This window comes from Ochlerotatus camptorhynchus, unplaced genomic scaffold (assembly GCF_037179485.1).
Source record: "Ochlerotatus camptorhynchus isolate MF236.1 unplaced genomic scaffold, CSIRO-AGI_Acam_v1.1 ptg000037l, whole genome shotgun sequence".
NCBI lineage: Eukaryota > Metazoa > Arthropoda > Insecta > Diptera > Culicidae > Ochlerotatus > Ochlerotatus camptorhynchus.
Window position 1 is genome coordinate 2,033,695 of NW_027040528.1, and position 136,460 is coordinate 2,170,154.

At 40.3% G+C, this 136,460-nt stretch overlaps 2 protein-coding genes across 7 annotated transcripts; both read left to right on the forward strand.

Moving 5' to 3' along the window:
- The first annotated feature begins 2,072 nt into the window (after window positions 1-2,072).
- On the forward strand, window positions 2,073-119,930 carry Cnot4 (CCR4-NOT transcription complex subunit 4). Of its 6 annotated transcripts, none has more exons than XM_065233925.1 (15): window positions 2,073-2,163; window positions 57,902-58,813; window positions 75,452-75,715; window positions 75,976-76,056; window positions 76,193-76,411; window positions 76,471-76,924; window positions 94,150-95,286; window positions 95,359-95,766; window positions 95,841-96,167; window positions 108,593-108,832; window positions 109,048-109,278; window positions 109,348-109,554; window positions 109,611-109,787; window positions 109,855-109,961; window positions 119,724-119,930. In XM_065233925.1, the coding sequence occupies exons 2-15, from the start codon at window positions 58,700-58,702 to the stop codon at window positions 119,913-119,915; spliced, it is 4,158 nt and encodes a 1,385-aa protein (XP_065089997.1). In that variant the 5' UTR covers window positions 2,073-2,163; window positions 57,902-58,699; the 3' UTR covers window positions 119,916-119,930. The 6 variants fall into 6 exon arrangements, with proteins under 6 accessions (XP_065089997.1, XP_065090015.1, XP_065090024.1 ...); XM_065233943.1 differs by having other exon boundaries at window positions 76,471-76,915; XM_065233952.1 differs by having other exon boundaries at window positions 2,074-2,163; window positions 109,060-109,278.
- A 13,909-nt stretch (window positions 119,931-133,839) lies between these two features.
- LOC135710778 (uncharacterized) lies at window positions 133,840-134,505 on the forward strand. Its single transcript, XM_065233442.1, has 2 exons — window positions 133,840-134,297; window positions 134,358-134,505. Exons 1-2 carry the CDS (start codon window positions 133,840-133,842, stop codon window positions 134,503-134,505), a joined length of 606 nt encoding a protein of 201 aa, XP_065089514.1.
- The last annotated feature ends 1,955 nt before the right edge of the window (window positions 134,506-136,460 follow it).

Here is a 136,460-nt window from a genome sequence, read left to right on the forward strand (position 1 = left end):
TTGATTCTAACATCAGGAAACATCTACATTAGAAAACATCAGAATACATGTACATATAAAAACATCCGAACAACGTTTAGTATTTTAGTATTAGCACATAGTATTTTTCCAAAAACAAAAACAATGATTTTTACCTGAATATCAAATTCTATGTGAGAAATCATATAGATTTCATTGGACACATAACGTTCATATGATTTAGTGGTGCAATTTCCAATTATGGGATCACATGAAAGTTATGTGAAATTCACATGGATATTTTCCACTGGTTATGTGATTTATTTTATGAGTGTAATGCATCATTTAAATGAAAAGAGTGCGAGCAAGAGGGAAACAGATTAGTGGGAAAACAAATCATTCATTCATCCCTGTGTACTAGATAGAGAAAGACTATTAAACATCAAAAAGGTCTATAGTAGAGTCGGTGTATAATGAGTCACGCCAAGAGAAAAACAGTTGAACTCGCATCACGGTTTTCGAAAGATTCCCATTCTTTTCACTTGGCAACAGAGGACTTCTACAACAACTTCAAATGACTTCTAGCGAGAGAAAAAATACTGCGGCTGTAGTAAATCATTATATCAGTGATTTTGTCAAATTATCTTAACAAAAAATAGTAGAAATTCTCATTGCTAATCATTACCGAGCGTATCCCATGACAATTTAACGCTCACTGCGTGTTTATGCTCATTTCTTCGATTATATTTTATATTTTATTGCAATACCTTTCGTGAACCTTTCATAGCATCGTAATGTTTATTTACTTTGCACGATAGGTAGCCGTTTTGACAGTTCAATAGGTAGACTTGGCTTCACTCTTGGCGTGACTCATTATAAACCGACTCTAGTCTATAGTAGCGGTACGTTAGAAGCGTTAGGTTCCTATAGTTGTGCATCGAGACTCAATATACAACTATGAACCTAACGCTTCTAACGTACCGCAACTACACAGAAAAAAAAGTTGTTGAATATTATTACATCCAAACTGCTGCAACCAGGTCAATCCATCGGTTGTGTAATATAACGTTGTACGATGTACATCGATTTTGCGAACAAAATGACATCCATTGATGTAATATTGTATGTCCTTTTTGCTATTATATCATTATTTCATACATCAGCTTGAATTACATTGATCGATATTACATTTTTTTTTGCTGTGTATAGGAGCGTTTACCCTATAAATTTTGAAAAACCATAAAATGCATAAAATTTAATCTACACAGAGTTGGTTGGAAATGCTAACATGAAGCTTTTAGTGTGATGATTTATTAGCTAGAGAATGATCTTTAGAAGAGGGTAGGTGGATAGTTCCGTTAGAGTACGGCAGTATGAAAATTGAATAGAAGTTGAAAATGAGCGAAGGGCCATTAAAGCGACAGTTTACAAGATAGACGCACATTTTTGCCTAGCCCGTACGATGTACGCGGGGACTTGAAGTATGTCTCCAAGTCCACAGGCAAAAATGTGCGTCCCTCTTGTTGCTCATAAACTGACTGCGGCTGTGGAATAGTTCTAGCGACGTTTTCATCACTACCTAAAGCCCCACGCAACACAATAGTTGGGTAAAGAAGAACTGCATTATAACACACCATCGACTGGAAATGCTCTCGCAAACGCAAACACTTTGAATGTTAATCTACACACCCAATTTAAGTTTTCATTATCAGTCAAACGATTATGACCAGCAATCCAATGCTTTACTAAAAAACCTCGAAATCCGCAATATATTCATATATATTTATTTATATATTTCTCTCACGCCTACAGCCAGTTGTCTCCGTTGTCTCCTTTTACTCTTAGGTCTATACCACCTTCTCCAAAGTATCATTGTAACTGATGCAGTTAAATCTAACGCTACTGTCAAATTGTATAACGCTACCCAACAGCTGACATTCGCGATAGTGGCCCACTTTTGACAGCTGTCAACGGAGAAACCATTCGCTCCCGAGCCGCCATTTTGTGGTTTTGGGTGTTGAATTTGCTTCCGCTACGTAGACCCAAAATCTCAATGCATCTCGCTTGCACCAGTGCCCGTGCCCTATGGTGCCGTCTCGCTTCCCCGTCGATCGTCACTGTATTTTTTCCTAGCGATTCGATTCGAAGTTGGTTCGATTTTCCTGGCTGGAAATCTTTGATTTCGCTTGCTAATTTGCGTATCAGGTAACTAAAATAGTGTTCAAAGTGTACATCAGCGTGTCGTGCATTGAGGAAAAGTGGAATTGATGCCGAAAGTGGTTGGAAAAGTGTGTAATTCTTCCGAAAATTGTTGGTGACCCTTTCGCGAAAAAGGGGGAGATTTCTTTTTTTCTCGCTGCTTCCCTTCACTCACTTTACTTACGGTGGAGTAGGTTCGGAGCTGCGGCGGTGGAGGTGGGAGAGTTTTCATCCATAGATGCAGCAGTAGCCCAGCTATGTAGTCAGTCAGTCAGTCAACCAGCCAGTCAGCAGTGTTAGCAGGAATTTCATACCGTGGATGAAACGGACACAACGACCAGGAGCGGATAATAATGGGAAGAGAAAAAAAAACGGAGAGGGTTTTGGGTGATGGATTGTTTATGACGATCTGGAGACTTTCAGTTCGGTTCCTTATTGCTCCCCCGTATGGGAAATTGAATTACCGATGCCCTTTCCCGATTACCAACAGGATACGTAAGTAAACACAGTTTTGATTTTATTTATCAGTTTGGGAATGACGATCGATCTGATTGGATCAAGGTAAATGTTCCATAGGTTCGTAGAAAAACGATACAAGCTCAGTTGAGTTGTTATCATGAAATCAAAACAAAATTGATTTTTCTCCGCAATGGTTCTGTCACCCACTTTTCCGATTATTTTCCATTATTCGAAAAGTTTCGATTTTGTTCCGTACTGGAGGGTCGTAGTAGTGGTGAAATCTTATTCCACTACTAAGTGGGAACCTGCAATGCAAGGGACTTATTGCACAACCACAAGCAACCCATCGATGTAATCAAAACTCTTTCGGTGGGTCGGTGTTGCCATCTGACTTCGATTACCACTTATCGCAAGGTTGATGTTTATTTTGAAGCAAATTGGGTTGTTTAATTTCGGAAAACCTATCGTTTTTTGATCATCATCTGAGAGAACTTCGTTTTTTGAGTACATCGATATTTTTTTATATCGATCCTATAGCCATTCTTCCCGGTTTTTGAATCAAGATTTAAATTTTTAATTTTTACTCTAAATCGTATTAGTTGACTGCTCGCTCCGATACAAAGTCTCATCGAGAGCCGCAAAGATGGGATTTTTGCTAATGTAATCGCACTTATTTAAAATTGTTCCAGTGCACCAAAACTGATGAAATTTTGGATTCTCGTTCCATTTTGAATGCATATTACGAATGTGTATTTTCCTCAATACGCCTAAACAACTCAATTGCCACCATTGGTACACTATTGATATGCACTGAAAATCATTGCTTTGAAGAGGATTTCTTGTGAAGATGTCTTGATGTCTTCAAAGTGATATTAGTGATCGTTTAATTATGTATATGTTTAAAATTCCAATACATTGTGGACCAATATCAGGGAATAAGAGAAAAGTGTATTATTTATGGTAAATGCTGCTTTCTTAATTGTTGCCTTGTTCAAAGTTGTACTTAGTTCGTAAGTGATTTTTTTTTTCGTTTTAAGATCAGTTTGACGTTTGAAGCTATTTTTGTTTTCATTTTTAATACCGTGAGGCATTGTTAACTTTTGCCGCAGAGACGAACTAGCCAATGGCTGAAAGTCTCTATAATAAAGAAATCAAACCAAATCAATCAACTTTTGCCATAAGTTCAGATTTTCTCAATGTCTACAATGAGCAGTTTGGGGTAGTTTTTGCATTTTACGGCCATGTCGACGGTCATTATGGTGTTTTCGGCTTTTTAACTCTTCTAATGGTTGTCTGGCTTTTCAAGACCGTTTTGGCGTTTTGAGGCGATTCTAGCTACATATTTGAAATCCATGTTGGCGTTTTTATATACAGTTGACAAAACATAGTTCTGTTTGAAGCAGTAGGTAGAATAAAGTTTAAGCTTGCTATAGGTACGTAAGAAAAAGTAGATTTTAATTCTAGTAATAAACTTTATTTGTTTTTGCGTTGTAAAAATCAAGTGAGAAATGCTCGCTGCACATTTCGGACTTTAAGTCTAAAAATTCATTGGTGTTGGTTCAAATGTTAAGATTTACCTACTCTTTGCATATTTATAGTAAGCTATGATCCTAATCTATCTATTACTTTAAAGAAAAACAAATTTCAACAACTGAGTGAAAAGTTATTAACAAATGAGCAGTTGGTGTGTACAACTGTGCATGCCAAGCATGATTTTGGCGATGTAAGAATTTCTGTGTATCGCTAAGGATAATTTCAAGGGAGGAAAATTTCAACTGAAATCTGACGATTGCTTCAATGTGGTTCAAAGGAAATTTTAATAATAATTCATACGAAATTCTGAGAGTAATATCATGACAATTCTGAAAAGAATCCCATGGAAATTCAAAGGAGTATTCCAATGCTATTTTTAGGAGAGCTTCAATAAATTTTTGGAAGCATAGGTAAAAACCGAAGCATTAGTTTGAATTAACCGACGTATTGTACTGCCTATAATCGCATAGCAGTCCCATATGGATTTTCGGCAATTTTAAGATGACAACGTTATCCACTATCAACTTACCTTACCAATCAGACTAAGGCCTTGTTGTCTTCTGCTGTCCGAAGAAGTCGTCTCCACTCTACTCGATCCATGGCCACACTTCGCCAGCCTCGTAGTCTGCGAAGGGTCCGCAAGTCGCCTCGTACTTGGTCGATCCACCTTGCCCGCTGCGCGCCTCTTCTTCTTGTTCCTGTTGGGTCGCTTTCTAGAACCATTTTCACTGGGTCGTCGTGCGGCATTCTTACGACGTGCCCAGCCCACCGTAGTCGCCCAATTTTTGCAATGTGGACGATGGATGGTTCTCCCAGCAGCTGGTGCAATTCGTGGTTCATTCGCCTCCTCCACGTTCCGTCATCCATCTGCACTCCACCGTAGATGGTACGCAACACCTTCCGTTCGAAAACACCAAGGGTGCGTTGGTCCTCCACGAGCATAGTCCAGGTCTCATGGTCGTAGAGCACCACCGGTCTAATCAGCGTCTTGTAGACAGTCAACTTCGTGCGGCGTCCTCCGAAGTCCAAAGTAGGCTCGATTCCCTGCCATAATGCGTCTTTGAATTTCCCTGCTGGTATCATTTTCGGCGGTCACCAGTGAGCTCAAATACACGAACTCCTCGACCACCTCGATTTCGTCACCGTCAATCTGAACTCGGGGTGGGAGGCTAACATTGTCTTCCCTAGAACCTCTTTCTTTCAGGTATTTTGTCTTTCATGCCTTGATGGCAAGTCCAATCCGCCTAGCTTCAGCCTTCAGTCTGATGTACGTTTCCGCCATCGTCTCAAAGTTCCGTGCCATGATGTCAATGTCATCGGCGAAGCCAAGAAGCTGGATGGACTTCCTGAACTTCTAACGCGATGTTGAATAGCAGACACGAAAGTCCATCACCTTGCCGTAGCCCCCTTCGAGTTTCAAAGGGACTCGAGAGTGTCCCCGATACTCGAACAACGCACATCACTCGATCCATTGTCGCCTTGACCAATCGCGTCAGTTTATCCGGAAATCCGTACTCGTGCATAATCTGCCATAGCTGATCTCGATCGATTGTGTCGTATGCGGATTTGAAATCGATGAACAAATGATGTGTGGGCACGTCGTATTCGCGGCATTTCTGCAGAACCTGCCGAATCGCGAAAATTTGGTCCGTTGTAGCGCGGGCACCCATGAATCCCGCCTGGTATTGCCCACGAATTGAATAGTGCAGTGCTTTCATACTCAGCCTAAGCAGTCAATGATTTTACGGTCTGATCGCATATCAATCCTATCCTTGAAATTAGATCGTCCAGAGGTCAAGTTATAGATCTGCTATTTGGATCGCCATATTTTTCGCTGATATAACAAAACATGCAAGCTTCATTGAATCTGATTTCAACTTGAAAAACATTATCAATTAATTTACTATGATTTTTAAAATATTCACATGGGAATTGCACTTCATAAATTCAACTGCCATTTTCTCAATGCCTGCTTTTCCCATATGGGACTAATATGGGATGATAGGCAGAGTAGGACGGATCTCTCTTTCTTATGTGGTAGCCGTTATATGTGAAATAAATACTTAACTCCTTCCGATGCTTACCGACGATAAAAATACTAGTTAACGGAATCATGATCAGGGTAGAGTAAGATCATGGATTATCATTTGTGTTACACATCATGATCAGCAACAAAAACGATAATCTACTGATATGATAACAATCACTTTGTAATGTATATCAAAATCTAGGAACTTGCTGTCTTCGGAAAAGTTGTTCTAGAGGTCAAATACCCTAAAATACGGATATTTTTGGAATCGGGATGACACATATATTTTGAAAATCAATGTAGGTCGCCATTTTGAAATCCGTCATCTCGGCCGTTGGTTTCGGAAAAAAAACTGTCAAATACCCTGTAATATGGGTATTTCTGGAACTGGAATAATGTATAGATGTCGAAAATCGATGTCAACCGCCATTTTGGAATCCAATTTGGCGGCCTTTGGATTTAGATAGAACTGACAAATAAACTATTCAACATGGCGGCCGACATCAATTTTTGACATCTACACGTCATCCCGTTTTCTAAAATGCCCACATTGTAGGGAAAAGTTGTTTCTAAAATCAATAGCTGCCATCTTGGATTCCCAAATAGCAGCAGATATTAATTTTCTACATCTGCATGCTATCCCTGTTTCGAAAATACCCACATTGCAGGGTAATCTTGGATTTCCAATTGGTGGCGGACATCAATTTTCGACAGTTTTTCTTAAATCGATGGCCACCATCTTGGATTTCATAATGGCGGCAAACATCGATTTTCGATCTCTATGCGTCATCCTCATTCCGAAAATTCACATATTATTAGGGTATTTGATTAGCCTTGTCTTAAATGGGGAATTTTCAGTGACGACAGCTCCGACATGTTCGTTTTTTATGAATGGGGCGGGGCATAAAGTATCTTTTGCGCAGAATATGTAAAAAAGGAGGGACTTCAAATGTTGAACTAAATGCATATATGGTTTGTAGTGACAGGTACTTTATTTTGTAATCTGTGAAAGGGAAATCACAAATCGAGTGTCTTCAAAATGCATGGCATGTTAAGCTCAGCTATGTCAAGATTGAGCGCGTGAGAGAGAATTTTCTCTCTCAATTTTGAATTTTTAGATTTTTTATCTCATAAAATCCCGTGTCAGATTTTTTGTCTCATAAAATCCCGACGGTTCCGTCTAGGGTTGAACCCAGGCCCTTTGGTGCGATATCGAGCAAAGTCGGATATCAAAATAATTTCAAAATGATATCAAATTATGTTTTTGAAATCTAGTTTTTAACATATTTTGATATACTATTTTTTTAATTTCAGTTGAATTCATATTTTGATATTTCTAAACAATATAATTAAAAACAAAATTTGATATTTTTTGAAAAGAGCATCCACATTTATCACTGAAATCTATATACTTTTTATTTTTTTTCTTACGAGTCAATCAGCATGCTTGCTTATTAAAGAAGCTACTCAAACAACACCTTTGCGAGCAACCAGAATCAGCGATTCTTGGAAAAAATCAGAGAGTATACTCCTTCAAATAATTGTTTTAAGTGTAACTTTTTTCATAGATTTTCAATATATTTAACATATTCTACTGTTTACCTACTGTTTACCGTTTACCGTACAAAAATACATATTTTTACTGAACATTATAACATGCTATCTCTTAAAATTTAAATATGTATTCAAAAATTAGACATTTGCAGGAGTTTTTTAGTTATTAAAACCACCTAAAAGATCGCGTGCTGCCACATGTTTTTATAACAATAAGTATAGATTCAGAATCCTTCCTATAATTTTGCGCCAATTTGCGCCGGAAATAGTTATTTGAGAAGCAAATACCCCTAAAAATATCGATTATTTAAGAATAACTTTTGACGTAGGACTACGTCTTTGATTTCTATATGGGGGTACACTTTGTGAAAACCGAAAATGGAACATGTAACAAATTAAGAAAGATTTTGAACGTTAATAACTCAGCTGCCCCTGGTACAATTTTAATAATGTTATCACCAATCGATCAGAAATATGGCTACGCATCGATAAAAATGCTTCCGAATGTTGATTTTTAACAAGAAACTATTGAAAAACTGGTAAATGTTCAGCATTGTCCAAAAGCGTCGAATTAACTAACAAATCCACCAATTACCTACATGCATATGCTGCTGCCCCAGCACAGTCGTCAGAGAATAGTAAGTAGACGAAACAAGTCGAAGAGGCATTCGCTTCCGATCCTCGGGCGCATGCGAATAGGGAGGATGGAATTGCGTAATATTTTGCACACTCATCGCCATACTCAGAACCAAACGCTCCCAACGACCACACCACTGTGTTGTGGTGTTCTGTCGTCGAAATTAGTAGCAGCAGTAGCAGTGCTTTCGGCGTGTGGCGTTGAAAACTGTTCTCCAGTAACAACGAAAGGCTGCCTGCAAGCAGCGAACTGCAGAGCCCACATAAGCAACCATCAAAGGAGGAAGAATCTGCACCGCTATGCTATGGATCGGAATCAGTAGCTCTTCGTGAGTCGCTGCGGGTCGGTCATCTATGCCATGCGTGTCACCCTCGCTCCAAACGACATACAGCTCGACAGCCTCATCCGTGTTGAACACACAGCTCAGAATTCAGAATTACTCAACCATCACTACAAAATGGTCGTTTTCAGGGTCACCAAAAATTTGTTAAAGAGAATTATTTGGACATTGGTCAAGGTCATCAGTTCCCACAAACAGCTAGCTATCAAGGCTCAACCTGTCTATAGAAGGTGTGAAATTGTAGGCCTGAATATATTGGTGCAATTAGTTTTTCCTCAGCTTTCATTCCACACGATTCGTTTCTTTCGTTTAATCAATCACCCTTGCAGTGACGTCGAAAAGATTGTTACAATCGGCGCTTACATATGAAAATTTATGTGGATTTTAAATTTTTTTTGTATGTTACCAAAATTAATGAATGGCTTGCCACTAAATGTTGAGATAATTTATTGATTATTGAATTATCACACTGTATACCACGAAAAAGCAGCCTGTTTGTGAGTTTTTGCCTGTTTTCAAGTAAGGTGTTATCATAAAAAAACAAATAGCCAGCTGGTATTTCCCGGCGACTTTACAAATAAATAAAATCAAACAAAATCATCATGCAGAACTAGCTAGGATTTGTTTTACTTCATATTTCACAATATTGCTGTCGAGTGTTAAGACATCGTCTCCCGCAAAGTTTACATTTTCCCTCTACCAACACATACATCAGGGCTAGATAGATCTCCACAGGATCTATAGAATCCACGCAATTTCAAAAAACCCAAATGCACAGCATTACGAAAAGAGGTCAGGTTTCGACCAATAGCAGATAGATTTTAATTCTAAGCAAGCCAAACGATTGGAAATTTATCTACCAATCTGCTAAAATGAACACAGGCCCGAATGTATTGGTGAAATTAATCATCGTCCGCCCATTACCAGAACACGCTGGTAGGAAGTGTTAAAAATCCATATAGAATTTGAGAGAAGTGGGAATAATTCGCAAATTTGTGGGAAAATTAGCTCTCACGAGTTCAATTTCTCAAAGTCCCTCCTTTTTTTACATATTCTGCACAAACAATACTTTCCGCCCCGCCTCATTCATATAATTCGGAAGGAAATCCTGTGAGGGGTGAATTGAATACACTTTAATACCAAAATGCACAAAAGTTAAAAATTCATAAATAACAAAAATTTAAAAATACACCTTTTAATCGGGTAGATGAATTGAAAATACTCAAGTTGACAGTCCCTTGGATTCTCTTCTTCAACTTTCTCTTTGAAATAAATACTACAAATTTGATACGCTTACAAATAAAAAACGGAAAGAGTTAAGATAATTGATGATCAATTAAAAGAACTAAATGTTCACATTCGTTCCGTCCACTAGCGGTCCTACGTCAAGCTTCCGTTCGTGTCCCTAGGCACAGACCCTTCTACTTTTTTGTTTCAAGAGATAATTAGTTACAATGTTCATCAAAAGCATGTGTTTAAACATGCAAAATATAGTTGTAGAATAAACCAAAATTGTAGGATGCCTAGAAAATCAGTTGTACTAAAAAACATGATTTAAAGGGGGCCTTTCACGAAGAATGATACATATCTCGCAATTTATAAGAGCTAGAAATTTTGGGTATTCAGCAAAGTTGCTAAAAATAACATTTGCTAAAACTTTATTCAAGACGTTATATCTCTATCAGAATCAGATAAAAAATTATTTTTTTGATCTCACTTTTAGGTAGATTAATCACCACCAAACCGTCTACATCAAAAGAAGCGGATTAACATATGCAAAAACATCTTTAAACAAACTATATCCCTAGAATCAATGTTTGAGAAGTTATTAAAAAAGCACACGAAAACGGCAAAAAGCAACACTGTGCACTGAGGCAAAAGAACGTAAGAATCCCTAAAGGAATCGGTGTGAATTTCAAAGATTTGCCTTATGAAAAATAATGTCGACAAAAAATAATAAACTGGAGCAGACTGGAACCGAACCATGGACGTTGAGATTACGGGTCCTGTTACTGGACCACTCGTCTGTCAACGCTTGGAAATGGAACTTCTGTAAAGACTCAGCTTTATAAATCTGAATTAATGAACACCTTCCTCCGCCCGCAAATTTTAATGGGCGGTGAAGAGATCTATAGGTATTTGGTCAATCCCGTTAAAAAAATCATGTGAATTGAATCCCGCGGAGAGTTGCAATGACATTTTGAGTAGAATTTCCGTAGAATACTTGGGAGAGTTTCAAGGTTATTTCAATGTTATACCGCTGATAATGTTAGTATGATTCATGGGAGGTTTCCAAGAAAATTTTGAAGAGCGTTATCATTGATTTTTTTGAGTCCACCCCAATAGAGTACCTAGTGAATGCTGATAAGAGTTCCAAGGAAATGTTCTGGATGTTTGTGCGGTGAATTTCTGGGCAGAAAAGCGATCGATAAAGAGAATTGTAGTGTTGGCAGCCAACATCGAGATCACACTGGATCCCTTGAATGTAATCTCTTAATTATGTGTGAATTCATCTCATAATTTTATTTATGCTTACTTCTAAACATATGTAAAAGTGGGGCAGTTTGGTCACCATAAGAAAATCATCACTACCAAATTCAGTGGAAAATTCGAATCCTATTCAAGTCCTATTTACATCATGAATACAAATTGAATATTAAAAGTAAACTTTTAAATAGTATGAAAGCTCCTACCCGAAAAAAATAATTATAATAAAACAACGTGTAATTTCGTATAATTTCGAGTACATTAAAATTTATTGTTGAATTGTTGTACGGGAGAAAACCTAAAATTCGTTTTTTACCGATACAATGCTCAAACAATGAAAATGAATGTGATGAGATCAAATTTGTTCTAGAAAAATCAGTTTGGGCTGTCAATCATGCTCATTTTAAAAATCCGTTGAACCTTCGCTGAGATACTACAATTTGAATTTGGGGTCAAATTGTCCCCAAGGTACAAACAACGTTAGTTTTTGTTTGGCTCAGAAGAAGATTAGCTATGATTCGCTGTGGCATTCTTATTCTCGGAACCACATCGAAACATTAAGTGCACAAATATAAGCTTCTACGACATGTGCAATATTCAAATTGTTACTCCACGTTTGCTGCACTGCAGCATACATAAAGTACCAATTTTAAATGAAATTGGGCACTGATTTCCGAGATTTGTGTAATTGAAAATTTTTTAGTGGAAGTGCCTATTTGTTGACTCTACAAAGAATCACCTAAAACTGAACGGATATTTTTGAAATGTTGACCAAAATTTGCTCATAAGTTCTAGTTTCAGCTGGCAAAGTTTGGTTGAAATGGTGCAATCGTTTATGAGAACATTGAATAAAATGAAAACATTTTTTTTACAAAAAATGTTCTAGATAGGCTAAGTTGATCTAGATAAAACAAAAATCCATATTTTTTTTCATATTGCCTTGATAAAAATTGTGCGGTAGAGGGTTAAAGTGCAATCGGTTGGCATCGCTTGCTTCGATTTTTTTTTTCACCCCTGCTACCAACTTGTGTCTTTGTTTACGTTCCCTTTCTTGCAGCAGCAGATTAAAAAATAATACTCTCAACACCCAACACAACACGGAATTCGATCGCCCGTGTACCATCTCTACTCCCGTGGGTGTATGTGTTTGTGTGCGCAATGCATACGTGCCACTTTTATGCCGTACTGTGCGCCGTTTCACTCACACATTCATAGTGCAAAACGATCAGCGAGTGTGAGAACTACTTTGCAGTGTTCGTCAGGTTGAGAGAGATGGGAAAATAGCAACACTGGCTACAACAAACTGACTGGGTGTTTGTAGTAAATATGGCGAGGGCAGTGTCGCGTGCCGTCGGTGTATTGGTGTGGCTGTTAAATCCACCGTGCGGTATTAATAGTAGTAATAAATAGCAACCAGGCAGCGTATAGTAGTTGTACCAACGGTAGCTATACGGCAGTAAAGCGATTGATTCGCGTGAAATAAAAAAAAATCAGTCATCTTCGAGCGCTTTCGAGTTGTGTATCGTTTTCGCGTTTTTCGCTATTTGACGGTGTGTTGAATCAGAAGAAAATTCCTCGGTTCAGAGTCGGTTCCCTATCAGCTTACTTACTTGCTATAATAGAGAGTGGCAGTTTTGTGTGCATTATAGGTAATAAATTTGGTTCCGTTTGAAGGAGTTTGCAACTTGGTACGTGACCTTCTTTTTCACCCTTTGCTCGCGGAGGAAGGAGTGCAGATCAATGATTTAAGAATGGCATTATTACCAATTTGAATGTTGTGTGTAAAATTGATGAGAAAAGGTGTGATTCCCAGGGAAAATTTCCACACGAATTCTATTCGAAGCTAGAGAGATGTCTGTTGAAAGCTCTAATTGGCCCCGTCGAAACGGGCAAAGGGCTAGAGAGTGGGAGAGATCCTACTCCTCCGCTGCCAATTATAGTAATCATCGCTTGAGAGCAAATCCATTGCATTTTCCCATTCAAACAAAGATACATATTGTGGAAGGTTTCGAGTTGAACGTCGTTTTTTTTTTCTTCAAACGCCAAGAGATTACGACGACACTGAAAACCACGGCAAACCAGTCCCAGAGTGTTACGACGACGACGGTGAAGAGATTTTCTATTTTCCTACCACCAATCAACAACAACTGCAACAACAAGCAGCAAAACAAGCCAAAACGGAAGAAACGAAACGAAAAAAAAGAGAAACGGCCACCACCGATCAAGAAGCAGCAGCTCAAAATTATTTCTCGTGGCCGAGCGCAGCAGCTGATGGCAATGATGGCATAACACCACCGACGACCCGTGTGTCCGTGTGCACATCGCAGTTAGATGTACATGTGGCTGTGTGTGCGGTGCGGTGGCGACTGTGGGTTCGATCCTATCTCGAGCAGAGTGCGATACTTTTTGTTCGTAAAACAAGTGGCGACGACGGCGGAGTAGAAATTCCTATGTAAATTGGATTTTGTGTTTTGTGCAATTCGGTTCGATTTGTGCTGTGCAGAAATTTGGAAATCCTAATAATATTTGGCCGTGGTTTCCCATTGCACAACTATTGCAGTGGCTCAGGAATTGGTTGGTGACAAATACGGCGCATGCATGGTGATATTGGGCTGTGAGTGATGAGTCAAGAATATAGAACCTAGTGGAGCGTGCTGTTGCTATCGTCGATAGTGGCAATGAATCACCCGGAATTGGTTTGGTAAATCAGCATAAAGTGTGTCAGTCGGTGGAGTACTTGCAAGAACAGGAAATTACATGGAAGTTATTTGAAATTAACTAATTATTGTTGTAGTGGAAAATCCTACCCTTTCAACCGTGACCATTTCCGCATTATTGTCAAATTTACTCTTGATTTGAAAACCCTAATAATCGAGTCCTTGGCAGAAGGCTTTCAATCGAATCGGAAAGTTAAGCGGAAATCTTCAATCTATATTGAAGCGTAAGGTAATCTCAAGGACCCAATGAATAGGTATTTTTCTATAGTATTATTTTGTGTTTACTATAATATTATTATGTTATTAATATATTACTATGCATATTTCCGAATTTTTATGATTAGTAATTGCTGTATTGTACAGTACAGTCATACTTCGAAATAACGTAGCTTATTTTTTGATTTCATTGCGTTATATCGAAACAATACAAACAATTTAATTAAAAACTGAAAATGTGTTCTGGGCTACCTTGGGGAGTCACGAAAAGAGCTGTCATGCGAGAATGAGAAAACAACTGCTGTCACCAGGGTTACTTCTATTCACTTCGCTATAAAAAATGTTTTTCGAAATTTTGGAATCAATAATGATATTTTGTATTTGTCAGATCAGGCATCAACATTATCCCTATCAATTATCATTTTCACACCTACAGGGTGGCAAGTGAACCAGGAAAACCGGGAAAAAGTCGGGAATTTATTTTCACCAGAAAAAACCAGGAATTTCATAAGTCCACCAGGAAAATAATCTTGTTTGTATAATTTAAATAGGTTTTAAACTTTATGTATGTCATAGTTTCTTTTTATAAACAGGTCAAAACTAACTATTTTGTTCAAGCTAAATCTTTCACATAACTAAACATTTATGAACAAAATTTACCCTGAGAATTTAGTAAATATATTTTGTATTTATTTTGAATTTAATCTTTTTCTCGAATCAATATGCAATGCAGATTTGTGCTTAATGGATAGCAGACTTAACCAGTGCCGACGCGTAGCCACTTTGAAGTACCTGTACATGTTCAATAAAAAAGTTCTGTTTCTAAAAACTTCAGATAAGGCCTTCGAACTTCATGCAAGTTCTACAAAATATTCGGGAAAGTCTTACAAGTTTCAGGAAAATCCTGTGAACTACTGTGATGACCTAAGACGGTCAGGAAATCTCTCCGAACCTTCAGAGGAGTCTTACGAACTTCAGGGAAGTCCTTTAATCTTTGGGGAATATCTACGAATTTTACAGAATTTTCTATAGATTTAATGTAACTTCTACGATATTTAGGCATTGCTTAAAGCTTAAGGATAATCCTATGACACTTACGGATTTTTTCCGAGCTTCAGAGAAGTCTTCAATACTCTTGGGAAGTCCTCTGAACTTAACATAGTTCTCCAAGCTCAAAAAAGTTCCTAGAACTTCCGAGAAGTCGATTGAACTACAGGTAGTCCTACGAAATTCATGGGAGCTCTCCAAACTTCAGGGAATTTCCAAGAAATTAAGGAAAGACCCACAAACTTTTGGAAAACCCTTCGATATTTAAAGCCTTATGAACTTCAGGGAAGCTCTTCTAAATTTAGGGTCCTCATATATTCAGTTAAGTCCTTCAAACTTCAGGGAAGTCCCCAGATCTTCGAGAAAGTTCTTCGAACTTGAAGGAAGTCTTACGAACTTCGTGGTACTTCTACGATATTTAAGAAATTCCTATGAATTTCAAAAAAACTCCGAACTTAAGGGAAGTCCTAAGATCTTAAAAAAAAAGTCCTTCGAACTTCGGGGAAGTCCCATGAAATTCAGGAAATACAAACTTCAATGAACCCTTCAGGAAAGACCTTAACGCTTGAGGGAAGTTCTACGAACTTTAAGGAGTTTCTATGAACTTCAGCCGTTAGTAATTTTAATAATAAGAGTTATTAAACCAGCGTTGCTTATAAAATTTTTAATCATATGATTTTGAAATCATGTTGTAATCAAAATTCCGGTAAATAAGATCCTTAATCGTTGACAATTTGCGGAAAATTTAAACAAACTGGAATTCCGTAAAATTGTTAGAAGCAAAGGTTTGTTTAAAGAGTCTTCATTCATATCACTCTTCGCAATTTTACCTTGAGATTAACTAGCCCGTTGGCTAAAAATCTCAATAATAAAGTAAAAAAATTGCAAATTCAAAAACAAAAATCTCAAGATTTAGGGGCTTATAGATCTCTAAATTTCAAACATCTGATAGGGCTCTGCGCTAGTCCGTCATATCTCAGCTTTTCTTCGTCATGAGCGGTTCCATATCATTAAAGCAACGAGTAATTTTCATCTTTTTTGATTTGCATGAAACCTTGCATACAAGTTTTTGGGGAAGAAAAACGCCGTTTTGCATACTTGGTTCGCCATTTTGAATCTAGCCTTACTTATGAGAAGGGCCTATGAAAAATGCACATGATATCTTCAAAAAATTGTATCTCGGAAACGGTTTGTCCGATTGGTTTGGTGTCTTGGGCGAAGTTTTAGACAATTGTTGGTGTTATATGTAAAAAAATATGCACGGTAAAAAAAAAGTTAGGTATTTGTGTTTTGAACTAAAATATAAATTTTCCCTTTAAAGTGACATGTCAATAATTTTTTTATTATCCTTATGTTATAGCTGACTAAAAATGCTATCTAGTACACAGTAGGTTGTTTTGGAGAAAAATAGGTTACGATGAAAAAAATTGTTTTTAAAAAAAATACAATTTTCAAAAAAGCTATTAAGAAAAGTCAAAAAAGTTTGTCACCCTAATTTTACGAAAGTACATCAAATTTGCAAACAAAAAGTACTTCGGTAACATTTTTCTAAGATGCACCGTTTAGAAGATATTACTGATTTAATATTGTTTTTTTTTTTGATAACTTAATAAGTTTTGGCCCTTTTCGGATGTACTCCGTGTTTTTCCAGTTTCAAAAGTATTTTTTTCGGAAAGATTGGAAAATTTTGAGTTAAAATGACACTGACAGTTTAAAGATTCGAGTGAAATTCTCTGCCTTAAAAGTATTTTGAAAAACAAGTTACAAAATCCCACTATCAGGAACAATGATTTCTTCAAGTGATTTTTGGTGCGTTGTGCTGAAAATGTGCATTCAACTCTTGCATATCGCCTAACAGTTTAATCCATTTAAACTGGATGTGTTTATACTGTGCATATTTTCTCTCTATTGCCGAACATCGCCACAGACATCAAACCGATGAGACAACTCGATTTCGAGATACACCTTTTTGAGAAATGCAAATGTAAGCTCCTCAATTAGCAAGATTCAAAAGAGCGAATTAAGCTTATTTTTCAGGGATGGTGATTGTGCGCAATAAAAAATAACATTATATGGTGGATATCATCAGTTTATTTTTATTCCTGTATTTTTATAAAATTATTGTTTACACAACTTTCTTAACAATATTGAATATTTTGGCATCATTGTCAGGAGTCCTGACTCAGGACAGTTTGAATAAAGCTTTGCCTTTATTGTATTTTCTGATAGAGGAAGAAATGAGTGGAATTTTAGAGTTCCTTGAATTGTTTTTGCATTATTATATTGATTATTTAGCTGCAAAGACATATTTTCGTATTCTTCTGTAGTAGAATAACAAAATGACAACTTTGTAAGTTCTTCTTCTTTTCGTTTGTTTGCCCAATTAAACAACTCTCTTGCAGTCTTTATCGGGTGTTCGCGTTCTTTGGCTAAACTTGCTCTGGTAGCCATGCGTTTTATCGTACCTCCAATAGCATCGCATGGACCTTTTCCGTGCGATGTTGCGAAGAAATGCCATTCAGCGTCAATACCATACTTTGACTTAAATTTACAAAGGCTAGAAAAGTTTTTTCGGTTTTTATACTGTGAAGCAGCACCATCTGACATAAAATCATTTTTTTTTATGTTTTTATTTTGATCAATTTGTAAAAAGTTTATCATTTTACCAATAAACAAATTGACAGCGATTGAATCATGTCTTAGTTCTTCAGAAATTATAATGAAGCTAAAATGTTTAATTTGCATATTTTCAGTATAATATATTACGAAAGGATGGATTGTGGCCTGTTGCACGTTCCAATGGTGTGATTGAACTTCATCCTGCAAAACGAAGCTGTAATTTTCAGAAAAGTCACAAATAGCTAAAAATTCACCATCTTGCAAGTTTTGTTGTGTAGTTTTCAAAAAATTGGATTGTTCGGTTTTTACAAAATCATGCAGAATCAAACTTTCTAATTTTGAGCTGAAAAATGAAACAAACTCATCGGTTTGCTTTACAATAGTTTCTAAATCACATCTGTCAGTGGTAACCCATTGTTCGAATGAAAGCTTTTCAACAAAGTTTTCTTCCAGTTGTTTCAATAAACTGTCTTCTAAAACTGAGGTATCTGGGCAGTTTTTACATCTTCGTAGATGGCAATGAGTTGTCTTATTTTCGCAAAGTAATCTATTCGTTAATGTTTTTAGATCATTCAAGACATTGTATTTGTTTAAGCTATGTAGAATTAAATTGACATTTTCATGCGTAGTGCAAACGCAAACATTATGTGTTCGTGTGATAGTCAATAGTTTACATTGCCTTGGCCGGAGGCTTGCAAATGATGAAAACCCTATTTTTACATTGACGTACATTTCATTAAAGCGATTAAAAGCTTCTCTCAATGTCATCATTAACAATCTTTTCTGAACAGCTAATCTCTTATTTCCTGTCTTTACGCTAACAAAATCTCTTTGGCCTGGCATTGCACGGCTTATATCATCGTCCTCAAAAAAATTCAAAACCAGTTCTTTTGTTTCATTACTCAAAGCTTTTCCAGAGCTTGAACCTTGAGATGAATCAAATACATTATCTCTTTCCTTTCTTGCATCTGATGCCATATTTCTACTGGTTTTAAATTCGTCTACAATTTTTGTACTGACCATGATTTTGGCAACAATGATAAAATTGATAGTTTTTCTTGCCTTGTGGCTGAATTTAAAAATTTAATTTTCATATTTTCTATGACTTCATCAAACTCGTTTGCTTTTTCTGTTTTAGCGTCTAATTTAAAAAGATTTCTTCGTACACCTTCGACGATTTCAGCGCACTTTTTTTCAGGATAGTGAACATTTTTAACCTTACCTAAATCTATAGGCGAAACACGAATAGCTGCTATTCCTCGGTTGAATATTTCGACGTCTACAGGCATCGTGAAGTCTTCATTTGATTTAATTGTGCTTAGCGTTGACTCTGATGGTATTGTGACCAAACTTTCATAGCTTTGCGAATCAAGTACATCAGGTATGGTCTGAACAGTTGGCATCCTTGAGCCGCCGGCTACGCTTTGTTCCTCGTTTTGGGTGAGGTGAGCTCTTGAATCAATATGTAGACGGCAAGACGAACAAACACGAAAATCCTTGGTGTTCAGTGTGGATACCTTGGAAAATCCAATTGATTTTAGTTTTTGGATGATACCATCCGTGAGATATCGCAGCTCTTTCGAACACTGAATGTCTTTGAATGGGCGAATACATCTTATTTTACTCATTTTGTAATCTGTAACAGAAAATATTTTCCAATTGTTAGTTTTGTACGAAAATATCACAAAACATATAATTAAAATGTGTATTTAAAACTTACCTTTGCACCAAAACGTGTTACACTTTCCTTTACAATTATTATGTTATCAAACAACACTGGATCTCGTTCAAAAACACAGGATTATGAGCTGAAATTACTATAATCACTATGCTACTAGCAACCTTTCTGCATTTACTGTTTGGTTTTCCCTAGTAGATACTGGATGAATTCCGAGTCAGACATTATTATACAGCTCACGGGTAGAAATCATAGAATGCTGGGTAAAGACTGTTGGAAGATAGGTAGAGTTGAACGCTCAGGTATCGTCGAACCTTCAGGTACGAGTTTGGAGAGTTGGAGCGAGGTAGATTTGCTGGCGTAGGTATATTGTTATTGAAGAAGATTGTAAATTGTATATACCTGGAATGAATAAAGAGTGCGGCGGTTGTTGATTGAGGTATCAGTCGGCATCCCTCTAGTTTGATGGAAGGTGACTACTGCGTTCTTTTTATTTATTATTAAGGAACGGTCAACGACGGAGCTAGCCTCGTTATGGCCAGCGTGGCCATGGTGGACTAGTTCCAACAAAGACCATGTTTACAATCACCAACTGTACGTAGTACAGCTAACTGGTATCTGATTACCTGTATCTAATACTTGTTAGCACGTTTTCAGCACAACGCACCAAAAATCATTTGAAGAAATCATTGTTCCTGATAGTGGGATTTTGTAACTTGTTTTTCAAAATACTATTAAGGCAGAGAATTTCACTCGAATCTTTAAGCTGTCAGTGTCATTTTAACTCAAAATTTTCCAATCTTTCCGAAAAAAATACTTTTGAAACTGGAAAAACACGTAGTACATCCGAAAAGGGCCAAAACTTATTAAGTTATAAAAAAAAACAATATTAAATCAGTAATATCTTCTAAACGGTGCATCTTAGAAAAATGTTACCGAAGTACTTTTTGTTTGCAAATTTGATGTACTTTCATAAAATTAGAGTGACAAACTTTTTTGACTTTTCTTAATAGCTTTTTTGAAAATTGTATTTTTTTTAAAAACAATTTTTTTCATTGTAACCTATTTTTCTCCAGAACAACCTACTGTGTACTAGATAGCATTTTTAGTCAGCTATAACATTAGGATAATAAAAAAATTATTGACATGTCACTTTAAAGGGAAAATTTATATTTTAGTTCAAAACACAAATACCAAACTTTTTTTTACCGTGCATATTTTCTCCATATAACACCAACAATTGTCTAAAACTTCGCCCAAGACACCAAACCAATCGGACAAACCGTTTCCGAGATACAATTTTTTGAAGATATCATGTGCATTTTTCATAGGCCCTTCTCATAAGTAAGGCTAGATTCAAAATGGCGAACCAAGTATGCAAAACGGCGTTTTTCTTCCCCAAAAACTTGTATGCAAGGTTTCATGCAAATCAAAAAATACAAAAAATAAAAATTGGAAAAATTTCCCACTTGTTCGTGGAACCGCTCTCATACACCCCTAAAATCGCTAATTTTACGGGTTATGGCAAATGTTTCAGTGTCAATCGTAATTAATCTTGTAAGCAAAGATGTTTTTGCAAAAACATGAGTGAAAACGCTTTGCTATTATAGTTTTAGCACATAGAACGGAAATATGCGCCATGATACGACGAAGTAGCGCGGCTTCCTACTAGCTTCTTTACAGCAAACAATCAGATAAAGATTTCACGGGCATTCGCAAGAACCTTAATACCTTTTTGTTTGTAAAATTCCGCATTGCGCGAAGAATGATCTCTCCAATGGTACAAGGATTCATTTTTGTTATTATACATTGTTTTTTTTTAAATACATGGTTTTTTAAACCAGGAAATTTTAAATCATTGACCAGGAAATGGAAATTCACTTGTCACCCTGCACCTATCGTTATCACCTATCTATATCCCTATCACAACTGCTTCTAGCAATGTTACTATCAGTAATAGAAAAAAATGATCGATAGATAATAGATTATCCCTATCATTGATAGGAGTGAGAGTGATATTATCAGCAGAGAAGCTATCAATGATGGAGATCCCTATCTTTTGAGAGAAAGTTCGTGAGCGACCGGGAAACGATGTCCGACGCCATTTTGAAATCCAAGATGGCAGCTTCTGGTTGTATTAAAGTCTGGAAACATTATTAAACATTTTTATAAAACAGCAAAAAAGGTTATCTTCCATTTAATTCCACTTAATTAATTTTGGTATCCATGACAGATACGTATTTCGACTACAATGTGCAGTCTTCATCAGTGCCATTCCCACTAAAGAACCTATCAAAATATAACCCCCTTCAGTTCTCATCCCAAGGTAAAAAAGTCAAGATCACAGGTATAAAAATTAAACTACAATGTGTTGAATCGGAGTTAGAGTTAGATTTTGATAAGTTCTTTAGTGGAAATGACACTGATGAATACTGCACATTGTAGTCGAAATACGTATCTGTCATGGATACCAAAATTAATTAGGTGGAATTAAATGAAAGATAACCTTTTTTGCTGTTTTATTTAAGCATTCCGCTAACAACCCAATTTCATTACTTCAAACACTTTTAGATATGGGTATGTTTGGAATCGTGGTGACCTTTAGAGACCGGAAAACGATGTCTGACGCCATTACAAAAATACCCATATTGAAAGGTAGTTTTTATTTTCCTTGGATTTGTTTTCCGTCGATCTTGTTTTCCGTGCTGAGCACCAATGCTACCGACGCCAGGAAGGCAGCTCCCAGACCTGGACCCTACCTATCGACCCATCAACTCATGAACCGGGGACCAACGGCTTTACTGCCCTTCCGAAGGAAGGCGTGATCAGAGATGTTATGCCTTAGAACATCCCGGCAGCGCCGACTGGGATTGAACCCAGGCCTGCTGGGGTGAGAGGCAATCACGCTTACCACTACACCACCGGCGCAGCTTTTGAAGGGTAGTTGACAATGTTTGTTTTAGGTTTTATACAACTGGGATGTGCCATCTTGGATTGCAAAATAACGTTGGACATCGATTTCCGGTATCTAGACATCACCATGATTCCAAAAATACCCAGATCGAAGTGTATTTGACAATGTTTCCCACATTTTTAATACCATGAAGCCGCCATCTTGGATTTAAAAATGGCGTCGGACATCAATGTCCGGTCTCTAGACGTCGCTACACTTCCAAAATACCCATATTGAAGGGCATTTGACAATGTTCTCTAGATTGTTTACCACCAGAAGCCGCCATCTTGGATTGCAAAATGATGTAGGCCATCGATTTTTGGTCTGTAGACGTCAACCCGATTCCAAAATACCTACATTTAAGGGAATTTGACAATGTTTCCCAGACTTTGATATAACCAGAAGCCGCCATCTTGGATTTCAAAATGGCGTCGGATAACAATTGCTGGTTTCCACGATTAAAAAATACCCATACTGAAGGGTATTTCATAATGTCTCCCAGATTGTTTATACCCGGAAGTCGACATCTTGGATTTCAAAATAGCATCGGACATCGATTTCCAGTCTCTAGACGTCACCTCGATTTCAAAAATACCCAGATTGAAGTGTATTTGACAATGTTTCCCAGATTGATTATACCAGAAGCCGCCAACTTGGATTTTAAAATGGCGTCGGACATCAATTTCCGGTCTCTAGACGTCGCCCCGATTCCAAAAATACCCATATTGAAGGGTTTTTCAACTGGAAGCCGCCATCTTGGATTGCAAAATAGCGTTGGACATCGATTTCCGGTGTCAAGACGTCACCATGATTCCAAAAAATACCCATATTGAAGTGTATTTGACAATGTTTCCCAAGGACAGAAATCAATTTCCGGCATCTACACTTCGTCCCCGGTCCGAAATGTAAATATTAATTCAGATTGGAATCTTTTTCATTTGGGAGGTGAATTGTCCGTTGTCCAGTATAAAATTTATAATTTCGAACTACCATCGATACAAATAGAATCCCCAACCCCATATCTATCATGTGATAGTTCAACTATCAGATGGACCATTTATCATGATAGCAATGGCATCCCATCATTGATTCTATCTATAATTGTTTCTATCATGATAGTATCAGAGATGGGATAGGGGTTCTATTATGATGGACTGAGAGAGAATCTATCAAATAGAAATCTATCACTGGCCTCTATCTGATAGATGATATTATCACCATTTATCAGATAATGTTGATGCCTGTGTCAGATACAAGGAGAGGTTGGAAAGTATGTATTTGGCACATAAAACCTGTCAATTTCGCATTCAGTGCGTCACAATCAACGAATTTATGACTCGTGAGCGTTCACTCAGACTGAGTGCTCACGTATCGTAAAATCGCTTATTGTGACGCACTGAATGCGAAATTGACAGGTTGTATGTGTCAAATACATACTTTCTAACCTCTTCATGTATTTTGTAATCTGTGAAAGGGAAATCACAAATCGAGTGTTGAGAGATTGAGGTCGTGAGAGCAAATTTTCTCTCTCAAATTTGAATCAAATCTCCAATCTAATGATTAATTAATTTCAGGAAGGTTGCGGGTTCTTAAAATATACTGATCAATTCAGGGCTGTTTAGAGAACTTTAAAGAAATTCAATAATCGTTTAGGTAGTTCTAATAACAACATGAAAGTCTAGACTATTGAAGAAGTTTTAAATTAGTGTCGATAATTTAATTGAAGTTTCGTTCTAATTCCATGAAAATTGCGGGAGCACAAAAGTTCCAGAAATTTAGAAAAACCTCGAAAACTTCACAGAAGGGCAGTGGTCTTCAGAAACATTTCGAGAACTTCATGGAAACCTATGGAGCTTAAGGGGAGATCCCCGAACTTCAGGAATTTATAGGAACATAAGCAAAATGCGGGAGCATGTGAAAGAAGTTTAGTAAGCTCCGAAAATTGGAGGGATTTCTGGGAGAAGTCAGTTTCATTATTTTCAGAAAATTAGTGGCAAATTTCAAGCAATTCCCAGATTTTCAGATAACATCAGAGACGTTAAAAATTTAATTGAGGTCTTCGTATAAGTTCAGAAGTTCACTAAAGCTTAAACATTTTAAGAACGGATCAATCAAATTCAGCGCAGTACAACAAGCTTCATGAGAACTGCAAAAACGTTACAGCAGTTTTGAGAATTTCAGAAAAGAACAGAGAACCTCAGAGCAGTTCCGCTAGCATTAGAGAAGTCACATAAAGTTTAATGAAGTTTAGTGAACTTCAGCGAATTGTTAAACTTTTAGAAGAGATTCTTCTTCTTCCTCCTCGAATTTCAAGCTTATTGCGTATGGTATATTAGCTTTTTGCGTGCTCTCAGCTTAGGGTTCTAGATGCACTTCCACAGTTATTAATTGAGAGCTTTCGATGCCTGTACCATTTTTGCATTAGTATAATTGTGTGTACAATCATACTCTATGCCCAGGGAAGTCAAGAAATTTACCAACCCAAACAATTCTTAGACAGGACCGGGAATCGAAACCAGCCACCTCCAGCATGGTCTTGCTTTGTAGCCGTGCCTTTATCGACTGAGCTAAGAGAGTATCCCAAGAAGAGATTCATGATCGTTAGAAAAATTAAGGAAACTTTAGCAAGTCCTATAAAGTTCAGGGAAGTTTAAGAATTTGATGAGTAGTATTGTGAGCATCAGGCTAGTTTCTCAAACTACAGAAGAACTTCAAGGCAGATTCATTAACTTCAGGAAAAATTTGAGAAGTTCTCAGAATAGTCCATTCCATATTCAATGGAAATTTCGATGAAGCTATCCTCCGAATTCAATTTTCTTCTAGTTTTCCTCGGAATTACATTGAAATTCTCCACAATAAGACTCCCTTTGGAAAGATTATCAGAATATTCATTGAATTAATTTCAGATTTCCTTTTGAATCTCAATCCTTCCCTTACGCACATTGAAAGTGTCCTAAGAATTCATTGGCATGTCTCCTCACAAATTCCTTTGATTTCTTGTCATAATTTGTTTGGCAAACTCTCCTGAATTGTTTTCCGAATTCCTTTGAAGATGTCCTGTCCAAGGACTTATGCTCCGAATTTGTTTCCTCCCATAAACTTTATGAAATTTAACTCAGAATGCCCTTTGAATTTTCCTTTGAAGTACACAGGAGTTGTGCTCCTAAGAAATTCCTAAGAGTTTTCAATAAAATTTGATTTTAATTCAACTCAGGGTCACTTTTTAGTCACTATTTTAACAACTGTAAGTCACTATTTAGTCACTTATTTCTTCAACATGGTCACTATTTTTGACAGCAGTGATGGCTACCAGTCCTGTAATAATGTAATATTTTGTTTCAACTCCTTGATCTAGACACTTGTAGAGTGGCCACTCAAACGGAAAAATCGGCAGAACCAGGAATGGAAGCCAACTGGAAAAAAGGGGAATTTCAAAATATGTTTGTCTTCTCTGTCGAAATCTTCTGGGAAGAAAAGGATTACAAAGTGAATCCATGCAAGTTGGTAGCTAATTCAGCGTAAACCCCACGTGTCTTTAAAAGTGATAGTGAAATTAAATCCAACGGCGGCGAAATATGACACCAACCCACCACCTGATCGGGCACAGTTTCTGCCTTCGTAGTCAGTTTTTTTTTTTTAAATTTATATGTGTGCAATGCATTGATTGGATTACCTCCGATTGAATGGATGTTTCCTAATGCTTTTGAAGCGACAACCGACTTTTTCATGGTCGGTTAACTTTCGCTTTTTTTATTTGCAGAGACCTAGCGTAGCGGGTTAGAGAGGAACCCCGTACATACTCCGGAACCTGCTGTTCGAATGCTGCTCCAAAACACTTGTTGTTCCGATAGTGAACATATATTCATTACATGGAATGTACGCACGCTGCTTACCCGGTTGAACGAGCGCCATTTGTCGTAGGTACGCGCATACAATTAGCGTGTGTTTCTAATGCGACTTGCTGAACACTGGCTACGGGGATGGTAATCTAATTGAAGTGTGTGTATGTGTGTGTGTTTATGGTGGCAGCCAGAACTAACGGTCTCCGTCCGTAAAATTGTGTCGTTAGCAGAATGTAATGTAATATATTCTGTGGGTATCTTGACGAGATTTAAGCGTCAGTTTCAATGCCAACAAAATTAGGTAGGGGGAAAGTGGGGCCATATGGAGCAAGGCGAGCATCGTCTGTAAACCACATCTTTTGAAAATTATCTAAACCACTTCTTTAGTATGTTATCATCTGGAAAATAAATACTTAGCGTTTTACATAGTGAGTAATTTATGGTAGCGTTATAATTTTTGTGGTGTTTCTAAATCAGTTTTAAGCATTGTTTACCTGCACAATAGTATAATGTTACTTTTGTTTAGTGTCGTTCTGAGGTGCCACATGCAAATATGCTTTAGAAAAAAATATATAATGTTTTGAAAATATGATCTTGAATGGGACAAGACGAGCACCATCAATTTATAAGAGTTGTAATGCGAAAACATCATTTCACACACAACAATATTACTAAATCGATCAAGTTTGTCATGATAACTTAACATAAAGTACAGTTAAGATTAGTTCATGGTACAAGTTCAAAAATAAGTGAAATCTCTTGAATATGATTTTTTGCAATGTGATCAACAAATGATATCTATGTGTGATCACACATACTATTCGTTTGACACATACATTTCATGTGTACTTCTGAGTGGATTCTGTGGAATTTCGTCAATTAAAATGTGTGGAATTTTATGTTACTCATCGATCGAGTTTCCACTTGCTGCAATAACGGCCTCCACACGCTTCCGGAATGCACGGCAGCTTCTAATAATGTAGTCTGGATCCATTTCTCTCCAGGTACGGCTCAATGTTTGTCTGCTGCTTGCTGTACTCGGGTGGCGTTTAGAACAGGCCTTGGCCTTCATGACGCGCCATATTGAGTAATCCAGCGGATTAAGATCGGGGCTGGATGGCGGTCACATATCCTTCGCCCAGAACGGAAGATGTTCCTGCAACCACTTCTGAGTGCGGTTCGAGGTGTGGCACGGAGCCCCATCTTGTTGAAATACAACATTTGGCTTCGGACCGTACTGTTCTTTGATCCACGGAAGAACATACTTAAAATCCAGATGTAGACCTCCGTGTTGACCTTGTCGCCTTCTGGAATGAACACCGGGTCCATTTTTTGCCATGGGAAGCCACACGTTCTTGTGCTCGTCGGCCACGTCTTTTACCGGAAGAGAACTAATATACCGGTCGGTTTTTTCCGTGCCCTCGACTTCGCTCGAAAGTCACTGATCCCGTGTTCCTTTGCCATTTTAATTATTGAACGCACTGGATTCACCCGAATCTTCGATTTGATAGCAGTGATAACCCTCGGAACCCGAGCTGACCTCGGACGACCTGTGGCCACCTTCGCGGATAGTTGTCCTCTCTTTTCTCGGTCTAAAACCCTTTTGACGGTCCACCGGAACACTCCCACGGCGATTGAAATGGCTTTTTGCGACATTTGCGCGTGGGACCAATCACGAATACGCTGCCACTTCGTCATGGTGCAACTGTCAAACTAAGTAAATTATTTTGTTTTATACACAGCCTACTACGGTATGAGCTATAGGTTACGTGCATGCAAAGAAAACCAAGGCATTGTATGCACAGGTGAAACGGGAACCTTATTTGTACGATGATGCAAATATTATCACGCATACGGTAGTGTCGAAGATTATTTGTGCCTACCAGTGCTGTAAATTCTCAAAATCATTTGAACATTTTTGATGAAAATGAGAAAAGTAGCTATTCGCTATCAAGGGGGACCTCCTCCGAATGGGTGATATCAGTTGCTTAGTCATTTGACGAAGGCATGGATCATTCTCATTTGAGAAACGCTATATATCATTCGATTGAGTGTAACCTACACACAAACGGAGCTCTGGTCGACATTCCGGCGAAAAAGCTAAGCCAACCCGACAGCAACCAAACTTCTATCAAAACCCAACCCGATGTTGACCCGACATTGACCCGACATAAACCCAAAATTGACCCGACATTAACACGACATTGGGTCGACATCGACCTCAAATTAGCCTTACATTGATCCGACATCGGGTCGACTTGTCTGTTCGGGATCATTTTCCTGGATTTCTTCCATACTCCACTGTCGTATATCAAATGATACTGAGTGACTCAATTGACAGTGACAGTGAGCTTCGAATGAGAAAGGGGCTCTTCAAATTATGGTCATGTGAGAATTCGTTTACATAGAATTGATTGAATGGTTGTAGTGGTTCATCTTCAATCGAATGATATGAAAATTTACAGCACTGGTGCCTACATTTGTTGTTGCCCCATAGTACTGACAGTCTTGCCCTTGGGTAGAATCAATTGCCAGCAAATTCTAAGTTTTGACCTTTTCCGAAGTTTAACAATTCGGTATATAGTTCTTCAATCATAGCCAACCGTTGAATTATTTAGTGGTCCAGATAGGAGTTTTATTCGAGTGTCCTTATGGGGGGGAGGAAATCTTGCCCCACTTTCCCCTTACTTGGACCCGCAGCAGTAGATAAGGTGAGAATGGAGAATGGCAGCTCTTCGAATGGCATTGAACGTTGGTTACAGTCTGTTACAGCTATGCAATACCACACGTCAGCAGGTTGTGCACAACTTTGTTTTCTTCTTATTCGATCAGCAAATTTGCACTATCCGCACGCTGCTGTTTGGTTATTTATTACACCTTATCAATCAGAGTTGTTCAACGCGAGAAATTATTGTGCCACCCCTTCAAGTCGTTGACTATTTGTACGTTATCAGTTGGACCTAATGGCGGCTGTGCGTTGTTACCTTGTGCATGTTCCAATCAACCAACAACGTGCCGGCCGACTTCAGGCCATTATAGATTGCATCCATTGGACGTCATTGACACCTACGCATGCATCGCATCCTCTGTGGTGTATCAATTATTGTAGTACCAAAGTAAAACTGATGAAACTCATCGATCGCCAAACAAGAAATTGTTGACAGTTGCTTTGCTAAAATACCTGTCGGCCTTCGAGTTGTTTGCACTTACTCTAGAGCCAGCAGCCGTTTGGTGTGAACACAGGTGCTGGAAAGGCAATCGTGCGCATTTTTGCGATGAAAACAAAATTTGAAATTTTACTACGCAAAAAGCAACATGTCAGTTGTTGTGTAGGTATGAATGTTTGTGTTTGCTTTTTTTTCCTGATTGGGTGGATTGTGGATGCATTATAGGGACGTTTCTTGATAGAAATCGAAATGTTAACGCCTTATCTGCGGGAAGTATTGAATGGCATGGCATTGTAGGTTGTTATTGCGGAATCAGCTGTTCAGCTCGATCTTATCCTTCTAATGGTCTAAGCTTAAAACTTCTCTTGCAAAATCGAATGACACAGACTGGGTTGCTTCCACGCACTTCACTATATTTTTTTTCGAAATTATGAAATCATTAGATGCTATGGTGATATTTTGTACTTCTAAATTACAAGAAGTGGTTTTGAAGTATGTCTTTCACACATACTTCACAACCTCTTCTTCTAGCATACAAGTACAAAATACCTATCATCATAACATCTAATGATTTCATAATCCCGAAAAATATTTTCTATAGCGAAGTGAGTGCACGGAGATTAACTCTCGTTCCAATTTGAAACGGAACCGAGATCAAACCGGCTGGAAGCCATATAGTCGTTCGTCTCTTCGTTCACACATTTGCCTAATGCTGCTGACAACAACAGCAGCAGCAGCAAGAAACAAGAAAATCGCTCTCCGTGACATCGTTCGCGTAATTTTATGCAATTATTTCGTCCGGCCCGTTGTTTTGCCCGGTACCACAAATAAACAAACGCGATGCTGATGCATTCTACGAGGCTGTCCAATAGAATGGCCAACCTTCACAGCTATATGCAGCTCTTACACCACCACCACCAACGAAATAACACAATATTTACCTTTCTCGCTCGAAGGTTTTTGGGAGTTTTTTTTCCTTCGTTTTTGTGAACCGTCCTACCAACCTGCCGTGCCTTGTTATGCCATCTGGGTTGCACCTTATTCCATGTGGAGTAGAAGAAAGAAGAATGTAGGCTTTGGCAAACAACAGGTCGTAAACTGTGCAACGACGAGAAGCAGTATGTTGAACCTATTAAGTTGAGCTGTTGACAAGGGATCCGAAAGGATTCCTGTTTTCGTTGGCTTCGTAGTGGTGGTGTAACTTGAAGGTTTATGAAAAATTAATGGACTCCAAGTATCACCCAACTTTCGACGGGGTGTTGTATGTTTCGTGGGTATCGGGTTGGTGTGGAAAAAAAAGGTAGTTCAATTAGAGCATGATTCAATTACTAGAACCATCATTTCTTATGGATGTGGGAGTTTATTATTATGATAATATATTTTTTTGTCTATGCAAAATTATTATGGAGTTTATGAAAATTTTACGTAAGAATTCGTTATGATTTTTGAGCTAAACAGATTTCACCACTTAGTTGTGTGTTATTTGTCCAATTAGTTTAATAGGGTAAATGTTGGCTTCGGCACCCATTGACTGTTTTCGGCAACCAAAATTTAAACGTTAATTTCACTATGTTTTCCCATCAACGCACTTCCCTGAATGTGTCCAAACGATTGTTTAGCCTTTCAGCTTCAATCTGATTATATTTGAACGATCGAGCAATCCAGTAATGCTACATTTTTCTTCAAATAAAGCATACGCACTACAAAATGAGGTTGATTTCGAGTTGCCGAGAACAGCTGGTTAACACGCAGTTCTAATGGGAAGGTTGCCGAAGAAAAAGAGACTGCCGACAATAGTCACACTCACCTGAGAAGTTTGGAGCGTTGTAAAAACGCTTTCAAAACGTTTTGAAAAATTCTGTCGATTGGAATGGATAGAGAAGCAAGCAGCAGATGAATGCAAACAAACAGACACATCATATATGTGCGTGACGCTGAGAAAATGCTAGTAGAAGTGCAGACGCTGCTTAGATTGACGAGAATACGTAAATTCCCCTATTTAATAATAATCAAAACTTTTCGAATTTTCGGTCACTCTAAGTTCAAACTAGGAAATAACGTATTAGGGGGAGGGGGAGTCTAAAACCTCTCAAAATCTGTCTACGTAGTTTATTAACAGCCCTTATAAGTTGCTTACAAAATAAAAGAACAATTGTCATACAACATGAAAACCTAGTCTTGTATCACGAAAACCACTTATTACACCTTTACAGCTTCTTAGACTATATGTGGCATAAATCTCGCGTCACTTTTCAAAAAGTCCTAAGTAACAAATGTAAACAAATCGAGCTAAGCGATACAAACTATTGCTCTTCTATCATTGTATGTGAAACAAAAACACCCATCCAAATTTACTTTTATTTATTTATGATAATCATAAGTCAAAATTGTCCAATGTACAGTTTGAAATGATGGGTACATGACTGTTACTTCGGTCATTCGGACTGCCTAACATGATTGGTGCTCATTTTATTAAGGCGGGGTCAATCAAAATTTAGGTACTCTACTCTGAAATCTGTGAAAGGGAATCTAGTATCATGTAGACAAAACGTCCAATGTAACACTCATTGATTATGTCATTGAGAAAAATCGTCCAATGTAACATGTCATATGTACAACTCGACTTGTCAAAACGTCCTATGTGGTTTTTTCTATGTTGTAGCATGACATTCAAAGTAAAATTGTGATTTTACCGTTTCTTCTGAATTTTCAACGCTATTATTCACTGACTACATTAAAAATAGTATTGCAAAATGTATTGTTTCTAAACAGTTTAAATAATATTCTATCGAAATTCAACTTCGACTTTCTCAAAATGGTGGATATGTTACATTGGTCTATTTGAAAAGTGACGCGAGAAATGTAAACTAATGTTTAATTTGTGATTTTGAGCTTTATGTTTATTAGTGTTATAACGTGTGCTTGATATTGTTTGCAACATTAAACACTGTGAGCACAAACAAAAAATCTGAAAATTTTCAGAGCGAAAAAATAATTTATTCAAAAGGGATATATTTGTAAGAACTTAAACCTATATAATCATCGATAGAATTTCCATTTGCCGCAATTAATCATTTTGTCAAGCTTCTGCATTCATGTTCCATCAGATGTCACTGCTGTTGTTTGCGGTGACATCTATCGAAAACTAGACACAATCTGTTTTCCTATAATTGTTCACAGAGGACACTGCAGTGCAAAACATGTCTGGTACCTCTATATATGCATTTAGATTATTATTCGAAGTCCCTCCTTTTTTACACATTCTGCACACAAAATAGCTCACCCCTCACAGAATTTCCCGCCGAATTTTATGTATGGGGCGGGGCATAAAGTATCTTTTGCGCAGAATATGTAAAAAAGGAGGGACTTAAAATGTTAAAGCAAATGCATATATAGAGGTACCAGACATGTTTTGTAGTGTCAGGTACTCTATTTTGTAATCTGTGAAAGGGAAATCACAAATCGAGTATACATGGCATGTTGAGAGATTGAGCTTGTGAGAGAGAATTTCTCTCTCAAATTTGAAATTTTTTGGCTCTCTGGGCACTGGTAGTAAAGCAGGTAAAATTGTATGGGGAAAAATCTTTTTTATTTAATTGTAGCTTGTTTAGCTTTAATTCCCGGGAAAAAACTGAACGACAAAGCCCCTGACTAATTTCTTTAGGTTGTCGTTCACTTTTTTTGACCTGAATATGCACCGAAAGCGAATTATTCCCACTTCTCTCAATTTTTAGATGGGGATTTTTATCACTTCCTACCAGCGGAACAGCGCCATCTCTGTGGAAAATGGTCGAACAAAATGATTAATTTCTGCCTCATCATGCTTCCGGAATTCTCGAGAGGTTCTGATAATATAGTCCGGATCTATATCTCTCCAAGCGCGGGTTGAAATGTTTGTCTGTGGTTTGCTATACTGGAGTGGCGTTTGGCACAGGCCTTGGCCTTCATGACGCGCCACAGTGAATAATCCAAAGGGTTAAGATCAGGGCTGGATGATGCCCACATATCTTTCGACCAGAACGAGTTGTGGCATGGTACCTCGTCTTGCTGTAAACCGCATTCGGCTTGAGTCCATATTGCTTAGTAATCCACGGAAGGACATAATATCGATATACCTCTCCGTATACACTTATAGGTGGATCGCAGTAGGCCGCGCTTGAAAGCTGACGTGTTTTTCTTTTGCTGCGTATTTTTCGTAAGCGAATTAAACACATTTTGGCATAAATTTGTTAATTTGTGTACTATAATTTAGTTGCAAGTGTTCATAAAGTTATCATTTAGTGATATATCGTGTTTTTCCTATGTTTGCCTCAAGTGGCTCGGTTGAACTTGAATCTAACCTTCAAAATATATAACGCAGATTCAGTTCCATTGTTCGGTGTCGATTTTCATTGCCTCCCGGGAGCCCGGTTCTCCGAGTACGGGTGCTACAATGACATTTATATAAGGTCCGGGCCAACAGGCAGCTTGCTAGTGTTAGAAGCAAAAATGTTGTAAACATTGCTGCACATCTGCGAACAGATAGAAATACGTCACTGCCAACATACTGAAAACAGATAGAAATACGTCACTGCCAACAGTTGTTTCGTGTAAAAAGATAATTGCACATTTCACTAACACCAATAAGCCTTTTGGCCCAGACCTTATATAAACGTCATTGCGGGTGCTACACTTTCGGCGTGTAGTTCTATTAAGAGATCGGTCCGGTTGGTGAATTAGCCCGGGAACATGTTGATAATGTGTCCGTCGCGAGTTTTGGTGGTGATTCGGTGGCCGACGTTGCCGTGAATCAGCTAGTTTTCCGCTTGCAAAAGTGCTCGGCTGCACAGCAAAAAAATAATTTTGATATCACGTCAAAGTGGATGCACTACAATCATTTCGAAAATATGGTGTAATATTACTTGCCAAAAAGGACAAAATTATCATTAATACAATGCATGAACTGACATTACGCTGCTTTTACTGCATTTGTTTATTTATGTGGTCATAAAAATTACATGAAATTTTCGACATGATTGTAGTGCATCCACTTTGATGTGAAATCAAATTTTTTTTTGCTGTGTGCTGGTCTCTCGCCGGGCTCGGAGATAGCTAGCAATATGAAAGATGCCTCGCTGGATACGCCCAAGACTGGACTGGTGGCAGTTGGTGACCGCGAACTGTTCCTGGAGAAAGCACTACACGCGAACTTCATCCCAGATGACCTTGAAAATGCAAGAAAATTTGTGTTCGTTAAAGGAAGTATTACGACAAATGTGCATCACGAAATGAGATGCAAAACTTAGAGAAAATCAAAATTACGGAGCCCATCGATTGGAGAATCAAATTAACATGGTGAGATCAGTCCAAATACATGTTACAATTAAAAAAAAAACATAAACTAAATACCTGCCAGGTTTCCAAAGAACATTTTGAAGCTGGAAGTTTGTGTGTAATACTAATATCCAATTGATACATGCAGGGCTTATTGTACACACCAAAAAATTCTGAATTTTACTGGCGAGGTAAACATCCATGCATGCAAACATTCATACATTTAAACTTCCTTTTCACGTAAACTAGCAGCTTGCAAGATATGTTGCAAACAAAAGTGGACAGTTGCATACAATATATGAAATATTGCATGACATGTCTCATAAATTTACACGATCTATAATTTAAAGTTGTATGATATATGACGCTCCATTTATGTGCATCATAGTAACGGAAATTTACACTACTTTTTTTTAGCTGTGTAGGTGAAAGTAACCTCGGAATGGACGTGACTCTCCAGACATTCTGAAATGGATTGTTGGATCTGCAATAGAGCTATCACGTACTAACTTCCGGACTAAAGCTGTCTACAATGACCAAAAATGCGACATTGTAGAGATATTTCTTCCATAATAACACTGCCGGTCAGTGGGGTTAGAGGGAATACACACACATCTCCGTATACACTTATGATGGTGCAAACTTTATAATACATACGGTATTCTTCAACAGGGCGTAGAGTAATTGTACTTTTCGCATGAATTATCAAAAGATTTCATTATTACATATTCAGAATTATCACGGAATGCTCCTTAAACTTACCAGCAAATTCCATTGAATCTCTCTTCGTAATTACCATGAAAGTGTCTTAGGAATTCCCCTGAAACTCTCCTAAGCATTTGCTTAGAAACTGTCTTAAATTTTTTTTTACAACTTTAATGAGAATTACATTTCTTTGAAATTATTCTTGACATTTTCTTTGAACTCAAAGCTCTCCGCAGTAAATCCCTAAAATTCTATTCTAATTTTTTTTTCTCTTCTCCATTTTTTAATTATCCACATAATACGATTCCTTTGATATTTTTATCTGATTTCCCCTTTCTTCTTTTCTGAATCTTCCTCAGGATTCCTGGAAATTATCCTCCGAACACTCTTTAAATTCAGCTTATAATTATTTTTGAACTCTCGCTAGATTTTTTTGAAATCCTCCTCAAAATTCATCTTCTATGCTTCTCATTTCTACAATTTCTCTTTTGAATCACCTAGGAATTCGATTCAGATCTTTCTTTCTTCTCCGCAGAAATTCCTTGGATTTCATCTCAGAATTTCTTAAGATTTCATCTCAAAATTATATTGGAATTCTGGTCATAACTCCTTAGAATTTTGCCGAGACTTAAGTAAGCATCCTTTTCACAGGGTGTCTACTACCATAAATGGGAGTTATATTAGACCAAAAAAACAAAAAAAATTCGGTCCCTAACTTACAACATTCACCTTTTAAGCAGTTCTAGATCAAATACACTGAAGCAAAACTTCACATAATCGCCATTGATGCAATCCTTTATATTTCATTGTATGTCTAATGAAGATATCGTTTTGAAAAATCCAACGAAAGTTATGCGTCAATGATTTTCATATGACCATCATTTAAGACACATATTTCGGAGAACAGTAGTCACCTGGAAAAAATATACGTTTAATGGGGTTTTCCAATAGCGTAATTTTAATTTGAAAATCAATGGTTTTTATGTATCATTTTCGTCGTGAAGGATATTTTTTTCTTTTGACTTGACCTTCTCCGATTTGCATGAAACATTGCAAAATCAAATCAATTAATTAATCATTTTGATCGACCATTTTCCACAGAAATGGCGCTGTTCCGCTGGTAGGAAGTGATAAAAATCCCCATATAGAAATTGAGAGAAGTGGGAATAATTCGCTTTCGGTGCATATTCTGGTGAAAAAAAGTGAACGACAACCTAAAGAAATTAATCAGGGACTTTGTCGTTCAGTTTTTCCCGGAAATTATTGTTAAACAAGCTACAATTAAATAAAAATGATTTTTCCCCATACAATTTTACCTGATTTACTACCAGTCCCCAGAGAGCCAAAAAATTCAAATTTGAGAGAGAAATTCTCTCTCACGAGCTCAATCTCTCAACATGCCATGTATTTTGTTGACACTCGATTTGTGATTTCCCTTTCACAGATTACAAAATAGAGTACCTGACACTACAAAACATGTCTGGTACCTCTATATATGCATTTGTTGTAACATTTGAAGTCCCTCCTTTTTACATATTCTGCGCAAAAGATACTTTATGCCCCGCCCCATACATAAAATTAAGTGAGGGGTGAGCTATTTTGTGTGCAGAATGTAAAAAATGAGGGACTTCGAATAATAATCTAAATGCATATATAGAGGTACCAGACGTGTTTTGCACTGCAGTGTCCTCTGTGAACAATTATAGGAAAACAGATTGTGTGTTGTTTCCGATAGATGTCACCGCAAATAACAGCAGTTACATCTGATGGAACATAAATGCAGAAGCTTGACAAAAATATTAATTAAATTAAAAAAAAATTCAAAAATTCCGGGAAATTACTAATCGGAATTTGCTGGTCACCATGAGTTCAAGAATAGTCAATTAACATTGTCGGGGTTCAAAGTGAGCTGGGATATACTGCCGGTAATCGCAAATCAGTCCCGTCTGCATTTTTATCAATTTTGAGTTAGCATCATTATTCAGTTTATCTTTCTATGTTTTTTTGAGATATGCTATTGAAAAAAGGTGGTTTGTTCAAGGAAAATGAAAAACAATACCAAGTCAAATTGTCCCACAGCGAAAAGTAGCCGCAAGTCAGGCCCATTAGAAAAAATATGTTAGAAATGTTAGACAACACATCGCATCATGAGATTTGTGTCAAGACAGATTTTGCCCACTATTCCTATGGTATCTGGAACATGTCCGGATGTGGCCAATATAGTTGTTACGATACTCAGTTTGACCGCCAATCGATATGGCTTTGAATTATCATGTGATTTGATGTATCGCTTGATGAAAAAAAACGGATTTACCACTTCCCGGGGATACCCGGAACATGCCCGGGTGTGGCCAACATGCTGCTGGTCACTCATCATGACTCTTATTGATCTTATTTTTGAATTCTCATGTGAATTGATTTATCGCATGGGGGGTTTGGCTCGTTTATAAAAAGCTCTGGTCTGATGAAGACCCATACTCACCGGAGTATGTTTCGGCCATTGCTTTGGAACCAGCGGAACAAATCCAGAAACATTCAATAACGTTCTATGGGACCATGGTATATTTCTACTGTTCAATACTGAGCTAAACTAATGCAGCATCGTCATGGAATTGTGACTGACTTGCGGTTATTTTTCTCATTCACGTTAAATGTAATCGCAAGTCAGTCCCACTCAGATTTTGGCCATAAAATAAAAATTTTACGATATTTTTTCAATATTTTTGGTTAAACATAGATGCATTCTATCACATTGTTCGTTTATTTTTAAATTTATCCCTGCAACATAAGTCAAATCAGAAAACTTGAAAAATCTTTGAACGCCGTTTTCTCATTTCCAGTTTTTTACAGATGGGACTGACTTGCGATTATGGGCAGTATAGATTTGTAACGGCAAATAGTCCATACAAATATCTCTCCTATCACGAGAGGGAGGAGAGTCTTCCTCATGCGTTTACCGTTTCTAAAGAACCATGCCTAGGCGTGCGCAAAAATTGATATGAATGATAATAACATCGCCCTGATCTATTTATCACTGATTCATTTACTTTTTTGGCTGCGAAAGTCTAGGTTTCTTCGTTCAACCGGTTCATCATTTTTGCACACCTATCCTTTATTATTATCGTCGTCTTTGTTCCTGATAACCCTGTTCGCACCAATTCACCATTCTACTTGCAGTGGAAACACGCTCCCAAGCTAGGTAGTGGAGATTGAGGAAACCAAAAGGAGAAGCGGAGCGCTGTGTTGAAACTGGTTCCACCAGTTGTGCACGTTCCGCATAAAACCGAGAACCAAGCTCGAAGAAGTGTATGAAGTACCTAAATTGATCCACCTATGGTGAGATCTGACGCTTCTGACGCACAATTTAATTCTGGCTAAATTTCTCAAGTCCGCAGGAGAAGAGAAGTACATAAATGTCTAAATGACATGTGGGTCTTCGTCTGGTGTGACCACTGCGACTTCGACGCTCCAAATGGCCTCAAATGATCATTATACTTGAATTTTGATGTGATTTTCTGACGTCAAATTCTGGACCCTACCCCTTTGGTATCCGGAGCATGTGTGGTCAAGGTCATACTCAATGTTCTTGCTATTTAACTTTATGATGATGATGTTCTTCAGATCATGTGTTTTGATGTGTCGCAACGCATGATGTATTTGACTTTATTCGGTTTTAGTCTCATCACCCATACTCAACGGACTATGATCCGGCGATATCTCCGGAACCAGTTGACCAATTCGTTTTATGGGATCATGGTACCTTTCATTTGGTGGTTGTTACGTCTAATTTGGTTTAGTGGTTGCTGAGAAACACGACTTACTTTATTTCGTCACGGGCGCACATACATTTTCCGATCCCGTCCAGCTATCGGTTTTCCAAGCGATATGCATACCCTTCTTTGTAAGAAAGGTAAAAACGTATATTTAGGCTGGGTGTACGTACGTACTTTGCGTACGTACTTGTGTGTGGTTTATACACAGTGGAAGAAAAATTATGCCCCACGGTGAAGTTTCTGCTGTGTGGCATTTAAACCTGTTCACTCGGGGTTGCCTTCACTCTGTTCGCCAATCATCCAGGTGATTTTTGCAACCATTTTTTTATTGAGCTGGTCCTATATGGAAAATCAGCTGGGAACGGGTCTTTTTCTGCGATTGCGATTTATATCGTCGCAAACACTTTCTATCAGCTGATCCTAGTCGACTACAAATTACAATAATCTCTGAAGTTGCATACAGGAGTAAGGTAAGCAAAGTAGACAAGCGGCCGCAGGTCAACAAACTGCCTTCTTGGTTCGTCATTATCCACTTTGGTGCGTCTCTTCCATCAACTACTGTATTGGCGTACGCCACGTCCTCCTACATGTACTATGTGCACATACAGTGTATCGCAAAATTGAGCGTACAGCTGAATGGACAATTTTGTGAAAACTTTGAATACCGTAGAATCCCGTTAGTTTGAATTGCTGAAATCGCAATTTGTTTAACTATAAAGGTATATTGCGATTTTAGATATTCAAACTAACGGGGTTCTACGGTATATAGGTTTAATAAATCTTGGCTGGTGGTTGAACAGCTATGTATTGCTCCGATATCTGATAAATGTTTGATGAGCCAGCAGTCAAATATCCAGAAATTTAATATTTCTTTTTAAATTGTGCTCGGGTAGCTGTTTTTCAAAAATAAAAATAAAACGGACAGCTGTATGCTCAATTTTGAGATACACTGTATATGGGTCTGGCTATGCGTGGCCTGTCTGTCTCGCGTAACATTGTGTATGTGTGACGGACAATCGAAACGGACCGTAAGATGACAGGAATCACTTCAGCTTTTTTTTTCTTGATCTACAACTCGAACTACCAATACCAAAGTGAGGCATAAGCATGCGGAAATTTGCAAACTCAATATGCGACTTTGAATCCACAATGATCCTTTGTGTCGGGTTGAAAGCTTAACAACACAATTTGACGCATACACCAATACCGTAACCGTAGCATGGAATGGAATGAGGGGAAGGGGGCATTCATAGAAATTTTTTTTTTCTTCACTCTTCCCCAGTTCGAGGAGAACCCCCGTTGCCATTGTTACTTTTTGCGTACACAGCTAGTTGCTCTCATATATGTGCTGCTGCTTCTGCCCCATCAGCTGGGCTACTGGACCGCACATATACCTACTGCGCTGTTTGTGAGTAGGAGCGTAAAGTGTGGGTGTTTTTTCAGAAGTGATTATTCAAAACACTACCATGAAGATGTCAATGATGGGTTCAACATTCAGTCAAGCCACGACGTCAACTGACTAGCATGAATTAAAGGTGGTGGGAGTGGAACTTCAGGTTTGTTGTAGATTGCATTCCGGAAATAGATCTCTTGGAGTTCCATTGAATATTAACCATTTTCCGAAATGATATTTGATATTCCTGATTGGAGTAGCAAAATCTTACCAATATTCCAAAAAAATATGTTCAGCATACTGTTTTGAGTTCCAAATATCCGTGTAACACATTGGCAAATGAGATGAACCAGCCCTAGGTAAGATATCCTCGGTGGTTCCAAACATAAGCGAACTGTCAAAGATGAATCCGTATGGCGTTCAATGCAATAATTCAACCACGATTAAAAATCGAAATGGAGGTGATCGATTTCATAGTGGTCCGAATAATGAGCCCTAATTAAGGACAAGGTCTAGCGAAGTTTCATCTACTCTCTCATTTCGTATTTTCAGGGACACAAATCTCATTATCAAGAAGCCGTGCAGATCTTTAAATGTAACTCAAAGCTTGCTTCTCTGCAGCAAACACTGAAAAGTATTTTCATCTAGGTACGTAGGTTATAAGTAGATTGTCCGTCGGCACAGACAGCGAGGAAAGCCTTCCGTAAATTATATCTTTAATGTAGACGAATTCGATGCTGTGGCAGATTACCTTTCAAATATGCAAAGATGACTGCAATCATAAGTCGAGTGAATTTTGACATTTCAACCTAAACAATGCAAAAAAATATGGCTTTGCATTACCTCTTTTAACTAAGCATAGCCTATTAATCAATACAACATATCTTCCCCTCCCATGGAAAACGCGTAAGAATGAACATTTATCTCAAGCAAGAGAAGAGATCGTATTATTAACTGATCATTAAGTTGGCACATGTTAAGACCACTAAGAATATTCCAAACTAATCATTTCGGTCAAACATAAACTTCTATGCAACTAAAAATGTGCTGCAAGTTGAACATAATTAACCTCAAGTAAGGGTTTAGCAAACGTATTTCCGGAGTGATTTGAGATTTTGGTGTAATTGCTTTTGTAAATACATAAATGCTCAATCTCGAAAATTAATAACACAAGCAGGTAGACGATTGATTCCTTTATCATTTGGTTTAGTTTGTTTAAGAGATAGAGCTTTTATTCACGAGAATCGGCATTTACAAAAGCAATTACGCCCAAATCTCCAATCACTCAGGATTAATCGTATTTTTCAATATTTCTTTTTTTTCGAATCAATCGTTGATCGCAGAATCGAGAGAAGACTTATCTTACCTTACCAATCAGGTTAAGGCCTTGTTGTCCTCTGCTGTCCGAAGAAGTCGTCTCCACTCTACTAGATCCATGGCCACACTTCGCCAGCCTCGTAGTCTGCGAAGGATCCGCAGGTCGCCTTCTACTTGGTAGATCCACCTTGCCCGCTACGCGCCTTTTCTTCTTGTTCCTGTTGGGTTGCTTTCTAGAACCATTTTCACTGGGTCGTCGTGCGGCATTCTTACGACGTGCCCAGCCCACCGTAGTCGCCCAATTTTTGCAAAGTGGACGATGGATGGTTCTCCCAGCAGCTGGTGCAATTTGTGGTTCATTCGCCTTCTCCATGTTCCGTCATCTCCACCGTAGATGGTACGCAACACCTTCCGTTCGAAAACACCAAGGGTGCGTTGGTCCTCCACGAGCATAGTCCAGGTCTCGTGGCCGTAAAGGACCACCGGTCTAATCAGCGTCTTGTAGACAGTCAACTTCGTGCGGCGGCGAATTTAATTCGACCGGAGCGTCCTCCGGAGTCCAAAAAGGCACGATTCGCTGCCATAATGCGTCTTCCAATTTCTCTGCTGGTATCATTTTCGGCGGTCACCAGTGAGCCCAAATATACGAACTCATCGACCACCTCGATTTCGTCACCGCCAATCTGAACTCGGGGTAGGAGGCTAACATTGTCTTCCCTAGAACCTCTTCCTTTCAGGTATTTTGTCTTTCATGCCTTGATGGCAAGTCCAATCCGCCTAGCTTCAGCCTTCAGTCTGATGTACGTTTCCGCCATCGTCTCAAAGTTCCGTGCCATGATGCCGATGTCATCGGCAAAACCAAGAAGCTGGATGGACTTCCTGAAGATCGTGGCACTCGTGTTTATCCCAGCTCTTCTGATCACACCTTCTAACGCGATGTTCAATAGCAGACACGAAAGTCCATCACCTTGTCGTAACCCTCTTCGAGATTCAAAGGGACTCGAGAGTGTCCGTGATACTCGAACAACGCGCATCACTCGATCCATCGTCGCCTTGACCAATCGCGTCAGTTTATCCGGAAATCCGTACTCGAGTGAAGAGTGACAAGTGAATATGCTGTGGCTAATTTTTGAGTCACTTTCAAGTATATGGCAGGTAGCTAGATAGACCACATCAATCCCAACTTTAAATATAATTGCAGGGCTGGTAGCGAGGCACCTTTTAGTGACTTGGTTACTTTTTTCAAGCAGTCACTAAAAAGTCTCCTTTTTTAGGGCCAAGTTACTAAAGTCACTTTTTCTTGTAATCAGGCACTATTTTAAACTTTTTTTTAGCGAGAATTTATTTCAAGATTGATAATTCTTCATGCAGTGTGTAGGATAGGCTTACATTTTGTTCTAATTTTTGAACAATTCGAAGTGACGACCTTGTATAGAGTTTTTTTTTACGTTTAATCGTCTTTATCTATCTACAGGGTGTCCACTCATTTGGCTAAATAAAGTTGTTTCCCTGAGTTTGCCAGGTTTTTCCATTGACGGATAATATCCAGGTTTATAATAAGAGAGCTATTTATGAAATGCGTTAAAATATGTTTCTTGTTGTAAAAAAAACAACAACAACAATTAACGCAAACGTTTTTAAGACATGACAATCAGTTTTAAAGAAACAGCTTTACTTCATTTTAGTAAGTCTAAGATCCCAACATTTTTAATGTCTTGAAGTTTCGTACTAGCAAAATTGTGGAAACTTTTAAGAAGTTCTATTTATCTCAGATAAACTAGATCTAGATATCTTTGGGACATTCCAGAGATCTTAAGCGGAAGTCCCTGAAATTTTAGCCCAGATTATTGGATTGGTTTAATAATCTATAAGCGTGAGTTTAGACAAATTCAGGATAATTCCATGATGTGCTGAAATAAAGTCGACCACCCTTAAGATGTTCCGAGAGATTCAGTACAGAGACCTTCAGAATATTTATGAAATCCAGAGAATTCCAGGGAAGTTTAAAGGTGTTCGCAAGAATTTCATTTATTTTAAAGCAGAACCGAGATCTTCATTAGAATTGAGAGCTTTAGGAAAGTTCCGGGAACATCAAAACAGATCATAGAATTATAGGGCAGTTAAAAAAAATCAAGCAAATTGCAGAAACCTTAAAGAAGTTTCAAGAAAATGTAAAGGAAATTCCGAAACTTCGGTTTGCTGAGAGAAAATGTCTGGAACGCAATAAAAATTATATGGAAATTTCAAGATCTAAAAAAATTAGAAAATTTAGCTAAGTTGATTGGAGAACATCAACGAAGTTCCATTAATTAAAAAAATGCTAGAACTTTGAGCAAGCACCGATATTTTCAAGAAATTCCAGAGAACTTCTAAGAAATTTAGATATTTTTAGATTGTTTCGTTATATTCAGTGAAGTTCCTAGTACTTCGAGTACGATCAGATAGCATCACAAAAATCCCATACAAGGAGTTCCTTGGAATTATGGGATATTCCGAGAATAAGAAAATTCACCGGAACAATTTATCAATATAGAGAATTTAAGGTAAGCAAGCATAGAAAACTTCAGGGCTGGACTTTCCAGGGAAAATTTGTGATTTAAAGAAAAGTTCCGTGAGTGTTTATAAACTATATAAAACTTAAGGAAAATTGTATAACTTGATGACTTAAATCGACAAATCTTGAGAACTTCAGTGGAAAGCATAGAACTATATTATTTATTTCGTTGCGGGAGCTTAAGAAAGTTCCTGAAATTTCAGAACTACTTCGAAAACTTCACTGAAGTACAGAGATCTTCAGAAACATTTCGAGAATTTCATAAAAGACTATGGAACTTAAGGGAAGATCCGAGAACTTCAGGAACTTATATGGACATTTCGGGAGCATAAGTTAAGTAAAGCTCAGAAAACAAGGGGAGCTCAGTTCCATTAGTTTCACTTAATTAGCGGAAAATTTCATGAAGTTCTAAGGTTTTCAGAGAGCTGTTGAGAAATGTTAACAAGAAATAATAATAATAAGAAACATTTATTTTGGTTTCTTCTTAGTCCAGAAGTTCACGGAAGCTTAAACATTTTTAGAACAGTTCAATTAAATTCAGGGTAGTACAATAAGCTTCATGAGAGCTGCAAACACTTTAGAGAAGTTTCGAGAACTGCAAGAAAGATATTGATCTCGCTAAAAAGCTCAACAACAAAAAAACTTCAAGAAAGAACAGATATCCTCAGAGCGGAGATATTCCAGAGCAGCGAAATTACATAAATTTAAAAAAAAGTTTCGAGAAGTTCAGTGAATTGTTAAAACTTTAGAGAAGATGCATGACCGTTAGGAAAATTGTGGAAACTTTAGGAAGTCCAAAAAAGTTTAGAGAAGTTAAAAACATTGATGAGAAGTATTGAAAGCATTAGGCTAGTTTCTCAAACGACAAAAGAACTTCAAGGCAATTTAATTAACTTCAGGAATATTTTCGGAATTTTCAAGTTGTTCTGAAGACCTCAGAATAGTTCATTACATATTCAACGGAGATTTCTCATGAAAATTCGCTTGGAGTTCTCCTCATCATTCGCTCGTGTTCTCTCGAAACTCTCATGGAATTATTTCAGAAATTCACTTGAAACGCTTCTCTGAATTGTGATGAAAATGAAAGATTCTAAGAATTTTCAATGAATTCATTTCAAATTTCTTTTTTAATATCATTCCTTCTCTTGGCTTCTGCTCACATTGAAAGTCTCCCAAGAATTCATTTTCATTTGAAATGAAAATGAAAATGAAAGATTCTAAGAATTTTCAATGAATTCATTTCTTCTTGTTCGCATTTCAAGCTTATTGCTTAGCGCACATTAGCTCATTGTGTGCTCTCAACTTAGTGTTCTAAATGCACTTCCACAGTTATTAATTGAGAGCTTTCTATGCCAATACCAATGCATGGATTTGTATATGTATTGTGTGGCAAGCACAATGATACTATATGCCCAGGGAAGTCGAGAAAATTTCCAACCCGAAAGATTCCCTCGACCGGACTGGGAATCGAACCCGCCGCCTCCGGCTTGGTAATACCGTGTCTTTACTGACTAGGCTATGGGGCCCCATTCATTTAAGATTCGTTTTAATCTAATTCCTTACCTTGGAATTCTGCTCACATTGAATGCCTCCTAAGAATTCATTTTCACAAATTTCTTAGATTTCTCCCCTTAATTTGTTTGGCAATCTCTCCTGGGATTATTTTCCGAATTTCTTTGAAAATCTCCTGGATTTCCTGTTCTCAGATTTAACAGTAATCCTCCTTTTAGTATTCCCTTCACACCCTAAGTATTCACCAAAAAATTACGAGGACTTATGCTCCGATTTCAAATGAGTGAATGAAAATAACTAGGAATATTGAATGTTTTTATTTTAAAATGCATTCTTTGGAATATCCTTAGTAAAAAAAATATATATATATTAAATTTCCTGAGTGCTGATGAGATTTCCTGAGACTTCCAGGTATTTTCAGTAGAAATAAAATTCCCTGAGAATTCCCGTTTTTTCAGGTTTTTTTCAGGTAGTAGACACTTGGAGGTTGAGTCATAAACTTTCTATTGATTCTTTCGCTCTAAAGGTTCCTATCGGACATATTTAAGTGTTTATGAGATTCTAATTGAATTGAATAAGTCTAAAACATCAAACATGTATTTGGTATGCCATCAGAATGACTAATTTTCTTGCCTTAGGTCACTTTTTAGTCCCTTTTGACTTAGGACTACGTCTGTGATTTCTATATGGGGATACACTTTGTGAAAACCAAAAATGGAACATGTAACAAAATTATGAAAGATTTTGAACGTTAATAACTACGCTGCCCCTGGATCAATTGCAATAATTTGATCACCAATCGATCAGAAATATTCTTACGCATCTGTTAAAGTTAAGACTTTATCATTTTTCAAAATGTCACTATTGAAAATTGCACAAATGTGTAACTGTTGGTATGATAATTAAAATTATCACCGATTGCCTGTGGAAAGCGATTTCCCTAACACAGATTTCAAAGTTGAATTCCATCCGGTTATTCTATCACCGCGTTATGAGCAGGCATGGAAAATCATTTGAATTCATTTTATACATTCATTTACATTCATTTGCCTCTAACTTTTTTCTTCAACAGCATTCCGCAAAATAATGTACAGAGTTTTTGTAGGTTTTGTTATTAACTACAAGTTTTGCACATAACTCAAATCTGTATCTATTATGCATCACGAACTAGAGCGGGCAGAACTTGTTACTGTTTTTCAGTTAATGTAAAATGCATTCACTGAAAAACAGTAGTGGCTTCTGTTCGCTCTGCTTCGTCATGCATAAGAGATACGGATTAGGCTTGTTAACAAAAGTTGTAGCTAATAACAAAACCTACAAATGCTCTATACATCATTTTGCAGAGTGCTGTTGAAGAAAAAAGTAAGAGGCAAATGAATGTAAGTGAATGCGCGAAATGAATACAAATGATTTTCCATGCCTGGTTATGAGTGGTGGTGTTCTCCAGTTCACAGAGAAAAGCTGCCTGCAAGCTGCGAGCTGCAGCTCACATGACCACCCATAAAAGGAGGAAGAAGCCGCACCGCTATTGAGCGGAATCAGTAGCTCTTCGTGAGTCGCTGTGGGCCATCTATGTCAAGCGCGTCATACGTAAGAGTATAAACAGAGAGAACCCCGCTCAAATTGCTATTCCACACATGCTTCTGCTGCAGTTAACAAATAAGATTTATTATATAAGACCACGTAGTCCTACGTCACCATTGCGTACAATCTCATAGGGCTGTCCTTTGCAGTTTTTGACGTAGGACTACGTCTGTGATTTCTATATTCTTAATAACTCAGCTGCCCCTGGATCAATTGCAATAATTTGATCACCAATCGATCAGAAATATTCCTACGTATCTGCTAAATTAAAGACTTTTATCATTTTTTTTTTCAAAATGAAAATAATGAAAATTGCACTAATGTGCAATTGTTGCTATGATAATTAAAATTATCACCGATTGCTTGCGAAAAGTGATTTCCCTAACACAGATTTCAAAGTTGAATTGCATCCGGTCTCACCAAACGGTGTTTATTCAATCACCGCGTGGTGAGTGGTGGTATTCTCCAGTACACAACGAAAGGTTGCATCTATGTCAAGCGCGTCATACTAAAGAGTATAAACAGAGAGAACCCTGCTCAAATTTCTATTCCTACGCAAAACACAAGCTCCTGCTGCAGTTAACAAATAAGATTTATTATATAAGACCACGTAGTCCTACGTCACCATTACGTACAACCCCATAGGGCTGTCCCTTGTAGTTTTGTCACTATTTGGTCACTTATTTCTTCAACGATGAGGCTCGGTAGCTCAGTGGTTACCGTTTCTGCTTACTGAGCAGAAGGTCGGGAGTTCAATCCCAGGCCCGTCCCCTTCTTTGCAATTTTTCACTTTGCTCTATTCTATACCCACTAGATTTTAATGAAAACAAATTCTACTTTAACACCGATCGCATCACTTACCACAGTGTGGGTCCTGATCTAAAAATAGAAATTGGATGAGTGCGCGCGCGTGTGTGTGTGTGTGTGTTTGTGTATTATAATCGCTCTACCAAAAAACGATCCCTGCGTGTGCGTGCAACCTTTCCCCACATCCAACATCCCAGTGATTTCTCGTGGAGCGCAGAGGATTTCTCGGTTTCCATCACAGCGAGTACCACGTCAACACATTCCTTCCCATTCCCTAGTTGACCTGCATTCGGACACGGCCGGCGCTGGTATTGCTAAATATTAGATCTCCAGTTCTTACACATTGAGGATGAATGTTAGTCCCAAACATCATCTGTTGGTTCTCTGTGTAATTGCAGCTGATCTGGTAATAACAGAGCAGCAACCGTGGGCGGTCAAACTGATTTTTTTTTTTTTATTTGGTCACTTATTTCTTCAACATGGTCACTAAAATCACTATTTTTGACAGCATTGATCGCTACCAGCCCTGAAATTGTGATACTGTAGTAGATAAAACCAGTCCAAATGGTTCAAATGTGAGGCAGAGACTACTCACTCACTCACTGATTTTAGATCTTATTTCAGTCGATAAGAACGTTTTTCATATTCTTCTTTCTTTTATTTAACGTCGGTTGCTGTTCCGCAACGGACACCGATTGACGGCAATCGAATGTGCAGGGAGGCAGCTCCCACACCTGCGTAGGATATCGCACCCATTCAACACACATGTGGGCCGGGACCAACGGCTTTACTTCCCTTCCGAAGGAAGACGTGACCAGAGATTTTTATGCCTCAGAAAAATCCCACCGACTTTTCATATTCTTTCAGTTTCTCCATTCGATAATAATGATGGGTGGGTGTATATGTTGCATTATTAACTGTTTAAAAATACAGGGTAGAAATGAATAAATTAATTCATTTGATTAACTTATAACTAGGGGAAATAGATGTAATGTAGGCCTGAATGCCCCTAATTTGAACCCAAACATAAATTCAGAAATCGACTAAATTTTCAATAGAGACCAAAAATATCCATTAGTACCGTCCCAATGACGCGTTCATCTAGATACAATTGATAAATAGCAGATTTTTAGCGATGGGCCCAATCTTAGATCCACAGGCCAACATTAGAGCCATTTCCCATATTTAAATAGTTTATAAAATCAAACTTTTCCGGATTAGTAACGATTGTTTGTATATTTCCTGCAAGCTTTTGTAATAAATCAACTGCAAAACAGTTGCAATGGACTTTGACTGCCGCCGGTCACTAGTGGTTTCGTGTAATTCGTTGATTTTCAACCGAGCCATACAACAAACCGACAATAATTTACGATTTCGCGAATAACAACAACACATTCAAACACCACCATCAACGCGGTTGCGTTAGATTGAGATGACTAACATTTGTGTTCGTCCGGGCAAGTAAACGCCCTTGAACTTTTTTTTTTTACCCGTCCAACCAACTCTATATGACTACAAAATTCGCGCGTTTTCGCGCATTCGGATGATGCGTTTTGTTGGTATTATTTTAGAGCCGACGGCAGCCGCGGCGGCAGTTCTTCTTAGTTCGTGTCAAATATCTCTGACTTTATTTAGACTGATGATGAAGACTGGCGAGAATTCTGCGGAATGGACATTTTTTTTTGCAAATGAAACTCATCTCGTGTACAACAAACCTGCGGACACACGGCTGTCAAAATCAGCTGTGCCTATTATTGCGCAGTTGAGTACGGCGCACTTTCCGTATTGTATGTTCTGCTTATCTCCTGGTCTGTGGCAGTGGTTGTTGTATACTTTTTCAAGCTACAAGAGCACACACCATTGCACGTTCCCCGCCAGGGAGTGTAGCAACAACGCACGTATACGGTTTTAAATAATAATGATGCACTTTTGCAGCGATCGCTTTTAATTTTTTGCAAAAGATTTTAACGTTGTTCCGTTTCCCCGCTTTGATTACGGTTATCGAATCAATTTTATTGCTGCGTGGTCTTATCGCGTCCAGGTTGATTGTGGCGCGTTCAATCACCCTGAACAGACAAACGGCCTTCGTTTTAGACGAAAACATGGTGGATGTGGCAAAATGCATGTCAATTTTCCATTTAAATGGAAACCTTGCTCCCCTATAATTGGCTGGGTCTGATGGAAAAGAGTACATCCGCCCAATGGCAAGCGCTGTCGTGTACTTATCGATTTTCTGTCCTTCCTACATTCACAGAGAGAAAGAGAGAGCAGACTCACTACGGGTGTAGTATTTAACTATTGTAGCCACGTTTTCATGGGGTGTTGACGTTCGCCGTTGTAACACAGTGCCTTTGTTCTAGTTATGCCAGTTTGGGGCGTCTTCCCTTAGATCCCATTTCGATAAGGGGGCATCGGGATATTAACAACGAGTCACAGCATTTACTTCGAAGAAACAGCTAAAACAGTGTTTTCACCTTTCAGCTGAATTAATCTAAGTGTTGCTTGATAATGATTTCGAAACAATCCGAACACGCTGGAACATTAAAGTTCGACGCATGCTTCTATTTATGACTGATAAGCGCGTCGATATCTCCGATAGGTATAACACGCAAAAACCAATTCAGGCTGCACTACCGTATAGACCCAGCCGGGACCGGTCGATTGGTCGTGTTGAACCGCCAAGGTCAACACGGCATCGTTTCCATTGAGTGTTGTTGTAGCTATATCGTTGTAGGTCGATCGATTGGTTGATGCCGAAGGATGTCGCGCTGTCAATGAAAGAAGTACTAACGGGCTGAGGGGTGAAGGGAAGCACATTATAGCTATGTATATATTGTCTTAAACTACCAACGGTAATCATTCTTTGTTTGAAACTTTTTTTGACGTTGTAGATTGGGCTGCAATGATAAACCCCTCGAAAACACGTAATTGGGTTTGTTGTTCATTCGAAGACTTATTACTGCAATGCACGAATCAATCGACGTTGTGCATTAGTTTCGTGTTTGTAATGCGGCTGGTAGACTCTTCCAAGTACCTTTCACTTTTTGCTGTACAGCATCAACGTGCAGTGTGTGTATATGTGTGTGTGTATATGTAGCATTTATAGTACACCTTTTATGTCCTCACTTAGCAGATAGATCAGGCATGCGAACTTCATAGCGGGTACCTAGCCATTACTCGAATGTAAACACAAGCGGCTATGTAACGTTAATGATTGCGCTGTGTAGATGTTCAGCTAGCTATACGCTCTACTATTAGAAGCGAAAAGATCCAGATGGTACCGATCGGTTTGATCGGCATATCTCACTGACGGTTTTGTTGGGTAGGTCGGCAGGCTGAGATTAAAATAACTACAGACATAACACCACCGCCTACGCAACAAAGCAATGTGTCTGGTACACTTTGATTTACAATGTGGTTGCTTGATGCAAGCTATTAGTTATACGGGTGGCGGCATCACGCTACTCGACAGTTGTGTGAATAATTTTAACTTAAAAGAAATCGTCATATGAATTATCAAAATATTGACGAGGTTCCCTGCACTTCTGTGAGGTTCACTGAACCTTTTGTGTTTAAAAAATGAGTTTTAGAATTAGCTGACTTTCAGTATGCATTTTAACTGTGTTAAATTAAAAATCTATAAATAATGAACGTTGTAATTCAATAAATTGAAAGCTCATCTTAGCTGTGTCATAGTAAGATATTTTTAACTTACGATACATCAGAACTAACCCCGTTTACCCAAAAAAACTTCTCTAAGGTTCTTTAGACTACATTACTTACCTTACCAATCAGGCTAAGGCCTTATTGTCCTCTGCTGTCCGAAGAAGTCGTCTCCACTCTACTAGATCCATGGCCACACTTCGCCAGCCTCGTAGTCTGCGAAGGGTTCGCAGGTCGCCTTCTACTCGGTCGATCCATTTGGTCCGCTGCGCACTTCTTTTTCTTGTTTCTGTTGGGTCGCTTTCTAGACCCATTTGCACTGGGTCGTCGTGCGGCATTCTTACAACGTGCCCAGCCCACCGTAGACGCCCATTTTTTGCAATGTGGTCGATGGATGGTACTTCCAGCAGTTGGAGCAATTCGTGGTTCATTCGCCTCGTCCACGTTTCGTCATCCATCTGCACTCCACCGTAGGTGGTACGCAACACCTTCCGTTCGAAAACACCAAGGACGCGTTGGTCCTCCACGAGTATAGTCCAGGTCTCGTGGTCGTAGAGGACCACCGGTCTAATCAGCGTTTTGTAGACAGGCAACTTCGTGTGGCAGCGAATTCTATTCGACCGGAGCGTCCTCCAGAGTCCAAAGTAGACACGATTCCCTGCCATAATGCGTCTTTGAATTTCTCTGCTGGTATCATTTTCGGCGGTCACCAGTGAGCCCAAATACAGGAACTCATCGACCACCTCGATTTCGTCACCGTAAATCTGAACTCGGGTTGGGAGGCTGACATTGTCTTCCCTAGAACCTCTTCCTTTCATGTATTTCGTCTTTCATGCGTTGATGGCAAGTCCAATCCGCCTAGCTTCAGCCTCCAGTCTGATGTACGTTTCCGCCATCGTCTCAAAGTTCCGTGCCATGATGTCGATGTCATCGGCGAAACCTAGAAGCTGGATGGACTTCCTGAAGATCGTGCCACTCGTGTCTATCCCTTAGACAACAATGGAGTTTTAATTTCGCTGAATTCGTCTGAAATCTCCTGATCATCGACGAAATTTAGGAATTCTCTTCAATTGTTTTGGCTAACGTGTCTGAAGTCTCTTTGACCTTCTCTAGAAGTATCCGTGAGCTTACAAAAAAGGAGCTATGAAACTTGAGAAACGGTGAGCTTAAAAAGAGCATTCTTATATAATCCGAGAAATTCTCTGGAAGTATGTCAACTACGTAGTCAATGATTTAAAAAATTGTACATTCTTTACCAAACCTGTAATTTTGATTGAAAAATATTATACAGAACAACTTTGTCCAAGATCGGCGATTTGACCACCGACGAACCGACATGCCACAGGAGCATTTCGTTTGTCCACAATTCGATTTGTCAAACGAGCGATTCGAACTTTAAAACGTGTGATCCGATCTGTCAAACGAGGTGAGACGCAAACCAAGGCAATATAAATTATGTGGATTCGTGTCCTTGCTCATGGTATGACGCGATCGGATGAGTAGATGTCGGTAGTGTTTAACGTATTTTAAGTATGGTGTCTTGGGCACGAATTTGAAACTAGCTTGTATGAGCTGTCACGTCGGTTCGCCGGTGATTTGACTTCTATGCAGTTTTATTTTTTTTAACTTAAGATGAAAGTGACCTAGAGAGTTAATGAAACTTTCAAAAATGGCAATATCTGAGACATTACTTCAGATTGTCGAATTGTCAGATTGTGCGAAATAATAAAAGGAAAACATCGCCGAGAGCTTTTTGCAATCTCAGAGATTACCATTTTTAAAATTTTCATTTACTCACTAGGTCACTTTGACCTTAAGTATGTAACTGCACAGAAGTCAAATCGCCGATCTTCGATAAAGTTTTTCTGTATAGTATTTTTCAATCTAAATCATAGGTTCGACAAAGAATATACAAATTTTAAATTATTTACAAGCAAATGAATATGAAAATTCTCCCGCAAATCCAGATCGTAAACAAATTCATAATAATTTGGCACAGTTGCTGACAAGGTTGCGTCTACTCACTTCCTATAAAAAAATGTTTTTCGGAATTATAAAATCATTTGCTTTTAGCGCTTACAGTACTTTTAACTTACAAAAGAGTATGTGTTTGACACATGAAACCTGTCAAAATTGCTTTCTGAGCGTCACCACCAGAGGTTTTAAGATTAGTGAGCGCTCACGCTCACGAATCATAAATCGCTGATTGTGACGCAATCTACACATACCCTTCTTGTAACTCTTAGGTACAAAATATCATTAACATCATGTAACATCTTATGATTTCATAATTCCAAATCAATTTATTTTAGTAAAAGATTGGAGCAACCTTGATTGCTGGATACCTCACTACAGATCGAAAGAGCAATGGGGGAGCAGGGGATCGTTAAGTTGCTCATATTAATAATAAAGGGACACGACAATAACAACCACGTAATGTGAAAGAGCTTGGGACTGAACCCAAGAATTCATGCTAAGTACGCAAAAACGTTTGCCATTAGTCCACCGAGCCCTTCACATTGCAACACACCATTTGTCTTCAAAGTGTTTTTATGTTACTTCATACCGCCTTTGCTCATATACACTGTCTACAGCTGTGGAATAGTTCATCACTACCTAAAGCCCCACGTTGCCGAAAGCATTTCCAGTCGATGACGTGTGCTATAATGCAATTCTTCTTTACCCAACTATTGTGTTGCTCTTTTCGTCATGACCAACTTGGTCATCTTAGAGAGAAAACTGTAGGGTGGTTGTTGCGTGCTGTACCATCATCAGCAATGTTGACGGCTACTCCCGCCTTGAGTTGTTACATACGTTTGACTTTGTACTGTCGCATTAATGGCCCTTCGCTCATTTTCAACTTCTATTCAATTTTCACACTGCCGTACTCTAACGGAACTATCTACCTACCCTCTTCTAATACAATTCTCTAGCTAATAAATTATCACACTAAAGCTTCATGTTAGATAGCATTTCCAACCAACTGTTCTAATTATAGTTATTACTATTAAAGCATTTAAGAAGGATTGGTCCATCACAATTTAAAACAAACGCGTTTCTCCAATAACTTTACGAATCTTCCAGTGATTGAAATTGATTTCAATAATCCAAGAATTTATGAAAATTGGGCGCTCTAAAATAATCTATCAATTTTGTGAACAGATTTTTCTAGTTCCATAACTATAACTACCGAATAGAGGGTAAGACCTGAGATCTTGCTTGACAAGCCAAGTATGAAGATCATGGGTTATATTTTGCAAATTGAAATGAACAATTTTGGTTTCAAGTTCAAGTCCGGTGACCCATTTTACGAATTGGTTAGTATCCCTCAACTGATTGGACCCCTAAAGTTGACCTTCATGAATTTCCTATACCCACAAAACCTTTAAACTTGACATTAAATTAGATTTCCATCCAGTCTACACCAATCTCTGAATCCAATGCACAACCAATCGTCTGTTCGCCCTTGACATTTTGACATTCACTAGGTCATTGCATTCTTTTTCGGATATCTATCAAAACCCGATTGCACCAAAATCTTGAACAAGCATGCGAGCAGCATTTCTCAGTTGCACTGCAGTGGGAACTCTCGATAAATTTGCGCAAGCCATAGATTTAAAACTCAATCCGGTCATCAGCCGGGCAGTCATTGACATTTAAATGCCTGTCTCAGACACCCTCAGCTTACCATCGCCCGCGCTGTTCTGCGACTGATTGGCTGCCGTCCACGGGTGGTGCATCCTTTTCCCCTTTCCTAATTCATTCATCTGATTTTGCTGTGATGACCATCATCAACCGACCGGCCGACCGGGACCGCATCCGTAATCTTGCATCACGCTCTCAGCATCGCCCTAGATTATGCGATACATTCGGGCATATCTGTTCTGTACCTCTATACATACCTACCTATTTGCATTGGGCCTTTCGTTCTTTTAAAATCTCTCTATCTCGGAGCTATTCGTTGATCAATGTCGTCGGTCTTTTTCGTTGGTTTCGTTGAGATCATTAGGTATTATGAAATGTGTTTTTCGAGGAAAGAAGTTCACCGTGCCAAAGCCACGTCATGATGCAACAACCGGCTCGGCTACCAGTTCGGTGCTTGATGGTGTGCCTGCCCTAATACTGCCGGTGGACGCAAAACTGTCCCATGTGACTTTTTGACAATTTTGAGGTTGTAACAGTCCGAACACGATGCCTCCGGGAAAATGAGTAACGGCAATTTTGTAATAGAGGAACATTAGAGCCATTCCCCCTATCTGAAAAATCAATGCTTAGCAATTTATCGATGGATCTAAATTTTGATGGATTAAATCTATTGATACCGAATACATCTTTAAAGTCTGTAGTTTGAAGTGGCGCCAATAGATTTGAAATTCGTCAATAAATGGCTGAGAAATGATTTTTCAAACATTGCAAGTTTGCCGTTTCACATTTAACCGGATGCATCGTGTTCGGAGTCTTAATGGTTAACACCATAATTAGATGTATAATTTTAGAATATTACATAATGTTCCATACCGTTTATTCTAGAAAAAATCGAAAAAAAAAAAAAATTCTATAATGGACGCTTATTTGTCCCACTGGAACAATTCAGAACCGAAAATAAATTTAGAAAACGAAACCAAACTTAAATTTGTATTCCATATATTGATTTTGAATAATGTCTTTGGGACAAGTATGCGTTCATTATTCATGTGGGACAAATCGACTTAACATTTTGTGTTTTTTAACATGGGACAGTTATGCATGCGTTCACCGGCAGCATAGGTATAGGTATGTTCAAAAAGTGTTGTTTTGTGAACGGACATCTCTCATATAAATTGCATTTCAATAAATGCAGGTTTGTATCGCTATCATTTCTGTCAATTCGATCATATAGCATATGGTACTAACTAGTGCAACTACTAAAGCTCACAAATACCGCTTCGTAGCTTGTTGCCAGCTGACTATCATCATCATTAGTATTGGTGCTTCTTCGTACGTGCGTCTTGTTAAGCCACTCTCACGAAGGTTCTAGACTGTAAATGAGAAAGTGCATCCGTTGACCACCACACTGCTATGCTCCGATCTGACAACAACGGCTACAGTCTTTAGTGGCAATCAGATTTGTGAATTTGTACTGTCCATCAATAGTAGCGTGTGTAGCAACTTTCTTCAACACGGTGTAACTCACGCATCACTAAGGTGGTGCGGCTGTTTTGTACATTTCCATTTGCCAGCCAGCGCAACGCAACACAACGCTTTGATTCGGTTTATCTAATCTATCGGGGCCATTCAGCAAAGAGCGGGAACGGGATAAGGTCTGTTTAGTGTCGTAAGTAAGCGTTGTTTATTTTTGGGAATTTCAGGGCCATAGACAATAGATCTCTCAGGTTTGATATTTCATTATCGCTGCGCGCTGTAATGTTTGGGAAATTACGCACTTTCTACGTAGCTCTCACTGGTGTTGCAGAACGCACGATAAGGTCGCTGCGGTGACAAGGTCCACGATAAGCGTTGTTCCTGGAATCATAAAAATATTTTCTTCTACACTAATTTTATTCCACAGGCTCAACTACATCGATATCTGCTGACTGACTGCTAATAGCTGATTACTACAGCGTCCGAATCAAACCGGACTCCACTGCGTAAACTCTCACTCACCCGATTATACCGCACCATTCTGTTTGTTATGTTTTCGGACCTAGGAATCTAAATTTAAAAACCCCTCATATACACAACTTTACGCCCTCGGATGGCGTGTGTTACTATTTTCGAGATCACACTCCACTACCTCCGCAATGCAAACCACCCATATGCTCCAATTCTAACCCACTTTTCCCTCCACTCTCTCTTTCTTTTTCAGAACGTCTGTAAGTTGAAGACACGGAAATCCATCGTTTCCACCACGACTCCGGAGCTCAGTCGGCTCTCAATCGATTCTGGAAGAACTTACCTGGCGTGAACACCAACCACAACCAAACACCAACAAACAACCCAGCTCTGCTGCGTGCGCAAATACCGAGCTGCGATCGGTTCCGGGGGTTTCGGACCAGCATCCACAAACCAAAACCAGTACAGTATTTGCAGAAAGTGATATCCATCCCTAGTACGCGTTCTTAGTTATTTTGGAAACACCAAAAGAAGAGCTGAGGCGGCACGGTGTCGTCGTGCTGAAGAAACAAACGGCGAATCCCACTGTCACAGGTGGCGATCGTGATCAGTGGTTGTTGTGCGTGTGCTTGTGTGATCAGCGAAAAGAATAAATATCAGTCGAAAAAAAAGTGAGTACCGAAAAGCACTGCTTTTCCATTGTGCAAGTACAAAGCTAATCCGAAGCCGAAGAATTCTCACCGTTCGTGGCCATTGTTGTGCTCATTCTGTTTCTGTGTGTAATTTACGTGTTTGCCGGTGCCCCAAACCTTGGTGCACTGCAATCCAACAAGAGAAGAAATTTGAGTGATCCTACTACGTGCTATCTCTGTTTCCTTCCGGAATCTCGTGTGTTTCGTAACGATTTAGGTGGCCAAGTTGATCGCTTTTCCGCGGGTGTGTCGATACACTTAGGCTAGGCAGAAGAGGAAGAGAGAGAGAGAGAGAGAGAGAGGAGTGTGGGAAAGAAGAGAGAGGTCATACAGTTTCCGGTGTATCCTCCGGCGTCATCATGAATGTGATGAACAATAGCAGCGGCGACGAGGAGCAGGTCGAGTGCCCACTGTGCATGGAACCACTAGAAGTGGATGATCTCAACTTCTATCCGTGTACATGTGGTTATCAGGTGAGTTGATAACTGCTGTTCTGTTTAACATATTTTTCCTATCTGTCCTGTTGCCCAGTGGTGCCAGAATTCTTTGGGTTCGATTCCGTAGATCATACAACCATTATTCAAATTCAAGATCTTACAAAAAAATGTAAGTCCTATGTTTTAAAACTCTTTGTGGTCTCTTATGTGAGATTTAAGTAAAAGCCTATTTCTTGGTTATGCTTCATTACACCGAATGCCGTAACTCCGAATTTCACTTTTCCGAATGTTAATATCCCCACTTCCCTGAATGAGATTTAGCCTTCTTTTGATTGTCCGTCCTTTCCACATTTCGGATAGTGCAGTCGGGTGATGACGTGCGGGATAGTGCCTTGAACAACCTGGAAATACCTGGGAAACCGGCAATCCTCAGGAAAATTATTTTTTTCTTCAAAAATCTGGAATTCTCAGAAAATTCTCTCCCCTTGGTTAGTTTTTGCACCTTGTTGCTGGTGGGCGGGCTTAATTTCATACTTTATAGTGTAGTGTTGGAGACGGTAGGTTTATGGCCGGCGTTGCTGGCTCATGCCGCGATAGAATTGGGTCCATGGGCAGGCGATGAGGATTACTAAGCTTCCCCTCTCTGATGAACCACTGCATGAGAAAACCAAAGATCTAGTCCAGTAGTAATAGTATCACACTTGTTACTCCTTTCTTTGAGAGCCGCGTCGTAGTACGCTTACGTATAGGCACTGTCGTTGGGCGCGATACTGGCGGGTTTTTTTTCCGTAAATCACTCTTATTCTATTTATTTTTACGCAGATAGATTTATTTGGGTTTGCAAGGGAATTATACTACGCGCCTCCATCTACGGAGCTTATGCAGAAGTGATTCGCGATTCGGTAGAGCTTGCCAAAGGTTTTTGAGCTTATGTAGTTTAGAATTTGTTCGGTACGGTAGTGAAATTTTGAAATGATTGATACGTGCGGTAAAATAAATAATGTGAAACAAAACTCAATAGTAAAATAAGTTGAATATCTAGGGAGGAAACCAAAATTAATCAACTTGCCAACATAGGCTATCATATTTATTTTGGTGGTACTCTTTAAAGGGAGCCTTTTTTCTCGCTTCGGTTATTTCGCACGGCGTTCGGAATTCACGCAGTTTCGTAACTTACATAATCTAGATATTTCGTTCGAATCGGATTAACTTATTCAGCCGGAATTCAACGCGTATCTACGCGCACACGTCACAGTATTTTTGCTATAACTATCTTGAAACAATACACACGGAATCCAGTGTTCAAGCTGCCAACATCGGCTAGTCCTTCTGCTGTATTGTCAAAGATAGAAGCAAAATTTATTCAAATGGGTCAAGTCTTGAAAGACAGTTTGCAGCTTCAGCTTGATACTCAATAAAACAAAATTAATAAGACTTTTTGCGAATCTTTCAATGGTTAGTCCCTTTATGCTTGTCATCAAAAATGGTAGGCTTTGCCAAGCCTTTGCATAACGTAAATTAAACGCAAAACAAATCATCGGCCCTGCCTCAACCGCAAATCAACAGTAGGTCCTAGCTTTGATTTGAAAATTTACAATCATCGGTTCTTCTATGTAGCTAGAATTATTGGGTGTCCCAGAATGTCTTGACTTTGGAACACCCCTGCTTGTTTCAGATGACGTTTAAACAGCTGATTATCACGCTGAATCGTTGTTTACATTTCGACCAACAATTTCGGGTATCGCAAGTGTCGGTTCTTTACATTTCCGTGACAATGTGAAGAGCAAACAAATCATGCACAAATGGTGTACAATCCCGAGCAAAGTCCGTTAACAAAATGAAAGCAAATCGATATTAAAGTTTGCAGTTCCTATCATAATGAAAACATTTTGATTTCAATTGTCGCTACAGAAGTCTGATTTCATATTGTGCTTTCATTAGGCAGTCAAGACATTTTAAATCAAAGCAACTTAACTTGAAGTTCTGCTGTTAATTTCTTGTTTAAAATTTGATTCAAGTTCATCTGTCGTTTATTTGTTTTGTTTAACATATTTTAGGTCATTCGTGACTAAACCTAGGTGAGATTTGAGATCAAGTCTTTCAGCGTGAAAAGCATGGATGCTAACCATTTACGCCAGGCCCGTATTCAGTTAAACATTATGAATGCAAAATCAGCTATTAAATTGAAACCATTGAAAGCAGGATTAGTTTTCCGTTTGATTCAACAGTGTAAAATGTTGCTCTCATTTTTGCTGTGTTAACCGTTAAGTCAACCAAAATGAAATCAAATAGAGTATTCAAAATAAGTTACATCATAACAGCAAATTCTGATTTCAATTTGTTCTCTAACTTTGCTCGGGATCCTCAACATTTCTCTGAGTCAATTAGCTAAATTGGAAGGTGTAAGCATCGGAGCCGTTCGAAACGTGATTCGGAAGTATGGTGATAGAGCAATTTTCCAGGACAAGCAAAAATCTGGACGTAAACCGAACCCTGTTGACCGAAATCTGGACCAGAAAATTGTTCAAGCTTTCACTCGCAAGAAAAGTGCTTCAGTTCTAGTCGTGGCTAAAAAAGTGGGATCCTCGAAGAGTAACGTCCAAGGCAAGAATGGGTCTAAATACGTATAAGAAGCAGAAGAAGCCAACGTGGAGTGAAAAACAAGCCGCATCCGTCAAACCGAGGGCTCGGAAGTTATACGACCAATTGATGTGTGGAAAATCGGTGTGCGTGATTATAGACGATAAATCATACGTTAAATTTGATTACAAAACTCTTCAGTACTACACCGTTCGTGATGGCTGACGCGGATAAGTCGATTTTCACCGAAAAATTCAAGCCATTTGTGAGTGTGGTATGCTTTCCAAACCGTTTGTGACAACGGAGACAACGACAACCGATGTTTACGTGCGTGAGTGTTTAAACAAGCGTCTGTTACCCATGATACGCAAACACGACACCTTAGTACTGTTTTGGCCGGATTTAGCGTCGGTTCATTACTCCAAGGACACGGTAGCCTGGTGTTAAGCCAACAAGGTCCAATTCGTACCCGAGGATATGAATTCGTCAAACTGTACCCAGGCCAGGCCAATCGAAACTTTTTGGGCCCTGACCAAAGCATATTTGCGGAAACATGTAAAGGAAGCGTGATTCCGTTACAAAATTTGCTAAAGACTGGCAAAAGTATCCAACATTGTTGGAAAGCCATCTGTGCTGAAGCTAATGAGTAGCCTGAGATCAAAAATTACGACTGATCGGATCTCGGATTTTCTACGTATAACTGTAAAAGAATACTATAAAGAACATGAATACGAAATAAATATCGAATTTGCTATAAACAGAGTTACGTTATCGTTTTTTTAATCGTGCTTAGACATTCTGGGACACCCTATATCAATCGAACCAAAAAAAAAAAATGTTATCCGCTTTAGCATGTGTATTAATGCTTCGAAAAGTTTCATAAAAATGTTCGACACCGGACACAATCAACTAACTAAAAAAAAAATCATGATATGATTGGTCCAGAGATAAATAAATAATTAGTTAACTTATTGATTAAGGTGCACAAGATTAATCATGACATCGTAGAAAACCTTGGTTAGTCTGTAAAACATAAATATTAGAATCCATACCTCTCACACCGAAGTCACCACCACGAATGATCCAAGAATGTTAAAGTGAATATAAAAAAATAAAGATCTGAACTCCAGGTATTTTGGAAAACCTTATAATCCAAACCAATGATATTACGGGGCTTCACAAAGGTTTACCCATTCTATCATTAAGTCGAATCATCGTATACCTTGTTGAGTTTGCAGAACTTCAAGGACAAATATCCGGGATGATTTGGATAAGCCAACAATGTTGTTTTAACACGATGATTAATATTAAATGATGTTATGAGTCGCAGTGAAGCACATAATGCTCAAAAATGATGAGTGGAAATTGAACAAGATTTCGGTCAAGCTGTAAAATATCTCCAGTACAATTTTGAGAATGTATGTGTTTCATCCTCTACCCCTCACCCAGCTGAGTGCGTTGGGCAAATAGAACTGGGAATAATTTGGTCAAATCTAATGCTCCGTAATGGTTCCCTTTATGTCGTGAAGATCAGTACTTTCAAAAGGATAATAAGGCGTCCTCAACAAGTTTTAGGAAAAGGATGTTTTAATGTTCACAACAGGTACAGGTACAGCAAAACATCACATAGACGCCCTTATTCGCACTATCTATTCTAAGAGCCACCGCAGCCAACTGAAGCTTCAAGCGGGTACCTGGGAATCCCACAATACCCGCGGCAACAGCCAGCAAACGATGCTCTGTCGTATTTAGTTTTTAATATTGTTGCATTCATACTGGAATAAGTTCAATTTTTACTAAATGGATGGAAGTCACCAAATTTCAAGCCAGATCCTGTTCTTCTCCAAAAATAATGTAATGTTATGCTGACCGCCCACTTTCACCAGTTTGATTTCTATACACTTCTTCCATTCACAATAACGCTTACATATACCAAACTTCCACTACTAATCCGCGCACATCTGCTCCCAATCCTTGTAAACTCGTTTCTCAATCTCCAGGGAGAATTGCTGCTCTCGTTTCAAGTGATCCTTCGTTAGTCAAGATCTCCAGGACAATTTGGAGAATGATCAGCATTTTAGTAACCTACAACATGTTGTTTGGCTTATAGCACTTCAAGCTCTAACCTCCAGGATGAACATTGGATTCGAATGGACACTCTGTTCTGATTAAGGGTCTATGTGCCAGGGCCTATGTTTAGCATGATTATTAATAGAGCCTAAGTCCATGATAAATTATATTTACTTGTTCTGTTCTGTGGCAAATAAACTTAGGAATTCCATAAGGTATGACTTCAATGTGTCGAAAAACCTGGAAAATCAGGAAATTTCAGGGAATTCCATTTTAGTCCTGGACAATCAGGGAATCTCAGGGAATTTCTTTAAAAATCAGGGAAATATTTCTTAATTCTCTCTGAAAAGTATTACTGATCTCGCTAGTCTCATACAATTAAATTACTTAGTGTAGTTTTTCAAAAGGTTCTTAGTAACAAATGTAAACAAATCGAGTTAAGCGATACAAACTATTGCTCTTCTATCATCATATTTTCTATGTGATACAAAAACATCCATCCAGATTTACTTTACTTTATTTAAGATAATCATAGGTCAAAAATTGTCCAATGTACAGTTTGAAATAATGGGTACATGATTGTTACTTCGGTCATTTGAACTGCCTCACATGATTGGTGCTCATTTTCTAAAGGCGGGGCCAATCTAAAGTTAGGTATTCTACTCTGAAATCTGTGAAAGGGAATCTAGTATCATGTAGACAAAACGTCACTCATTGATTATGTAATTGAGAAAAATCGTCCAATGTAACAGGTCCGATGTACAACTTGACTAGTCAAAACGTCCCATGTGTTCTGTTTCTATATTGTAGCATGAAATTCAAAGAAAAGTTGTGATTTTACCGTTTTTACTGAATTTACATCGTTATTATTCAAGAACTATGTTAAAAATAGTATTGCAAAATTTATTGTTTCTAATCTGTCGAACATCAACTTTGATTTTCTCAAAATGGTGGATATGTTACATTGGTCTATTTGAAAGTGACGCGAGAAATCAGAATTCAATAGAATTGTGACCTTGTCGGTGCTAAAATGAATTATTTTAATTGTTTAAACAAGAACATAGTCAGCTGCATATGTAGTGCATAAAAATTACAGATGCATTGCTGTAAGAGCTGTAAAAATCCTATGAATTTACACGCTAGTGCTCGTGAGATTCTGCTTGGCGAACTGAATTTTGATGATTTTGGGCCATCCCTGAGTTGGAATGGTATCCCAGAGAGATGGTAAAAATCCATTTACATCTTCGAGTAGAGCTATTCATTGTTATTTGTGTGTATTCCCTCTAACCCCCACTGGCCGGCAGTGTTATTATGGAAGAACTCTCTCTACAATGTCGCATTTATGGTCATTGTAGACAGCTTTAGTCCGGGAGTTAGAAAGTGATAGCTCTATTGCAGATCCAGCAACCCATTTCAGAATGTCTGAAGAGTCACGCCCATTCCGAAGCTACTTTCACTTACAATAAGCCCCGCATGTATGCATCACCGTTATCAAATGGATATTAATCTTACATAAAGGCTTCCAGGTTCGAATATATTCTTTTCAAACCTGGCACGTATTTAGTTTATGTTTTTTAAATTGTAAAATGTATTTGGCCTGTCTCACCATGTTAATTTGATCCTCCAATCCATGGGTTCCGTAATTTTGATTTTCTCGAAGCTTTGCATCTCATTTCGTGATGCACCTTTGCCGTAACACTTCCTTTAACGAACACAAATTTTCTTGCATTGCCATGGTCATCTGGGAGGAGGTTCGCGTGTAGTGCTTTCCCAAGAAACAGTTCGAGGCCACCAACTACCACCCGTCCAGTCTTGGGCGTATCCAGCGAGGCATCTTTCATATTGCTCGCAATCTCCGACACCGGAGAGAGACCAGTAAACCGAGCACTTATGCAAGCAAAAAAACTTGCTGATTCATGGCAACGTCGGCCACCGAATCACCACCAAAACTCGCGACGGACATATTATCAACACGTTCCCGAGCTAATTCACCAACCGGACCCATCTCTCAATAGAACTACACGCCTGTGAAAATCCGCCGATATTAGTTATGGGCAAATCACCCACGGCACAGCTAATTATTGTTCAACTTACCCATGCAGCAGCTGAATCCAAAAATGACCTTTCACCAACTGACAGGAAATGTGTAAGAAAAGTCATGACCTACCTAGTTATTATCCATCTCATATCTTCCCTCTCCTTTGGTATAAAAGTTATAAAAAGTATTTTTAAACAATAATTAATGATAATGAATTACTGAAACTTGATCCATCGCTTCCTGTTACCTCAATCCCAGGTCCCGCAGCATAGCCTTCAGCATAGCCGGTGCTTGATGATCGGTATGCCATCCGCCGAGTGCAACTCGCGTCCTGTAATGATGAACAGTTTTTTGAACTGCTGCGTCCGGTGGGTCAGCTTTCTGGCGTGCAGCGCTTCCTCCGAGTGTAGATAGTGCAAATCCAACACGTCCACATTGTTCAGCGTCAGCTTGTGCACCTCCATGATGGCATTCGAGGCCTTACTGCTGCACATATCGATTTTGGTTCGATGAAGCCCGGCAACCTGGACATAGTACTCGGCCACCACGACCATGCCCCGCTGAATGGCATTCCGTGCCTTCTCGTGGCATTCGTTTTTCAGTTCCTGGTGGTCCTGGGACATATTGCGGCATTCTTCGGCCGTTTTCAGCTGAAGATTGATGTCGTCTTCGCTGGATGACGGTACCTGCTCGACCGTTGGAGGCGGCGACGTTCAGGACGAAGGAAGTGGTTTCTGTTTTTCGGCTTCTGCTCGCTTCACAAGGGCTTCCCGTTCGCGGGCGATTTGGTTTGTCAGCTCTTCCGGAATGGAATTGTTTAGGACGGTTATAGTGTCGCTGAATTTGTGGGCTTGTAGGATTTCTGCCAGGACTTTCTCGTCAATGATAGGATACATTTCGGCTAGCTTTTGACGAGTCATATGCGAGGCCAGATCTTGCGGAGCTTGCTTAGCCCAGCCGTTGATTTCGCTTCGGTACGCCGTTAGGGCGTACTCCATTTCCATAATGTCGTTCAGGTTGGGGGAATCTTCGATGGTCTTTTTGAGCAAAACGGGATACTTTTCCTTCGCTTCCATTTGCTGTGCAATCGAGCATCTTTTTTCATAAAATCTTGTTTTCTCCCTGCAGCTGTACATGGAATTGAAGAACGACAAATACAACTGTTCTGCCATTTCGGTAGCCATGAAATCCTTTGTTAGTTCATTGGTTAGTTCGTCTAAGAAGATGGCACCCGAGCCATGCTTATCCTTGAAAGTGGCGTGTAGCTGGCTTATGAGATTAATTCCCAACGTCACTTCCAGCACTTCGGGATCGTTTTGCAAATGTTCCGCTTTGTCTTTTCTTTTCGTTGTGTTCCGGGGTGATTTCGAGCTGACCGTAGACCGATCGATTTCGTAACTGTGTCGTAAATGTGAAAATCCGCCGATATTAGTTATGGGCAAATCACCCACGGCACAGCTAATTATTATTCAACTTACCCGTGCAGCAGCTGAATCCAAAAATGACCTTTCACCAACTGACAGGAAATGTGTAAGAAAAGTCATGACCTACCTAGTTATTATCCATCTCATAACGCCGAAAGTGTAGCATCCGAACTCGGAGAACCGGGCTCCCGGGAGGCAATGGAAATCGACACCGAACAATGACACTGAATCTGCGTTGTATATTTTGGAGGTTAGATTCAAGTTCAACTGAGCCACTCACGGCAAACACAGGCAAAACACAATATCAAGAACAACTTGTGAAAAGGGCATACAAGCTTTTTTGTAAACAAACATTCTTATGCCCTTTTCTCGCCACCCATATAACACCAACGCAAACCATGAACATCGCCGAATAGGGGAAGGTTTCCCCATCCTGATGATGTTGTTAGTTTGCGTGGGCGACCGTCGATTGGCGAGAAGAGGGCCTACAAAGGTTTGTTTACAAAAAGTTTGTATGCCCTTTTCACATGTGGCTCTTGATATGTCACTAAATGATAACTTTATGAACACTTGCAATTAAATTTCAGCACACAAATTAACAAATGTGTTTAATTCGCTTACGAAAAATACGCAGCAAAAGAAAAACACGTCAGCTACTGCTATCTCTGAGTAGATCTATTCATTGTTGTTACAAAATTCATACGACAAAGCGCGTTTCTAGGTGGCGCTGTGTTTAGTTCGGTCCAACAAAAATTGATCCTCTGAAGATGGGTTGGACCGTCTTTGTGTAAATGCAAGAATGGCAAAAAGTTAAGAGCTATATTTCTGAATACTTGTAGTTCTAGTTCCTCATTGTGTGCTTAAGAGCCGGATTAATTGCAGACATTAAGCTATCCAATGAAAATTAAGAATTATGATCCTGCTTGGATGGACGAATTGTTGATTACTTGAGTAGCAGATTATTATTGAATATTGAACTCTTTGTCACATGGACCATAATTTCTAATTTTGTGAAAGCTCAACTCTGAACATCATTTCCAATTTTTAATTGAAAGAAAGTGGGGGGAAATCCCCAATAACCAATAAGCCTGCTTAATGATAATCCGACTAATAATGTGCCAAAGCACTGCATTAGTGGTATGTTAGCTTTATGTAGCAAAATCAATCCAAATAACGGGCTTATTGATTACTTCCCAAGTACCAATTTAGGTTTTATGAGGGTTCTGTGGATCATGATTTAGGCTTGTAGGGTGCTTTACAACCTCAATAAAACTTGCAATGTTACTTGGGCTGGGATGTGCAGTACGTGCTTGTGATCGATTTCCCACCGGTGGTATCCCACTGCGATCGAGCGTTTGGTTAAACGTGTTATCCATAACAAATGTTCACTGGAAGTGGGATGGGCATTGAAGTGTGCACGGGAATATATTTTATAACGGGAGATTAAAGACAAGTGTTTCTTATGCGAAAATATCCCTCACGAAAAGTCCACAAACAGTCAGAAAAATAACTAATAAGGGTAAGGTAATTTACATGTCAAGGAGAGGAAATGGAGCAAATTGAGGGGATCATGAACTCGTTGAACACTTTCTTGCGATCAAGCTAGTGATGAAAATCCATGTTGTTGGGATTAAATGATTACATGGCTCATAACATGTCTTAAATCTGTAAGTTTAGAAAAATGTGAATGATTTTCTTGTTTATTAATTTATTTGATAAGGCTCAAAAGGTACAACACAATAAACACTTTATCTCCTGCTGTCCAATAAGCCTCCTTCATCAGAATGAAATCCACTTCGAGTGGTTTCATGGTATGGCAGTATCTCCAACGAGGGGCAGAGCGCTTCAATTGACAATGCAATGGACGCAAAACGTGGTCATCACTCACACACTCATCACGAAACGGTTACTTTCCAAAGTCGACGTCGCATCGACTGAAAGAACTACTGCGCATCGACTGATCGATTCTCTTCATCGACTTTCTCTTTTGATAGTCACAGCTTTATTAAGAGATTTTGCGCTATTTCTGCCACATAGTTTGATTAAGGGGGTTCTCATCTAGCATCCAGAATGGCACACGAATCAAGGAATGTGTTTGCAGCTGAATTATTAACGAAAGAGAAATTCAATGAAGAGAATCGATCAAAGTCACTTACACCCCTTTCCTTCTAACCCCCTCAATTTAAAAATAATTCTGAAATTTCAAGAGAATTCTAAAGAGTTCGAAATAAATTCCGAGAATTCCAATGGAATCGAATTTTGAAGGTTCAATCTCCAAGAGTTCTGAGAAGAGTTTCAAAGTTATGCTGTGACGGATTTTTGTTTTGAGAATTCTGAGGAAATACTATGGGAATTCTAAGGAGAATACTAATTAAGTTTCCAATTGAATGTAGGGAAGAAGTCCAAGATTATTCTGAGCAGAAATTTATGAAACTTCTGAGGTTAATTGCATGGAAATTCTAAGGAGAATTCAAATAAATTTAAAATGGACTTATGAAAGGAGCCTTCAGCGAGTTCCTAGAAGAATCAATAAAAAATCGAAAATGATCTACTTTAACTAATCATGTGTTATTGCTTCATGCGTGAATTTAACGATTTACATAGTTGGAGATGCTTAACGTCAAATATCAGACTTAAAGTGGAGATTTTATACGATAGATGAGGAGATTAAATTATAGTGTTGATAGTTTCGTTATAGTACGGTAGTTCCGTTATAGTACGGCAGTGTGAAAATTGTATATACAAAGAAGAAAGCGAGCAAAGGACAATTTTGAGGAAGGTACGAATCGGGTAGTTGTTTACGTCAGATGGTGACTTGAGTATGAAACAATCGATATAACTGTTTCCGCACATCGGAGGAGAAGCTCTAACCGTTTCGTACCTTCCTCAAAATTGTCCTTTGTTCGCTTTCTACTTTCTATATACAAATTTCACACTGCCTACAGTACGGCGGAACTATCAACTCTTTACTTTCATCTCCTCATCTATCGTATAAAATGTCCTCTTTAATTCTGATATTTGATATTAAGCATTTCCAACTACCAAAATAGTTAAAGAGAAGGGGAATTATTTTAAAAAAGTTCTTGAGAGCATTCTGAAGAAATTATGTGATAAGTTCTTAGCGAATTATCAAAGTTATCTTCCTAGATATATCAACATTTTAAAGATTTCGAACGCAGAATCAAATACAAGATCGGTAATTACGATTTTCTAGTCATCATGTATATCGTAAGTGAATGTAAATTATTCAAATCACTTCAAATCCTCTTCACAGGATATTCCGTTGTGAGATTCGATTGAATTAGAGGAATTTATGAAATTTGATTTTAAGTTCCATGACATAAAAAGTTTATTTCAATATCAAACCGTATTTGAATTTCTAAGTAACCATATAAATCCTTACTTATTTAGTATTTATAAGTCACTGTTTGGTCACTATTTTCGTAATTTTAGTCCCTAAAGTTACTAATCGCATCAGCACTACCAGCCCTGAAATGGAGAAAACCCGAGCAAGTTTGCACGTATTAATTTACTATTTAATTGAAGGTGTAGTAATTTTTCCAATGCAATTATATTTATGGTCATAAAATTCATCCATTTTAATTTGTGTTGAGCGTTTTGTTAGTTTTCCCTTGAAAACCCTTTTTTTCCCTTTTTTATAATTTCGCCCGGAAATGCGGATGCACCTTGTTTTGATTGCCTTTTAAGTGTTGCCCTTAACTTTTCGCCGTGTTTACATTTCAGTTAAAGATGTGCCTTTTACTATTTTCACTTTTGTTGGTTAATAACATTGGTTTTGCCCGTTCATTGAAATGTTAAAAAATGAGCCCTGTACTATCGTAAACAAAGAAAAGAACTGTGCGACTTACTTTGTGAAGAGCTGGTCCGAAAGTGGGTGGAGAGTTGCCCCGTGTGTGTTTATGAAGCGTTGCCATAAGATTTTGTACCGTCGGGGTTAACCTCAATCTGATGACAGTTCAGTGGTACTGTTTACGTGGACATAGTTCCTTTTGTTCTTGTGTAGATTTTCCCGATAATTTTAAGGACTGCAGTTCGCCGCCCAGTTCCTCGACAATTTTCAAGTTAAAATTCGGGAATTTTAAAATATTTGTTTTCGAAGTGCTTGTAAACAGTACCACTGAACTGTCAAAAAGGTTCAAGTTCAACCGATTAACACTGAGTTCATTTGTCACGTCACGCTGCAAAACCTAATAGAGACCTCCGTTTACCGGCATTGAAATGTTGCGCTTACAACGGAGGGCTGCACACACGGCTTGCTGACTCGTTAAGCGTCAAGTTAAGACCTGCTTACACTAGCGCTTATATATGCCACCCATGAAGTTGAAAAGCACCCGCTTTGCACTATAGTCGCTATATTCATAGTCTGGCGGATAGAATTTCGATCTATCAAAAAGCGGAGCCAATTCAATATATTGTATATCTGTCAACTTTTATAAACAAAACATTGATTATTCTTTCCTCGCCAATCGAACGCAAATTACCGGCACCATCGGATAAGGGAAACTTTCTCCAACCCAAAGATGGTGTTAGTTTGCGTAGGCAAGCCCAGGGATGCCATTCTCCCCAGTGTAAGCAGGGTGATGAGTTGAAACGACACCTCGCACTATGACAAAAGCAAACTCACCCGAGAGATTTTTATTTTGTTTTCAGTTTCTATCGCTTCTCCCACTTCGCAAACAAATACAGTTTCTGACCTCGCACCTCCACCAGTCCAACACACCGGAGCGTATGAGTGATCACTAGGGAGCACCGTAGAGAGTTCGTTTGCTTCACCGGGGAGAATCACCCCGGTGAAGACTTTGGTTGTTAGTTTGTTGCTAAGAGGAAGAGGAGACAACTGACTTCTTTCTCTTTTATCTCTATTTCTATCTCTATCTGTATCTCTATCTCTATCTTACGCATTTCCAATCGGCCAATCGCGAGCTGGTTCGCGCTTGACAGAAAAGTGATTCGTTTTCGCCCCCCGTATTGTCTTCTCTTTCTCTTAGGTTTGTTGCATACAAAGATTTTTTAAAAGTTACTTTTTCTATTAACGTACAGTAGTCAATTATTTTAAAATTTGGTGTACACATTTGGAAATGCATCAGCGCACCATTATTGAAATTTGTTTCAGTTTAGTCGACAGACAACATGGGACAGAGATCGATTAGGATCACAGCGGGAGTTCCATAAGGCTCCATCCTTGGTCCAACCACAAACGAAGTGACAGACGGAGCGGCTCGAAAACTTTGGTGACTAACCTGCTATTGCAATTTTTCAGTGTACCACACGGCAACACCACTACTACTGGATTGTACCACATGGCAACACTACTACTGGATTGAACTAGCATTTTCACCAAATGTACTAGAATGTTTTGGTTCTATCTCTTTCACTCTACTCAAAACTGAAATGCATAAAAAAATGACAAAATGATACGCACTCTTTGCACACTGTCAAAGAATCATTGTACACAAAATCAACTTTGTGCAAAACCAAAACAAAAATACTATCCCATCTGGTGGATGATGGCAGAAGCTTCTAAGAAAATTCTATTACAGCGAACCACATTATTTAAATTGATTTCTTCGCCAGTTAGTCGTCTGCCACTTCGTTTGTGGTCCAACGCTCTGGACCGGGATGTACAACGGCGTGCTAACGCTGAAGCTGCCCAAAGGAGTTGAGATCGTTGGCTTTGCGGACGACATCGTCTTGACGGTAACAGGCGAGACGCTGGAAGAGGTGGAAGTTCTGGCGACTGAGGTGATCAACATGATTGGTAACTGGATGTAAGGAGCGAAGCTGCAGATGATCCATCATAAAACGGAAGTTCTATTGGACAGTAACTGTAAAGCAGTACAGCGGGAAGATATCACCGTCGGGGGCATGTCATAACCTCAAAGTGGAAGACAGCGAGTGCTACAGGCGGAGGGAAGCCGGAAGAGTACGGAAAGTTGTGAGAGCGGAGTAGTTGGCTAAGTAGCAACAGGAGTGGAACACGGCAGAGAACGGTAGATGGACACGAAGACTAATAAAGAGATGAAGCAGTCTCTGGCTAAAGTCTCGCTATTAAAGATAACCTAACCTAACCACGTAGATTAATACAGATTTTTTTCGACCTGTGTGAACAGAAATCACGGAGACGTCAAATTCCACCTAACGCAGTTCTTGTCTGGCCGCGGCTGCTTCAGGATGTATCTGCATCGGTTCGGACACGCAGTGTCACCCCCCTGTTAGGAGTGTGGCAACGTGGATGAAACGCCGGAGCATGTGGTCTTCGACTGTCCAAGGTTCGAGGCAGTTTTGTGAAGGGAAATGCCCGTCCTTAACGTGGAGAATGTCGTCGTTGAAATGTGTCGAGAAGAATGCACTTGGAATGCCGTCAGCAGCTGCAGTGAAAATGGAGAGAGGAGCAGCGATCTAGCCACACCGAACACCCGATGAATATAGAGATTGCTGACGTTTATCGTACGCACACTACGTCACGTATACGTATACGCAAAATACGCAACTTCATAGCGGAAAATTTTCCCGATGAAAACAAACCACTTTAAATGTTTTTTTTTTTTTCATTTGCCCTGCAAAGCACAACATTCACAACCACTTTTTCGGTACTGTCCTCAAACCGCACTAAACTCAGCAACACAAAGGCTTTCGGTGAAATTCGCCTCTCCCTAGCTCAAAACCTGGCTACGCCCTTGTCTTTGTATACGTTTTTCAGCCATTTTATTGATGTTTTCACTCACTCACGTCAAGCTCTGCCGGAATCTTTGGCGAAACAATAACGCATTTGCGCTGCTATCTTTCTCACGGAAGTGAGTGTATAAACAGACAAAAAGTGAACTGTCAACATTCTCACTCTCTCGTGCTGTGTCTAAAAATCTCTCCAGTGGTGCCAGGAGAAATCTCCGAGGAGACAAGCAGAGATTCACCCCAGAGAATGATATCTCTTGCACCCGGGTGATTCTCCCCAGATAATTTTCAACTCTGGGCAAGCCTTGAGTCACGAGAAAAGTGTTTGCGAAGTTTTGTTCGCAATAGCTGATGTGCTCTTTTCTGTTGTTGGTCGTGATTTGCTCGATTGGTTCCGCTATTTGACAGCTCAATTGGTTCCCGAGATTCTATCCGCCAGACTATGAATATAGCGACTATACTTTGCACTGCCTTCGTCCTGCTGAGGAAAGCCGAAGCTTCTAATTGTATTCTACCTGCATTGTATGAAGGGTCAAAAACGGTTTGGGTCCATGGGTCCAGACATGGCCCACGTGCATCCACGGAATAAATGAGAATCTTCTTCCAACAACAGGATGATACAACCGGTCAAAAAATAGGCCATCCAACAGGAGGATGTCCCAATGAGTGGGGAGAAGAGCCCATCCTCTTTTCACGAAATGTTAAAGACAGGGAGTTGGCATTTCCACTCTCCCCATTCATTTCGCTTCAATCGGGTGTCCTAGTGGACCGCCTGTCCATAACATTTAATGTTTCATATAATAATGGGATGAAAGTTAAGAAAAAAATAAAGGAAAGATCTCACCTGATATGTTGTAAAGAAATCCATTACATCACGTTGATCACGATGGTTTCAAATAGCTCCCATAAATATACTGCCACTACATCTTCAACCGGTGTTAAACACAGCACTCTCGCCTTTCGTTCCTCACAGCAGCGTAAATCCCCATCAACCACGAAACACACTCTAGCTGCTCCAACTAGAGGGATCTCATCAGAGAAAACGAGGCCGGTGTCCACTTTCCATCACCAATCACTCGTGACACAAAGGCTTCAGTTCGCCAGTACACAGTCTAACAACATTTTGTTATACGGCAACCATACCACATTGCGCCCCAGGAGTCCCAGGATGCAATCAGGTCAACTTTTCTCCGACTAACTAGAGGAAATGGCTCAAATGGATCTAAGATTGGGCCCATCGCTAAAAATCTGCTATTTATCAATTTTATCTAGCTGAACGCGTCATTAGGACGGTACTAATGGATATTTTTGGTCGTTATTGAAAATTTAGTCGATTGCTGAATTTATGTATGGGCCCAAATTAGGGGCATTAAGGCCGACATTACATCAAGCAAACTTCAAATTCTTTTTTTCTCGAAATAAAACAAAAATCGCTTGGTGTCCGGTCTGACCACCGACTAAATGTTGGAGGAACACTTCCATAAGTGGCTGAGATCAATCTTGATCTACACAGCAACCATCGGAGGCGGTACTAGTATCACACTAGTGTCTAAAACTTGTACCACCTATAGGGGGCGACCCCGGCGTAGTGGTTAGCATCCATACCTCTCACGCCAAAGTCACGAGTTCAAATCTCACCCCCGGACAAGTCACGAATGACCCAAGAGCGTTAAAGTGACTATAATAAAAAAAAAAAAAAAAAAAATTGTACCACCTACAAAAATAGAAAACACCTGGAGGTCCCTAAAAAAAAATGCCACTTTTTGACAAGGCCACACTTTGCAACACATTCCAAATCTTCAACGATGCCTGCTTAACGTTGAATAATCATCACTCCCACTTTCTTCTCGCCTTGTCTCTCCATTCCAGATCTGCCGGTTCTGCTGGCACAGGATCCGCACCGACGAGAACGAGCTGTGCCCCGCGTGTCGGAAGGCGTACCCGGAAAACCCGGCAGACTTCACGCCCCTGTCGCAGGAGCAGATTGCAGCATTCAAGGCGGAGAAGCGACAGCGGGACCAGCAGCGGAAGGCGAAAATCTCCGAAAACCGGAAACATTTAGCCAACGTGCGGGTGGTGCAGAAGAACCTGGTATTCGTCGTCGGACTGCCGCCGAGATTGGCAGATCCCGAAGTAAGTTGTGATTGTGCTTGTTCGTTGTCTTTGCAGGTATATTTAAGCGTCATTTGATTTCTGATCTGCCTGCGGATCAGCAGGAGTGAATGCATGAGTTTGTCATTCGAAACTAATTCATGCATTCACTTCTGCTAGTCTTCGGTGCGGAAATTCTTCTGTTGTCCTTCGGCTTTCGATATTATTCTGACATGCTATAATTTGGGCAGCTGAATTGACTGACTCCGTTTCTATTGTTTTTTTTTTATTATCGATTATAGATTCTTAAAAAGCATGAATACTTCGGCAAATACGGCAAGATTCATAAAGTTGTCATAAATCCTAGTACAACGTACGCAGGAGTCCAGGTAATATTGGTAACGGCGTAAAGGAGGTAACTGACTTTTTCCCCTTTGTTTCTCTTTCTAAACATACCGCCCAACATACCGTTTGCCGGGATCCTGACCTGTTGCGATCGTTCACTTTATGGATAAACAGGGCCCTTCGGCGTCGGCGTACGTGACGTACATTAACAACAACGACGCTCTGAAGGCAATCCAGAGCGTCAACAACATTATGCTCGATAATCGGCTAATAAAGACCAGTTTAGGCACCACCAAGTACTGTAGTCATTTTATGAAAAACCAAACGTGTCCGAAGCCGGATTGCATGTACTTGCACGAACTGGGCGACCAGGAGGCTAGCTTTACGAAGGAGGTTTGTCCGGTTGACGTTGTTGTTGCGTTTGCATTTTACGAGCATTTTCTTTTTCGTAGGAAATGCACCAAGGGAAGCATCAGGAGTACGAGAAACGGCTCCATGACACGATGATTGCTAGTGTGGGAAGCTCGGCCGGAGGAACGACGGCACCGTCGGTGAATGGTACTAACGGCGTTGGCGTGGCCGTCATCGGTAGCAGCAACAGTACCAGTGGTGGTGCCGGCAATGGCAACATTAGTAGTAGCAACGGCAGCAGCAGCGCCGGTGTCGGCATCAACGGCACCGGCGGAATCGGAACCGGAACCGGCACCACCACAAACGGTATTATTGCGAACGGTACAAGCGGCAGTGGTAAAACAGGTGATTCTAAACATATTAGCGACATAACCAATGGACCTATACAAAACAAAGAAGCGTGGCCAAGCTTATCCACTTCGCCGATCAACGGTAGCACGCATGGCAATGGAGGCGGCGGTAGCAATAAGGAGAATAAGATTAACGGTAAAACAGGTGTGTGTGCGTGTTAGGTTTTTTTTCTCCTTTCGTCCTATTCTATCAGAAGTCGCAGATAGACAGATTATCGGTGTCCTCGAGTTTCGTCCTCGATCCAAAATTCAGAAAAGGGAATCGAATCAAGTTCGGTAGATTCGCGAAATTACGGCTGAGCAGTGTTCATGAGCAATTAGTGTCCTCTGCTAACGTACCTACCATCTGTCTGTGGTCCTGCCTACCATACCCTACCTTTGTGCTACTTCGCTCATCATCTCTAAACTCACCCGAACGGGAAGCATCCGCTTGCAAAACGAATCCAACCTATGCCAATTTCCCTGCTCTGTTACTCACTTTACGTGTGCTTCTTCCATTAACAACCGTATCCGTATGACAGGTAGTCAACTGTACTAATCATTGTTTGTATGTGTTTGTGTTCGAAATGTCCGTGCATACCGTGCAAGAACCGTATACTGAGCAGTTTCATACGGATATATTAAAATAGGTACCAACAATTCCAACTACATTTTTAGCTAAATATTGTATTCTCTTAACCAGGCATGGAAAATCATTTACATTTATTTGGAGCATTCAATCACAAATCAATTTGCCTCTAACTTTTTTCATTAACGGCATTCCGTCAAATGATGGATGAAACTTTTGTAGGTCTTAATATTAGCTACAACTTTTGTAAACAATTCAAATCTGCATCTCTCATGCAAAATGAACCAGAGCGAACAGAACCCACCTTGTTTTTCAGTGAATGTAAATTATATTCCTTGAAAAACCAAAAATAAAAAAGTTCTGCTCGCTCTAGTTCGTCATGCATAAGAGACACAGATTGGAGTTATTTACAAAAGTTGTAGCTAATATGAAGACCTACGAAAGCTTTATACATCATTTGACGGAATTATGTTGTTGAAAAAAGTTAGAGGTAAATGAATGTAATTGGATGCTTAAAATAAATGTAAATGATTTGCTATGCCTGGTTAACACTCCGAATACGGTGGGTAAAAAACTTTACGCCGACTACGAAGCCTCCAAAAAACGTGTAACGGCAAGTTTGCAATGGCACAACTTAGCCATTTCTTAATGAATTTCAAAAATTGTGGTACCTTTAGAATTCCTAGGGTTTCTAGATGACTTTGATTGCAAAAAACTTGAAAATAGAGTCGTCTACTTTTATAAAAAGCGAAAAGAGTTGTTACACGTTTTTTTGAAAGGTGTGTTTGTAGGGTTTTACAAGTGGTGCAAGATCTGTAATTTAGATTAATGGGCACAAATGTTCACAATTAGCCAGAATACAGTCATGGTTCCTATATATGGATCCTGGAGACAACGGAACGGTCCTCGAAAAATCCGGAACATCCGTAAAAATGGTCAATCCATGATCCTGATCCTAGAGCTCTGCGGTTTTTTTGAAAACATTAGGAACTGTGATATAAACAAATATTTGGGGTCGTGACATAAACATGTACCTGGATGGCCATGGGACCGTCCTCCGGAAGATCCGGAACATCCGTAAAAGTGATCAACCCATGAAACTGATCCTAGAGCTACGCGTTTTTTTAAATTAGGATCTGTGATATAAGAATGAATTTGGATCATGGACCAAGATGGCCATCGGACCGCCAGTGGAAGATCCGGAACATCCGTAAAAGTATTACTATTATTATTTAGCTTTATTTAGGAGGCTTTCAGCCTTAGGCTGGTTCGCCTCCAATCCGTAAAAGTAGTAAATCCACGATCCTGATCTTAGAGCTCCGTGGTTTTCTTGAATACATTAGGAACTGTGATGATAGAAAAAATTTGGGCTTGTGACATAAACATGAATCTGGATGTCCATAGTACCATCCTCCGGAAGATCCGGAACATCCGTGAAAGTGGTCAAACAATGAAAATGATCCTAGAGCTCCGCAATTTTTGAAAAAAACACAAAGACCTGAGATGATAGAATGAGTTCTGGGTCGTGACACAAACATGGACCTTGATGGGCATGGGACCGTCCTCCAAAAGATCCGGAACACCCGTGAAAGTGGAAAATTCACGAAACTGATCCGAGAGCTCCGTGGTTTTCTTGAAAACGTTAGGAACTGCGATATTAGAATGAATTTGGGATCGTGACATAAACATGGACCCAGATGGCCATCGGACCGTCCTCCGCAAGATCCGAAAATTCCGTAAAAGTGGTCATTGTATGAAACTGACCCTAGAGCTCCAAGGTTTTTTCGAAATCACTTGGAACTTTCATATATAAATTAATTTGCGGTCATGACATAAACATGTACCTAGAAGGCCATGGGACCGTCCTCCGCAAGATCTAGAACATCTTTAAAAATGGTCAATCTTTGAAACTGATCCTAGAGTTCTACATTTTTTCGAAAGCATGTGTTATAAGAAAGAATTCGGGGTCATGACATAAACACGTACCGGAGACGAACCAGCCAAGGGCTGAAAGTCTCCTTAATAAAGATTAAAAAAACACGGACCTGGATGGCCATAGGACCGTCCTCCAGAAGATACGGAACATCCGTAAAAGTGATCCAGAGGTTTCTTATATCACAGTATTTAAAAAAGAACTGCAGAGCTCTAGGATCATTTTCTCAGTATGATAAATTTACGGATGTTCCCGATCTTTTGGAGGACAGTCTCATGGCCATCCAGATCCATGTTTATGTCACGACCCTAAATTCTATCTTAAATCGCAGTTCCAAGAGTTTTCGAAAAAAAACCACGGTTTTTTCACAGTCTTATCGATGATCCACTTTTACGGATGATCAGGATCTTCTGGAGGACGTTCCAATGGCCATCCAGGTTCATTTTTACGGATCTTCCCAAGGACTGTCCCATGGTCATTCGGTTCCATGTTTATGTTCAGACTCCAAATTCATTCTAATATCACAGTTCCACGGTTTTTCGTTCTTGGATCAATTTTATGGCTTGCAATCGAGCTAAGGCCTTGTTGTCCTCTGCTGTCCGAAGAAGTCGTTTCCACTCTACTCGATCCATGGCCAGACTTTGCCAGCCTCGTAGTCTGCGAAGGGTCCGCAGATCACCTTCTACTTGGTCGATCAACCTTGCGCGCTGCGCGCCTCTTCTTCTTGTTCCTGTTGGGGCGCTTTCGAAAACCATTTTCACTGCGTCGTCGTGCGACATTCTTACCACATGCCCAGCCTACCGTAGTCGCCCAATTTTTGCAATGTGAACGATGGATGGTTCTCCCAACAGCTGGTGCAATTCTTGGTTCATTCGCTTCCTCCACGTTCCGTCATCCAAGGGCGCGTTTGTCCTCCACGAGTATAGTCACGGTCTCGTGGCAGTAGACGGCCACCGGTCTAATCAGCGTCTTTTAGATAGTCAACTTTGTGGCGAATTTTATTCGACCGGAGCGTCCTCCGGAGTCCAAAGTAGGCACGATTCCCTGCCATAATGCGTCTTTGAAATTATCTGCTGGTATCATTTTCGACGGTCACCAGTGAGCCCAAATACACGAACTCATCGACCACCTCGATTTCGTCACCGTCAATCTGAACTCGGGGTGGGAGGCTAACATTGTCTTCCCTAGAACCTCTTCGTTTCATGTATTTTGTGTTTAACGTGTTGATGGCAAGTCCAATCCACCTAGCTTCAGCCTTCAGTCTGATGTACGTTTCCGCCTTCGTCTCAAAGTTCGGTGCCATGATGTCGATGTCATCGGTGAAGCCAAGAAGCTGTCTTGATACTCGTGTCTATCCCAACTCTTCTGATCACACCTTCTAACGCGATGTTGAATAGCAGACACGAAAATCCATCACCTTGCCGTAACCCCCTTCGAGACTCAAAGGGACTCGAGAGTGTCCCCGATACTCGAACAACGCACATCACTCGATCCATCGTTGCCTTGACCAATCGCGTCAGTTTATCTGGAAATCCGTACTCGGGCATAATCTGCCATAGCTGATCACGATCGATTGTGCCGTATGCGGATTTGAAATCGATGAACAAATGATGTGTAAGCAAGTTGTATTTGTGGCATTTCTGCAGAACCTGCCAAATCGCGAATATGAACCCATGAATTCCTGCTGGTATTGCCCAAGAAATCTCTTGCAAATGGTGACAGGCGGCGTATAATTTGGGAGAGTACCTTGTAAGCGGCGCTCAGCAGTGTGATCGCGCGGTAGTTGCAGCAATCCAACTTGTCGCTTTTTTTTGTAGATTGGGCATACAACACCTTGCTTCACTCCTCCGGTAATATCCCCTTCTCCCAAATCTTGGCAATTACCCAGTGCAGCGCTCTAGCCAGTGCTTCACCACCGTATTTTAATAGCTCACTTGGTTGTTGATCTACACCAGTTGCTTTCTTGTTCTTCAGTCGACCGATCTCCTCCTCAACTTCTTGAAGATCAGGGGCCAGTAGCCTGTCGTCTCCTGCACGTGCTCCAAGGTCTGTTGTCGTGCCACCTTCGTTTTCTGCTGCATCACCGTTGAGGTGCTCGCCATAGTAATGCTTCCACCTCTCAATTTTATGGAGTAACCATTTTACGGATGTTGTTGATCTTGCGGACGACGGTCCCATGGCTATCTGGGTACATGTTTAAGTCACGATCACAAATTCATTCTTATATCACAGTTCCTAATGTTTAGAATCAGTTTCATTGATTAACCTCTTTTACGGATGTTCTGGACTTACCACAGGATGGCCCCATGGCCATTTGGGTCCATGCTTATGTCATGACTCCAAAATATTTCTTATATCGCAGTTCCACATGCTTTCGAAAAAAACCGTAGAACTCTAGGATCAGTTTCGAGGGTTGCCCATTTTTAAAGATGTTCTAGATCTTGCGGAGGACGGTCCCATGGCCTTCTGGGTACATGTTTATGTCACGACTGCAAATTAATTTATATATGACAGTTCCAAGTGTTTTCGAAAAAAAAAACCGTGGAGCTCTAGGATCAGTTCCATACATTGACAACTTTTACGGATTTTTCGGATCTTGCGGAGGACGTTTCGATGGCCATCTGGGTCCATGTTTATGTCACGATCCCAAAATCATTCTAATATCACAGTTCCTAACGTTTTCAAGAAAACCACGGAGCTCTAAGATCAGTTTCGTTAATTTTCCACTTTCACGAATGTTCCGGATCTTTCGGAGGACGGTCCCATGGACATCCAGGTTCATGTTTATGTCACAAGCCTAAATTCTTTCTATCATCACAGTTCTTAATGTTTTCAAGAAAACCACGGAGCTCTAGGATCAGTTTCATGGGTTGATCACTTTTACGGATGTTCCGGATCTTCCGGAGGACAGTCCTATGGACATCCAGGTTCATGTTTATGTCACAAGCCCAAATTCTTTCTATCATCACAGTTCCTAATGTTTATAAAAAAACGCGGAGCTCTAGGATCAGGATCGTGGATTTACTACTTTTACGGATGTTCCGGATCTTCCGCTGGTGGTCCGATGGCCATCTTGGTCCATGACCCAAATTCATTCTTATATCACAGATCCTAATGTTAAAAAAAACGCGTAGCTCTAGGATCAGTTTCATGGGTTGATCATTTTTACGGATGTTCCGGATCTTCCGGAGGACGGTCCTATGGACATCCAGGTTCATGTTTATGTCACGACCCTAAATATTTGTTTATATCACAGTTCCTAATGTTTTCAAAAAAACCGCAGAGCTCTACGATCAGGATCATGGATTGACCATTTTTACGGATGTTCCGGATTTTTCGAGGACCGTTCCGTTGTCTCCAGGATCCATATATAGGAACCATGACTGTATTCTGGCTAATTGTGAACATTTGTGCCCATTAATCTAAATTACAGATCTTGCACCACTTGCAAAACCCTACAAACACACCTTTCAAAAAAACGTGTAACAACTCTTTTCGCTTTTTAAAAAAGTAGACGACTCTATTTTCAAGTTTTTTGCAATCAAAGTCATCTAGAAACCCTAGGAATTCTAAAGGTACCACAATTTTTGAAATTCATTAAGAAATGGCTAAGTTGTGCCATTGCAAACTTGCCGTTACACGTTTTTCGGAGGCATCGTATTCGGAGTGTTAAGAGAATGCAATATTTAGCTGAAAATGCAGTTGGAACTGTTTGTACTTTATTCACAAGCTAATATCAAGACCAACAAAAGCATCACACACCATTTCACGGAATTGAGTTGATAACAAAAGTTAAAGGCAAATGAATGTAAATGAAAACACGAAATGAATGTTAATGATTTTCCAGGACTGCCCTTAACTCTTTTAATGTTCGATATATACTTGCACGGTATGTGTATGCGTGGGTCGGTTTGGTGACGTATGCTCCATCAGTTTGGTGGTTGGTGTTGAAAATACGGCTTAAAGGTACCGTGAAGGCACCATATCCTAGATCTCCAGGACTCTTCTTTAGAAAGTAATTTTAGCTTCATCTGGACCTAGATCAAGCAGTCTCTCGAAGTGACAAGAATTTCATCAAGAATTTGCTACATGTTTCCCATGAGTTTGAGTTGAACTATTCTAGGAAGATGCTTGCACTTATTTATTAGGTTGTTCGAACTTGTTTAGGAAGATGCTCTATTTTCCCAATAAGAGCATGCCTTAGGGAAGGGGGATGTCTTACAATGCCTTAGAGGTTTTTTTTTTAAAGATGATACTCATTCTTTGACTATATGTTTAGTATTACTTCTGCGTGAAGTCAACGATTTACGTAGTTGAAGATGCTAATTTCAAATAACAGACTAAAGTGGCAATTTTTATACAATAGATGAGGAGATGAAAGTATAGAATTGATAGTTCCGTTAGAGTACGGCAGTGTGAAAATTGCATATAGAGAGTAGAAAGCGAACAAGGACAACTTTAGGAAGGTACAAATCGGTTTGATTATCTCTCTTTACCAAACTCCCCCGTTGGAGAGGGATGGTGAGGGGTATTCTCCTCCGCCACCACTGGCAAAAAGAGATGATCACCGACACGCTCAAGTACCGACGTTGTGTTTGAAACAGTTCTATCGATTTTTACCGCACTTAAGTTGTTATCTGAAGGAAGGCATCCAGTCGTTGGATTGGAAATTGCTCCTGTCATCGTCGACTTGACGATCTCGAGGGGACACGGGTAGAGTACCGATTTGTACCTTCCTAAAGTTGTCCTTGCTCGCTTTCTACTCTCTATATGCAATTTTCACACTGCCTTACCCTAACGGAACTATCAATTCTATACTTTCATCTCCTCATCTATCGTATAAGCATTACCACTTTAGTCTGTTATTTGAAATTAGCATCTTCAACTATGATACTCACATTTTCATGCGATCATGGTCACTATTTCTTAGAATACTACTCAAACTTCCTCTGGAAGTAGGTCGAATTTGTTTAGGAAGTGTCTGAAATGAAGCAGTTCAATCAATCCTAAACAAGTAGCTTAAATTAGCTTAGGAAGGTGCTAGAGCTGTCCCATGGAGGTGCCCATTGAATCACAGAAAATTGCTCGAAATTTCTCAGGAAGCTGCTCGATTATCTTCTGATGCTACTCTAACTTTTCCAGGAAGTTACTCTAAATTTTCTAAAGAAGCTTGTTAATCTCTGTAATCCTTAGAATATTGTTCCATGCAACTGAAAATAGATCAATCTTTGTTTGGTAGATACACATTTCCAAAAAGTTGTTCACACTCTCGAGGGAAGATACTCGAAACGACTTGAATTGATCTCCTTAAAAATGTTGCTCCATTTTTTTTTAAATCTTTATTATAGAGATTTGTAGCCGAGGGCTTTTTTTTTGTTGGGGGGAGTTGAACCACTGCGTCCATTATTTGAACTTTTGTGGTACCCCTGTTTACTGTTCGTATCATGCAAGCTGACCACCACCCAGACAACCAGAATGCACGTATATTCAAAGTTGTTTTCGTGATAACCAAACATATATACAAACAAACAAGTCGTATGGAATGCAAAGAAATGGCTTATACGTACAAAAGTGGAGGCCATATACGTGCATATTTTCGTTTAATTTTAATCGAGTTGATTTAACATCATATGCAATTTGATCTGTAATAACAAATCCATTTTGAAAAGTCTTACGATGTAATCCGATTAAATTTGTGATACAGTACGACGGAAAAATGAGTCATCGCATATAAGTCGGAAATTTGCATTCTATACGATTTAACTTAAACATAATGCGAGGTATGCCATTCTAATATGCGATTTTGACTTAAACTGTAGCAATTTACGATACTGTCTGTACATTGTTATACGACTTCTGGTTGTCTGGGCATTTAATGAGTGGACAGCTAATTGCCTGGACACGTCCTTTCCCAGTCAGGTATGGTATGGTTTTTGAAACCAACTACCTTTCCAGGATTAGCAGACCAAATTCCACTAGGTTGTAAGATAACAGTAGGTACAAAGAAATTTAGATCTACGCCTTTGTAATGCACCGCAACTGCAGAGCAGATGTTCCGAGGTTTCACGTTCTATGCTACAGAAACGGCAGATATCGCGTTGAACCCGACCAATGTTCTTCAAATGATATCTACTTGGACAGTGCCCAGTTACTAGGCCAGTGTATATACTTAGAGCCTGTTTATTGAGCTCCAAGAGCTTTTTGGTATTTGTTACATTTGGATTTATAAATCTTTTCGACTGGTTGCACTTCGTGACGGCCATCCAGTTGGCCATCACCCTTTGTTCTTCCCAGCGTTTGAGTTCGATTTTTACCGTACAGTTTGATATTCCACAGTATGGTGGTTCTGGGCCAATAAACGGTGAATTGGAAACTAATTTTGTGAGATCGTCTGCCCCTTCATTCCCTTCAATGCCACAGTGTCCAGGAACCCAATATAAGTTTCCTGAGTTCTGTTTGCACAGCTGTCGCAACAGACAATCTTTGGTGTATATTTGTAAGCACGAAGCGCTTTTAGTGCTGCTTGACTGTCAGAAAAATACAGATATTTGCACATCTATATTTTCTCCTTAGGCAAACACTTACACATTCAAGTATGACCACGATTTCCGCTTGAAACACTGTTGGACAATGTCCCATCGCTACTGACATATTTTTCTCAGGGCCAAAGATTCCTGCACCTGTTTGTGTTCCAATTTTTGAGCCATCTGTGAAAAATATGATTGAGCCTTGACGAACGCTAGGACCACCGACTTCCCAATCAGAACGCAACATTTCACATACGTTGAGTGTCATAATTATCCTCTGGTTTCATCCAGTCTCCATTCATACTCATCACTAGTCCTCTTTGGAAGTATTGTAAAATGCTAAGGTGATCAACCAGGTCACCAGGCATGACTTTTTAGACCTTTTGAACCTTAGAGTACTTCTTTCCGCTTCTAGGTGCACGTATTCATGCAAGGGCAGTAGATTGAGAATTGCATCTAACACTTTTGATGGGGTGCTGCGCATCGCACCCGTTATAGAAATACATGCTAGACGTTGTAGTTTTGCCAGCTTCCTCTGTGCGGTAGCCTCTTTCGTTTTTGGCCACCACACTAACGAAGCATAAGTTACTTTTGGACGGATTACTGATGTTTAATTCCACATTGTCATTGTTGGTTTCAAACCCTATTTTCTACCAACAGTTTTGAAGCATAACCACAGGGTGATCACAGAATCAATCTGAGAATTGGAATCAACTTGGCATTCAATATAACTCCTAGGTATTTGACCTGTTCACTAAGATATAAGCTTGAACTCCTTTAGGTTGAACTTCCTCTTTCTAGTAAAAGGAACGATTGCTACTTTTGACGGATTAATGTTTAGGCCCTCCTTAATACACCAAGATTGGGTAAACTTTAGAGCCTGTTGCATTCTTTCTGAAATGATAGCGTCAAACTTTCCTCTAACTACGATGACTATATCATCCGCAAAGCCCACAACTTCGAAACTTTTCGCCTCTAGGCTTCTTAGAAGATCATCTACAACTAAAGACCACATTAGTGGTGAGAGGACTCCTCCTTGAGGACAGCCTTTCGTTGCCTTTACTGTTATAGATGAGCTTTCCAGTCCAGAAGTGACTTTTCTTTTTGCAAGCATAGTATGACTCCAGTTGACGATGTGCGTGTCGAAGTTCCTTTTCTTCATGGCGTCAACCATAGAAGAATAGGATGCGTTGTCAAAAGCTCCTTCAATATCCAAGAATGAACAAAGTGCGATTTCTTTAACTGAAAGTGATTTTTCGATTTTAGTTACCAAAGTATGGAGAGCAGTAACTGTTGATTTTCCAGATTGATACGCAAACTGAAAATTAGACATTGGATGCGTTAACATGTAAGTTGAATTGATGAAGTCATTCAACACCATTTCCGTAGTCTTCAGTAAAATAGCCGAAGGCTAGTTCATCTTTTAAATGTTGTTCCATATTTCTAAGAAAATTGCTCTAATTTTCATTGGAAGCTGCTCAATCTTCCTCAAAAAGTTATTCAAACTTTCTTTGGGAAGCAACTTACTCTTCTTCAGGTTAGGCTCGAATTCCCTCAGCAAGTTGCTATATCTTCATTAGAACATCGCTCGCATAATCGTCAGAAAGTTGCTCAAACTTCCTCTGGAAGTTCTTCAAACTTCTTCTGGAAGTTGCTTTAGCTTCCGCTGGAAGTTGCTCAAATATCCGCAGGAAGTTGCTTAAACTTCGGCTGGAAGTTGCTTAAACTTCATCTGAAAGTTGCGTAAACTTCCTCTGAAAGTTGCTTAAACTTCTAATGGAAGTTGCTTTAACTTCCGCTGGAAGTTGCTTAAACTTCCGATGGAAGTTGCTCAATCTTCCGTTGGAGTTTTTTTTTAACTTCCGTTGGAAGTTGTTTAAACTTCTACTGGAAGTTGCTTGAACTTCCTCTGGAAGTTGCTTAAACTTAGTCTGGAAGTTGCTTAAACTTCCAATGGAAGTTTGCTCAAACTTCTTCTGAAAGTTGCTTTAACATCCGCTGGAAGTTGCTTAAACTTCCGCTGAAAGTTGCTAAAACTTCCGCTTTAGCTGTTGTTGTTGCACTGGATGACATTTCTCTAGCTTTCTCAGAATAATGCTTGAATATTCTTAGGAAGTGACCTCAACGACTCAAGCAACATACTCCTGTCTTGAAAAGATGCGGCAAGTTGATTGGGACCGGAATAAGTTGCATAGGAGTTGCTACAACCCTTTTGCGTTGAAAGTTGTTCATACTTCCGCTGGAAGTTGCTTAAACGTCCGCTGAAAATTGCTTAAAATACAAGCAACTCACTCTTCTTCAGGTTGTCGCTCAAATTCCCTCAGCAAGTTGCTAAATCTTCATTAGAAAATCGCTCACATAATCGTCAGAAAGTTGCTCAAACTTCCTCTGGAAGCTCCTCAAATTTCATCTGGAAGTTGCCTAAACTTCCACTGGAAGATGCCCAAATTTCCACTGGAAGTTGTCCAAACTTCCACTGGATGTTGCTTAAATTTCCACTGGAAGTTGCTTAAACTTCCTCTTGAAGTTGCTTAAACTTCCGTTGGAAGTAGCTTAAACTTCCGCTGGAAGTTGCTTAAACTTCCACTGGAAGTTGCTTAAACTTCCTCTGAAAGTTGCTTAAACTTCCTCTGGAAGTTGCTTAAACTTCCTCTGGAAGTTGCTTGAACTCCCACTGGAAGTTGCTTATACTCCCGCTTGAGCTGTTGTTGTTGCACTGGATGACATTTCTCTAGCTTTCTCAGAATAATGCTTGAATATTCTTAGGAAGTGTCTTCAACGACTCAAGCAACACACTCCTGTTTTGAAAAGATGCGACAAGTTGATTGGGACCGAAATAAGTCACATAGGAGTTGCTACAACTGTTTTTCGTTGAAAGTTGCTCAAACGTCCACTGAAAGTTACTCAAAATACCGCTGGAAGTTGCTTAAAATACCGCTGGAATTTGCTCAAACTTTCACCGACATCCCGAAATCTTTCCCAATAAGCTGTTTGAACTATCGTAGTTGTGTCCAAACTCCCCTGAAAAATGGCTCCAACTCGATCTTCTCATGATGATTTCAGGATGTTGCTCAAACTGTTTTCCAAAGAAATTGGTCAACCTGTTCCAGGAAGCCAATATTTTTCCCAAGAAGTTGCTCATCTTTCAACAGAATGTAACTCAATCTTCCGTTGAGAGTAGCTTGAACTTTTTTTTTTAGAGTGACTCGAATTTCCTCAGGAAGTGGTTAAAACTTTCTTAAGTCCTGTATCGATTTACTTCAGAAGAGTGCTCAAACTGCCCTCAAATTAATCCAGGGTTGGTTGATTGTCTTTAACGAAGCAATTTTCAGTCGTACACTGGTTCATCACACGATGGATGTAGAGTTTTTTTTTCCCAGGATGTAGCTCGATTTTCCTAAAAAAGCTGCTCATACTTTCTCTGAAAGTTGTTCGACATTTCTTAGGAAGTTGTTCGACTTATCTCATGACATTTATCTAGCTTTCTCATAATGGTGCTTGAATATTCTTAGGAAACGACCTCAACAACCCAAGCAACACAGTCCCGTCTTGAAAGTTGCGGCAACTTGATTGGGCCCGGAATTATTCGCATAGGAGTTGCTACAACCGTTTTGCGACAAGTGTGCTGCTAGGGTATCACATGAAGTAATTTGAATATTCTATCGAAGAGGCTTGTACTTTCCGAGATAAATGTTTAAATTTATACAAGAAGTTGCTCAAACTTTTTAAGCAAGTTTATCGAACATCCTCGAAAAGTGTTCGATTTACCGCAGAAAGCTGCTTCGTCTAAAAATTTCACGATTTTTTCCTGGATATTGCTCTAATTTCTTCATAAAGTTGCTCAAAATTACGCTTAACGCCATTTTGTTTTTAAAAAAATTCCCGGTTCGTTGCGATTTTTCTAAAATTATTGGAAAAATATATCAAAAATCCAAGAAAATTCATTTCTTTTTCTAACTTTCCTGAAAAAAATACATAGAGGAAATGTATTATATCGCCAAAAATCTGCTATTAAATTATCAATTTTATCTAGCGGAAGCTGCTTAGATTGCCGAGAATACGTAAATTCCCCTATATCATTTTCAATAATATTTTTAGAAAAATCAAAACGTTTTTTCCTGGGTGGTAAGCTTCCCCCTTAAGGCTTGATATTTTTAAAGAAGTTGTTCAAACTTCCATAGACGTACATTTTTTAAAAGTCGCTCAAACTTCTTTAGGAGGTTGGTCGAGCATCCCTACAAAACTACTCGGGCCGGACTCGATTATCCGGAGGCTCGATTAACCGGAGGCTCGATTATCCGGGGCTCGATTATCCGGAGAAAATGGCTCGATTATCCGGAGTCATATTTTTTTACCTATCTTGCAAATTATTTTTCATAAACCGCTTGGAAAACCGACTTTCGATCCGAGGACGAGTAACATACATCGTTCGACTAAGTCTGACAAGATCGGGAAATGACTATATTTAAGTGTTTGTGTGCCTTTGTTACAAAATCCGGCGTTAAGGGGTTTTGGATTAACTTTGACCTGAAAGGAATCAAACATATCATGTGCCACAACAACATACAAAAACTGAATCTCATGATGGTCCGTTCACTAATTACGTCACGTTTCAGGGGGGGGGGAATGGCAACCGAACAAAATTTTTGAAGATCCTCAAAAAAAATATGTACCAAAGGGCCTTTAACCCTCCGTTACTCGCGCTGTTGTACTTTGTACAACACACATGAGTTTTCCATTGCCATTTTGTTGCTGAGTTACCAATCGATCTGAAACCAGCGAGTATTCCTCAAAAAACTTGTTTTAATCTAAACAAGCTAAACTTTGATTAAACTAAAAAATGCGGATAATAGGGAAAATGTAAATGGAAATCGCGAAAACTGTGACCATACTACGTGGGATTTGACTTAATTGATTACAACATGGAATATATCAAGATTCTGGCAAGATAGAAAGTTACTGTCTCTGACAAAGTTGTTCAGGAGATCATAGCCTTGTCGCTGGTGGACAGTAGTTCAGAATTTTCTCACTACGTAGCGTTAGTGTACATGTGAAATTCTCGCATGTGATATATCTCGAGATCCTGACCAGATAAAAAGTTACTGTCTTTCACAAAGTTTTTCAGGAGGTCAAAGCCTATTGCTTGGTGCTCAATAGTTCAGAAATTGCTCACTACGCGACGCTTGTATACACGTGAAATTCTCATATAAAATATCTCAAGTTCCCAACCAGATAGAAAGGTATTGTCTTCGGCATAGTTGTTCAGGATGTCAAGGCTTTTTCACAGGTGGACAGTAGTTCAAAGTTTTCTCACTTTGCGGCGCTACTATAGATGTGAAACTCTTGCATATAAAATGTCTCTAGATCCTGACCAGATAGAAAGTAAATGTATTCGGCAAAGTTTTTCAGAAAGTCAAGATCTTTTTGTCACCCAATAGTTTAGAATTTTCTCACTATGCGGTGCTAGTATATACGTGCCTTTCTCCCATATTCAATAGCTCGAGATCTTGATCAGCTAAAAAGTTGCTGTCTTCGGCATAGTTGTTTAGGGGGTCAAGACTTTTTGGCTGGTAAACAGTAGTTAATAATTTTCTCACCACGTGGCGTTAGTATACATGTACACTTCTCGCATATGCATATCTCGAGATCCTGATCAGATAGGAAGTTGTTCAGGAGGTCAAGATCTTTTGGCTGGTGGACAGTAGTTCAGAATTTTCTCACTTCATGATGCTATTATACATGTGAAATTCTCGCATATAAAATACCTAACGTTCTTGACCAGATAGAAAGTTACTGTCTTGAACAAAGTTGTTCAGGAGTTTAAAGCCTAGAGTTTATTAGAAAATTCTAAACTATTGTTCACCAGCCAAAAGACTTTGACCTCCTGAATAACTTTGTTGCAGACAGTAACTTTCTATCTGGTCAGGATCTCGAAACAAACCACATGCGAGAATTTCACGTGTGTTCTAGCGCTACGTAGTGAGAAAATTTTGAATTACTGTCCACTAGAGAAATCTATCTGATCAAAATTTCGAGATATTTTACATGCGAGAATTTCGCGTGTATACTAGCGCCACGTAGTGTGAAAATTCTGAACTATTGTGCACCAAGCAATAGGCATTGACCTCATGAACAACTTTTTCGAAGACAGTAATTTTCTACCTGTTCAGAATCTCGAGCTTAGCATACGCGATAATTGTACACGTTTACTAGCGCCATGTGGTGCAAAATTTCTAGGCTACTGTCCACCAGCCAAAAATTTTTGACCCCCTGAAAAAGTTTGCCGAAAACAGTAACATTCTATCGGCTAAGGATTTCGAGCTATTGTATATGCGAGAATTCCATGTGTATACTAGCACCGAGTAGGGAGAAAATTCTGAACAACTGTCCACCAGCCAAAACTACTTGACACCCTGAACAAGTTTGCCGAAGACAGTAACTTCTATCTGCTCAGGATCTCGAGCTATTGTATATGCGAAAATTGCATGTATATACTAGCGCCACGTAGTGAGAATTTTCTGAACTACTCCACCAATGAAAAGATCTGGACTTCCTGAAAAACTTTGCCGAAGACAGTAACTTTTTATATGGTAAGGATATAGAAATATTTTATTTATGCGAGAATTTTACATGTATACAAGTGCCGCGAAGTGAGAAAACACTGAACTACTGTCCACCAACGAAAAGGCCTTGACCTTCTGAACAACTTTGTCGTCGACAGTAATTTTCTATCTGGTCATGATCTCGAGATATATCACATGCGATAATTTCACATGTATTCTAGCGCTACGTAGAGAGAAAATTCTGAACTTCTCTCCACCAGCGAAAAGATTATGATCTCTAGAAAAACTTTGCCGAAGACAGTAATTTTCTATCTGGTCAGGATCTCGAGATTTTAATGTGCCTCATGATAGGTTATTATCCAAGTCCGATTCTGGTCACTTTCCCGGGGCACCTGGAACTTGTCCGAAAGTGGCCAATATGGTCCAAGGTACTTAATTTTTTCCACCATTGATCTGGTTATCGAATTTTGATTTAATTTGATGTGTCGCTTAATGGGTTTTGTTCCTTTCAAGTCAAATTTAGCCTCATGGCCCATAAACGCCGAAACTTGTTCCGGCCATATCTACAAAACCAGTGGTCCGATTCCATAATCCTTCAAAAGCGTTCAATGGAGCCACTAAAACATTAAATGAGACCACATAAGACCAAAAAAAAAATATTTTTTTTTATGGCTCGATTATCCGGAGGGCTCGATTATCCGGAGTGAAATTTTTTTCAAGACTCCGGATAATCGAGTCCGCCCTGTATTTCTCAAGGAAGCCAATCGAACTTCCTCAAAAATTTGCTAGTCATTTTACGTGAAATTTCTCAAACTTTCTCACGAAGCTGCTTGAATTTTCGGAGGAAGTTGCTCAATCTTTCTCAAGGAGAAGCTTGATCTTTGTTAGAATGCTGCTCAAACTTCCATAGGAAGTAGCTGGAACCTACTCACGAAGTTGCATAAACATCCTTAGAAACTCTCTCAGGAAGTAGCTGAAACTTCCACAGGAAGATACTGAGAGCTTTCTTGGCCTGTACCATTTTTGCCAAAAATCGTAGGCCGGACAGGGAATCGAACCCAGCTGCCTCCACAGCATGGTCTTGCATTATAGCTGTGCCTTTACCGACTGCGCTAAGCGAGGTCCCAAAAAGTGAACTGGTAATTTGTGGGGCTTTCACCGTAAGCGGTAGAATGTAGTTTCGTTTCTAATGTGAGATGCATACCTAGAAAATCTGCTCAGCCAAAGAAGTTCTACGAAGTCTATACGTATAGTACAGATGTTGCTTGAGAAGGTACTTGAATTGGTAGATTGCTATGACCCTTTCATCCCTTTTTTTTGTTTAATAAGACAGGCTCTCGGTTACTGCCGCCTCCAGAATAGCCACAAAAAAATCCAGTCTTATATCTGGAACGCTGGAAACCTCGTAACTCTCTCCCCCTCCGAAATGAGTAATCTGTGTATTAAGTGTCATCCTGCTCATTTGTTTTGATAGTTATATATTTGATCATCACGGTTCGGAGTTCTTTTTCAGTGTGCGCGTGCATAGCTTGTCTGTTTCCGGTGGTGGTTTGTGTGTATGAGTACTCGAATACTAACACTCGATTTTCGTAATGAAACCGTCCGTGCGATAGGAGATTTCTGTTCCAGCAGAAAAGATTGGCCATATTGAAAAACTAATCCGACTAACACAACCCGATGCTAACACTCACTCCAAATTGGAAATATTTGCCGCTTCCAGTCGATTTCCCATCCAATAATAACACGACTGATTTCATTCGTTGTGCCGTACCATTTCAGTCGGTGGCAGCAACAAGGAGAATGCAACTCGCAGCGATCGAAAGCATGAGAAAACCCGATCGAAAGGTGGCCGGAAGCACCGGAACAGTCGGGATACGGAGCGCGACCATCACAGCAGCAAAGAGCACACCAGTAGCAAAGATAGTCACAGTAAACAGAATTCCAACCGCAGTAGCAGCAAAGATAGTACAATTCCGGTGACTAGCAGAGCCAACAGCGTTGCCAGCAGCAGAACGGTGAGCAATTCGTCTAGTACTACCAGTACCGCCAGTACAACGGTTATCGGCAGCAGCAATGGCAAGGGGTCCGCCGCTGTTGTCGTTGCCGGTCTAGCCAATGGGGAAGACCTGGGTAAGGAGGTTCAGAACAATAGCAAACATCTCAAACAGATCATCGTCAATGGGTGTGTTAGCACAAATGGTATAACCACTAACGGAGGCAAGTCTGCCAGCGTACAGCACCTGGACGATCTGGATGACGATGACGACGAGCTGGACTTTGAGGATTTGGACAATGATGCACTGTCGTCGGACAACGATGGCAAAACGGATACACCTTCGTTGAGCAGCAGCGGTTCGTCGCATGCCGGCGGCGACAGTGGTAGCACACTGAGTGAAACGCCCAGCGGTAAGAGCTCGCCTAGTGCATTCCCCGATCCACTAACTGCGGTGAACAATGTGATAACGACTGGAAGCCCTACGGCGGCCAGTACAACCAGTAACTTATCCGTAGAGGAAAGCGCCATCACGACAGCTCCCAGCAGCATCCAGGCCATCACCAATGGTATTAGTAGTAGTAGTATCAATTTTACCACCTTTTCCTCCTCTCCCCTATCGTCGTCCGGGGCCGTTTCCAGCTCTGACGACAAGAGTGGCAGCAGTACAGATCCGGTGATATCGTGTTCGTCATCGTCGTCACTGTTTGGCAGTGCGGAAGATGGAGTCAATTTGACCACCACAACCGTTACGACTTCGACGGCCAGCAAACAGCAGTCGCCGCCAAATGGTCTCAACAAGACCAACAGTCTCATTGACAACGCCACATCGCGATTCTCCAAATTGGGCATTTTCGATGACAACAGCAGTTTCTTCTCTCACAGCACGCTCGATCCGTACAGTTACAACAAACTGGATAGTGGTAAGTTGTGCAATCGTTTTAAAAGGCGTGGATCATTGAGACTAAATGCAATTCTTTCTTCTATTTCCGCAGTTGTGGGTGGTAATCTGGATAGTAACCAGCCCACTGGTCTCACATCCTCCCAGCTGCCGGATCTCCTCAGCGGTACCAACGATACCAACGAGCAGCACACAAAAGAGATCCTCAAGAATCTGGGCAACATTCAGCAACAGCAGCAGCAACAACAGCAGCATCATCTGCTGAACAATCTGCACCTGCAGCAACAGCTGAGTGGGCTCGGTCTTGGAAACGGTAGTGTCGAGAGCCTCGCAGGTCTTGGCACTGGCAATACCGATGATTGGGAGGCCGCCTTTAGCAAATATATGATGCGCAACAAACTGGACGTTGAGCATCAAGAGGAGCTCTTACGCATGCAGGAACTGCAGAAGCGTAACCTCATCAACAGTGGACTGAATGGGACGCAATTCAATGGCTTTAATGGTAAGTTTAGCGTCCTCCGTAAATCCCCCTCAGTCCTAAATGCTGATGGTATACACTTTTTCCTCTCGTTTCAGGAGATTACTCAGATTACTTTCACAACACAAACGAACTTAATAGTAGGTTACTGAGTCAGCAGCAGCAGCAACAACACCAACAGCAGACTCATCAGCGTTTACAGCAGCAACAGCAGCAACACTCCGACATCAATCACATCTACGCGGGTAACATGTCAAAGTTCTTCGACTTTCACAAGAACCAACAACAGCAGGCAGCACAACAGCAAACTCCACCCTTTTTACTCAACGGACACTCGTCGGTGCCTGCAGCGGATCCGATGAACATTGCCAACCTGCTCGAGAACAGCCGGTTAAACTCGCACTTCCTAGAACAACACTCGAATGGTAAGTTTTTCGAAATTCCTAGCAGTGGGTCGTTTGAAAATAGTACCTCATGATTTCATTTATTGCACACCGTCTTCGACTACCTCGTACAGACTGATTACTTAAAACTAAAACTTGTTTAATCTAAACCTCTTATTCTATTACAAACTCATTACAAACATCATTAAAGGAACGCAAACATGAATTAAAACAGATATTGAATCCAAAGTTAGTTCTGTGGAATGGAATTGCCAGTAATGGGGAGTTACGAAATCTACGAGGAGGAATGTTCCATGGAATCCGTTCCAGCAGTTCGGGACAGTCCACATTGCCGGTGATTAGGTCGAAGATGAAAAGTCGTTGCAATTTGATACGCCTTGCTGAGGGAGATTCCTAATCAATCAGCATGCATCGGTCTGGATAACTGGGAAGAATTACTGGATCATTCCATGGGAGCTGAGGTAAAGCAAACCGCATGAAGCTTTTTTGAATCCGTTCAATCGTAAGAATATGCGTAGTGTAAAATGGAGACCACACTGGGGAAGCATATTCTAAGATACTACGAACCAGCCAGCGAGCAGAATTGTGTCTTGAGGCAATAAACGTCGGTGAAACCAGAAGCATGACGACGAATGAAACCAAGCACAGTGTATGCTTTGGCAGTTACGATGCTTATGTGTTCGCAAAACGTTAACCTGGAATCGATCGTAAGGCCTAGATCGCAGATTGAGTTTACACGCTCTAGGGAATCCGGTCCCATGCAGTATGGATGAAGAGTAACTCTATTGCTACGGGTGAAGGATATCACTTTGCATTTTTTGGTGTGGACGCGTATGCCGTTGTCACCGCACCAGACTAGCAAACGATTTATTTTTTTTTTTTTTTTAACTCTTTATTTGTTCCACATTCAAAATAAATTACATTTCATTTTAACCTAGGTGCTCCAGTTACTGCAGTAACGTACCAGCCTTAATTGTTATGATATATATCTAAGTGTTTTTACATTGTTCATGTCTTGGCAATTTGTTATTTTAAACAGGTTTTTTAACCTGCATGTCAGTATAACAATTGATATCTTAAAACTAAAAACTAAAACTAAATCTTATCTAAGTATAAAGGGAATTAATCGTTGCAATTGAGGATTGCAACGATTTTTGCCTGAAATTATTAATTATTTTGTTGGACATTTGTGCTAAAGTCTCAACATTCGAAATTCTATGTACTTCGGTTGTACTGTACCAGGGAGGCAACTTCAAAATCATTTTCAGAATTTTGTTCTGAATCCTTTGAAGTGCTTTTTTCCTGGTAGTGCAGCAACTAGACCATATTGGTACAGCGTAAAGCATGGCCGGTCTAAAAACTTGTTTAAATATTAGAAGTTTATTCGTCAGGCAAAGTTTGGATTTCCTGTTAATAAGAGGATACAAACATTTTATATATTTGTTACATTTGGCTTGAATGCCCTCAATGTGATCTTTAAAAGTTAATTTATGGTCAAGTATTAATCCAAGATATTTCACTTGGTTTGACCAGGAAATTGGAACTCCGTTCATAGTGACTATGTGGCTACTACTAGGTTTCAAAAAGGAAGCCCTGGGCTTATGTGGAAATATTATAAGTTGAGTTTTGGAAGCGTTGGGAGAAATCTTCCATTTTTGTAAATAAGAAGAGAAAATATCTAAACTTTTCTGCAGTCTGCTGCAAATAACACGAAGACTTCTTCCTTTAGCGGAAATGCCTGTGTCATCAGCGAACAAAGATTTGTGGCAACCCTGAGGCAAATCAGGGAGGTCCGAAGTGAAAATGTTATACAATATAGGCCCAAGAATGCTACCCTGAGGAACTCCTGCCCTAACAGGTAGTCGATTAGATTTGGAATTTTGATAATTTACTTGAAGAGTTCTGTCAGTTAAATAATTTTGAACTAATTTCATAATATAAAGTGGAAAATTAAACTTTTTCAATTTAGCAATCAAACCTTCATGCCAAACACTGTCGAATGCTTTTTCTATGTCTAGAAGAGCAACTCCAGTTGAGTGGCCTTCAGATTTGTTTGAACGAATTAAATTGGTAACTCTTAAGAGTTGATGAGTAGTTGAATGCCCATGGCGAAATCCAAACTGCTCATCTGCAAAAATTGAGTTCGTATTGATGTGAAGCATCATTCTATTCAAAATTATCTTTTCAAAAAGTTTACTTATTGAAGAAAGCAAACTTATTGGACGGTAGCTAGAAGCTTCAGCTGGATTTTTATCCGGCTTCAAAATTGGAACAACTTTTGCATTTTTCCATTTATCAGGATAGTATGCCAAATGGAAACATCTGTTAAATAATTTTACCAAGAAAGACAAGGTACTCTCTGGGAGTTTTTTGATGAGGATATAGAAAATTCCATCATCACCTGGAGCTTTCATATTTTGAAATTTTTTAGTTATAGACCTTACTTCGTCCAAATCAGTCCCCCAGGAATCATCAAAAATATTTTCCCGAGAGAAAATATTCAGAAAATCCCAAGCAACCTGATTCTCAATAGGACTAGTAAGACCCAAACTGAAATTATGGGAACTCTCGAATTGCTTAGCAAGTTTCTGAGCTTTTTCCAAATTTGTGATCAAAATTTTACCACCTTCTTTAAGCGCTGGAATAGGCTTTTGAGGTTTTTTCAAAATTTTTGTGAGTTTCCAAAAGGGTTTGGAACTCGGGTCTAATTTAGAAATATTATTTTCAAAAGTTTTGTTCCTCAGGGCAGAGAATCGCTTTTTAATTTGTTTTTGCAAATCCCGCCAGATAACTTTCATGGCAGGATCGCGTGTTCTTTGATATTGTCTCCTACGGACATTTTTAAGACGGATCAAGAGCTGAAGATCATCGTCTATTATAATTGAATCGAATTTAACCTCGCATTTTGGTACTGAGGCAGCTCTTGCTTCAACTATAGAAGTAGTCAGAGATTCAAGAGCATAATTAATTTCATCTTTGGTTTGCAAAGGAATGTTTGGATCGAAGTTATATTCCATAAATGTTCGATACTGCTCCCAATCAGCTCTATGGTAATTGAAAGTAGAGCTGTTGGGATTACAAATTATTTCTTGGGATATTTCAAAAGTTACTGGAAGGTGATCAGAACCGAAGTCAGCATGGGTAACCAATTGGCTACAAAGTTGACATGAATCAGTTAAGACCAAATCAATAGTGGAGGGATTTCTTGCAGAAGAAAAGCATGTTGGGCTGTTTGGATATTGAATAGTGTAATAACCTGCAGAACAATCATCAAACAGAATATTACCATTGGAATTGCTTTGAGCATTATTCCATGAGCGGTGTTTTGCATTAAAATCACCAATAATGAAGAATTTAGACCTATGACGGGTAAGTTTCTGGAGGTCACCCTTGAGAAAATTCTTTTGCTGGCCTACGCATTGGAATGGCAAATAGGCAGCTATAAACGTAAGTTGTCCAAATTTTGTTTCAACAGAAACCCCCAAAGTTTCAAAAACTTTGGTTTCAAATGAAGAAAGAATTTTATGTTTGATTCGTCTATGAATAATGATGGCAACGCCACCACAGGGTCCATCAAGACGATCATTTCTATAAATCAAGTAATTTGCGTCCTTCTTAACCTTATGGGCAGGTTTAAGGAACGTTTCAGTTATAACGGCAATATGCACGTTATGAACTCTTAAAAAGTTAAATAGCTCGTCTTCATTATCTTTAAGAGATCGAGCATTCCAATTTACAATATTTAATGCTTTAAAATCCATTACTGAATTTTAAAGTCATGACAATATTATTTGCAAATTTTACTCCAGTTTGAATAGCATCAAACATGGAGTTAGATTTAAGCATATCAGAAATCATGTCAATTAATGATTTCTGTAAAAATTCCATTTTGGGGGCAGTAATGCTTCCTAAGTCAAAATTGTCAAAATTTCCATTAGAACGTTGGTTAGTATTTTGATTTCTACCCGCTGCAATAGCAGCATAGGTAGCTCCATTAACTCGCTGAACATTGTTAGCAGCGAGGGGAGTAGGTACAGATGAAACATTTGAAGCAGGGGAGATATTTGTACCTACGGGTAAGAATGTAGAATTTGTTCCTCGCTGACCGTTGTTAACAGCAGAGGAATTTGTACCTGGTCGGAAACGTGAAGCGTTTCCTACCTGACGGTTAGAACGAAATTGTAGGATCGCTTTGCGAGTCTTACATTCCCAAAAATTGGATTTGTGGTTTTCACCACAATTTGAACATTTAAATTTCTTAGGATCTTCCTTCACAGGACAGTCATCCTTTGCGTGAGAGGAATCACCACAATTCATGCATTTAGCTGGCATGTAGCAATTTTTAGTTCCGTGACCCCATCCCTGGCACTTACGGCACTGGGTGAGGTTTTGGAAATTTCCTCCAGTCTTCCTGAAGTGTTCCCACTTCACTCGGACATGGAGCATAAGGCTAGCTTTTTCTAAGGCCTTAAGGTTGTTTAGTTCACTAGACTTGAAGTGAACTAAATAAAAATCATTAGAAATCCCGTTGCGCGAATCGCCAGGACGGGATTTCATTTTCATTTTGATTACTTGGAGTGGCACAACTCCAAGTAATTTTGCCAGTTCATCTTTGATCTGATCCAGGGATTCACCACTGGGCAGTCCTTTCATGACAACCTTGAACACACGTTCAGTTTTGGTGTCGTAAGTAAAAAATTTGTGCTTCTTCTCAGTAAGATACTTGAGAAGACATTTAAATCCGTCCAAGGTTTCAGCCAATACGCGGCATTCACCCCGACGTCCAATTTGTAGTGAAAACTTAACTTTCACGAAATTCAAAAGTTCCATGCGAAGAGCATGGAAATCGGTAGTGGTTATCACAATAGGGGGAATCTTTTCCTTCTTGGCATTAAGCCGGGAAAGTTTACTAGAATTTTTCTTGGATGATGGATCATTCTCATCATCCGTGAGCAAATCAAATTGATTACTCAAATTAATTTCATCAGAAGGGGGGTCAAGAGTTTGCCCCTTTCTTTTGCGTTTAGGCGCCATGGCGGCAGTAAATTTTTATCCAAATCGACTTCCAAGCAGATTACTATAAGAATCTGAAGGATCGAAGAGGAATTTTCCAAATCGATATCCAAGAAGGATTACCTCGGGTAGGGTCCAAACAAGGATCGAAGAGGAATAAGAGTTGAACAAGGTAGAAAATTTTTACAGGTTGAGCACTGAAAAGTGCTGTTTAAATTTGTTGTAGCTTTAGGTAGTAGTAACACTTCCTTCAGCAAAAAGCAAATAGATCCGCACGGCAAGAGAGCACGATGCGGACTGGGGAGCAAACGATTTATATCTTCTTGTACTGCAACACAGTCAGCAGGAGAAACAATCACACGAACAAAATTTTAGGTCATCAGCATAAGACAGTTTGGACGATGAGAGTAGCTCACACAAGTCATTCACATAGATGATAAAAATAAGAGGACCGAGAACACTGCCTTGTGGTACGCCAGATGGAGTGTCGAAGGTCGTGAAACGTACGGAATTTACCACCACGAAAGCATTGCGGTCAGACAGGTACGAGTTGAGCCATTCCGTGATCCAGGTGGGGAATCCAATACGATTCATTTTGCTAATGATGAGGTTGTGCGGAACTGTATCGAAAGCTTTCGCAAAATCGACGTAAACCGAATCCACTTGCTGTTTTGATGCTATATCACGTGATATCGCTGACACGTAACACATTAGGTTTGATGTCGTTGAGCGGTGATTCATAAAACCGTACTGGCTGTTGGAGATGATCGGGGCAGTAACTCTGCAGAGAGCTGTGTGGATCAGTTTCTCCAACATCTTACTGAGAGTGCAATGTATGGATATACCACGATAATTGGTGACACATTTTCTATTTCCAGACTTGTGGATCGGTACTATGGATGCCGTTTTCCATGCATTTGGGAACGTTCTGTCTTGGAGCGGTCGGTTGAAAATAGCAGCGATGGGCGACGCAAGCGTAGCGGCACAGTTTTTCAACAGCACAGGAGGCAGGCTGTCCGTTCCGGGTCCTTTCGTTGAATCGAGATTTTCGAGGGATTTCTGAACATTGTCTGGAGAAAACTGGATGCATTGTAGATTTATGTTATGAGACGGAATCTGCTCGAAGCCTTACCTTACCTTACCAATCAGACTAAGGCCTTGTTGTCCTCTGCTGTCCGAATAAGTCGTCTCCACTCTACTCGCTCCATGGCCACACGCCAACGCCAACCTCGTAGTCTGCGAAGGGTCCGCAAGTCGCCTTCTACTTGGTCGATCCACCTTGCCCGCTGCGCGCCTCTTCTTCTTGTTCCTGTTGGGTCGCTTTCTAGAACCATTTTCACTGGGTCGTCGTGCGGCATTCTTACTACGTGCCCAGCCCACCGTAGTCGCCCAATTTTTGCAATGTGGACGATGGATGGTTCTCCCATCAGCTGGTGCAATTCGTGGTACATTCGGCTCCTCCACGTTCCGTCATCTCCACCGTAGATGGTACGCAACACCTTCCGTTCGAAAATACCAAGGACGCGTTGGTCCTCCACGAGTATAGTCCAGGTCTCGTGGCCGTAGAGCACCACCGGTCTAATCAGCGTCTTGTAGACAGTCAACTTCGTGCGGCGGCGAATTTTATTCGACCGGAGCGTCCTCCGGAGTCCAAAGTAGGCACGATTCTTTGCCATAATGCGTCTTTGAATTTCTCTGCTAGTATCATTTTCGGCGGTCACCAGTGAGCCCAAATACACGAACTCATCGACCACCTCGATTTCGTCACCGTCAATCTGAACTCGGGGTGGGAGGCTAACATTGTATTCCCTAGAACCTCTTCCTTTCATGTTTTTTGTCTTTGATGTGTTTATGGCAAGTCCAATCCGCCTAGCTTCAGCTTTCAGTCTTATGTACGTTTCCGCCATCGTCTCAAAGTTCCGTGCCATGATGTCAATGTCATCGACGAAGCCAAGAAGCTGGATGGACTTCTTGAAGATCGTGCCACTCGTGTCTATCCCAGCTCTTCTGATCACACTTTCTAACGCGATGTTGAATAGCAGACACGAAAGTCCATCACCTTGCCGTAACCCCCTTCGAGATTCAAGGGGACTCGAGAGTGTCCCCGATACTCGAACAACGCACATCACTTGATCCATCGTCGCCTTGACCAATCGCGTCAGTTTATCCGGAAATCCGTACTCGTGCATAATCTGCCATAACTGATCTCGATCGATTGTGTCGTATGCGGATTTGAAATCGATGAACAAATGATGTGTGGGCACGTTGTATTCGCGGCATTTCTGCAGAACCTGCCGAATCGCGAAAATGTGGTCCGTGGTAGCGCGGGCACCCATGAATCCCGCCTGGTATTGTCCCACGAACTCTCTTGCAAATGGTGACAGGCGGCGGCATAGAATTTGGGAAAGTACCTTGTAGGCGGCGCTCAGCAGTGTGATTGCGTGGTAGTTGCAGCAATCCAACTTGTCGCCCTTTTTGTAGATTGGGCATACGACACCTTCCATCCACTCCTCCGGTAAAATCTCCTCCTCCCAAATCTTGGCAATTACCCAGTGCAGCGCTCTAGCCAGTGCTTCACCACCGTATTTCAATAGCTCACTTGGCAGTTGATCTACACCAGTTGTTCTTCAGCCGACCGATCTCCTCCTCAACTTTTTGAAGATCAGGGGCCGGTAGCCTGTCGTCTTCTCCGCGTGCTCCAAGGTCTGTTGCCGTGCCACCTTCGTTTTCTGCTGCTTCACCGTTGAGGTGCTCGTCATAGTACTGCCTCCACCTCTCAATCACCTCACACTCGTTCGTGAGAAGGTTACCGTCCAAGTCCTTGCACATATCGGCTTGCGGCACGTAGCCTTTGCGCGAACTATTTAGTTTCTCGTAGAACTTCCGTGTGTCGTTTACGCTGTACAGATTTTCCATCGCCTCGCGATCTCGGTCTTCCTGCTGACGCTTCTTCCTTCGGAAAACCGAGTTTTGTCTGTTCCGCGCTTGTCTGTATCGCTCCACATTAAATCTTGGGCGGTGTTGCAGCATTCTCGCCCGTGCTGCATTCTTTTCCTCTACTAACAGTTTGCATTCGCCGTCAAACCAGTCATTTCTTCGGTCCGGGATTGCAGTACCTAGTGCCGCTGCAGCAGTACTACCTATGGCTGAACGGATGTCCCTCCAGCCATCTTCAAGAGAAGCTGCGCGTAGTCCTGGGCAACTCCGGCGTCCCCTAGTTGCTCAATGTTGGGTCGCGGCGTTCGACTTCGACGGGTGTTATGAACCGTCGAGAGTTTTGAGCGCATGCATACTGCAACTAGGTAGTGCTCCGAATCTATGTTCGCACTGCGGTACGTGTGGACGTTGATAATGTCGGAGAAGAATTTCCCGTCGATTAGAACGTGATCGATTTGGTTTTCTGTGTGTTGGTCAGGTGATCTCCAGGTGACTTTGAGGATATCCTTGCGGTGGAAAAAGGTACTTCGAACTACCATTCCTCGAGAGGCTGCAAAGTTCACGCATCGTTGGCCGTTGTCGTTCGATACGGCATGCAGGCTGTTTGGCCCGATTGCCGGTCTATACATTGTCTCCCGTCCTACCTGAGCGTTCATGTCGCCGATGACGATTTTGACGTCCCGTTGCGAACAGCCGTCGTACACCTGCTCCAGCTGCGCATAAAACGCTTCTTTCTCGTCGTCGGGTCTCCCTTCGTGTGGGCAGTGCACGTTGATGATGCTGTAGTTGAAGAAACGGCCCTTAATCCTCAACTTGCACATCCTCGCGTTGATCGGCTGCCAACCAATCACGCGTTGGCGCATCTTACCCAGCACTACAAAGCCGGTTCCCAGCTCGTTGGGGGTGCCACAGCTGTGGTAGAAAGTAGCCGCTCGATGTCCGCTTTTCCATACCTTTTGTCCCGTCCAGCAACGTTCCTGCAGTGCTACGACTTCGAAGTTGCGTGGTTGAAGTTCGTCATAGATTAACCTATCGCAGCCCGGGAAGCCGAGCGATTTGCAGTTCCATGTTCCGAGTTTCCAATCGTAGTCCTTATTTCGTTGCGTAGGTCTGTGCCGATTGTTCCGATTCGTATTTCTTTCTTCAGTATTTGCAACTTTATGTTTTTTTCCAGGGCGGCTTATTGGGCCTGCCCCAACCCCCTGTCTCGGCGGGGGACCATCGTGCACAGCTCTGTTTAGAGTCCCACGCTGGCACTAGGACGGTGATCAGCCGCTCCTAACATGGAGAACAGACGCCGTTTTGAGCCGCACCTCCATGGTGAACAGACGCTCGGGTTTGGTGAAGCATTTCCTCTATCACCGTACTATGGTTACCGCGCCAGTGTTCGCGTCGCACCTCTTCACTTTGCTATTGCCGGATTGGCAACATTGCCTAGGCTACGCCACCCAGCTGTGTCCATGTTTTAGCTGGTAGTCTGGAACTTGGAACTTGTGAGGACCAGGGCTAGGTATTCCGCTCCTTCCAGGTTGTCAACTCACCATTTTGTGGCTCGAAGCCTGCTGTTGAACGGGTGATGCTTTACTAAATACGTTCTCAAAGAAATCAGCAGAGAGATTAGCTGTCTCCGAGCATGAGCGAGAAGTGGTTCCTTCGAAGTTGACCGATCCAGGGATGCCGTTGTCAGCTTTGCGTTTCTTAATGAAATCGCAAAAGCGCGAAGGAATTTCCTTGACGGATGTCTGTATCCTACACAAATAGTTTTCATGTGTTGTAGAAAGGATGGCTTTGTACTCCAACTCAAGCTCAACGAGTCTAGCTTTATAGGACTCATTTGCGCAACTTACGAAGCGTATGTAACTCTGCAGTCCACCACGGTTTGTTGAAAGCAGAAATCGGTGCTTGTCTCTTTAGAGGTACATGATGATTTATAACTTCAGAGAGAGATTCGTAGAAAGCTGATAACTGAAGCATAACTTGATAATTGTAATTGTGTGTGTTGTAAGTCAAAGTCGCATGCCAAATAGTCAAATTTGAAACATTTGTCCTGATCGTCAAGTACAACACTCTCGTCAAGTAGTAAAATCATTGCTTTGTGATGATTATCGACAGTTAACAGCGACGCAAGTACTGCAATCAGGTTAAGATACTCCGGGAGATGGGTGAACGTCAGGTCAAGGAATCTTTCGTTCGTGTTGACAATGTTATTAATCTGCCTCAAGCCATTGGAAAACATAGCTACTGTAAAGTTTCTCTCAGTATCAGTCAAGGCGTTTGAAGGAATAAAGCCATTAATGTCCTCGTCAAGATGCCATCGCAGATTAGGAAGATTAAAATCACCGATTGATAGGATTATGTCAGTCTCCGATAAACGATCTGCCACTTGTTGAACGGCCCTTGCGTGAGCATTATATTGCTCGGCACGCGAGTTAGGTGGAAGATAGATAGCCACTACATAGAGCGAATGAGATTGCAATTTTATGCAAACTGCATTTTGCTCAAGATTTTCACAGTTAGCTATCGAAATAGATTCACACTCCAGGTAGTTTTTGGCTGCAATCAGTACACCACCGCCCCGCAAATGAGGACTGGTTAACTCATTGCGATCATAGCGGAAGAAAACGTAATCCGATGAAATTTCACTGCTGTCAATATCAGCACGGAGCCATGTTTCCGTAAAGACAAGTACTTCATAGTCACAGCTGGACAAAAGCAGACGGAGCTGAGCAATTTTTGTGCGCAAACCTCTGACATTCTGATAATACACAGAAAACATGCGATCGGTGGTACGGTTTGCTGCGGAGGGCGCAACGGGACTCGGCGGCATGCTTGAAGAGATGATGTCAGGTACAGCAGTTACTGTGAGAGATGATTCAGCAGCTTCGATAGCGCCAATATCCGAGTGAAACCCGTTTGAAGTGTGGAGACTAGAATCGATGGGCATTACTGGAGGAGAAAAGTATTCCACACATGTGTGTACTTGCCTGCGATGACGGTTTGGAAGACCCCTTCTCCATTCTCATACACAGGTCCGGGATGGCTGCTGAGCGCTGACGGGAGGGACTCGACTATGCTGAGAGGATTAGGGGCTTCCATGAAGCTAGCAGGAGTGCATCCCGGTGCCGGAACAGTTGCTTCATATGGAGAGAGGCGAGCATGAAGTGGCTGGCTAGAAACGACGGACGTATCAGGTACATAATTGCCTTCACCAGACCCAAACACAGGGCCGGGACGGCTGCTGAACGCTGGCAGGAGAAGCACGACTGACTGTGATCGGGGGATCAGAGGCTTTCGAGTTTCTCAAGCTGTTGCGTCCCGGGATGAAGCTGATCAATTTGCAGAAGTGATCGAAGAAGTATCTGTTGTTGGTTTCCGGTTCTGATTGTTAACTTGCTAATTTTGAACTCGTTTCAACCAAAACCAATGATGCGATTTCGAGAAACTAAGCTAAAAAATTTCTGAAACTTTGCTCAAATTTTTGGAATTTCGCCGAAGTATTTTAACAAAGCGCCAAGAAATTTAACCAAGGTCCAAGAACTTCAACGAAGTTTGAGCAACTTAAGGTAAGCTCTGAAAACTTCAGCGAATTTTCAAATATTTCAGCATAGTTCAAAACACTCCCAAGAAATTCAGCGAAGTTCTAAAAACTTGAGATAAGCTCTGAGAACTTCGGAAAAATTTCGGGAACTTCTGATAATTTACAAAAACTCTAATGAGAAGTTCTAAGATATGTTGAGAAGTTCCAAGAACGTCTGAGAAAATGCAATAACGTCTGAGGAGTTCCAAGAACGTATGACGAGTTCCGAACTTCTGAAAAGGGCCAACAACTTCTGAGGAGTCCCAAAACTTATGACAAGTTTCGAGAACTTTAGGGAAATGCCGGAACCTTTGAGAAATTTCGAAAATTTTGGAGTGGTGTCTAGTTTATGAAATAAGCTCCGCAGGGTGACAAGCAGGGTTACTTCCACTCACTTGCTATAAAAAAATATTTTTCAGAATTATGAAATCATGAGATGGTATAGTGATAATTAGTACTTGTAAGTTACAAGATGAGGACGTGAAGTATGTGTTTGACACATACAATCTGCCAATATTGCTTTCAGTGCGTCACAATCAGCCATTTTACGACTCGCGAGTGCTCACTCTGAGTGAACGCTCATGAATCATAAGATCGCTTATTGTGTCGCTCTGAAAGTAAAATTGACAGGTTACTTACAAGTACAACATATCATTATATCATCTAATGATTGCATAATTCCGAAAAATATGTTTTTATAGCAAGTGAGTGGAAGCAATCCTGGTGACAAGTGAATCGGGAAAAGCGGGGAAAAGCCTGGAATTCGAAGTCACCGGGGGAAAAAGCCGTTCGTTCAGTTTTTTAGCTGTGTCATCATTTTGGTTGGAAGTTTTAAGGGTATAAGTTTACTATTTTTTCTATTCATACGACCCATTCTTACTTGACCATTGGAAACAACATCTAACAAAATTCCGTCCAGGTTTGCTAGGTTCCCAGCAGCTACAGAAGCAGCGAATGCTTAATGGTCAGCTGAATGCTCACAATATCCTGTTGAACGGGGCTAATCCACAGCAGCAGCAGCCGCAATCGCAGTCGCAGCCACCAAACAATAGGCTTCACAATTCACAACAGCAGCAGCAACAACAACAACCACAACAACCGCAACCGCAACCACAACAGCAGTATCCACAGCAAACACCAGTCGTAGACGACGATTTAGGTAATGTATCACCAACGTCTGAAATCTTTGGATCGACCGTTAGTCTAAATCTAAATAACTATTCGAAAACTGCATCCTTAGTAGCTATTTGGAGTGATAGATAGCATAGTAGTTGCCAAAAAACACAGTTTCTGTGCGAGAGAGTTATTTATTTTTCGTCTATTTCGCCGTCGGCCAAAATCCTCTTGCTCCCCAACACAACGCGCTGACTGCAGGCAACATTTTAGGCTTTGATCCCTTCTTCGAGACCCAGAAAGCACTGGCCGAGCTGATCAACGACGAGATCAACCAGCAGCAGATCACACAGAGTGCGGCAGCGGCCGCGGCAGCAGCAGCAGCAGCCGCCAACCACAGCAAACTGATGGAGAACGTGCAGCGGACTCGGATGCCACCGCCTGGCTTCAATCACATGAACGCTTTCGGCTTCGGTGTTCCGAGAGCGCAAGGTTTGTTTGCTTTGCACTCCGTCCACTGGGATGAGATGAGAAGATCCACTAACTTTTTTGTATTTGCAGTTTCAGGCAGTAAAATCCTTCCGTTCATGAACCTAGGGAACAACGCACCGCAGCAGCCACCACAGCAGAGTAACTGGGGTCAGCAGCTACAGCAGCAACAACAGCAGCAGCAACAACAACAACAGCAGCTGCCATTTTTGGGATTCCAGCCGAATGATCAGACTCATTTGACTCCACCCCAACAGCAAAACGGACACAGCAAACCTAGTAGGTCATTTCTGTTTCCTCAATAGTCCAAAATGCTGAGAATTTCATCCCAACAGGTTACGGCAACAACTTCACCGATTGGACCTCGTTCGATCCGGCCATCGTCTCGTTTCGTCAATTTTCGTTTATGAACGGACCAGCCAACCAGCCCGGGGATATCTTTCTATCAGCGCAACAACAACAGCAGCAACAGAACCAACTGAATCAACCGAACCTTCAACAACCAGGACAAGGTATGAATAGCCCATCTTAAGCTTCAAACACCTCGAAATCATAATTCCACCTTCTTTCCGTTATCAGGATTCGGACACCATGGCATTAACTTGCCGTCAAGTCTGATGAATCAACAACAACAACAACAACAACAACCGCAGCAGCAGCAACAGCCGGGAAATCCGCAAGCACAGGTAAACTATGAAGACATTTTCCTTCATCAACATCATCAGCAACGGCTGCTGCAAGAACAACTTTATCAGCCACAGCCAGACCAACAGCAGCAAGCTCACAGCAATTTGAACGATTATCTCAGCAAGTTGAGCTACCGATTGTTGTCGTCTTGAATTGGCAATCGATGTTATTTGTTTCTCAGCATGTTTGGGGTTTCCCTATGCCCTTGGTTAGAGATTTGTCATGCAGGCACGCAAAATATTGTTTGAAGGAAGCAAACTGGAATAAATTATATCATTCAAATCGGTTTTACTTGCGCAATGTGTCCTTTCCGTTTAATCAACAATCCGAGAAGAAGTGTCTTTCTTTCCCTTATTGGCTTTGACTGTTGGAATTTGACCTCCCCCCACCCACCGTGACCAATCGTGACGAAGGTGTTTCGGTATCGAGTTCAGGGTTGTTACAGCTGGCGTCTCGCGTGGATTTCGCTCGTCTTTAAAAGCTCTGGGGCGTGGATTTTTCGGAAAGCTTATCAATGAAAATGAAATCATTTATATACAGCAACAACCTGATTTTGCTAGCCCTTTCAATTTTAGATAGCCGTAATTCCAAATCTTTCTCATACATCTTCAAGATCGATGCATGAGGTGCAATAATACCACGTAGAACATAAGAACAGATTTTCAAAAAGGGGGCTGACAAAATCGGGTCATTAATGCACTAGTATTTTTCATATACGAACCGAAAAGTAAAATATTTGTAATCGGTTTACGAATGTTCATGGTGCATTACAAATGTTTGAAAATTTGAATAATATTCGTCAAGTGGCTCGTTGTCTTATAGCGAATTCGTTTATTATTCAGTTCCAACCTGGATCGGGTATCAAGATTTGGTGTGCTTGTTTTCTGACAAACGTCAGTTTGCTCTTTTTTTTTAAACCTAGCTCGGGTTGAGGTTCGCACTGACAAAAAATTCGGTTTCACGCTATTTATGAACGTCTAGAGAGTCTGATGAATCAGTATGCGTTGGATCCCATGTAAGAGACTACCGCTTCTCCAATGACAACTGTGATGATCCTTGAACAGATAATGGTTGGGTTGTTTTATCGACTGTCTCGGGGAGCTAGTTGCAGCGAGTCTGGTCGTCGTCTCAAAGGTCTTTCAGTACATGTTGGAACTCGGAGAGCTTGACGACGGACACAGTATTACAGCATACCGTGATGTTCGTATATGCAGGTAGGTTCAAGGCAACAGCTCGATACTCAGCTGCGAAAACATTCCCGGTTGTGTTGCACGCTTTGCAGGCCTGTCCTCCAAGAGTAACCAGCTCTGAAAACCGATTATTATTCCTGATGAATGTGGGCGTCTTAGTAGAATACCGTTATAGAGAGAGACGGATTAGTAATTTCCATTTAATTCCACTACCTTATTTGCTTATTCTTGACAGATACGCGTATTTCGTCTACAATGTGCAGACTTCTTCAGTGTCTTATATTGTCGCTAGACTTGAAAACCGAAATGACCAACTCGCGACAATCGATTTTACTCTTGTTGTGTACGTTAAAGATAACGTCGCATCTAGTGCGAACTATAGCGCATCATTTGACGAATACAGCGCACTGGATGCGATGTTATGTTTAACGTACATAACGAGAGTAAAATCGATTGTCGCGAGTTGGTCATTTCGGTTTTCAAGTCTAGCGACAATACTTATACTCGACTGTAGTACCCATAATCGCATATCAGTCCCATCTTTGCTTGATTTACTATCCATAAGGGACTGATATGCGATTATAGGCAGTGTAGGACGGATCTCTCTTTAATCTGATAGTATTCCAACGACTACCACATTAGAGAGAGAAAGAAATCCGCCCTACAGCCATCGGTTAATTAGAACACACGAAACAGTGCAACGGTTTGAGGTGTATCGATAGATAGGTTTAGTCGAAAACCATTTGCCAAATTGGAATTCAACTAGAAATTCCAAGTTATGCCACGGCTCGGGATTTTGTTCGGCTACCATCTAACTGCAACTTTTAATCGCAGGTTTCAGGAGATGTTGTATTAAAGCTGCAGCTTATTTTTCGAGTAATTTCGACAGTGAGCATCATAAGGGCGTAAACGCGATGATCGATTCTCTTCGTCGATTTTCTCTTTTGTTAATAACTCGCTTGGATTAACGTTTCTCAGTGCGTTTGCTGGTGCTTTTGATAGCCAATACAACCTGTTACAGCACTGAGTTGAACAAATTCTAGAAAATTGTTTCTCTTAGCTGTAGCAATGCAAAGGGAAAACCGATGAAGAGAATCGATCATCGCGTATACGACCTTATGCATGCTCACTAGACTGATGCAAAATTTAACTTTTTCGCTCCACAGTGCTTAAATGGTTTCAAATCGGGTCCTGATTAGCCTCCCAAAGTTACAACTCATTTGGTTAGAAACAGACTTCGCACAAGCCATTTGAAGTCAACGACGCCGGTGGTGTAGTGGTAAGCATGATTACCTCTCACCCCAGCAGGCCTGGGTTCAATCCCAGTCGGCGCCGCCGGGATGTTCTGAGGCATAACATCTCTGATCACGCCTTCCTTCGGAAGGGAAGTAAAGCCGTTGGTCCCCGGTTCATGAGTTGATGGGTCGATAGGTAGGGTCCAGGTGTGGGAGCTGCCTTCCTGGCACGTCGGTAGCATTGGTGCTCAGCACGGAAAACAAGATCGACGGAAAAAAAACAAACCAAAGGAAAAAAAAAGCCATTTGAAGTTTACACGTAAATTACTATGGGAAATCTCAACTTTTTGTTCATTGCCTTCTAGTCTTTTTCCATATTGAGCTGCAGTTCGATAGCCATTATTAAAGAAAATTTTTTCAGCTACAACTTTGCTGAAGATCGTTTCTATGTAAAACGAGACAGGAAATAGTTATTAATTATTTAAGAGATTGGTAAACTTATGACATGATCAAGCAGCTGCTCTGTAGGCAACACTGTATTTTGCAGTGTGACATAGTAGTCATGATTTTTGTCCTCTATTCTACGCGCCATAAACACCAATGTTGCCTGCTGAGCAGTTGATTGAGCATGATCGTAAGACATCAGCGCATTGAACCATTGATAACTTTCGATTCTTCCATTTAATCAAAAAGTGGTCTTCGGCAAAGTTGTAGCTGGGAAAATTTCCTACAAGTACAGTTGAAAGTTTTTGAAGCAGACCGATATGGTGAATTATTAGATAGACATGAACAAAAATCTTGGTTTTACCATAGTAATTCCCATACAAACTTCAATTGGTTTGTGCCATCTCAGTTTCTCACCAAAGGGGTTCAAATTTTGAGAGGTTAGTCAGGATCCGATTTGGAATCGTTTAAGTATTGTGGAGCGAAAAAGTCAAATTTTGCATCAGTCTACTGGGGATCAAACTAGTCGATTTGATCCACAAGTGCACCACATTCGAAAATTCTGTGTAAATAGAACACAAGGGACGAGTTTGAAAGCCTGATAAAAATGAGTAAAGTTTGTAAGGGCTTGCTCGCCCTGTAAAGTGGGTAGATCACCTTTTCGTGGTATGTTACGGGATGTAAGATATACTACCGATTCCTGGTCCGGACTACTTCAAACTTGGGGAACAGGATTTTTCAGTAATCAAAGGAACACATCCTAGTCCTTGTTACTTTTCATGCCTTGTTGATAGTGACAAGACTCGGCTTTGTTCACCGAGGATGATCTTGAAACAAGGAAAAAATGAGTTAGTTGTCTTCATCTATGTTAATCCTAATCTTCTATTCGTTGTTCCCTAGTTTGAAGTGATTAAGATTAGGGTTCTGATGCATGGTCATTATAGGTGTTATTGTTTAATTTTGTTGCTAAGGAATCCAATTTTGACTGACAAAGGGGCGTGCCTTTGGAAGGTGTTTCAACACTCCGAAGGGTATAAATAGCGGGACCTTTCAATTAGAGTCGGATCCTTGCGTTAAATGCAAGAATGACAACTGTAAAACAAATCGAATACTTTATCATTTCTCAAAAGTGATGGAGTAATACGACATGTACTAAACTAAGGACACAACAGATCAAATTACTGGTCGCAGAGGTGTTAGTTCCCGAACAAAGGAAAAAAAGGCTTACTCAAAAGTGAGCAAAATTTTTTTTAATGCAAACAGAGTAGAAGTTACTACTTTTTCTTATTTAATATTACTCAGTTTTTGACATTTAGCATGAAATTTCGAAACTGAGTAGAAGTTACTCTATTTTGAGTTAAAAAGAACTTGTGTCTTAAAGGTCATTTAGATTGGAATTTACGTTTTCCACTTAATATTTGTTGAAAATTATCAAAAACCATTTTGAAGTTTTTTGCGAAATTCAAAATGCCTTATTTTTAAGCTTAATGTGAATGACGGACCATAACAAACAATTATGCAAAGTTTCATGAAAATCGGAGAAGGTTGAGTCTGAAATTCATTTTTTTCTTTGCTGGCCTGGAAATGCTCTAGTTTCAGGAAAATTGCATGAAGAAGTTTTAAGAACTTCCAGGATATCCAAAAAAATTTAGGGAAGTCAAGAAAACTTCAGAGAAGTAGAGGGAACTTGAGGAAAATTGTTGAATCTTTAAAGAAGAGCCTACAAAATTTACAGAGATCTTAAGAGTGGTTCCAATGTTTATGAAAGTCCTCATCAGTTAGGGTAAGTTTCAATAAATTCAAGACAGAACCATTAACTTCTGGGAAATTTTGAGATCCCTTAAGGAGTTCCGGAAATTTCAGGAACTTAAGAAAACATCAGTAATTTTCCTGAAATTTCACTTACGTCCAGAGAACTTCAAGGAAGTTTATAGGTTTTCAAGACAGTTCCATTCATTTCAGGACCGTATGAAGAACTTCAGGAGAATTGCGAGAATTTCAGGGAAGCTCTGAGAATATCAGGACGGATCAGAGATCCCGCAAAGTTTCAAAGGCTTCAGGAAAATTTCGGAAGCGTTTGGGAAATTAAGTGAACATCAGGGTAATGTGAGAACATTTAGTTTCGTGATTTTCATGGCAGTTTCGAGAACTTAAAAAAAACTTGCAGGAACTTCAGCGAAGATCAGAGAACTTCATGGCACTTCCATTATTTTCAAGAAAATTGCGAGGATTTTTAAGATGTTCCTAAATCTTCAAGATAGTTTAGAGAATGTCAAAGAATATTAGAGATTTTAAGTACTTCGAGGATACACAGAGCTCTTCACAGCAGTCCCGTTAACTTCAGAAAAAAAACGCAGTAAAGGCCCACGTACATTAGATCCGGATCGGACGCGTTGCGGCAAAGTGACAGATAAATCTATTGTCTAACTGTCAAATTTACGTCAACGCAACGCAAACGGATCTAATGTGGGTGGCCCTTAACATTCAAGTATGGTAATGGTAAGGCCAAAACGCAATGGGAGACTGAAACGATATGAAAATGAATCGCATGACAGTTGTTGTATGATTTTCGTTATGGGGTTCACTTGGATGATTTTAGTTCATTTCTGTTTTTGAATTCATTTATTGTTAATACCTTTTAAAATTTGAACGGTTCTTCAGTAAGTGGTTGATGTTATTTCCTTTTATGATATGTATGATGAATCATCCCATTTAATGTCAATTATCAGTCAATCGGGCATCTAATATTATTTTCAATGTTAAAGAAATCGGATAGCTCTGAATGATTAATCATGGAATGACGACATGGTAAATTCGCTCAGTGTAGTCCCATATGCATTGATCAATTTTATATTTCGTTAATAACTAAGCTGCAACAACATTCGTTGTCGTGTTTGATGTTTTTGGACGTTAGATAAGAACCTCATTTTTAAAACCATGTGGCGAAAAAACCACGAAATCTGTTTGCATAGCTGTGGTTATCAAAAAAGAAAGTCGATGAAGAGAATTCGATCAAAGCAGATGGGACCTTTTGAATTATTCATCTAGGTATGAACTATTCCGAAAATTTTGGGGATGTTCCGAAAAATTCAGGAACATTGTAGCAACAATCAATACGAAACTAACGATTTTAAATTGGCTCACCACTTTAGTAGCCTATTGGTCCCAAGCAAACGATTAACGTACCCTATTCTAGTCGAAATTCTATTACTACACTATGTTTTTTTTGATTCGCTATGAAAGTTTGACAGATAACATCAGGGGTGTGTGGATTCATGCAGAACATGCAGGGGTGAGATAAATAGCTTGGGACTGCTTGGGACCGTTGTTCTGGTACTGAGTGAGCCAAAAATAATAATGATTTTCGTCGGGACCCAGTGGTCTTAGAGTTACCTCTATGATTGTAGGGTCTTCGTTGGAATTTTATGAATATTAGGAAAATTTCCGATTAACATTAGGGACTGTTCATTAAGTACGTAGACAGTTAAGAAGGGGGGGGGGGGGTTGGCAATTATCCACGGCCCATACAAATTTTAAAAATTGTGTATGGACAATTGTCTACGCAGTTAATGAACAGCCGCTTAGTAAATATGGACACCTTAAAAGAAGTACCAGAAAGGTCAGAAAAGTTCAGGTAAAATAAGACATTTCAGGCGAAACAGCAATATTACAGGAAATTGCGGGAACTTTTAAAAAATATCGGGAAATTCAGGGAAGTCTTGAGAACTTAGCGAAGTTCGGCGATCTTTTGTGCAGTTTTAGCAGCATCAGGAAAGCACGTTAAATCTCAGGAAAGTCTAGAATTTTTGGGAAGTTTAAAGATGTTGAAGAATTATTTTCGACAATTTAAGGGCAGTTCCATTAGCTGCAGAAACATTTTGAGAACTTCATTGAAAATCTAACAACTACATTGTGTTTAAGAATAATAGCAACAATCAATACGAAACTAACGATTTCAAATTGTCTCACTACTTGACTAGCCTATTGGTCCCAAGCAAATCGACTAACGTACCCCATTCTAGTATAAATTCCAGTACTACACTATGTTTATTTTGATTCGCTATGAATGTTTGACAGATAAAATGAGGGGTTAGTGGATTCTCCTAAGTTTCGAGGGGTGAATCGATTAGCTTGGGACCGAAGATTGTACCAGAGCTGAGCCAAAAAGTTGAGCTCGTTTCTTCGGGACCTTCTAGTCTTAGAGTTACCTCTATGGTATAACCATAGAGGTAACTCTAAGACCAGAAGGTCCCGAAGAAACGTGCTCAACTTTTTGGCTCAGTTCTGGTACTCTCTTCGGTCCCAAGCTAATCGATGCACCCCTCGAAACATAGGAAAATCCACGAACCCCTCATTTTGTCTGTCAAACTTTCATAGTGAATAAAAATAAACATAGTGTAGTACTAGAATTTCGACTAGAATGGGGTACGTTAATCGATTTGCTTGGGATTAATAGGCTAGTCAAGTAGTGAGCCAATTTAAATTCGTTAGTTTCCACCGGTTGGTATAACGCAGCACTGAGCACAATATCTAGGCCAACAATTGAAATAGGCGGAACAACAAACGTAACAAATGGCATTAACCGCAAATTTCTCTAGAATAAAAACACATTCAAAAATCTAACACAAGCTTCGGAAAGAGCAAACTTCCTTTATCGAATGGCATTGTTAAGGCCCCCCCACATTAGATCTGATTGCGTTGACAGTTTGACAATAGATCTAGCTGTCACTTTGCCACAAAGCGTCAGATCCGGATCTAATGTTGGTCTGGGAGGGAGAAGCAGATAGCACACACGGAATTCATTGCATACTTGTTCTTCTTGTCATGAAAATTTGTGCCATTGAAATCAAATCAAAACAGGCGTAGCAAAATAGCGTGTTTTGCTTTAAGCGTGTAGTGATTGTTTGAGATTGTTTAGTGTGCAGTGAGAAACTGTACTTTTCTGTTTGGTATTTTACTATGCCACTAGATGTTTTGACAAACCTTGGTCTCTTCGCGACTCTCCCTCAGATGTTGGTGGCTCTTTAGTTTGTGTAGGTGTTTTTCGATTCTCGAGAAATTTGCCTATTTCAATTGTTTGTCTAGTACTCTTCTTCTGCCTGCATGACTGAATACACTTAAACCTTGACACTCTATTCTACTCTGCGAGAGAGAATGGCTGCGTGTTTTTTTGTTATCCTCTCTTGAGGCTCAACAAATGGAATATTAAAATTTAAAGGGTGATACGGTCAAAATTTGGTCAAGGGAAAACGCGTGTAAATCGGTGAAATCGTTTATTTAAAAAATCAAATTAAATTTCTTTTTCAAGTTCAATTAGTATAAAATTCAGGAAAAATAATCAGTTAGGCTTCCGCTTTTCCGCTTTTTAAAAAATCAAATTAAATTTCTTTTTCAAGTTCAATTAGTATAAAATTCAGGAAAAATATTCAGTTAGGCTTCCGCTTTTCCAAATCCGAATTGCCGGGCCTTACGCTTGACCCCTGCCATCAGATTTTGTACAGCCACCTTGTCCACCTTCTTCGCCGCAGAAAGCCAGTTTGCCTTGAACTGCTGCTCGCCCTTAGCAGTTTTTTGGTCTTCTTTAGGTTCCGCTTGACAATAGCCCAGTATTTCTCAATTGGGCGGAGCTCTGGCGTGTTGGGAGGGTTCTTGTCCTTGGGAACCACCTGCACGTTGTTGGCGGCGTACCACTCCATGGCCTTTTTACCGTAATGGCAAGATGCCAAATCCGGCCAAAACAGTACGGAACAACCGTGTTTCTTCAGGAAAGGCAGCAGACGTTTATTCAAACACTCTTTCACGTAAATTTCTTGGTTGACAGTCCCGGAAGCTATGAAAATGCTGCTTTTCAAGCCACAGGTACAGATGGCTTGCCAAACCAGATATTTCTTTGCGAACTTTGACAGTTTCATGTGCTTGAAAACATCTGCTACCTTTCCCCTTCCTTTTGCCGTATAAAACTCCTGTCCCGGAAGCTGCTTGTAGTCGGCTTTGACGTAGGTTTCGTCGTCCATTACCACGCAGTCAAACTTCGTCAGCATCGTCGTGTACAGCCTCCGGGATCGCGCTTTGGCCGTCGTATTTTGTTTATCATCGCGATTTGGAGTCACTACCTTCTTGTAAGTCGATAGTCCGGCTCGTTTTTTGGCTCGATGCACGGTTGTAGACGATACACCCAGCTTATTTGCGGCATCTCGGAGAGAGAGGTTAGGGTTTCGCTTGAAACTACAGGCAACTCTCTTTGTCGTCTCAGCGGCTTCCGGTTTTCGATTTTCCCCCGATCCAGACTTCCTGGCTGTCGACAAACGTTCCCCAAACACTTTAATTACATTTGTAACGGTTGATTTGGCAACTTTTAGCGATTTTGCCAACTTTGCGTGCGAGTAGCTCGGATTTTCGCGATGCGCGAGCAAAATTTTGATACGCTGCTCTTCTTGCTTGGACTGCATTTTGACAACTGAAGAGTGAATTCCAAAATCAAAATAGGAGCAACATTCTACACACACACACCTTTAAAATGAGGGGTGTTCAGGTTTTTTAAATGCAAAATTGAAAGAAATACGTCAAGTTGATATTGACCAAATTTTGACCGTATCACCCTTTAATCTAGTTTTTTGAAAATCTGGATTAAACCGCATATTATCCCCAATGGAGCATACCGCCATTAGACAATTTGATGCAATCTTGAAAGCTAATAAGTTTTCAAAATGTTAATATGATATCGGGAAATTAATTTCTTAAAATCAGGGGTCGGTCACCGAATTTTATACAAAATCGCATTCACTTGATTCGCATTATTTTCCGCGCTGTCAATCTCGTTTCTCTGGAACTTTGGCTATCCAACGTTGCTCATTTGCCATCGTGTGCATCCCAATTGTTTTGTCCATTGCAGGTCAACTTCTCGCACGCCGCCTCCAGCTGGCTCAACAACGAACAGAGCGCTTACATGAACAGCCTCACCAACGGATTCGGTGGATCGAACCAGTTCGACAAGTTCACCATCCCGATGCCACCCGGTTTCCAGGCGGCAGCAGCAGCAGCAGCGGCCGCAGTCAACAAACAGAAAGCCGAATGCATCAACTAAATGAATCACCATCACGGGGCGTAAATGTCAAAATTGTAGCAGCAGTCGTCAGCCGAACCCACATCCAAGACCTAGGAGAGCAGCAGCGTGTTCTTTTGCCGGTTCCGCGAGGATCGTGTGGAGCTTTTGAAAATCGTCAATTTCTGTGTTCCAGTTTCTGCATGTCTTGTTCATTTCTTTCTGTGACTTTCGATTTCTAGCCCACGGTGATATGTTTGTCATTCAATGCAAGTCTGTCTAATAGGTGTTAAGTAGTGAAGGGGAACAGGAGTCGATAGCCAGCATTTATCTTAAAAAAAAAAGACAGTTATATAATAGGACGGGAATATGGCCCACACAAAAATTCGTCCTTCCGGATTTTGTTCCCCTTGTTGGGCTTCACGAGCATTCAAGGTACGTACTATTCTGTTTGTTTTGTTTTTCTTTCTAAATAAACTACAACCACACCCGGTCGCAAGTGATTCGTGGATTCGATTCGGAACGAAATCTTCCGGTTCATCGATCGATGAATCTCTGTCTGTAAAAGAAAATGAAACTGAAAATTGGATTAAATCTATTTCGACTTCCATCATTAAGCTCTTCATCAGTAACATTCAACCTCTTGAATAGTATTTGATCGAAAGTACCGAAACTTTAGGAAATATTAAAAAAAAAAAGTACACACACTTACACATTTCCTGTTAGGTGTTTTAATCGTTAACAAAATGGATTTGGTTCCTTTCTTATTTCTAAAAATAGGTATTTTTAAATCAAGCTTTGATTTTGAAATTGAACATGAATGGAAACTGACATAAAATTGAAATCCACGGAGGATATGAAGAGTATTTAGGTACGAAGCTTTAGGAATTACGGTAATGGAAATTGATTTAGGGACAGCGATTCGCAAAACAGTTTATTGGATTGATTAAGGATTTTCAGCTTGACTGTTCTCAATTTTAAAGATGGCGTTCAAAGATGGTAGACTTACTTTGTCACTTTAAGGCTGTGTTCCATTTGGTGAATTTTCACTTGAATTTGACACTTCGAAAATAAATTATAATATTCGAAAATTCCTCTGTTGTTGAGCGTCTGATTTTTGAGAAAGTGTTTGTTAAAATTGATTCCTGGTATGTCAGAAATAAATCTGGTACAATAGCAGATTTATTTGAAAATTTTCCATCTGTCAAATTAAAGTGAAAATTCACCAAATGGAACACAGCCTTAATGTCTGATCATTCGTGTATGAAAGCACGAATTTGAAGATCAAAAAGGATTGACTTCTCCCTACAATCAACAGCCTCGTTAAGAATTTTTCCTGACCCCATTTTCTAGGTGCCATACTCAGACACAAGATATTAATTTTAATCGTCACATGAATACCCCTTCGTATAGTTTCGCAACTAAATAACGGAATAGTAGACATTTGTGGAAATTGTAGGAAAATGTTATTGTTCAAAAACTTTATAAATAGAAATGCCCAATGAATCGTTGTCCGTGTAATCGCAGACAACCATAATAAGTAATTGCATTTCGTTATTCATAAAACTCCATTACCGGATCCTCCCATCGGCAAAAGACGGCTATTCTAGGTTAAGGCAATTCAAACACACACACACACACACTAATCTATCTTGACGTTTTGGTTTACATCCACCACGCTAAAATGTTATTCCGCTTAACACAAAAAACAACGCTGGTAATCCAAAATTCTCTACCAACAATCTTTAAACATCGTAAAACAAACCAAAAAGAATATTAGCAAAATTTAACCAACATACACTACCGGAAGCTAACAAACCAATACCGTTTGACCAACACTACAAATGCTGAATCATTTAAAGATCGATACATTAATGGAAAACGGCTATACTGCTATATAGTTATGATTATTATTATTATTCATTATCCAAATCCACACTTATTGATAAACGACAACAGAGTCGGAACGGAATTTGAGACCCCGAGGCGTACTATTACGATAATACAAACACTGATCAATACTTGCATCAAGCAGAGGCAGACAGAGATAGACAGAAGCATATAGAGAGCGAGTGAGAGAGTGCGAGGATCGCACCTGGAAGGGCAGGGGGTTTGGACAAACGTTAAGGATGCGACCCCCTCCCATCGAGGCACGATCATTCGCAAATGCGGCCGGTCGCCCAAGCCAGGGAAACTGCACTCAAAATAAACACACCCAGATCACGTTGCTAGCGCTGTATGTGTTTAAAAGAAGCAAAAGAAGCAAACCGAAACAAAAGCACTCTACAAACAAAGAAACATTGCCTTTTTTAATTGGGATAAAGAACATTGATGACGATGAAGATGATGATGGTAAAACAAAAATGAAAGGAATTTGCTGTTGGTAGGAACAAAATAAGTGATTGAAGAAGTGGCATAGTAAAACACACACAAGCATATAAGATGCTGAGTCAGGAGAATCTAAACACGATGAGAGCCAGGTGAAAGAAGAAAGCAAAGCAGAAAACATTATAATATGTGAAAGACGATATAAAATAAAACAAAAAATGCTGAAATGGAAATATTATGGAAAAATCGTGACCCATGAGAATATACTTAAAATATGAGAAAAAATGAGAACCCAGTTGACTGAAATATCACATTCCTTTCTAATGTAATCTAATCTAATCTAATACAAACGCTAGAAAGCATCCTAGAAAATGACAACGCCTAATCATTTTTCTTGTCAACATTGATGCTCAGACATGCTGAGATATGACACAAACATCAAAACGGACTGGCCTACTGCGTTGCATTTGCCGCAAACATGATTCTGTGAAATGATTCGAGTTTAAATAAATATATTTAAACAGCGATGTATTTTGTGAATCTACAGGGGTGGAAGGATGTGTGGACATACCGTACCAAACGCTTCGAGTTATGTAAGAGTGAATTTAACAATCATATTTGATGTACCGCCTTTACTCTTACCAATAGATGTCATCTTTCAATTATGTATGTTACTGTATTTTGTCCAGATTGTTATGTTATTGCTACCATGTTTTGTATACACCCTATCTTGAGAGTATTTTGTACTCATTTCTCGAATTCATTCCGAACTGTTAGAAAGGGTATTTAAAAAAAATGAAAAGCGGGTAATTTTTATTCATTTTTGGCTTCTTGTATTTAAAATGGGTTGAGATAATCATTAGTGTTTCAGTGCGACGCCATTTTCAAAGCGCAGAAGCGGTGCGGAAGTGCAACACTCAATCCAAAAAACTGGAAGGTACGAATATTTTTCGTTATACCCCGTTCACATTACAGCCTATATCACGTAATATAGGTTGTCTTGCAATGAGCACTCATACATAGGATTTACAGTGAAAACTAGATGTATGAGTGCTCATTGCAAGACACCGTATATCACGTGATATACGCTGTAATGTGAACGGGGTATTAAATTATAAATTTATACGATATTTGACAGAATTCGCTTGTCCTGTTTCCGAATGCTCTGTGATCGTTACAGGCAATCCTATTCCAGTAAGCTTTGAGGGCCCCCATCCTAATGTGTCACCCCTGGAAAGCTTTTGGAGATAATTTTGCCGGATTTTGAGCCGATGTGCACCATAGTAAACCAAAGCCGAAGTAGAGCAAGTGCGAGTTTTCCTAAAAATCCCTTCTATTTCTGCAGCAGGCGATGATATTTGGACTGTGAAACCATCTCATCACAAGCGGTTGACGTTTTTTTAATGATTTATACCCCGTACAGACTATGGCTTATATCATGTAATATAGACTTTCCAGTGAAAACTAGATGTATGAGTGCTCATTGCAAGACAGCCTATATTCCATGATATAAGCCATAGTCTGTACGGGGTATTACAGGGGGTAAGTCACTCTGCCACCTTGTGTCTGTGTTGATTGTGTTCCTTGTGTGTTTTTGGGTGTTGGAAAGTGTTTATGCGTGTTTCTGCATGTCGATCTAGCTCTCAAAACGTTGAGCGAAAATCGATGATTACTGGTAACCATTACATCCACATTTGCTTACAAACAGAATCCTTTGTTTTTGCTCTCGCCAAAAATTTAACAATTTAATAATGCAAAGTGTAAGCATGGAATCCCAGTAAAAAGCACACGTGAACGTAAACAACTTAAAAGCATTCAAATTCTCATCCCTGATCGTCATCCGCATCATCTATCTAAAAGAGTGTTCATTAAATGTCCGGCCCGATCTCAAAAAGTACTCCCTCAACCATCAAATTCTCATGCTTGAGATCCTGGCTCAAACCAGTAAAGCCCTCTCGAATCCATCCCAAACGAATTCCAGTTGCAATCAAGCCCTGATAACCCAGCCGAGCATGCCCCTTTCTAAGCAATCTCTGGTTCTAAATTTCGCATAGAATATGAAATTTTTTGTGCGCCTCAGCTAGTAGAAATCAGATAGACATAGCTATCAGTCAATTATTATCCGCTCCTTCATTCATACTCAGTTGCAGATATTCTAGCTTGTTCTTGAGGCTAAATTGTCTGTTTTTTCAATGTCGCAATTGCGGGAATGAGTGTTACTTCCATGTCCCGATCAGTTTTATGTGGAGTCCTCGGTGGAATCCTATCGATTGCTGAAGCTAAAGGGAGATGTCTCATTAAAAAAAAAATAAACAAAAACAAAAAGGGCACCAAATGCATGTAAACATTGTTGGCTTTAGGCAGTGTTGCCAGAAAAGATCTATAAATTGGTTATCATGGTGGTTGAAGGGTGTTTCAGTGTGTCTAAAAGTGTTTTTGATGTGTTTAACACAAGGTGGCAAAGTGACTTACCCCTGATTATCCCGTAGTTGAATAATCGTTTAATAAATGTGTAATAGTGTCTAATTAAACATTATTTCACATGAGAATCAAACGTCTATATACACCTTATATACCTATAAGCTCAGTAACACCAACAACAATACGAAACTAACGATTTTAAATTGGCTCACTGCTTGACTAGCCTATTGGTCCCAAGCAAATCGATTAACGTATCCCATTCTAGTAAAAATTCTAGTACTACACAATGTTTGTTTTGATTTGCTATGAAAGTTTGACAGATAAAATGAGGGGTTATTGTACGGCGAATGAGAACGACTCAAATTTGAGTTTAGTTCACTCATAATCGCCAAAAGTGCAGGAACGCAGCGATGAGTTAAATTTATCTCATGGTTTCTTGTGGAAAACCTAACAAATCTGCCGGAAAATGAGGAAATTGACGAAAATTTTATTCAGTCTCGGAGTTGTACCAATAAACTGAGTGAATCCAATCTTTACTTTTCTCAAATTCGGGAATTTTTCCCTGGAAAAACCTGGGAAAACATGAGGCAAATTAACTCATCGCTGAGTTCCTGCACTTTTGGCGATTATGAGTGAACTAAACTCAAATTTGTAAGTCGAATAAAAGTTTCTCGACATGCCTTATTTAACACCAAATATTTCGATGTTAAGGTTGAATATTTTAATTCAATTCTCCAGATTTGTGTGAACAAAGCCTGAACAGAAGTTATTATTAAAAATAGTACAAGTGTTATTAAGCATGCAGTTGAATAACATCGTCTAGAAGTCGTTTATTCAATTGGCGAATCCAATTTAAACTAATGCGCGCCTGGTGACAGGAATAAGCACTATCCGAAGGTGATCAGATAGTGACAGCCCTTGAAAATTTCATGGAATTTATGGAAATTTGTTAAATTACAGTGCTAGTTTGTGTAAATATGCTATTAAAATGAATGAATCTTGTACAAAACCTAAAAAAACTATTGTGATATGTGTCTATTCTAAAAAAAAATTACTAGTTTTCAAATAAAATTTTAAAAACATGCTAAGGTTATGGACATATTTATGTTAACAGCCATACCACATCGATTAATGTTGATATGGAGATGCCCTAATAAAAACGCCCAAGTTAAATAAAAATAGAAGAGCCCCTTTGTAAAATGTATTCCAATGCAGCACCAGGTACGGTAGGATTGTATTCGGATACGATTTGCAACCATCGATCGAAGCATGCAGGAATTTAGTTGGTTTTATCATGTTTGTTCTACGATTTTTTTTATCTCAATGCTATTTCAATAATTTAGCACTTAAATATCTAATTCTACTCACCAGAGAGATTCTATTTATGCCAGAGAAGAAAGGGTTTTCGTTCAGCTATATTCCTTCAGCTATGGGAAAGATTCAGGTTCAGCCATAGGAAAGATGATGTATCTGCGGATGGAACAATATATTGTTTCTAACAACTCACCTCAAACAGCAAAACTAATTGATTTAATTCAATCTCCGATGGGATGATCCTGTAGGATTCTATTCTCAGTTTGAATACTGTAAAGATTTTGTTAACATTATTTGTTGATGTTTTGCTGGGAGCAACATATTTTTCATTTTGAAGAAATCTCAATAATTTTGCTTTTAAAAATTTGGATTTACTTACCATTCTTACCGGCGCTACTTTTCTATTCATATTTGCTTTCTGTCATTGAATAAAGCAATTACAATAATGCGTAAAACATAGTTTTCTTATCACAAACTTGAAAATATATGCAGTTTGACAGATGATCTCAAGTTCATCACCGCTAAGATTACAGCTCCGCGGTGGCCGGCATAAACTTGGATTTGTCAATAGGCAATTATTTGTTGGGGACGCACTGAACCAGGCTGCTTCAGTTGAGTTTAAGAAGTAGGCTTGGCTTTTGTCTGTCAGTGTTCTCGTGAAGAAAAATTGTTAGTTCATGGAAGAAACTCTAATATTTGAAAATGGAATCCGAAAATAATTCTTCTTCCTCAGGTGAGTACTCAGCTTGGCTTATTACGAGGTCGCTTTCCCAAAAAACATACATTTCAGTGCTAACATTTGAAAACGGCACAAAAGCCATTTGTAAACTAATGGTTTGTGGGCCCTTTACTCACTACTTGAAGTACACCCACGCGACACAACAGCAACATCGGGTAGGGGAAATTTTCCCCTTCCTGACGATGCTGTTGGTTTGCGTGGGCGTTCTTCGGGTAGCGAGTAAAGGGCCCACAAACCATTTGTTTACAAATGGCTTTTGCGCCGTTTTCAAATGTTAGCACTGATTTTCTGATTATTTTTAATATGAAGGGAGACTGAAGGCACGTCAAAAGCTAAACGTGACGCTGTGGTTCAGAAAATCATAGGGATGGTCCATTAATTATGGCGCGGTAACCATAGTACGGTGATAGAGGAAATGCTTCACCAAACCTGAGCGTCTGCTCACCATGGAGGTGCGGCTCAAAACGGCGTCTGTTCTCCATGTTAGGAGCGGCTGATCACCGTCCTAGTGCCAGCGTGGGACTCTAAACAGAGCTGTGCACGATGGTCCCCCGGCGAGACAGGGGGTTGGGGCAGGCCCAACAAGCCGCCCTGGAAAAAAACAAAGTTGCAAATACCGAAGAAAGAAATACGGATCGGAACAATCGGCACAGACCTACGCGACGAAATAAGGACTACGATTGGAAACTCGGAACATGGAACTGCAAATCGCTCGGCTTCCCGGGTTGCGATAGGTTAATCTATGACGAACTTCAACCACGCAACTTCGAAGTCGTAGCACTGCAGGAACTTTGCTGGACGGGACAAAAGGTATGGAAAAGCGGGCATCGAGCGGCTACTTTCTACCAGAGCTGTGGCACCACCAACGAGCTGGGAACCGGCTTTGTAGTGCTGGGTAAGATGCGCCAACGCGTGATTGGTTGGCAGCCGATCAACGCGAGGATGTGCAAGTTGAGGATTAAGGGCCGTTTCTTCAACTACAGCATCATCAACGTGCACTGCCCACACGAAGGGAGACCCGACGACGAGAAAGAAGCGTTCTATGCGCAGCTGGAGCAGGTGTATGACGGCTGTTCGCAACGGGACGTCAAAATCGTCATCGGCGACATGAACGCTCAGGTAGGACGGGAGGCAATGTATAGACCGGCAATCGGGCCAAACAGCCTGCATGCCGTATCGAACGATAACGGCCAACGATGCGTGAACTTTGCAGCCTCCCGGGGTATGGTAGTTCGAAGTACCTTTTTCCCCCGCAAGGATATCCACAAAGCCACCTGGAGATCACCTGACCAACACACAGAAAACCAAATCGATCACGTTCTAATCGACGGGAAATTCTTCTCCGACATTATCAACGTCCGCACGTACCGCAGTGCGAACATAGATTCGGACCACTACCTAGTTGCAGTATGCATGCGCTCAAAACTCTCGACGGTGCATAACACACGTCGAAGTCGAACGTCACGACCCAACATTGAGCAACTACGGGACACCGGAGTTGCCCAGGACTACGCGCAGCAGCTGGAAGTTGCACTACCCACGGAAGAGCAGCTTGGCGCAGCTTCTCTTGAAGATGGCTGGAGGGACATCCGTTCAGCCATAGGTAGTACTGCTGTAGCGGCACTAGGTACTGCAATCCCGGACCGAAGAAATGACTGGTTTGACGGCGAATGCAAACTGTTAGTAGAGGAGAAGAATGCAGCACGGGCGAGAATGCTGCAACACCGCACGAGATTGAATGTGGAGCGATACAGACAAGCGCGGAACAGACAAAACTCGGTTTTCCGAAGGAAGAAGCGTCAGCAGGAAGATCGAGATCGCGAGGCGATGGAAAATCTGTACCGCGTAAACGATACACGGAAGTTCTACGAGAAGCTAAATAGTTCGCGCAAAGGCTACGTGCCGCAAGCCGATATGTGCAAGGACTTGGACGGTAACCTTCTCACGAACGAGTGTGAGGTGATTGAGAGGTGGAAGCAGTACTATGACGAGCACCTCAACGGTGAAGCAGCAGAAAACGAAGGTGGCACGGCAACAGACCTTGGAGCACGCGCAGAAGACGACAGGCTACCGGCCCCTGATCTTCAAGAAGTTGAGGAGGAGATCGGTCGGCTGAAGAACAACAAAGCAACTGGTGTAGATCAACTACCAAGTGAGCTATTGAAATACGGTGGTGAAGCACTGGCTAGAGCGCTGCACTGGGTAATTGCCAAGATTTGGGAGGAGGAGATATTACCGGAGGAGTGGATGGAAGGTGTCGTATGCCCAATCTACAAAAAGGGCGACAAGTTGGATTGCTGCAACTACCGCGCGATCACACTGCTGAGCGCCGCCTACAAGGTACTCTCCCAAATTCTATGCCGCCGTCTGTCACCATATGCAAGAGAGTTCGTGGGGCAATACCAGGCGGGATTCATGGGTGCCCGCGCTACCACGGACCAAATTTTCGCGATTCGGCAGGTTCTGCAGAAATGCCGCGAATACAACGTGCCCACACATCATTTGTTCATCGATTTCAAATCCGCATACGACACAATCGATCGAGATCAGCTATGGCAGATTATGCACGAGTACGGATTTCCGGATAAACTGACGCGATTGGTCAAGGCGACGATGGATCGAGTGACGTGCGTTGTTCGAGTATCGGGGACACTCTCGAGTCCCTTTGAATCTCGAAGGGGGTTACGGCAGGGTGATGGACTTTCGTGTCTTCTGTTCAACATCGCGTTAGAAGGTGTGATCAGAAGAGCTGGGATAGACACGAGTGGCACGATATTCAGGAAGTCCATCCAGCTCCTTGGTTTCGCCGATGACATTGACATTATGGCACGGAACTTTGAGATGATGGCGGAAACGTACATCAGACTGAAGGCTGAAGCTAGACGGATTGGACTTGCCATCAACGCATCAAAGACAAAATATATGAAAGCAAGAGGTTCTAGGGAAGACAATGTTAGCCTCCCACCCCGAGTTCAGATTGACGGTGACGAAATCGAGGTGGTCGATGAGTTCGTGTATTTGGGCTCACTGGTGACCGCCGAAAATGATACCAGCAGAGAAATTCAAAGACGCATTATGGCAGGGAATCGTGCCTACTTTGGACTCCGGAGGACGCTTCGGTCGAATAAAATTCGCAGCCGCACGAAGTTGACTGTCTACAAGACGCTGATTAGACCGGTGGTCCTTTACGGCCACGAGACCTGGACTATGCTCGTGGAGGACCAACGCGCCCTTGGTGTTTTCGAACGGAAGGTGTTGCGTACCATCTACGGTGGAGTGCAGATGGATGACGGAACGTGGAGGAGGCGAACGAACCACGAATTGCCCCAACTGCTGGGAGTACCATCCATTGTCCACATTGCAAAAAATGGGCGTCTACGGTGGGCTTGGCACATCGTAAGAATGCCGCACGACGACCCAGTGCAAATGGGTCTAGAAAGCGACCCAACAGGAACAAGAAGAAGAGGCGCGCAGCGGGCAAGGTGGATCGACCAAGTAGAAGGTGACCTGCGGACCCTTCGCAGACTACGAGGCTGGCGAACTGTGGCCATGGATCGAGTAGAGTGGAGACGACTTCTTCGGACAGCAGAGGACAACAAGGCCTTAGCCTGATTGGTAAGGTAAGGTCCATTAATTATGTCACGCAAATTTTGCCCATTTTCAACCCCCTTCCCCCCTTGTCACATTTTTTGTATGAACCTTAATTTTTAATTTGTATGGCTCGTCACAGTTTTCAAAACCCCACCTCCCCCCTAAATGTGTGACATAATTAATGGACGAACCCCTACTTGCGTTGATATTGCTAGATAGAGCTGGAATTAGGGCGTAACAGTCTTTGTAAACAATGACTTCTCTCGTTAATTTCTCGGAATTCAAAGCACGCCTACACAAACCAACATATCCATCGGGTAGGAGAAATCTTCCTCTACTCGATGGCAATGTCGATTTGCCAGGGAGGGCCGTAGCTTCCGAAAAATCATCGAGAGAAGTCATTGTTTACAAAAGCTGTTACGCCCTAATTCCATCTCTATCTAGATTGATTTGGATTGTATGCCAGATATCCGATCAGAAATTTCAAATGTTGTGATCCACCTGTGCAAATATCTAGAAAAAATTTGGTAGAGACATAATCGAACATTGGCTCGTGTGTTCATTCATGCTCAATATTTCGACCAGCCGTTTAGACTATAGTCGCTATATTCATAGTCTGGCGGATAGAATCTCGGGAACCAATTGAGCTGTCAAATAGCGGAACCAATCGACCAAATCACGACCAACAACAGAAAAGAGCACATCAGCTATTGCGAACAAAATTTCGGAAACCGTTTTCTCGTGACTCAAGGCTCGCCTACACAACTAACACCATCTTTTGGTTGTGGAAAGTTTCCCTTATCCGATGATGCTGGTAATATACCTTCGATTGGCGAGAAAAGAATAATCAACGTTTTGTTTATAAAAGTTGATAGTACCTTTCCAATTATTGGTCTACAATATACTGAATTGGTTCCGCTTTTTGATAGACCGAAATTCTATCCGCCAGACTATGAATATAGCGACTTTAGTTTAGACTGCCTCAATAGATTCTTTCGCAACTTCCATCTACATCCAATGGGAATAAGCGCGGTCAAAGGACAAAACCATTTGAAAATTGCTCAGATAGCGTCAAGAGACTAAAAGTGGCTGAGCTACTGCAAATTTATGAAGCAAGTGCCCTTTGTTACGCAGCTCAAATGAGTCTTCGAGGCTGTAACAGGAAAAGTGATGCTTCGGTAGCCTCTCGAACTACGTGCACTACTCTTAAACGCTCTCCAGACTGGAGAGTTATAACATGTTATAACGGTTGTCAAATAATTGCAACACAGAAACCACCATCAAGATAGCGCTATAACATGTTATAACTCTGTAGTCTGAACGTACTATTAAACGCTGTCCAGACTGGAGAGTTATAACATGTTAACGGTTGTCAAATAATTGCAACACAGAAACCACCATCAAGATAGCGCTATAACATGTTATAACTCTGTAGTCTATTAGTACGTTCAGACTACAGAGTTATAACATGTTATAGCGCTATCTTGATGGTGGTTTCTGTGTTGCAATTAGTTGACAACCGTTATAACATGTTATAACTCTCAAGTCTGGATAGCGTTTATGAACGTACTATTATAGAACATTCAGACTAGTTGGATCCTGAAATCTAACATAAAATAAACAAAATTATTTTCGAAATTTGAACAGCTTCAAGCAATTATGGACTTGAAACCATTGAAAATGCTCCACCCGGCTGCCACACACTGGTTGTCATTAGAGCAGGCGGTGAAACGGATGCTAGAAAGACTTCCAGATGCCGACAAGATGAAAGAAGGTTGGTTGTCTTTATTAAGGAGATTTTCAGCCAGACGCTGCTGGAAGATGAAAGAAATCAGCGGTATCTTGGAGAACCCCATGACGGAGCTTTGCTTGAGGTTTTTGGAATTTGTTCTACCAAAAGTTAACAAACTAAACCGCTTGTTCCAATCGGAAGCGCCTTAAATATTCCGACTCAATTCTGAGCTATAGTTCGTTTGCTCAAGGAAATCCTCGATAATTTCATGAGGCCAGACTACATTGCGAAGCTTGAAGACCTGGGTTCGTTAATTTTGCAACCCAGAAGCTACTGTGGAAAAGGTTTATATGGCTACTGGCCAGGGGGAGCGACACTCATTCAGATGAATTTTATTTTACCGTGCTTGCCTGTAAAAATAATGTAATTAAAGAGAGTTTTTTGAGTTTGTCGTCTTGATAAAAAAATATATGTGATTCCTAATGGGATTGCATTGGATGCGAGGGTGCTTTAAATTGTCATGGGGATGCGTGCAACTGAAATGAAAAAAAAATACGAAAGAAAAACATCGAAGTAGCCATTTTAGTCAATGCTCAATTAAAAATAATGTTTGGATGGTGACAGCTGGACTGCCAAAGCCCTCTACCGATAGACTGTATCGATTCCACAACGAAACTGCAAACACCTTTAATTCTAAACACGTAAACGAAATTTGTGAAAGCCAGCAGAAGCGGCAGCAGCTGCAGGAATAGGAGCATCGCGGATTCATGTAGCCATTACTGAGGCTAGAAAACTCGGTCCGGTCACGACACTGTGATCTTCACAACCGATTTGCAATTCTTCACAGATTAACTTACTCAATATTCCAAAAAAGTTTAGTATGGTCCAAGAATCTTAACACTTTTCAAAGCCCCAAAATCTTTTTTCTGAAAAATAGATTAAGTCATTTTTTCCCCGGTTTGTCATTGAAATTCCCGGCTTCCCCATTTCCCGGTCATCCTGCTCATCCCACACCTGTCCTATCCAGCATTTTACCTGGGGGGACGTGCTGTCAAATCAGTCTACTGATCATCTTGTATGAAACTGGTGCCAAACGTAAACAAACGCTGTAGGTTTCTTATGGCTTGTTTACGTTTGGAACCAGTTATGGGAGGTAGGCGACGATTGTTCGTATTTGACAGCCACCTCCCCCCCCTGGCATTTTACGAGCGCTTATGGCCGCCACAATCTGGCTGATTTTTTGGTAGGGAACATATGATTTGACGTTTGGGTTGTGTCGTTTGACGTGTAAACGATCATATTTGTACGTTTACTCGTCAAATGACACAACCCAAACGTCAAATCATATGTTCCCTACCAAAAATCAACCAGATTGTGGCGGCCATAAGCGCTCGTAAAATGCTGAGGCATAACACGGTTCATGAGTTGATGGGTCGATAGGTAGGGTCCAGATGTTGGAGCTGCCTCCCTAGCGTCGGTAGCATTGATGCTCAGCACGGAAAAAAAAAAACGATGGAAACAAATCAAGGAAAAAAAAAGACAACAAGTGACTCCACACCCCGCAGGTCAGAATGAGCAAATTTTTCAATTAATTTAGAATTCTTCACTTTTTATGCCCTGCGAATGTGCTCAATGGTTGCAGCCCTGAGCATTCAATCACCCATATTCCAGTAACTCTTTCTCTCGTTAAAGAAACAATTAATTCACACCGTTCCGCTAAATTTCACCTCGTAAACTGTATTTACGCATTCACTTTTGATCTCGACGATCTCAGATTCGTTAACCGACCTAAGCGGAAGCATACATTCAGTTACATATGTACCGAAAACAAGTGTGCTAAGATGTACATCTCAATAAAGTTTCTGCTCATACTGCTGGTGTTGGAAACCTGCTCTGGAAATTACACAGAATATGAGTCCAGCGACCACGAGCGTGTCAAGCGCTGGTTGTCCTTCAATCCCTACGGTGGATTGGCTAAGATTACGTTGGGTATCGTAACTCCGGTTGCATTCAATCATTACAAATTGGTAAGGAACATAGTCAATACCTTAAATCTGCAAGCCAACTACGCCATTCCATCGTCCACCATTTGGCCAGTGCCGGAGAGTTACTTCAAAAATCGGCTGAACAATGAGTTGGTGGACAATAGCCGATGGCAGTTGTATCAACTGTTGGAAAATATGTTCGATTCTGATGAAACCAGTGGACGTGATTGTGTATTAAGAGCAATCTGCGAGGTCGCAGAATCACCCCTCGGCCATAATGGGATGATTGGAGACATTTTGGATGTCGTTTTCACGTAAGTGGTATCAGATTTTATAATGTGTGGATAATTATTTCATTCTCGTTTACATTTTAGACCATACAGTACCGATCAAATCGATGAAACCTACAAAGAGGCAAGATTGCACGGTTTGAACGGTAATAGCTGTACTGAAATCTACAAACGATGTCCTGTTGGTTCTGGTTTGCTGGAAAAAATGTCATTTCTACAGTTGTTAAAATAAGCTTTAAACTTCAAATAAAGGGTGATACGGTCAAAATTTGGTCAATATCAACTTGACGAATTTCTTTCAATTTTGCATTTAAAAAACCTGAACACCCCTCATTTTGAAGGTGTGTGTGTGTAGAATGTTGCTCCTATTTTGATTTTGGAATTCACTCTTCAGTTGTCAAAATGCCGTCCAAGCAAGAAGAGCAGCGTATCAAAATTTTGCTCGCGCATCGCGAAAATCCGAGCTACTCGCACGCAAAGTTGGCAAAATCGCTAAAAGTTGCCAAATCAACCGTTACAAATGTAATTAAAGTGTTTGGGGAACGTTTGTCGACAGCCAGGAAGTCTGGATCGGGGGGAAATCGAAAACCGGAAGCCGCTGAGACGACAAAGAGAGTTGCCGGTAGTTTCAAGCGAAACCCTAACCTCTCTCTCCGAGATGCCGCAAATAAGCTGGGTGTATCGTCTACAACCGTGCATCGAGCCAAAAAACGAGCCGGACTATCGACTTACAAGAAGGTAGTGACTCCAAATCGCGATGATAAACAAAATACGACGGCCAAAGCGCGATCCCGGAGGCTGTACACGACGATGCTGACGAAGTTTGACTGCGTGGTAATGGACGACGAAACCTACGTCAAAGCCGACTACAAGCAGCTTCCGGGACAGGAGTTTTATACGGCAAAAGGAAGGGGAAAGGTAGCAGATGTTTTCAAGCACATGAAACTGTCAAAGTTCGCAAAGAAATATCTGGTTTGGCAAGCCATCTGTACCTGTGGCTTGAAAAGCAGCATTTTCATAGCTTCCGGGACTGTCAACCAAGAAATTTACGTGAAAGAGTGTTTGAATAAACGTCTGCTGCCTTTCCTGAAGAAACACGGTTGTTCCGTACTGTTTTGGCCGGATTTGGCATCTTGCCATTACGGTAAAAAGGCCATGGAGTGGTACGCCGCCAACAACGTGCAGGTGGTTCCCAAGGACAAGAACCCTCCCAACACGCCAGAGCTCCGCCCAATTGAGAAATACTGGGCTATTGTCAAGCGGAACCTAAAGAAGACCAAAAAAACTGCTAAGGGCGAGCAGCAGTTCAAGGCAAACTGGCTTTCTGCGGCGAAGAAGGTGGACAAGGTGGCTGTACAAAATCTGATGGCAGGGGTCAAGCGTAAGGCCCGGCAATTCGGATTTGGAAAAGCGGAAGCCTAACTGAATATTTTTCCTGAATTTTATACTAATTGAACTTGAAAAAGAAATTTAATTTGATTTTTTAAATAAACGATTTCACCGATTTACACGCGTTTTCCCTTGACCAAATTTTGACCGTATCACCCTTTATACAAGGCAAGCAACATGCTAGGGTTTATTAAAAGGAAAAGATTTAGTCTATCTATTTTCTACTCAAAAAAATCCCATCAAATATGTTTTTCCCCGAAAATCCCAAGTAATTACTAGACTGAAAAAATACATCCAAATGAGTGTCGTTCCCCCTGGTTCTTACAATAATGTCCGTCGAATGTATTCGACTGCGGCTAGTTGATCTCTTTGAATTTCTATATGATTCTGAGGAAAATTTGAAGGGAATCGTGAGGAGAATTTTAAGTAGAATTTGAAGTGCCACACTGGCCGCATCCGACCAGATTCCGAGTTCCACCGCGGAAGTGATCAGTTAATTGGTTATCTTTATAAGGGATATTTTCAGCCAAAGTCCCCGGAGAAGTGGCCACTTTCTGACTAGGGTCAAACCCATTATACGATGCTTCAAATCACATGAGAATTATTAATCTATCATAGGGTAAATGTCGGCTTCGGCACCCATTGACTGTTTTCGGCAATCAAAATTTAAACGTTAATTTCACTATGTTTTACCATCAACACACTTCCCTGAATGTATCCAAATGATTCTTTAGTCTTTCAGCTTCAATCTGATTATATTTGTAGGACCGAGCAATCCTGTTATGCCAGATTTTTCTT

Coding starts and splice junctions, on each gene's coding strand:
- LOC135710778 (XM_065233442.1), top strand. CDS start 133,840: ATGTACATCTCAATAAAGTTTCTGCTCATACTGCTGGTGTTGGAAACC. Junction 134,298..134,357: donor ATTTTGGATGTCGTTTTCAC/GTAAGTGGTATC, acceptor TTTACATTTTAG/ACCATACAGTACCGATCAAA.
- Cnot4 (XM_065233925.1), top strand. CDS start 58,700: ATGAATGTGATGAACAATAGCAGCGGCGACGAGGAGCAGGTCGAGTGC. Junction 76,057..76,192: donor CTAGTACAACGTACGCAGGA/GTCCAGGTAATA, acceptor ATGGATAAACAG/GGCCCTTCGGCGTCGGCGTA. Junction 109,555..109,610: donor AAACGGACACAGCAAACCTA/GTAGGTCATTTC, acceptor TCATCCCAACAG/GTTACGGCAACAACTTCACC.